At 40.9% G+C, this 141521-nt stretch overlaps 10 protein-coding genes and 1 long non-coding RNA gene across 25 annotated transcripts; 6 read left to right on the top strand and 5 right to left on the bottom strand.

The window, feature by feature from the left end:
* Positions 1–1637: 1637 nt before the first annotated feature.
* actr5 (actin related protein 5) lies at positions 1638–6734 on the bottom strand. Its single transcript, XM_072713029.1, has 9 exons — positions 6310–6734; positions 5733–5971; positions 5049–5218; positions 4644–4861; positions 3805–3948; positions 3002–3109; positions 2667–2806; positions 2431–2563; positions 1638–2039 (listed from the first exon to the last, which is right to left on the bottom strand). Exons 1-9 carry the CDS (start codon positions 6691–6693, stop codon positions 1770–1772), a joined length of 1806 nt encoding a protein of 601 aa, XP_072569130.1. The 5' UTR covers positions 6694–6734; the 3' UTR covers positions 1638–1769.
* A 2410-nt stretch (positions 6735–9144) lies between these two features.
* On the top strand, positions 9145–15618 carry bpifcl (BPI fold containing family C, like). Of its 2 annotated transcripts, XM_023813413.2 has the most exons (17): positions 9154–9284; positions 9928–9981; positions 10068–10182; positions 10444–10555; positions 11162–11290; positions 11392–11547; positions 12282–12345; positions 12436–12496; positions 12590–12681; positions 13086–13262; positions 13458–13517; positions 13754–13921; positions 14427–14494; positions 14573–14615; positions 14946–15009; positions 15126–15202; positions 15347–15618. In XM_023813413.2, exons 3-17 carry the CDS (start codon positions 10083–10085, stop codon positions 15401–15403), a joined length of 1428 nt encoding a protein of 475 aa, XP_023669181.2. In that variant the 5' UTR covers positions 9154–9284; positions 9928–9981; positions 10068–10082; the 3' UTR covers positions 15404–15618. The 2 variants fall into 2 exon arrangements, with proteins under 2 accessions (XP_023669182.2, XP_023669181.2); XM_023813414.2 differs by lacking the exon at positions 9928–9981 and having other exon boundaries at positions 9145–9284.
* LOC111844710 (aurora kinase C-like) lies at positions 15540–19152 on the bottom strand. The gene is made up of 9 exons (XM_023813420.2): positions 19052–19152; positions 18659–18710; positions 18221–18476; positions 18059–18092; positions 17358–17549; positions 16576–16714; positions 16348–16496; positions 16067–16241; positions 15540–15930 (listed from the first exon to the last, which is right to left on the bottom strand). Exons 2-9 carry the CDS (start codon positions 18704–18706, stop codon positions 15739–15741), a joined length of 1185 nt encoding a protein of 394 aa, XP_023669188.1. The 5' UTR covers positions 18707–18710; positions 19052–19152; the 3' UTR covers positions 15540–15738.
* Positions 19153–19267: 115 nt separating this feature from the next.
* Positions 19268–47154, bottom strand: LOC111844705 (piezo-type mechanosensitive ion channel component 2). The gene is made up of 51 exons (XM_023813412.2): positions 47009–47154; positions 46218–46446; positions 45324–45537; positions 45051–45210; positions 44834–44908; positions 44416–44445; positions 44076–44199; positions 43590–43741; positions 43229–43492; positions 42834–42942; positions 41760–41941; positions 39341–39489; positions 38967–39128; positions 38808–38849; positions 38676–38708; positions 38469–38560; positions 38012–38178; positions 36604–36780; positions 36036–36182; positions 35070–35270; positions 34735–34939; positions 33943–34044; positions 33698–33863; positions 33266–33509; positions 32291–32387; positions 31864–32023; positions 31500–31589; positions 31257–31336; positions 30941–31003; positions 30017–30129; positions 29769–29886; positions 29612–29683; positions 29348–29514; positions 28948–29144; positions 28178–28336; positions 27405–27890; positions 27026–27284; positions 26665–26853; positions 26272–26452; positions 26056–26188; positions 25822–25969; positions 25508–25722; positions 25220–25378; positions 24680–24827; positions 22435–22623; positions 22250–22342; positions 21909–22078; positions 21398–21514; positions 21160–21239; positions 20621–20834; positions 19268–20405 (listed from the first exon to the last, which is right to left on the bottom strand). Exons 1-51 carry the CDS (start codon positions 47024–47026, stop codon positions 20150–20152), a joined length of 7797 nt encoding a protein of 2598 aa, XP_023669180.2. The 5' UTR covers positions 47027–47154; the 3' UTR covers positions 19268–20149.
* A 6087-nt stretch (positions 47155–53241) lies between these two features.
* Positions 53242–63999, bottom strand: LOC111844711 (uncharacterized). The gene is made up of 4 exons (XR_002838457.2): positions 63749–63999; positions 57303–57436; positions 56585–56654; positions 53242–53328 (listed from the first exon to the last, which is right to left on the bottom strand). It is a non-coding gene; the product is annotated as an uncharacterized lncRNA (long non-coding RNA).
* Positions 61674–79482, top strand: LOC111844707 (guanine nucleotide-binding protein G(s) subunit alpha-like). The gene is made up of 12 exons (XM_023813415.2): positions 61674–63124; positions 65930–66002; positions 66877–66931; positions 67068–67187; positions 71561–71658; positions 73914–73968; positions 74243–74316; positions 74407–74465; positions 74984–75104; positions 75290–75420; positions 75819–75886; positions 76000–79482. The coding sequence occupies exons 1-12, from the start codon at positions 62989–62991 to the stop codon at positions 76144–76146; spliced, it is 1137 nt and encodes a 378-aa protein (XP_023669183.1). The 5' UTR covers positions 61674–62988; the 3' UTR covers positions 76147–79482.
* Positions 79483–82266: 2784 nt separating this feature from the next.
* Positions 82267–88645, bottom strand: LOC111844708 (vesicle-associated membrane protein-associated protein B-like). The gene is made up of 6 exons (XM_023813416.2): positions 88247–88645; positions 86548–86700; positions 84659–84762; positions 84488–84568; positions 84065–84235; positions 82267–83986 (listed from the first exon to the last, which is right to left on the bottom strand). Exons 1-6 carry the CDS (start codon positions 88302–88304, stop codon positions 83813–83815), a joined length of 741 nt encoding a protein of 246 aa, XP_023669184.1. The 5' UTR covers positions 88305–88645; the 3' UTR covers positions 82267–83812.
* Positions 88646–89192: 547 nt separating this feature from the next.
* LOC111844709 (charged multivesicular body protein 4b-like) lies at positions 89193–93349 on the top strand. Of its 2 annotated transcripts, none has more exons than XM_023813418.2 (6): positions 89193–89295; positions 89396–89586; positions 90312–90489; positions 90574–90688; positions 90866–90992; positions 91639–93349. In XM_023813418.2, exons 2-6 carry the CDS (start codon positions 89403–89405, stop codon positions 91704–91706), a joined length of 672 nt encoding a protein of 223 aa, XP_023669186.2. In that variant the 5' UTR covers positions 89193–89295; positions 89396–89402; the 3' UTR covers positions 91707–93349. The 2 variants fall into 2 exon arrangements, with proteins under 2 accessions (XP_023669186.2, XP_023669185.2); XM_023813417.2 differs by having other exon boundaries at positions 89212–89311.
* A 735-nt stretch (positions 93350–94084) lies between these two features.
* Positions 94085–100800, top strand: LOC111844753 (eukaryotic translation initiation factor 2 subunit 2-like). Its single transcript, XM_023813520.2, has 9 exons — positions 94085–94282; positions 94813–94993; positions 98650–98750; positions 98925–99051; positions 99250–99350; positions 99568–99716; positions 99821–99877; positions 100199–100284; positions 100373–100800. The coding sequence occupies exons 1-9, from the start codon at positions 94268–94270 to the stop codon at positions 100546–100548; spliced, it is 993 nt and encodes a 330-aa protein (XP_023669288.1). The 5' UTR covers positions 94085–94267; the 3' UTR covers positions 100549–100800.
* Positions 100801–103751: 2951 nt separating this feature from the next.
* Positions 103752–111298, top strand: LOC111844741 (14-3-3 protein beta/alpha-1-like). Of its 6 annotated transcripts, none has more exons than XM_023813486.2 (6): positions 103752–103835; positions 107783–108083; positions 108243–108366; positions 108487–108650; positions 109063–109158; positions 109576–111298. In XM_023813486.2, exons 2-6 carry the CDS (start codon positions 107790–107792, stop codon positions 109633–109635), a joined length of 738 nt encoding a protein of 245 aa, XP_023669254.1. In that variant the 5' UTR covers positions 103752–103835; positions 107783–107789; the 3' UTR covers positions 109636–111298. The 6 variants fall into 6 exon arrangements, with proteins under 6 accessions (XP_023669254.1, XP_023669253.1, XP_023669257.1 ...); XM_023813485.2 differs by having other exon boundaries at positions 103769–103877; XM_023813489.2 differs by having other exon boundaries at positions 103807–103877; positions 107788–108083.
* Positions 111299–116932: 5634 nt separating this feature from the next.
* Positions 116933–132329, top strand: LOC111844682 (embryonic polyadenylate-binding protein-like). Of its 8 annotated transcripts, none has more exons than XM_023813363.2 (17): positions 116933–117102; positions 118838–119041; positions 119195–119388; positions 119604–119719; positions 119994–120080; positions 120593–120732; positions 120906–121000; positions 122130–122267; positions 122893–122988; positions 123148–123411; positions 123691–123778; positions 123869–123988; positions 124212–124408; positions 124558–124651; positions 126733–126863; positions 126932–127006; positions 132061–132329. In XM_023813363.2, the coding sequence occupies exons 2-16, from the start codon at positions 118849–118851 to the stop codon at positions 126992–126994; spliced, it is 2016 nt and encodes a 671-aa protein (XP_023669131.1). In that variant the 5' UTR covers positions 116933–117102; positions 118838–118848; the 3' UTR covers positions 126995–127006; positions 132061–132329. The 8 variants fall into 8 exon arrangements, with proteins under 8 accessions (XP_023669131.1, XP_023669139.1, XP_023669135.1 ...); XM_023813368.2 differs by having other exon boundaries at positions 116934–117102; positions 124317–124408; XM_023813366.2 differs by having other exon boundaries at positions 116935–117102; positions 124266–124408.
* Positions 132330–141521: the final 9192 nt, after the last annotated feature.

Consider the following 141521-nt stretch of genomic DNA (forward strand, 5'->3'; position numbering starts at 1 on the left):
GCTGTGTGCAAAAAGCATGAAGATGGATATACGCTATAATTCTAAGTAGTATATGCACTGTAACCTTTTAGGCTGGTAGTATCTGAAATAAGCCGTCTTTGTTTTATATAGAGTACTTCTGACATGATGCAGTAGATCGCATTCATCTTACAACAAATCATGGGATTACTCCTCTGGAAGAAAATGTGAGGACCAAATGTACATCTCAGCATTGTATCACTGAACATCGCCGACCTGAGCAGTAGCCAGCAGAAGACCTGAAGTAAACTCAGGGTGCAGCCATGACTGCAATTTTCAGCAGTGGAGCTTAATATTATGAAGGAGTTGAGCACAGTACTGCATGTACTACAGCCGCCATTAAGGCCAGCTTTGAAAGAACAAGCGATTAACCTTCATCTATTTATTTATAACTTGTAAAGTAGTCTGCACAAGCCCCCCCCCCCCCTACCTAGGTGGTCTTTAGATGTCCCACAGTTAGTACTTCATCCAAGTACTATAAAACTTAACTGTGGGTGGGGGGACTGTGATACTGTACATTATTAGCTGCATTCCGGCCACGACGCACATATTAAAAAATGTTAATACAGAGAAAGCTTTACTTATGTTAATCTGGCTTACCGGACTTAAGTAAAAAAAATATCAAACTTCATTTATGGAAAACACAAAGCATGAAAGTACATTAAGCACAATTTGGGGCAGCTGGACAAGGAAGGCAGCTGCATCTTCACAGTTCTTATATCTTGTGCCAATACCTCATCTACTCTAACTAGCACAGCGCTTTACATAAGTCTAAAGAATGAATTTCATTGACTAGGCCTTTGTCTCATTATAGGACCCACGGTGGCTGACGTTTCCTAGAAAATCATATTACTTGTGTCATCTTTTAATACCTGTGTTTACCAGGCTATGTTAGGTTAGGCTACACTGAATGGGGAGGGGTGGGGGATTGCGATGTAAATTTTGATTTATGCGTGGGATAGAAGAACGGTCTATTTGCGTAAATGGAGAAGAGTCTGTAAACAAATTCTAATTCAATGGAAACCACTGGGTCGATTGCCAACATGTATTCAATTGGCAAGTAAAAGGGTACATACTGTTTTCCATTATTTAAAAAAGAATAGAGAATAAAATTGAAGCCTATTCATTTGGGGGAAAAGAGAACACCTGGATTTGCTGTGTAGCCATGACTGGTCTTGTAGTCTCAGGACACCCTCAGTGCTTGGGCACAACACAACCAGGCAGCTTGATGTGCCAACAACATTAATGGAATATTAATTAAAAAACATTAACAGAAGACTCTAAAATGAAGCTTAACAACACACAGGCTTTTCAGTGTCTGGAGACTGGAGTTTGGATCAAACAGTAATAAACAATAAAAAAAAAAAAATCAAGTTGGAAAAACACGCTGAATATACCAGTTAGCTAGTTTGGTAAATAACTAGCAAGCTCGTTACAGTGATATGTTGCATGTGTTAAAAGTAAATTCACATCAAGGGCATTTACAAACCCAGTTAAATAAAGTTTAATAGGAACGTTGATATGTTTGGTATGTCAGATGTAAAATATGGACCACGGATCAATATATTACACTTGTATAGTACTTCATCCATTTAAAAAAACAACACAGAAGAAGTTACGGCTTTTTGATGACTCCGTTTTATATTTACAAGGCTCATTATAAAAAGTCCAGAGAGTTCATTAATGGCAAACAAAGCAAGGACACCGAGGCAGCAGAGGGCAGCACCTCTGAGAGCGAGACCAGGCGTAAATCAGGACTGAGCAGGGGGAGGCTCTGTGGGGGTCTCACTGACAGCCGCGGCAGCTGCGGGGGCAGCGACAGGCTCGGCTACTCGCGGTAGAGCTTTGGCTATTCTTATGGGCAGGAAGACATTGGAAGCACAGTGCTCACTGAGGTACTCTCCCCCCTTTTCCTCATAATCCTGCCGAGTGATCCAGCCTGAGCCCCCCAAGGGATTCTGCAGGGCCCATTCACGCGCTCCACACCAGGCGTCCAGGCTGGGGTTGGACGCCATATTCACCTGCGTGACAAACAAAAGTCATAAGGAAACGGAATTCTTGAAATCCAGGGGCCGGTTGCACAAAACACAAAAGTTTTAAGGTACTGTTAGAGGTTAGAGGTACCTTCATTTTTTTCCCTTAGTTTGGTTGCTAAGGTCTTTTGTGCAACCGTTAAGGGATTCCTTAAGTATAAGACCAAGATAAGGAGAAAAACTTAAATACTTAAGAGAAAAATTTAAGGAAACCTTAAGGAGGAGACTTAAGGGTGTATTGTGCAACCAACTTTATTTTAAGGAGACCTTAACTCGGACTTTAAGGAAAATCTTAACTTAAGCTGTTTTGCGCAACCGGCCCCAGGCTCTCAAAGCCCCAGTGTCAGGCTGCTGTATCTGCGAAAGCGGCTTCACACACCTGAAAGTGGGACTGGAAGGGCCTCATCGCTAGCAGCTCCCTCTCCACCCGCTCCTTCATGCCAGGATACAGCATGTTCCCTCCGGTGAGAAAAACATTGCGCACTAGCGCCTCCTGCTGTTCTAAACTGTACCTACAATAACAGTCACATAACACATGAACAGCTGACCATCAGCTTGTGATAAAGTTCCACAAATGAGGATTGAAAATATCCCAGCCAGGGAAGACATGCTTACCTGTCCAAGACAAACTGCAGAGTCTCCATGAGGCCCATCTGCTCGTCCCCGATCAGCGACGGCTGAAAGACGACCTCGGGGACACGCAGCCTCTCCGTGCCGACGAACATCTGGTGGTATTCTGCCATGTTGAAGGCGGGCTAGGGAGCGGACAGAGTCACACGGCGATCGGCAACGGCACAGGGGCACCACAGCAAACGGAAGATTACCAAAATTTTTAAGGCTCGTTTCACATAAACGGCATGAAAAGCTTCATTGCAAAGCAAACGTTTTCATGGGGCTCCAGAAGACCTGTCAACCAGGAAGTCCTGCATATGTGGTGAGAGGTGTGTCACCTGCACCATGCTAGATGGCTTCTCTCCCTCTGTGTTGTCTTCGCTGAAATCTGGGTCCATTTCGGCACTGTTTTCAGCCTCGTCGAGAGGCTGCTCCAGCTCAGGGTTCTGGCAAAAGAGGGGATGGTCCTTCACACAGATCTGTGTTTGCTTCCAAACATCCCACATCCAGGAATCAACACTTTCCATAGCAGCCAAAAGTTCAGGCTAGGTAATCCATCTGAAGCTAAGCAGGTTTGGGCCTGGCCAGTATGTGGATGAGAGACCAATTATGAAAGCTGGGTATCTGCTGGAAGAGGTGTTAGTGTGGCCAGCAGGGAAGCCCATCCTGTGGTCTGTGTGGATCCCAGTGCTGCAGTGCAGTGATGGGGACACTGTGCTGTACAAATGGTGTCATCCTTCAGATGAGACAGAAAACTGAGGTCCTGACCCTCTGAAGCTGTTCTAAACAAACCCTCAGAATCTTTTGAAAGAGTAGGGGTGGCACCCCAATGCCCTGGCTAAAATGCCCACTGTGGCCCTTTCAAATCAGGCCTCCCAATCATCCCCTATATCTAACGGGTGAATTCTATCCTGCCCCTTCACCACCTTAGCTACTGTGTGGTGAGCGTACTGGTGAAGAATGGCTGGTGTCGCATCACCCAGGTGGGGGTTGAAGTGACCCCCCCCCCCCACCCCACTGTAAAGCACTTTGGGTGTCTTGAAAAGCATTATATAAATGTAACATTCATTCATTTACTGACCCAGACGTGAGCCCAGGTCACCGGCAGAGGCTCACACTGCCACCCCTACACCAAGCCCACCTCGCTCTGCAGAATCCGCTGCTTGCCGTGCTCCACAGCCAGGCTCAGCTTGCAGATGTAGGACTGCAGCTCCTCTGCAGAGTCCATGTTCAGCTCCATGAGGCTCCGGTGGAACTGCTCAAGGAGGCCATCTTCCAGGAGCTCCTAGGGATATAGAACAGAGCCCCCGATTTAGCTGCTCTTCATTACTGAATTTTAGCCATGAGCTGCATGCAGAAAACAAGACTAGACAGACACTTTACTGATCCCAGAGAAAATGGCAGGCGTCATAGCAGCACAGAAGTATATCTAGGCCATAAGAAGCACAGTATAAACAGATAGAAGCTGCAGTAAGCCCCCACCCCCCATTAGGGTTACAGTCTGTGGCGCAGAGCTGGAGGGGGATCGGTGTCATTGATTTTGGGTGAACTTGGCTATCACTCTGACTTCACATGCCCCACGTGTTGTTGGACTGCTGGTGCTCATGCAAAAAAAGTACAGTAACAGTTTATGGTCTGGAAGCTGAAGTCAGGAATTAAATTCACCCTCAGGTACTGCTCGAGGAAACAGCCCTAGACATTTAACTTACCTGAAAAAAATAGCAGCTCCTTCAAATTGTTTTCTCAAAAACATTTAAAATAAGCGACCTTCCTAAACAAGATTCGAATTCTTTGGAAATTATTAGCAGTCTTGCTCAGTCCATACAAGAGTATGTAAATAAATGTTCTGAGTAGAGTGCAGTAGTCACAGCGAAGCAGAGAATGTGTCATGAGACGCAGTGCACTGCGTGGCGTCACATTAAATTAAATGTGTCTTGTGTGTGTCCCATGAATGCCCCTGCACTGGACGCTTTGCCTTGCCTGCACTGCCAGCAGTTTGTCCAGCCTCTCCTGGTCCTGCTGCAGCTTCTCCTCCCGCCGGCGGGCGTTGATCTCCTGCAGCCGACGCAGTTGCTGCACCCGCCTCTCCTGACGCTCCTCCGCACTCAGGGTGCCGCCAAGCAGCTTGCCGGAGAAGGGCAGCTGCATGCGATGGACCTCATGCTCGTAGAACTCCACACTGCGCCACTTCTCCAGCTCTGCAGGCCACAGGAGAGGCTCAGCGTGTGCCAATACAGCCACACTGAACAGACAGGATGCCCGTGTGCGCACCCTGGTGGACACATTAATACTCATAGTGCAGCAGGTATCAGGAAAATTACTGTTTTACTTAGGCTTCCATTCCCCAGTTTATTTTTGAGACTCTTTGTTCAGTGACATACTAACCATGCTGGTAGTCAAGGGCAACATAGCTGTGCTCATGCAGAAGTTCCTCCATTCGGCCAACGGTCACAGCCGCTGCATGTGCGGGATATTTCAGCTGCAGGAGGCGCTGCAGGTACGAGGCCACGTGGCTGCCGCCAATGTTCACACGCTTGCAGTTTCCTGCATCAAGTCTGAATATACAGCAGAAGAAAAAGCACTGTTAAAAATGATTTTCTGAAAAAGCAGAATGCATCCTAGTACAAAAAAAGTCTATTAAAAAGCTATAATTCACCACAATGCATAAATTTTTCTTTCTCTCAATATTTTATTAACACCCTGGGGGGCTCAGTGGACAGCACTGTTTTTTCACACCTCCAGGGCTGGGGGGTTGAATCCTTCCTTCATGTTTGCATGTTCTCCCTGACTCACGCTGGATTCTTCCCGATGTCCAAAGACATCTTAGGCTAACAGGCATCTTTAAATTACCCATATAGCATATGCATGTGCCCCGTGATTACACCCTGTGTCACCCAGGATAGATCCCAGGGCCCCATGTGAGCCTGACCAGGATAAAGTTGATTTTAAAGACTTCCTTCTTGAATATTAAAAAAAATTCTGCATAAGTCTTACATTTCACAAGAGGATTAAAACTTTGTGCAAAGAATGTAACAGTGAGAGTATAATTAAAGTTACTAGGTGATATACCTGCCATTGATTACAGGCAAGATGTGAGAACAGTGGTAACCAGAGGAGATGACCACGCCTGTATTTGACGAAACCAGGCCACGCAGATTATTATTGTGGTAGAAGCTGTACAGACTGTCGACACCATAAGAAACCTCTGGCACCCCGTAACATTCAAAGAGTAACTCTGACATCATTTGCCGGCAGTAGAGCGGGTTGCAGGGAGCCTCTGTAAGTACGACGGGATGTTCCACTCTCCCCTGCATATGCGGAGAAAATCTATTAGCACCTGTATGCACAAACTAACGATCGCGTGCGAAATAAACATCACAAAATATAAATAATTTTCCTTTCATTCATTCATGGCTGATGCAGTTAAACCGACAGCCTAAAGAATCTTTAAAAAGGAGTAAGTTAACTTAGAAGCAATAAAAACAGACATCATGATTTGTACAGGAATGCTCATACTCGGCTACGAGCTTTATAGAACTTACAAATAGTTCCAATAATAGGTCCAGTAATAAAGCGTAGCATACCTAAAGGTTTTTACACGTACTTAATAGTACTGCTGATTTACAGTGGCTGGAGCCGAACTTACCGAGGTACCAATTCCCAGGTGCATAAAAACATAATCAAACATAAGCTCCTGGATTTCGAAGTTAACAACAACATTTCGATCGAACTGACTCTTCAAAAGCCAACGCAGCGGCTCGAGGTTGGAGATGTCGTTACCGATCTGAGTTTCACTCCGGGCTGCCCCACGGCTTCTCGCAGCGACGGACTTAAACTGCAGCCGCGGCGCGGAGAGGGAGTCCCCCGGGCAAGCCCAGCCGGCTCTTGTTTGGAAGGAGCCGTTGTCGATAACTATAGGAACTGGACATGGGTGTACGCATTCTGAAGTTATTTCGTAAATTTGGTCGGCTACTGATCTATAATCTTTAAAAGTAAACACTTTACTCATAGCAGGAGGCTTCGCCATCATTTTGAATGCGTGTAACTTCAAAATAAGTCCGTAGAAATAAAGACCTAGGAACAATTTGTTCCGACATACACGACCCAAATACACTTTCAGTTCCTCCAGTTCCAATAGAGCCGCTACCTTCGTTACATCCTGCCACTAGTATTTTTTTTTTCAGCTTATCATTCAATTTGACCATAATATTGTTGGTCGTTGGAACATTTTCTCCATTTAGTCTGCATTTTTACATTACTGTAACTGTGACTACTTCAGCGATCTCAGCCATAAAGATGGGTTAGTCCTCCTCTGAGTCTTCCAGTTCTACTTCCTATAAGGATGGGGTGTCAGTGGAATTCAGGAGGTCTTAAAAATGCTGTATAATAAAATCTGAATAGGAATATAATTATTTAGCATTTCATAATGCATAGAGAATGTAATCATTAGGACTCTTTTAAGAAGCTGATGTAAACTGTGTAGAGACTGACCTTGTAATCTTTAGAGAATGCAGACCAATTACTGCTGTGCACAATGTGACGAAAAACAAGTATGAATGAGTACCTTGTGTTGGCTTAGAAGTTTCTGTATCTGTTAGCCATTTTGTTAGCCTTTACTGTATGAATATGTACTTTATTAGTGCTGCAGCTTATCACTTTGTAGTAGGACAAATATCTTATTATCCACCTAGCCAGACAATCTGCAACAAGCAGAAGCTGCCAAGGTTTGCTACTGAAGGAAGGGATTCACCAAAAGTTCAAGGCTGGGCATTTAAAAAAACTGAGTAGAGATGGTCACGTCACACTTATGTTCAGCTGAGGCATCAAACAGTAAAAGAAATGATTGACAAACTTATCATATAGGGGTGTGGATTAAGGGAGAAAACAACGATGGTGAATGGTTGAGGGAATGATGATGCTTAAGTAGCGAGGTATTGTTACACAATGAGAAAATGTATAAAAATTGGTGTAAAACAGTATCGGACACACTTTAAGTGTCCAGCCTTGGTTGTAACTTCATTATTGCAATAAAGACTGAATTTGGATCTACACCAGCGGCTTGACTTCTGATTTGGTGGGGAAGGAAAAACCACAACAATAGTTTTGTTGTTTTTCAATATTGACAGAAGAAACTGTGCATGAATTCTGGTGTAGGCCTGCATGTATTTCTGTACCCATGTAATTAGCTAAGAAACCTTCCTTGTACAGTGCAGCTGGATTTTCCACCCAATGTATAGTCTGTTGGTGGGAGAGGCTCCCCATACTTGTAGTTTCATTGCTTTTCTGTTTTTATTGGATGATGGCTGGTTTCATGCAGTACCTGGTAATACTGGTAATACTGGTAATGTACCTCCAGCTCTTTTATCAGTGACTACCAAAACATATAGATGCACGATGCACTATCCTTGCACATCTCAGAAATATTTCCTCTTCCTCTTTTTAAGGTTACTTTCACCTGCTGTTTAATTTTGTTAAAACTCCACCAAGTTCTCTCATCTCTCCATGTGGCTAATTTGTGTATGACCATCGAGATAAGAAGTGCATGCAAAAGGGGATGTTCGTGTGGGGTAATGTGTAGCTCTGCAGATTAGCAGTCTGTGCATTAACAAGAGCAAATGACAGGGCTTAACCAGTCCCCACACACAATCTTTTTATTCATTTTCAATAGTAATTTAAAATGCTTCAATTTAAATTATATTTCCACAGCTAGTTCTGGCAATAGTTGTAGTTTTCATGAAAAATAATAACCCTGTACCATGCATTGATCATTAACTGCTATTCTGCTACTGCTAACAGCATTGTAATGAACTGAAGTTTTGATACAAATTTCACATAAGTAATGATAATGACATTATGATCTAGCTATCTCCTGAGACAACACTAAGAAATATAAGTAAGGGGACGGAACTGAAAGTGGAAACGCTTCTGCCTTGAAAGAGTCTGCTGCCTTGAAAAAGTTAAATTAATTGCGGGACGTTAAATGAAAATGGTAAAATAATTGCTGTACGTGACAGAAAGGTGCCGAACATGCGCAAACTCAAAGAAGAAATAGTTTTTATAGTTAAATGCTCAAAAAACGGAACCCATATAATACGTAAAATCAAGTGAACTGTAGTCGGTTCTCCCTTTTACACAGGCTATAAAACGCCTATCTGTAGCTGATAGAAATTAATTTAACCGGAGTAAAGTTAAATATTCAACATTGGTTTGACATGCAAAATACAAACTCATTATGCGATTCAACCATTTCAGTGGATGGTGTCAAATCAACTGTGCAGCAAAGAAGAATGTGCTTCATGTGCTTCAGCTAGGCTTGTAAAGTTTGTCTTACAATGAAAAATGACATATTCATATACATAAATTCCGCATATATATATATAACCGAGTTAAATAGAGATTCCTGCACGTCTTAACAGGCCATTAAATAAACTTATAGAATGTAGTTGTACGACGTCCCTCCTCAAAAGGTATCTGTGATGTATTAACTATAAAAAGTGTGGGGGGGGGAGAAGAGGACAGGAAACCGAGTTTAGTAGCAATAGCAGAAGCAAGATTTAATCACAAAAATCATTTCAGTTCTGTTTGCGGAGACGGTACATCTTGAATTGAGTTTGAACAGAGGTAATCTTTACTTATCATATGCATTGTGGATTATTTACAAAAATAAACCATTACATTAAATAGTTTATGGGATATAGTATATCTTATAATTTAAAGTTGACAGTGAGCTATAAAAACGGTAGGTAACTTGATATGTATTGTCCAATTCATTCAAATTAACTTTTGTGGTTTATTTGTGCAAATGAATTTTGCATTTAATCATCGAAATGGTATAGAATACGTATATTTCCTATGCATATTCACACTTGTTTCTGGTTAACCGTTTCTTTAGTCTTGTAGTTACTATAGTTACTAAATAATGTTTGTTATATATTATCTGCCACACTTAATTGTATTTGGTTTTGACAAAGGCGTCTGCTAAATAAATGCATATAAATATAAACTATAATTGACGTTTTGACAAAAGTATGCAGACAGTATTACATTTACAGTATCTATAGTTTCTCTCGGAATTTCCCTATATTGTCACAAGACAAAGAATGAAACACGATTAATTGCAAAATTCCTTATGGTCAATTCTTCTGCTTCCCCATGAAAAGAAGGCAGTGCAATTTTTTGTTGGTCTTCAGATTTCGTCAATGTTGGTACTGCTGACACGTACTGCCCACTACAAAGTTTTAAATTAAAAATTTAAAAATTTCAGGAAGTGAAAGCAAATCTACATCAGACTGTAGGTTTCGTCTTTCTGGTCTTAAACGTAAGTTGTCGGTGAATTTCCCGTAAATACCCTTTCTTGTACTGCATTGTCTGACAATGCTGTTTTAAAAATATGCTGTTTTACAGGTGAATTTGCTGACCATGTTACCCTCTCTGCTTGTGCTTCTAACGCTGATGCCTCACGCTTTTGCTATCAATCCCGGCATTAAAGCGAGTCTCTCGGACAAGGGACTTAAATATGGTGAGTAAAGCAAAACCATGCGCATTCCCACTTGGTCTGAAGACATATTTTTTGTAAGAATAACGCGACATTTGCATAAATTGTCCGCAATGGAGCGCTCCTAGTCTTGTCTTATGTAAAGAGAAACAGTTGTATGCCCCATTAAGCGTAACATGGTTGTTGATTTGATTGTATTGTAGGCCGTCAGCTGAATAGTTTTAAGTACCTGTGGAAAAGGGAACATGTACAGTCATCTCTGATTTGTGTGATTTTATTTTTTAGGGTCCCATGTGGGCGCTAGCTGGCTGCTGGAGAAGACTGGCCAAATGGTCATCCCAGATGTTGCAGGGGAGATTGATATTGGAATTGGCACTGTACACTATTGGCTAACCAGGTTCATACGCGAATACACTTTTTAGATATCTTGTAAAAGTGAATGAATTTATATAGCACTTTTCAACATACCCAAATCACTTTACTGAACCAATGGGGAGCCACTTCAACCACCACCACTGTGTAGCACCCACCTTGATGATTTAGCAGCAGCCATTCTGCGCCAGTACGCTCACCACACAGTAACTAAGGTGGTGAAGGGGCAGGAGAAAATTGGGGTACCACTCCTATTTTTTTTTTAAAGATGCCCAGGGATCTTTTATGACCTCAGAGAGTCAGGACCTCGGTTTTACATGGTGGTGTAAACAAATGAAGCTCTCCTCCAAAGCCCCACGTTCCCACTCTTTTAGTAAACACGGACTGTCTGGTTTGTTACTGCTGTTGACCAAACTAAAGTGCTGAATAGACCTCAAATATTCACTGGAAAACTGATTATCCTGGTTTAGGCACAAAATATCTGTCAGTCCTTCATTTTTTGTCAATATCCACAGTCATCACAACTAGACATCATCCATCAACCATCTTTCTGTGGTCCTGACTTCCTGAGTGGAGAAGAAATTAAATTTTCCTGTTTGTGTTGATTTTTCAATATTTTCTACTTTTGCAGTATGAAGATAAGTCAGATCAACCTCCCAGAGCCTACAGTGACGTTTATGGAGAAAGTAGGCATCAAAGTTAGCATGGAGAACCTCAACGTCGCTGTCCATGGGAACTGGAATACAAAGTTCTCCTTTATGTGAGTAATTGTACCCATCAGACTTTTTGTGACACACAAGGTCACAGTCTTAGGTGGCAGTAAATGATAAATGCAACCTGGTTCCCTGTATTTCCCTGCAGAAAAGATGGTGGCACATTTGACTTGGCTGTAATTAATGTGGGCTTGTCCACTGTAATTCAGCTCGGCAGTGATGAGAAAGGCCATCTGAGTGTAGCCAACGTCCAGTGCAGCTCCAGTATTGGGGGAATAGATGCTTCCTTCCATGGTGGAGGCAGGTATGAGATCCAAGACATACTGCATTGTTCCTGAATGATCTGACCAGTGAAGGATGCTCAACTGCCAATCCCATCAAAGCAATTTGTAGCACATTTATAGTGGTCATGTGTATAACAGAAATTGTCATTATCTTCATATAAAAATGTGTCATGTTATTTATGTTTAAGCTTTAAAAACATATTTCATTTTTAAATAGACAAGTAAAACAAATTATATAAATGAAGAATATTCCAGTAATATCTCAAAAACGTGAAATGAAATGAAAACCCTGTGTGCCTTGTGAAGTCTTCTTACTGCAGTTTGTAGTTGCATTTTTAAAATTATTTAAATGCTATTGTTACACAGGTATTGAATCCACATAGCTACAATCAGAAATAAGTAATGAGATAGTATTCCACTTAGTAACATCCTCGGATGATCAATCTAATGTTGCCCTGCGATGGGTTGGCACCCTATCCTGGGTTATTCCCTGCCATGTGCCCATAGTTTCTGGTCTAAGATCTGGACCCCCATAACCTTGCGTAGGATCAGAAAATGTAGGGGTGGATCATTCGATCTGATGTTTCCTTTATTGTACACTTACATGTATGCTGCACCTGGGTCTCCAGAGCTTTGTGCTCAATTTTATGACTTGAGCTTTGAAACATGTATAACACTAGGATTTTAACACTGGAATGTGTTGTGCAGTATTATTGTACCTATTAACTCTCATTGGTGTTATATTTTCCCTCAGTTTTATCTTCCAACCATTTGTACATTTTTTCAAATCAAAAATACTGAACCAGATTCAAGAAAAGGTGAATATCTTTCATTTTCATTCTATTCCGTGTGTTAACTGTATTGTATATGTCATTATGTACATTTACGCATATTCTTTACATTTCCAGATTTGCCCAGGGATTGAAAAGTATGTTAATGACCTGGAGAGTCAGCTGGAAAAAATGCAGGGTACTACTGCCAATAAAACACAAAAAAAATCTGCATTCTGTGTGTTTGTCACATCGTGTGTGCGACCTTGTAATGTTTATCATTGTGTACCAGTATCTTTCCAGGTGAATAGAAACCTGAGCATAGAGCTTCCTCTGGTTCTCCCACCCATTATTCAGAGCTCCGACGTGGAGGTGGATCTTAAGGTATCGCTCTTAGACTCACTTTCACTGTTAAACATGAACTGTAATGAAACCCTTTGTTTAAAAAAAAAAAAAATGTCAAAGGTAATACCTTGCTTATGAATTGGTATGTTTAAATAGATGCAATATGTAAAACAGAAATTGCTCATTTTTACATTTTTTTTTTTTACATGGAAAGTATCACCAGTACTGTTCTGTTTTAATTTTTAACTATTAAGTAGTAGTATTAAGTGAGAGTTCAGCTGAGATCAGGAATATGGCTAAGAAAAAAAAATAGCTATAGGAATTCAACTAGCTCTCCATGATATTGTTTGGAAAAACAAATATTTTAAAAATTATATTGAAGGATATTTCATAAATGAATGCCATGGTAACTACACACCCTATTAAACTAACTTTCCTTCCAGGGCGTGTTTTATGGTGCCAGAAATCACACGGACCCCCCTTTTGCTGCTGGACCCTTCCAGCTGGTCCAGCAGTCTGACCTCATGCTAACTGTTGGCCTGTCTGAGTTCACCATCAACTCTGCCTCCTTCGCTTACTACTCCGCAGGACTCCTGCAAATCTTGATCACCGATGACATGGTATGCATGCAGAAACCCAATAGAAAAGATGCTTTTTGTTATTGTGTTTTTTGTTTTACCAACATCGCGCATAACAGTAAAACTGGATTTAATTCTAGATGACATGCACAACGCAAAGCATGATGAAGCGGTCTGTGATGTGTTTGTGCAGTTTAGTGCCAGCACGCCATTGACTGCCATATTTTACCAATTCAGATACCCAAGGCTTCACCATTTCGCCTTAACACTACAAGCTTTGGCACCTTGATACCTCAGGTGGGTAAACAGATACAGCCATATGTTACATGTCACTGGTGGTGCTGCATCCTGCACAAGTCACATTAATACCAGCCAAACTTGATACATAGTGTTTTTGTATATTTGTTAGAGTTGTCCTTAATAGTGTAGGGCACTGAGTAGTGGCTCTGCTGTACTACTGCTATCCAACTGAAATTGGGCAACAATGGGCATCAGCTACACAGGAAAATGGAAATGACCTGTATGTTCTCTAGCTTCCCAAGATGTACCCGAACATGCTGATGCTGCTCCGTGCATATGCCGCCCAGACTCCCACTGTCTCCTTCCATCCAGATACGACGACGTTAAATGTCTTTGTATCTACCAAAGCCTATGGCATCAAACCTAACGCCACCTATATTCCATTCTTCCGGCTGGATATGGTAAGTTTTCTGAACTTCAACCACACCCAGCTGAAAAAAATTAGCCCAGGGAAGAAAATGAATAGTCAAAGTGTCTATTCTGACCATGGAGGCAATCAGCTCCTATTGCCTTTGATAAATTCAAACAGAGGAATTTGCCCCACTGAAGTGTGTAATCTCACATTACAAAACATTTCCAGTATTTAAAAGTGTGAAGTCCATTATTGTTAATTTATTCACAAAACTGAATTACATGTTTAACACTCCACAAATTGCTGATTTTAATCTCATTGTAAGACTAAATACAAGATCATTAAAAAAAATTTTTTATATAATAATAAAACAGGCACAATTACCTCCAACTGATGGAAGGATGTTAAGTTTCATAGCAAAAGGATGTACTGCTTAGCCACTCATATGCACTCTGGGTCCTTTACACAGCAATGGGCGTTGCTCACTGGATCCCATCATCATTTCCTTTCATTGCAGTTTTGTACTGAAACTCTGCACATGCTTTAACCCCCAGAATGCAACCTTAAGCAGCAAGTTCTTCATATCGGATGAGAAGCTATCGGGATCCACAGCATTAGATAAGTGAGTATTAGTTAATATTCCTCAAAATATTTCTTTAATGTCTTGCCATCATGTAGGTGACTGTTTGTCTATCAACAGCCTCACGTTGACTGTGGGAGCCACTGAAATTGGGCCATTTCAGGTAGAAAAAGACATTTGTGTTTGTAATAAAGATTTAGATTTTAAGACGCTTATTAATGCATCATATGGTTACATAAGCAGGACACTTCCACATAGTACAGCAAGCTGGGCCACATACGACTTACTTGGTTTGTGCCATTTTTTGACTATACATAAGCAGAGTTTTATATTTCTATGTACAGTTTCTCTGAATTTCCCCACATCGTCCTTTTACTCAAGATTGAAAATGCTGATTAATTCTAGTTCAAACATTTTGTATCCACACTGCCAGAGTCAATATTGTATTACATTACATTTAGCAGTTTAGCTCTAATTAGGCCTGTCTTAACAGACCGAGTCACTACAGAAGCTACTGCAGATTGGGATCAAGAGCTACCTGCTACCTCTGCTTAACAGTAAGTTTGTCCATGCGTTAGTCGGAAAAGTTGATATCAGATTACAATCCACCCAGAAAATTTTGCATGGTGCCCTGCCACTGCTATATCCAGGCTTTTTCCTTCATCCTTACCAGAGAAACTGAAAGATGGCATTCCCTTACCAACCGTGCACAATGTCCAGTGGGTCAATTCCATGCTAAAAGTCAACAAGGTAAACAAAAATCCTTTGCAGCAAATATGACTGCAATCTGAGAACTGCATCATTACCACACATGGAATATTGAAATTTATAATATTTTAAACTAATTCTAATGCCTCTCCCCCTCCCTTTGTTTCTTCCCCCTCACCCCGACAGGGATTTGTCGAAATTGCCACAGATACAAAAATTTCCCTGCAAGCAGCCAAAAGTTAAGGGCTTGTTTACAAATTTACAACCAGCTAATTCTGTTAACATTTATATGGTTTTGTAAAAGCAACTGCTGATCAACTAACTGCACTTATCGCAAGCACCACAGAAGGCCACTCGTGGGAAAATGAGGAGGCAGCACTAACAAATTTAACAAACTTTAATCACTTTATAAAATTTCTACAAACAAAATAAACATTTAAAATTAATATTAAATACAATGGGTATTGTCCTTGGTGGTTTTGAATTCCTCTCCCAGCATGATCGTGCAAATGCTAGCCAGTCATGACCATGATTAGAATATAGCTTAAATTGTAACCTTACTCCATACATACAAGCCTCTAAGCAGTGTCACCCTCAGTCGCTGTAGCGGTAGGCTTACGTTGTCGTGGGGGCTTCATGGAATGTTCTAGCACCCAAGGGTGGGAAAGCACTTTCAAGATGGGCAGCCTGTGTAGCGGATCATGTTTCAGCAGCTTCCCAATAAGGTCTCTGCTGCCAGTGCTGACAAAATCTGGGTAGCTGAATTCCACCTGTTAAGGAACCCAGACAAGACAGAGGGGTTAGTATCAAACTGGAAATGGGGAACTCATGATGTTCTGCTAAAAATCGATAACTGTGCCAGGAATAGCGTGCTATACTTGGCCAATTTCAGCACTGAAATCTCACTCTAGAAATCTTGCGGTACGTCTCTTCATGGCTCTTTGTCTCAAATGGAGGCTTTCCAACAAGAAACTCATAGATAAGGACTCCTAAACTCCACAAGTCCACCTTCTCATCATGAGTTCGTCCCTCGATCATTTCCGGAGGGAGGTAATCTAAAGTTCCACAAAGGGTTGACCTTCTAATGTGTACAGAAGGGAGAGAGAACTTTTGGTGATGCACACTAATCAAAAGCGTCATGCATGTCCACAGTATTAAATAAAATAAAAAAAACCTTTAAAACCTACCTAGAAGATGGGGTGTGTACAGACCAGCCAAAGTCAGCTATTTTAAGCTCACCATTAGCACCCAACAGGAGGTTTTCTGGCTTAATGTCTCTATGGATAACATTTTTAGAATGACAGTACTGAAGAGCATCAGCAAGCTCTGCAATGTACTGTAGGGAAAGGTTTAGAATTAAAGCTACAGACACGGACAGAAAAATTCGGTAATCTGAAAGGGAAAGACCATCTCACCGTAGCACTCTTCCGTTCATCGAAGCGACCGCAGCGCTGCAGCTCGCCGTAAAGCTCACCCTTGGGAGCAAATTCCAAGATGAGGTACACGCGGGAGGAGTCGTGAAAATAGCCATACAAGCGCAAGATATTGGGGTGCCTGCAAAGGGTTCAGGGCTTTCAGAAAAGCTGCACCTATCAGCCTCCTCATAACATGTCTAGTATACATTAGTGGCCAAAACTGGAAATACAATTTTTAGATTGCAGAACTTTATTCAGCTGTTGCTTCAGTTACCAATTTAATTGTCCAATGTATGACACAGATTCTTTGACTTAGGATGGGGTCACGTTCCAATGAACCCACCGTAAATTGAAGATATCGCAAGTCAAATGTGAATTCATAGGACGCTTAGGCATTTAGTAGATACAATGGGCTTGTGAAAAAATTGTAAAACAGAAAAAAAAAAAAAAATGCTATGGTGAAACACTGCACGAGATGTTCACGCTCACAAGTCACTGCAGAGATCAGAAGTGTGGCTGGGTGTATGTCACACAGCGACAGTATAAATCATCGCACTGCGCATCACTAGCCCGGGAACAGATAAAATTTCAAAGTTTGGTGACTGACTGCATTGCTAATCAACCCATCGTAACAGTTGAAATATTCCAAGTCAAACATTGAAAAGTGAGGAGTATCTGTACCTGTAAAGTCATTAAAATACATTGGATGATTAAGTTGCATAAAGTGCTTGCACAATTTTGGCCACTAGTGTAAGCAAATAAGGCACAATGAACTGGAACACCTGAGGTGAGACTGGATCTCGACTTCTCTCCTGAGCTGGTGCTCCACGCCAGCTTTCTCCAGCTGCTTTTTAAAGAGCACCTTCAAAGCCAGAATAAACTTGGACTCTCGCTCCCTGGCCAGGTAGACGTTTCCAAACTTTCCCTTTCCCAGTGGGCGACCAACATCGAAGTTCTCAAGGGTCCATCGCTTTCTGGTTAAGCAAAAACAGTTTTACATCTACAGTAAACAGAAACTGTAGTATATGAAGGTGGAATCAAAGCCTGGGAAAAGCATCTACTGTAGATCAGGGGTGGTGAACCTGATCCATGGAGGGCCAGTGTAGGTGCAGGTTTTTGGGATGGCCTCTCAATCAGCCAATAACAGTGGGTCCCCGGGACTGGAGTTGAGAACCACTGCTTTATTATTGGCCGACTAGATCAAAATACTTCTACGCTTCATATGCACAACGTAAAGGAGGTCCACTAAAACAAGAAGTACACAGCCCTGGCATTCATATTGGTTTAGAAGTATTAGTTGCTCCCTGACTAAGTGAAAACTGTTAGTCAAACAGTTGAAGGGGAACAAACTGCAACATGCCCTCCTACTGTAGGACAACTGCTACTAAAGCCTAGTAGAGAGAAACTGACAAAAAATAAATAAATAAAAATAAAAATAAAAAAAATGCATACTACTCTGTACAGGTTTGTTACTCCAACTTACTTTATGTCAGTGGACTCCATTGCTCCAGGTTTATCTGTGAAGATGAAGCAAAATTAAGGTAAATCAATTCAAACACCATAAAAATTAAGTTCTGTATATAAGAAAATGGCTTGGTCACTTTCCCATGTTGTTAGACCACAAAATATCAGTGCTACAGCTTACTTTTCTCCTTCAATGGACCTGCTGCTTCAGCAGATTCAGTTTTACTGCTGACATTTGTACTTGCAGGCTGGGTTTGGGGCTGGAAGCACTGGGTGTTCTGGTCCAACTGGGTTTTTGAGTTTGTGTGATGGGACTGACTCACTGGCCTTTGAAGTCTCTGAGGTGCACTGAGCATACCGAGACCCTGCTGGGGATACGTAGGGACAGGCCGTTTGGGGTTTTGGACGACTGGGACTCTTTTAGGTGCGTCATTAAGCTGAGGATGGAGAGACATGTGCCAAGCAATAAGACGGTTACCTTGGAATTTTGCACTATATGTAAAACACGAGTTAATGCCCATGTTCAGGGAACTGCTCAGTACAAAAGCATAAGTACCATACAAAGTCATACATCAGACAATGACATACAAGTTGTATTAAATGTAGATTAAAAAATTACCTTTCCATGTTCAGTTTTTTGCACCATTTTGGCTGGAACAGTAGCCATAACCCTAAAAGAAAGTATTTACTAGCAAACACTTATCCGAATAATGAATGGATAGCAATTATGCTTCTACAGGGCCCATACATTCGCAAATGTAAGAAAACTATAGGATTTAAAGACCCTAAGAAGTCAATTTCTTCCGCTATTTTTAACATTTTAAGTATACTGCAACCAATTCACTGCTAATCAAGTTTAAGCGTTCCACTGCTTTCATGGAATACTAGCTAGATTACGTTATATTACGTTATATTTCTGACATCTCGCCCATTACTACAAAACAGACGCTAATTGTACGAAGCCCATAAAACGTAAATGTGTCGATTTAACTAAACTGCAAACAGTACTAACCTTTCAAGTCGCCGTTCTCCAAGGACCCGGTTGTTTAAACCTTCCCTCTCGAATGCAGCATGGCTCCCTTTAAACACGTCACGGCTTTCTGGTTGGCTAACTAGCTCCTGATCATTTACTATTGGCTAGGATGACTCATCCTGTTGCATGGCTATCCCATAATGCACTGCAAGAGGAAGCTTAAGAACCCGGGTTCAAGAAGCGAACATACTCAGGTTTCTAGTAATTTCTAACGGCAGGATGTATTCCTTTATAAATTAATACGGGAAGAAGACGGGTTACTGGTTGTTTTCTTTGGAATATACTACGTGAAACAGAGTTACAACAGCAAATATAATATTGTACTGTTTCTTATCGGTAAAGTATAAACCCATTTAAATATACTTCTATTAAAGAAAAAAAAATGAATGAATAAATGCATACATCCATATAGGCCATATATATGTATATAGTGGTTGACAATAAAATAACATTTTATTGCTCTTTTATGACATTACTACAGGATTTTTACCTGTGTCTTTGCATGTGCCGTTGTAGTTACTGTAATAATTTCTGTCATGTCGACCTATATCTTACATCGCCTGCAAGTGACTAAGTCAAAGCGTTTACTTGAGTTAATTTTATCGTTATAACGTAGATATATTATCTCAATAATGCATAAAACCACACTGAAATTGGAAAGAATGTATACTTGTAAGAATTCAACATAGGACAATGCATTTCTCATATATTTACTTTTTTATGTCATATTCTAAGTTTAACATACATTACACTTTGGAAAAAATTAAAATTCTGTCTATTGCCGAAATGTATTACCTGTCGTCTTACCCATATTTGAATACATGCAGGTCTATAGGACAGACAGTTCATAGTTACCACAGACTGAAGGTTAAAGTGGTCTGTATTGAACCACGGTGTATCAGGCTGAAGATCCTCACGTGTTTCTGTTATTTTGACAGGAACATATGGTATAATTTTATCATCTGTGGTAAGTCTTTCTGATCGGTGTCCACATATTAGGACAAATCAGAACACAATAGTGTATGATTCTCCTTTGATTAGGTCCTTTCTTAAGTACTTTTGTGTGGTTTCATTACATCACTTGGCCTTTTTTTCACGGGTCATCTTGATCATAGTTTCAGGAGAGCGGTAGAGGAAGATGAGTTTGGAAAAGAGCTGCTCCTCCAGCTCCATCTCCCCAGTCTCACGCACCACAAAAATATCAGTGCACAGTTTCAGAACACGGTCCACACAGGGCAGCTCCTCGAACATTATGGACCGTGAGATTCCATTGAAGAACTCCCGTACAAACTTCCCGATAACCAGCACTACTGACATGTACAGTCCCACAATCCTGAGCAGAAGGGGAAAGAAGATGTCCCAGGGTAAGAAGATATTTCCCAATGGAGACAGAAAACTTATGTATGTGTGTGTGTGTGTGTGTGTGCATAGTACAAATTGTGAGACAACATTATGCTCTTTATTGTCTTAATGGTAAAGTACATAAAAATACGGATTCCTAATTTCGGTTTCACGATAATAAAAGGCAGAGAGCTGACGTGTCCTTACCCATATCCGGCCAGAAACCCCAGACTGGGGGGACTCACTTTGTCATTGAAGATTACTATCTCGATGTTACTGCAACTGGTCTGTGGTTGGTTTGCTTGGCATTCTTGTATAACCCACCACTGGGGTTCTGAGCTGTTGTTTGGTTCCTGAAGCTTGACAGATAGGGGGCGGAAGAGGGCCGTTGTCTGCAGGAGTTCTGGATTATCCAGATTCTCTGTATTCAGTTTTAAAGGCAGGAAAGATGTGATTAAAAGCTACAAAAATGTGGGTGCTCATTTATTTACTAACCTATCACTGGAATACCAGCCTAGATCGTTGTTTTAGAATGATGAATAATGAAAAAAAGAACAAATAGTAGCATAAGAAACATTCAAATAAAATAAATGGATACACTAGCAGTGTTGCAAGATATGCCTTCAATATAGGTACAATGTCAGTGTCATAGCACAACACTTTGCATATAAAAAGCCATGTGCAGTTTGGCCACTTTATCATGAGGAGAAATGAGGGACACATATTAATACTAAAATGCTTTTTACCAATTTCTAGCCGATGGGCAACCTTGGCTTCTGGCCCTGAGGCACCCCTGATGTATTTGGGCAGCAGTGATTGGATGATCCTAAGTGGATGCATCATAGTGAGATACAATCCCCAAAGAGGTCCAAATCACTTTCATGACAAGTACTGAGTAAGGATGCTGGACAACAAAATGGAAATATATGTGTTTTTATACTGGTCATTCTCTCGCACATGCTAAAGAACAAAGGCTGTACTCACACAGACTGAGAGCGAAGCCCTCTAAGAACCTGCACAATTTCATCTATCATTTGCTTGTCTTGATACTTCACAGTTCGCTCCCCTGCTGTTATTGCATTCATTGCAATAGAGGCGTTCCTAGTGGGTTACGCACATGGACATATACGTAAGAGGATTAGGGGCCTGCAATGAAAAAAATCAAAGAACCAAGCCACTTCCCCTGTATAGGTTTTTCATAATGCTTATTTGTTTAAGCATAACATATGTCACATTAGTTTTATGTTGCTACCTAAAAAACCCTATATTTCTCAGGACCTGCACCATTTTCTTTGGTGCTGTTAAGCATGTGAATGAATGTCTCATCTCTTGTTATACAACATAAGCAGACATTATTAAGTTTGTCCCTGGAAGATGAAAACCAACAAATGAGGTTCCTGAGCAATTCTTGCTGTGGATATTTGTCTTCTGGAGTGAGGTGTGTTTGGGTGGGGGGGGGGGGGTTGGGGGTGCGATGCTTGCGGCCTGTGTGCACCTGAGGAGGGTCCAGCGCAGCGTGATGTACATATGGGAGGACTGGCTGAGCTCCCTGATCATGGCCTGGCGACTCGCTGGACTGATGCCCCACACCAGACTGGCATCACTCTTTATTTTTGCCACAACAATGTCCTCAGCAACGTACTTCACGATGAACTGCATGGCAGCCTGAGACCAAGGAGACGTCTGATTAGTGCACAGCCCCGCACTGTAAAAGGAACTAACCAAAATATACAACAAGTTAGAATACAAAATATAAAAATACATTTCAATATATGTCAATGCCATATTGGTACAGTGTACCAATGGATGTTATCCATGATGAGATGTTGTTCTTACGGGATGTGTGGCATATTGGTTGGTTAGCTTATGGTAGGCTGACTGAGAGAAGGGTGCCAGGTTCTGTTCCTGGGCACTCATGGTAAACAGTGGCTAGTTAGGGAAATCAAGAGAGAGAAATCAGTGTCCACAAAAGTAACCGTGGTATGGCTGTCTTTAGCACACACGCCAGAGAGTGTGTGTACCTCATATCCTGCAATGCTGAGCTGAAGTGTGACATCCAGGGGCTGGTTGGTCACTCCGGCTACAGACTTTGCCAAAGACATGAAAAGCAGCGGGAACCAAACAATGCAGATGAGAGCAAAGATGATGAACCCACCCATGCCGTACTTCACAACTTTCTTTTTCTTTTGACCTGGGGGTTGGGGGTATTTCTGGCGAATAAGAGAACAAAGACATGACACAGTGTGAAGCTTCATTAATTCTTATCTGATTTTTACAGTATATCAATACACACATTTGTACACTGTAACAGGCTAAAATAATGCGCCAGACATACTTCTACGGCTTTGTAAGTCACTGCTATGTCAGAAACACTCGCATTTATTAGTGAATACCAGGGTTCCTCAGTTCTGGTCCTGGAGGGCCAGAATCCAACACAGTTTACAGAATCCATCCATCCATTTTATGAAACTGCTTGTCCTATTCAGGGTTGTGGAGGGTCCGGAGCCCATCTCAGATGCTACGGTCACCAATTTACAGATTTCGCTGCTGAAAAACTGCTTAATCAGCTATTTACAAGGTTTAGTCGATGTGCTTGAGCAGGGAAATCCGCAAACTGTGTTGGATTCTGGCCTTCCAAGACCAGAATTGGGCAATCCTGGTGTATACAAGTAAGTTTGTATAGTTAATGAAATTTCTGCACTCTCACTAAATGTGTAAGAATGGAAAGCCTGGATTTTTCACTAAAATATCACATTCAATTCAATTTTATTTATATAGCGCATTATCACAACATTACATTGTCTCAATGCGCTTTACATTTCTGCCTCGTAAGGACCCCCCATTGAGTAAGCCAAAGGCTACATGACAAAACCATTGATATGACGAGATAAATACATTTCCATGTATGGACATTTTCATACATTTTTCATATTTAGGATATACACTCACCTAAAGGATTATTAGGAACACCATACTAATACGGTGTTTGACCCCCTTTCGCCTTCAGAACTGCCTTAATTGTACATGGCATTGATTCAACAAGGTGCTGAAAGCATTCTTTAGAAATGTTGGCCCATATTGATAGGATAGTATCTTGCAGTTGATGGAGATTTGTGGGATGCACATCCAGGGCACGAAGCTCCCGTTCCACCACATCCCAAAGATGCTCTATTGGGTTGAGATCTGGTGACTGTGGGGGCCATTTTAGTACAGTGAACTCATTGTCATGTTCAAGAAACCAATTTGAAATGATTCGAGCTTTGTGACATGGTGCATTATCCTGCTGTAAGTAGCCATCAGAGGATGGGTACATGGTGGTCATAAAGGGATGGACATGGTCAGAAACAATGCTCAGGTAGGCCGTGGCATTTAAACGATGCCCAATTGGCACTAAGGGGCCTAAAGTGTGCCAAGAAAACATCCCCCACACCATTACACCACCACCACCAGCCTGCACAGTGGTAACAAGGCATGATGGATCCATGTTCTCATTCTGTTTACACCAAATTCTGACTCTACCATTTGAATGTCTCAACAGAAATCGAGACTCATCAGACCAGGCAACATTTTTCCAGTCTTCAACTGTCCAATTTTGGTGAGCTCGTGCAAATTCTCATTTCCTATTTGTAGTGGAGATGAGTGGTACCCGGTGGGGTCTTCTGCTGTTGTAGCCCACCCGCCTCAAGGTTGTGCGTGTTGTGGCTTCACAAATGCTTTGCTGCATACCTCGGTTGTAACGAGTGGTTATTTCAGTCAAAGTTGCTCTTCTATCAGCTTGAATCAGTCGGCCCATTGTCCTCTGACCTCTAGCATCAACAAGGCATTTTCGCCCACAGGACTGCCACATACTGGATGTTTTTCCCTTTGCACACAATACTTTGTAAACCCTAGAAATGGTTGTGCGTGAAAATCCCAGTAACTGAGCAGATTGTGAAATACTCAGACCGGCCCGTCTGGCACCAACAACCATGCCACGCTCAAAATTACTTAAATCACCTTTCTTTCCCATTCTGACATTCATTTTGGAGTTCAGGAGATTGTCTTGACCAGGACCACACCCCTAAATGCATTGAAGCAACTGCCATGTGATTGGTTGATTAGATAATTGCATTAATGAGAAATTTAACAGGTGTTCCTAATAATCCTTTAGGTGAGTGTAGATTGCATCTGTAGCCATCTGCATATTATACACTATGAAACCGGAATATTCAGTGCCAGCTGTTGTGTCCTATGGATTGCATTGTCCTAGCTGTAGTAATCCATTACCTTCTCAGACTCCCTCCAGCATCTCAGAATAAATATGTTGGCATATATATCTTCCACACAGATCCAGTTAGACAGGCTGAGGGTTGTGTCTGTCCAAACCCAGTCCATCACGGCTCGCAGCTCTGTCAGGAAGGGGATCAGCCGGAATCTGCAGGAAATGGGATGGTCCTGACATTGTTCCTTTAGGATAGGAGTTCTCAAAACTGAAATATACAGCTCATAATTGAAAATTAATCAACTGCTTTGGAAAATCCCCAGCAATCCGCGGACCAGGAGCCTGGAATCCCTGTTTTAGATCTAAAGGAGTGCTTCTTTTCCAAATTCTGTCTGATCCAACTCCCAAGTGAATCGGGGGTGGGTAAATCTATGAATTTTAAATGTGACTTGTGAGAACAGAGGATGCATTAAATAAGTCCTGTAATGGTGAACGGTGACCATTCTATAAAATCATTAGCATTGCGGAGACTGTAAAGTTTTCTGAGAAATCATAGGCAAGAGGTGAAGACCCATAATTCAAATAGCTGGTGTGCAGTGACCTACCCCTGGAACAGGAAGAGGTTGATGTAGTTGTAGTTCTTGGTCAGGAAATTCCCTAGGACACGGTTGGGATAGCCACATTTGATCTGGTAGGCTGACAGGCCAAAGTAAATGCATTTCACAAAGTACCACAGCTGGGCAACATGATTCCTGTTGAACCTCCTAAGAATAAGGGGGGGGGGGGGGAGGCCAGCATCTTATATATCTGTAGCAGCACAATAACAAACAGTTTGTATTCCCCTGGCTCAGGGAAGAACACAGAGCTGGGTATGTATTTGGCCAGAGTCTAACCTCTCTGTGACACCGGGCAGTATGAAGAACATCCAGAAGTGGATCCCAAACACCAGGACAACCTGAAAGACACATTTCCCCAACAGTGTCTTGCGAAGGTAAAGAGCACGGTCAACGACCATTGTGCCAAACTGGATGAGCAGCATGACCAGGAACGCCTCAGGAACCTGGTCCTCTGAGAGGGACTCGGTAATGTCGGCAGCGGCTGTGTGTTTCTGCAGAGACAGACGTGACACACAGATGTGACACAATACTTTTACACACACCGCTTGCCTTCTTTCTCAGCTCATTGTGTAATGGCTATCAGTACTTACACCAAATGCCCAGTATCCAAAAATGATGACGATGAAGTTCACAACGTCTATCAAGAACATTAGGGCGTAGACATCACATACGGGGCTATATTCAGGGTGGATGATGTCATGGAAGAATTGTCTGATAGGCAGGTATATATGTAGAGCTCTGTGGATACAGATTGATAAAGACTCTTTAAATGTGACATGTTTGGTAAAACATATCCCCCATGGGCACCATATAGAGGGACTCACGTCTCTATGACTACAGCTTTTGCCTCTAGCATCCTCTCCCTGATTCTCTGTTTGATTCTCTTTATCCTGGCTTGTGATACTTTTGAGTGATGTCTACTCTTATTCAGGGGGTTCTTCTTTGATACCGTGTCACCTGAAAAAAAAAAACATGTGGTCAGCACCAAGGTCAATGTGGCCAACAGTGTTACAGCTGTCCTCACTGGGAATCTGGCACACCATTGTCATCCATGCTGCAACCCTTCCGTCGTCGAAAAAGAGCGCCTGTGGATGCCTGGACAGGCAAGAACAGGAGCCTCCGTTTCTCTCCGCTGCAGGCTCGATTCTTTTCTGTTTTCCGTTTCAGTTTCTTGAAGAAATCAGGCATTTCTACTTCTTTGTTGTCCCAGAGGCCATGACACTGGGGAGAGAGAAATGAATGCATATTCATCTCTGGTGGCGGTAGTTCCAGTTAGACCATCAATTAATGCCTCATTTTTAGTCAACATTAGGCGATATGTTGGAATAATTAGTAGCAAAAACCAGCAATATGCTAAATAATGCACTGGACTTGGTGAGGTGAGGAGTTTAATGGGTGTAATTGTGTAGATAAAGCTTTTTGACCATGGATACCTTAAGTATTGATCTGTGAAAAAACAGAACCAAAAGTTGCAGAAGATCAAATAGGACATAGCCATCTTTCTTCTCCAGTCCAATAATGTTGGGCAGACAGAAGGGGCGATCTGCGTTGATGCCACGGTAAGCAGATGTGGTCCAGGGAAAAAAGCCGAACTGAAAGAAATACTTAATGACCACAGTCAGCTGAAAGAAAAATGAGAATGAGTAAGCAACCTCAAAGGAAAAACACTAGAAAATAATGTTACACTTTGTGAGTGTTTATAGTTAAAGTTTAATTTACTCTAGTGTTTCGTTCATTGGATTCAAATGTTTCCCAGTACCTCTCACCCATGGAGCTTCGATTTGAGATGAATACCTCAGTGTAGATGATGGCCGTCATCCAGAAGCGCTTAGTGGGACGGGGCACGGATAGCATTGCCCACAAGAAGATCAAAATGGGCAGTACTAGTGTTAGCAGGGAAGCAGAGACCATGTGATTGAGAATAATTACAAAGTAGCACAACCACTCTGATTTGGACACCATGGTGTTATAGAGGGCGAACATGAGCCGCAGGAGCCTTGGTAATGAGTGGTAGAAATTGTCAGATTCCTTAATCTCTTCAATATCAAATATCCTGCAACAGAATTGTTATCATATTAAGACAGATATTAAGATACTACATATATATACAAACTTTGCTGAAAATATCAAGATCTGATTTGGTGAATGTGTCAGAGGGAGTCACATAACTAACTTGTTAAGAAGCAGCTCACTAGCTGTGAAGTCCCTTGTCTCCTGGCTGAGAACTCTGGGCTCTGGGATTTCTTCTGCCGTAGCCAGTAATGTGCCACTTGCTAATTCATATGAAGATATAGCCTTTGGAAATTCCTCATTTCCAGCATGTTCTTGGTCATAGATCTTGGACACTTCACTCTGGATATGTGGCTCTTTGTTTTGGTCCTTCCGTGCTTCACTATGTACTTCCGATTCTTCATTGTGATCCTCATGACTATGGCTTCTGAACTCTGGAGTATGGAGCTCTTTACTATGAGACTTCAGGTGTTCTCTATGGACCTTCAGCTCTTCTTTTAGAACCTCAGGCTCTTCACTATATTCCTGTAGCTCTTCACTATGGTCTTTCATCATTTCAGTTTGGACTTTTGCTCTTTGGGAGTGGTCCTTTAACATTTCAGTATAGATGTTTAACTCTTTATCTTCCTGATAGGCATCCATTGGAATACTTAATCAAAGATAAGAAGAACACACAATAATGCCAAACACTAATAATAATAATAATAATAATAATAATAATAATAAAGTTTTACAAATAACAGCTCCATAATATTCAACAAGATCTATAATATACGATAAAGTCATAGCAGTGGAGGCAACAGCAGCAGCAGCAGTAATAAACTAGTATAGTGTACTACAGTATACTACAGTGAACAAAAACCAATGTGTTTCTCCACAGTGCACAGTACAGTAACTGATATGTACATTATGTGGTTAATTCAGGTTTAGTTTTACCTCGGAACAGAGTCGTCAGCATCAAATGAGGACTGATCGACATTTGCAGATTTGAGTAGCTTATGCCGAAGCTGCTTAGCCGATGGTGACGCTTCAGGGGTCTCGTCCAAGTCGATGGTGGCCTGGCGAGACCCAAGCAACGTCTCCTCGGTCATGCAGCTGAGGGGAATAAACCGCTGGGTCAGATACCGCCAGGTAGCCCGGCTTTCTCCAAATTTTTGGATCAAGTACTACTTCAGGTCAAACCAAAACAGTCAAGTACCACATCAAAAAAGAGGTGTGAGGTAACAATGCTTCCCACTGTACTGTGCCACAATATTAGCTGAATCACAGTAACAAAATTACCACATTCTTCTCGAGTACCAACTGAGGAACTCCGAGTAACACTGGTGGTACCTGCACCACAGTTAGAGAAGCCTTGTTTTAAACCCTTTAAGTCACTTTGTCATATGTCCGGGAGCAACATGAAAAACTGAAGCTGATGCACATGTCATGATTTATGGAGTGTGATTGCTCCATGGATAATTCATGTACATTTCTTGAAGCTGTCTATAGTGTAGTACAGACTTTGGAATCTTAGGGGTATGAGCGCAGTCTCTCGCTTGGTGAAGAGGGACCATTGTGGGGTACAGCAGTGTAAAGGATTGATGCCGCACCACAAGTCAAAGGTTTCAAAGGGAAACATATTACGCTATCAGTATCAAGAACCTTTTTTGCAGATTACCTGGAGATTAAGTTATAGATGTTTGCATTTCATAAGCAACACTGACCTAGACAAGCTACTGCCCAAGGACATTTTGGAGCTTGAGTTTTTTAACTTTGCGTAGCCATGGAGTGAAGATGGCAGGTCAGGAGGTGAAGAGAGCTGAGGCTGGTGGTCCTCAGTCTCCAAGGACGCCTGCGTGCTCTGCCTGGACATCCAGCTCTGATAAAACTGCTTGACACTTTCATGAGACACTTCCTTCCCCTGGTAATGGAAACAATAAAGATTCTGTTATAAAGTTTCCTGCAGACCAAGGCCTGCAATACTAGCTAAATTGAAGAACAGCCTGTGAAAGTTCATGATGTGATTTCCTTTAGGATATTTTAAAACAACTTAGTTTCGTATGGATATATTTTTCAAGAAGTAGTCAGTATGCATTGTTTGCTTCAATATAAATAAAACATCACCTTTTTCTGCTGCTGTCCCAGAATAGCCCTCTCAAAGTGAAGCACTCTGGAAATGTCTAAATTGTCTTTGCATAGAGAGTTCAGCCCATCTGCCAGATCATCCAGGAGTGACAAAATAAACACCCAGAAAAACCTGACCGAGTCAATGAATCGTTGTAATAGTTTTTCTGGCAGGTGGCAGAGACAAAAAACAACATTCAGTCAGTAAGTTGACAATATTTTATAAAAGTATACGGTATATTGATTCTTTTCAGGGGAAATCACCTTCCTCTTCCTTCATGTCTTCTTCAGCACATGGATCAAGTTCATCCTCACTCGATTCTGTTCTCTCAATACCTTCGATTGACCAACACAAAATATTATATCATGAAGCCAGGACCACCTAAGAGACTAGCATCTAGTCACAGTATGCATCTCCCACCTTGTTGTCTCTGTAGCTCTTGTGATCCTTTCCTCTCCTGCTTCTTCAGTCTAGACACCTCTGTTTTGTGTTCCTTCAAAGCAGCTTTAGAGCTGGTTGCCCACGCTTCATAGGCAAGCTGTGGTAAACAGGCACATTCATTTTCTTCTCCAGTAGAGGGCAGCATCTCATTCAGAATTTGTCAGGCTCCACCAGCTATACAATTTAATATTGAAAAAATGTTACGCCATTCTTGTCATTTGTCATACCTGAAATGCAGTTTTTTTTTTAGGGGGTGATGTCTTTTCTTCTTTCATCTGAGACTCCTCCTCTTCCTCCTCACTATCAGACTCAAACAGGGTGTAGGTAGCAGTGTTTGCCACTGCAGGTAGTGAATTAGAATATTAGTACAAAACTGGATCCTTAGTCATAATAGCGTTTCCTTTCCGCTGAGAAACACTCTCTTCGGTTTGCTCTCCGTTAAGGGGTATTCATGCTTAATTGTGTGACTGATTCATCCATTTTCTCTCTCCTTGAATACCCCCTCTTGTATTCTTGCACACTCACCTACCTAGCCTCGCACATTTGCACGACTATCACAGCGTTACTGTTTTTTGTCATGTGTTTTTTTATATTTTGTATTTTTATATTTAGTATATTTTATTACATTCTGTGCATTTTAGATATATATAGTACATTTATAAATTCCCTATTTTATATAGCACAGGTGGTAAATCTGCCAGAACAAGCATTTCATTACTTGTTCTATGAGTAAATGAAAATAAAAATGACACTTTATTGATCGCAGTGGGGAGATTCTCTTTTTGCCTACCCTATCTTGCTCTCCATGACACACTTGTAGGTGACAGCAAGTTTGGCAGTGAAGGTCAGTCACCCATAGTGGCCCCCATAGAGCTGGGGGGTTTAAGGGCCTGACTCGAGGGCCCACAGACATGACTATTCTGCTGAGGCCAGGTTCAAACCAGTGACCTTCCCATCACTGAGTCATACGCTACCCCTGACTGCATGTGACAAATAAAAAACTTTGAATTAACCCGGGGAAGACAATCTATGGGTAAGTGACAAATAGCTAAAAGTTATACAGTTTATAGCAGGTAGGCAGCCAATGTGGTATCATCTGGGAATGTGGACGCCAGCAGGCCGCAGTGCAGACTAACCAGGGCACTACTCACTGGAGGGATGGGAGGCCCATGGCTGCCACCATTTCTCACCACCGCTTTTCTCCCCCTTTTCGCCTGAAAAATACCGAGCCATTAGACTAGAGGAGCAGAATATTTTTTGCAGAATTAGTCTGAGAAACGAGCATTCAGAATGTTGGTCTTTGTGTAATTGAGTCTTTGCTTATGGGGTCTGGGGAGACACTGAGCCTTGACAAACATACAATATTAAAAGATCATTTGAAATAAGTATAGTTACCCATGGCTCTATGCCCCCCATGTCCCAGAGCTTAAGCAGTTAGAGGATGGATGGATGGATGGATACAGTTACCCTTTTGTTCTGCTCCCGTCTGCTCCGGGGTATCCTGCTCTTTCGGTTGGGTACTTTGCTTAGATTTAATCTTCTCCATCCTGCAGATGAAAGAGGTACTAGTGTGTATTGTTGAGTATGGGAAACAGAAGGAATGCTTTTCATGTATTTTATTATTATATTATAATAAAAATGTTTTATTTAGATTGTGACCTGACATTGTAAACAGCAGTAGCTTTGGTCGAGACGGAACATGGCTCTTACTGTTTCTTTAATGTCTCCACTGACTTTTTTTCAAGCTCAAGTCTGGCTGCTATTCTTTTCTTCACTTTGGCTTCAAACAGCTCAGCCCCCCTTTAGACAGGAGATAATCGCTTGATCTTTCCAGAATGGACCTTCTGCAGTGCTCCATTATTGGCAGGCACTCCGTGATGCATGCAAATTGTCTTCTAATAGAGGTCAATGTTTGGTACAAACCTCATTGAATGTTTAAGTCAATATGACTTAAAATAGTTCAAATCAGGTAGATCTTAACATTGACTGGACATCAGCAGTGTGCTGGTGCAGAGAGATTGGCTACTTTTTATTGAGAATCGATGAGGTGTTTCATGCTAGAAGAAAGGTTCACCTGGAGGCGAGGATTTTGGAGGCCTTAAGATCAGAGACCACATAGAGGAAGTAGTAGCTGAGGAACACGCGACGTTGTGCCAGGAGGAAGGTGAAACAAATGGCATCCCAGATAATTCCAGCCTCACCCTCAGGTAATTCGCATATGCTGTTTGGTTGTGCTGCATTAAGACACTCAAAACATTGAGTTCCAGAATTCTAAATATGTCAAATATGAACAAAAGGTGACATGTCGCTCTTCTGCCTCATAATCAACTTTTTATCTCAAGTCCAAATTACTTAAAAAAGCCACACAAATAAGGTTTACGTCACTGTCCCATTATTTATGAATGGCACAGGCTTTCATTAAGAGACATTATGGTATATGTGACAGAGAAGACAGAGGACATTTCAGATATTATCTGGCACTGGAGGTGCCGAACACTTACGGATATCATAGCCTTGTATGGTGCAGAACATGCTGAACGTCTGAATCAGCCAACAGCCATTCTGCAGCAGGCGGTCCAGGTAAACACAGGACCCCAGCTGTTAACACAGATGCAAAGAGACAGTTATCTAGGCTACAGGATTGTATGTGATTGTTAAAAAATCACTATTGGAATTGCAAAGCTAATACTTGAATTTTCAAAGTATATGTCACGATCATGGACAATGGTGATCACTGAATCCCAAGTGTGGGAGACCAGAAGTATCTCAGAGCTGTAAGCAAACAAATCCAAAGCGTCGGGCAGAGAGCAGGGTCACAGACCCAGAAGGTTCACTCGCCAGAGGGGTGAGTCCTGTCTGGACACGCCGGACAGATGGACAGGTGACATGGGGGACAGAGATGGGGAACGACAGGCAGACCAGGGCCCGGCAGGGCAGGGAGGGCAAGCAGGAAGGGCAGAGCAGACAGGAGAGACAACAGACAAGGAAGGCAAAACGCTCAGTACGGCTCATGAGATGGGTAACAATACTTTGTGAAGTCACGTTCGCCTATTTATTGCGAGGCAGATGGACGTGGATTGATGTAGCTGGTGTGCCCCACCCGGGAGGGCGTGACAGTATATTTTTATAAAAAGCCATATCTTTAGAAGTCTTGTTCAAACAGGAAACAGGAGACCCTCTCTGTAACAATGGACCTTCAGATTCCAGGTAAACTGCTGATCTCCTCCTTTGTTGAAGATACAGCTTGTGTCATCTGACCAAATGCCTGCTTTTAATGATTCAATTTAGCTCTGCGAATATCAGCTTGCTGCTGGTGCCGTGTATTTGTTTTACCAAGGTCCCTTGAATGCCCTGACAATGTCTAAACCACAAAAACACCTTCGATAAAACTGCATCCGCACATACAGTACGACTGAATAAACACTGAAAAAGCAAATCTTTCGACTGCTAAATTTGTCCCATAGCATTCCACTCACAGACAGTAGATTCTTGAAGGTAATGACGATGCACGTATAGCCAATAAGCCAGTCCCAGAGCCTCAGAATGTAGCGCACTGGCTGCATCAGCAAGCTGCCTCCAAACAACATGAAGTAAAAACAGGCCACCAGGTAACCCATGCAAAAGATGCTGATTCGCGTCGTTCCGGTGATGAAAATCAGGCTCAGCACCAGCCAGAAGAAGTAGCTGAACACAAACACCTTCACCATATCAAGGTACGATCTGCAAGAAAAAAAAGGAGTCAGCAGTTACAAGCAGAAGACGCTTCCCAAAAAGGAACAGAATCTGTGGAGCTGGTAATACTTTAGCTTCACAAAATACGTGATAGTTAGTCCTTCACTCTGATTAGTTGTGGATTATTATATCTAAGAATATGAAAAGAATAAATAGATTAGCAGATATTTCCAGACCTGCAATGCAAGAAGTTGTTCACAGGGCTGTACTGGCTGAGAGCCTGTGCGTCTAGGTTTCTGCTAATTTCTACGTTCTCCCCAGCGATGAGCCGTACCGCCGCCCGGTTCTCCTCCTCAAACACCTGCCACTGGAGAGAGGAGCCCAGCAGCAGGATATAGTCATCTGGGATGGAGAAGAAGAAGACGGTTAGCACATTTCCCCTGGGCCAACTGTGGCTTCAGTCGGGTTGACAAAATCTCACAGATGATGAAGACTGGATTTGGCCGCATGGCAAAATCAGGAAGGTAGAGCCACTTGATGAGGTTGGAGGATAAGGCCTGGTTGGAAGTCCTCCATGGATAATCTAACAGGAGAAAGAATGTCACACTCAGAGCGATCAGAAGAGCTCCATGTTCTCTGACAGTGTGACATAAACAATGCGCTGTAAATATCTCGAGTACAGATGCTCCTTGCTTTACAATGTGCGATAGTGATCCATATTCAGCAGTCAACTGAATTTTCATCCCTTCCCAGGCTAGTGATGTACCGCATGATACTTTCTGATACCGGCCGATGGCAGCAGCCATGACACTTCCAGTCTCTGTAGCCATTACAAGTACAGAAACTCATACAGCTTTTTTCCTGTGTTTAACCAAATAAACTTGCATTAATTTATTTACTTTTCAATTACTGCTATTGAGATAGCCGCAGTAATTATTTGTACATTTGCTTATTTAGTGACAGTAGTTGCTGATTGACTTATTAATCATATCATATTCATATTTGACCTGTGATATTTTCTGCTTAGGATGGGTTCGTCGGAACACGACCCCATTGTAAGACGAGGAGCACCTGTGCTGTACATCCATTATGAAAATCTATCCGCCTTAAAATACTACTTTTCAGGTCACTGTCACAGCAAAGTCTGGCCACAGGCGATACGGGAGCCCTGACCCTACTACAGTAAAAGCGGACAAAGAAGCATCAGAATCTCGGTCCCTTGAAAACCGAAAAGGAACAGAGTGCAACGCTTTTCCATGACGATGGACATTACCATAGCAGAGCGCGGGTGGGATCCCAATGCATAGAAGGTACTGGAGGACCATGAGGCTGGCTGTGAAGCAGCAGTACCTTGGCCACATTTCACCGATGGCCTTTCTGCGCCGCCTTGACAGCACAGCAATGAGCGCCAAGCAGTGAAGCAGGGAAAAGAAGTCCATGCGCTGACCGATTAGGTTTAAAGCCAGCACAAAGCACACCTGGTGGAGACCAAACCAACAGCTGCTGTAAACGCTGCTTCAGAAAACGTTCATACTGGAATAACTAAGGCAAGAACAAAACTCGCTTTAAGGAAACTAACTTACAGCTAATGAATGATGGACGGCTTACCTCTAAGCCAAACTTGTAGTAAAAATAATTGATGAAGTACTTAAGGCAGGGGCCAAGGCCATGATCGAGGTGCTGCCGTGTGATGGTGTGGAAGATGGTGCCAGTGAGAGGCACCTTCAGGTCATTTCTTAGCCTGTAGTGCAGTTGGTGCCGATGCACTGTGACGTCAAACACCAGCAGACCCAGCACCATCAGGTGGTTCTGTAAACGCACAAGTTCATAAAAGTTTGACAACTCTCATTCATTCATCCCTTATCTGCCGCTTTTCTGGGGCCAGTTTGAGGCGGCAGCAGTCTAAGCAGGGATGCCCAGACCTCCCTCTCCCCAGCCACCTCCTCCAGCTCCTCCGGGGGAATACCAAGGCCAGCCCAGAGATATAATCTCCCCAGCGTGTGCTGGGTCTGCCGCAGGGCCTCCTACCAGTTGGACATACCTGAAACACCTCCCCAGGGAGCCGTCCAGGAGGTATCCTAGATAGATAGAACCACCTCAACTGGCTCCTTTCAATGCAGAGGAGCAGCAGCCCTACTTTGAGCCCCTCCTGAACGTCTGAGCTCCTCACCCTGTCTCTAAGGCTGAGCCCAGACACCCTATGGAAGAAACTCATTTCTGCCTCTTGTATCCGTGATCTCATTCCTTCAGTCACTACCCAAAGCTCACGACCATAGACAACAGTAGGAATGTAGACCGACCAGTAAATGAATAGCTTTGCCTTTTGGCTCAGCTCTCTCTTCACCATGACAGAATGGTACATCGTCCACATTGTTCTCTTGCTCTTGTTTTCATCTGTTTGCTGAGCAATTCTCTCAGGCTCTCCCACCCTCAACATCTCGCTTCTTCATCACTAGTCTCCCAGGCTTAACCTTATCTGAATCCTACCCATCGTGCAGACACTTATCTAGAACATGGATTAACTGAAATTTGTGCTCAGAGTTGCTTTATTCTATATTTTAAAAATCATTGTACCTGAAGACAAGGCAGGATTTTGTCTTCACACTTCTGCAGAGCTGCTAGCCACTCTGCTGGATCCACTGGCTCCACATACAAAAGAGATGCCTTCAGCAGTTGCTCCTGGTTTGACCTGGACCAGGTCCCATTCGCAGATGTCAGCCACTAACAGAAAAACAGAGAAATCTCTGCCTTCTCTATGCTGCATCAGCTCACAAACCAAACCAAGCCTGAGAATGAAAGACTATCAGGTTCTTCAACATTAATATCAAAGTTATTTTATTAGATTGGTACTTTTTATTCTTTTCTTCCTTCAATCTAGATGCTCACAGAAAAAGGTCACAGATACTGACACCTTATATTTCATTTGTAGATTTTGTACAATGACATAAGAATCCTTTGGTTGTGCAAATCCCATCTAACTTTCCTATGTGAGTACAGCTTAGCGTCAGAGTAATTCCGGGCATTCTTCGAGTATCCCTAGAGCAGATTTTTTTCTGGATTTAGGGCCTCGCTCAAAAACACAACAGTGACATAATTACCCAACCGGCCACAGCATTCAAACAGGGGCCCAGTGCAGACTCACGGCAGTGCAGTTTGAGGAGTACTCGGAGGGTTTTACGAACTTCAGCTGGTACATCATCTTGCAGATAACGACGACACAGGCCCAGACTGAGGAAAGACTGGCGGCGACAGGGCGCATGCGTGGGAATGGCAGGGCAAACACCCAGAGCACCATGAACAAGAAGTTCATCAGGCACACCTGGAAGTAGCAGACAGGTAAACAGCACAGATGCATTTATGCTATAACCCCCCAAACATATCGCAGCACTGTTAATATAATACTTACAAATTTAATTTGATATTCATCACTATTGATTTTATGGAGGTCAGCCATTTCCATAAAAAAGCAAATCTATAATACATTAAACATGTCCTACAAAATATGATTAAACATAACATTTGCCTATTTAATTTGACATTCAGTGTTATTGATTTGACTTCCTTACTGAAATCAATACACCTGAGTGAAAAGCCATGCACATATTTACCCTTTTCCATATCGCATGTTTACCGTACATTATATCAACTTCATAAAAGGATTTGTTTTCACTGACATTAGTTGATCAACTAATGTCATTGACTTTACAAGTTCATGGTGTATCAGTTTAATTACACATTATTCTATCTCTGTCATTTATTGCTCTAATTTGTTTTGGCAAAGTAATAAGTAGAGAATGGGCCAGACAGGACTGCATTTTCAATAGTGCCCTTTCTTAGTCATTATACTAAATTCTATGAACATTAATTAGCAATATTTTTTTTATTTTCTTTTCACCCTACACTGTCATATAGACACTATACATGGACAGCTGCTCTGACTGAAGTCCTAAAAGCGAATAATAATGATCTCCCAGAACCATCTAGCATCCATTCAGTGCTTAGCTGAAGTTGATTAAACCCCAACAATGTAAGCTATGGCAGATTTACTGAAAGTAGCACATTTCTCCATATGACATTTTTTGAATGAAATACATTCACGGCACCTCCCATCTGCACAAACACTTCAAAGGCAGATGTGTGCAGAAATGACACAGTTTGTGCAGAAACTTACCTGCTTGGTCTTTATGAAGACTGAGCTCTTGAACCACAAAACTCAGGAATTTTAAGCTGAAACAAGTTTTGTACCTGAACTGCATGTTGTAGTACTAAATAACAGTTAGGTCACCTGTTCTCAACCAATAAGCATGAACATTTCATTCTGTGTTTGTGTTAAATATAAAAATCAATATACTTCAATTTAGGAATTACAGAATTACAGTTATTTGTAATATTATTTGTGTATTAAATTTCTAGCAGAAAGTAGATCAGATATCAGCCAGTAGAGGGCACTGTTTTTACAAGTCAGTAATAACTCCTGCACTGTGCTTAATCTGGTTTAGTAGAGGAGACTTTGGGAGAGGTGTTCTTAGAGTGGGTAAAGGTGGCCAGACCTCCTTCAGTGCGATCCAGATGATGCCTGCAGAGACAATCTTCATGCTGTGCAGCTCCAGCAGCCTCCAGCAGAGTTCCTGAACCCGACGTAATGCCAGTAAGCCTTGAAGCAGCAGTACGCTGGAACGATCCAATACCAGGTCCCACTGGCTCGTCTGACTCCCCTCTGTGATCAAAGAACATTCACTGTAAAGCAACTGCACCTAGTAGTACACTGGCAGCACTCACTGCTGGGATACACGGTGTTCAAAGTCAAATCACACATTACCAGAAGATGTTTAGTCGTGAATAGTTATGCTAATTTTAGCACATTTTTAAATAATGTTACTCTAAGTTCGGTCTAGAAAAGGTCATGTAGTGTATGTATCTTACAGTATCAGTTAGCATGAACATCTTGGTGGTGAAGATAAACCTATAGGCAGAGATGGGCTGTGGGCATGTTCTGGAAGTCCTCACCATTAGCTTTGGGATTCTTTTCTCCTGAATCTGTCAAGGATTCATCAGCCAAGGTGTAAACACTGTCTGTGCTCATGTGCTCCTTGGCAAGCCTGATAAGGAGTCCGAAGTAAACCAGACATATGTTATGAACTAACAATACCATTCGTCTGAGCTGTTATGCATCTGTATTTGTCTGTAATTACTGTGCAATTTAGGATATTTTACCGTTTCTTAAGTTTCTGAATGTTCTCCTTCAAGCTAAGGGAGAAAAAAATCGCATAAAGACAACATCTGAAAAATTCAAAATCTCCCATGAATTTACGTGCAACCAAGAGCTAATAGGCATGCAGTACATACGCTTGGAAAATAACTTTCACAGTGTTGTTCAGGTCCTCCTCACTGAAAAGAAATAAATAATGACTATAAATAAATAACTGAGAGCAGAAGAAAGGAAAACAACTATGGCCAGACATGCAGCATGACACTGAAATAAAGACAGCAGAGCAAGAGGCTCACCTTGATAAAGAGACAGGTACATCGTCCAGGTCTGTGAGGCGCAGGAAGTCGGAGTTGAAGTAATGCAGCTGCAAGATGCAGGCCAGCAGGAAAGCTGCCGGCAGCAAGATGCGAGCAAACAGCTCTACAGTATCAAACTGCTCAAAACCCAGGTCACGAAGGCTGGAGTAAAGGAAGACAAGACTACACCTTATTCCTTTATGGTTACATTTATCCCTTATAGAAGAAGGTTAATGTCATTTAAGGTGTAAAGAATTTACAACTGCTGCACACAACTGTGGTGGTAAATATGCAAAAATTACACACACACGCACACACACAACCTTATCCACGGACACACACACACACACACACACACACGCACATGGACTCACCCTTCTTCAGAGAGGCCCATCACCTGCCGAAGCAGCTCTCTAACACTCTGGAACTGGTATGTGTAGATGGCTATTAGGACTACCATGGAGTAGCCCACCACGACGGCCCAGAAGTACTTCAGCACACGTCTCCACACATCGTAGCTCACCTGAGATGGGGTTCACTGGTGTTATCAGATACAGCCCATGCACGATCCATATTTCTGAGGTGGATGCCACGGTTCACAAAACTATCAGTATTGTTGTTATTTTGGCTGCAGTAAAGCAGATAGCAGCTTTGTGTCATTGAGTCTAATGTATGTGGAATATTTACAGGCAAGGTGAACATCGTAACCTCCTGAGACCCCACCAATTCATTTATGTCCATTGGAGTGGACATGTTGTTTTTGCATCTATCTTTTCACTGATGTAAGGAAACATATGTATTACTGTTGTTCACTAAAGAGGACATGCTGTGAAATTAAAAATAAAAATAAATTTGAAAAAATCTAAATTGTAAGATGTCTTATTTCCTCCAAAGTCAAATAACCTATAATTGAAGGACACTTTTTTCCTTGGGTCTCAGGAGGATAATATATTAATTTCCATCATCACCACCCCCTAGCCCAGGAATTCACATTGGCAAGGTATGTTGAAAACCTAATTTTGGAGAGGGAATTTAAGAGCACATTATCTAGCAAAAGAGGTGCATCAGATGAAAAACCTATATCAGTCTTTCACATAATGAGCTAATTTGGTTCGGCATCAAAGCTTTACTTTGCACTTGCATGCCTGCTGTAATCTTACTAAGCGATGAGGTACAGCCATGTACACACTACGTACACAGTTGCTTAGTAACTTATGTAATGCTCCTAAACTAAATCAATTTTATTCCTGATGTTTAGAAAGATGAGTTTTCCTCTGCTTAACAAAATGATGATCTATTGCAGACACCAAAAGGCAAAAATAGGCATAAATTGAGCAGTTAATAAAACTGAATTTCTGAATGTTTTCTGAATTTATGTCCTTCTGCTGACTAAACCCAAAACTGGACACAACTGGACTCAGCATAGAACTATCATTTGCTAATCCTGAAGAAGGAGCTAGTAAATGGTTTTGTGAATAAACACCGCCTGGCATAGAAGCATATAAATAAATAAAACTGCTGTCTAATCCATTTAACTCCCTACTCCACCACGTAACAACTATTCAGCTGACTCTGTCAATGTATCTGCTGGCTGCGTGAAGTACAATGGAGCACAGTCTGTACCCCTGTGTCTGAGTTTCCTGCCCCAAATCGATTCCCAGCTAATCCTCCTGTGTAAATGTACGGTCAGACTGCTTCCTTAGCAGCACTGAAACGGGAACTAAGTGAGCGTACAGAAACCGATGCTGGAAAGTGCTGATTCTGTCTCTGTGACTGAATGTGTGCGATCCCATCAAACACATTCTGATTTTATAAATGACAATAGACGTGCAATATTAGTTTTCCTGTTTCTCGCTGATGAGGATTGCTATTAGTAATTAAATGTCAATTAATATCAGTTTGTGTGGTTATAAGTCACTGAGGCTGCCTGAAGTAAGATGAAGTGGCAACATAATTAATTAATTACCTCAGAGCACTGATGCACCCCCCCCCCCCCCCGAAAGACAGACAGACAGACAGACAGACAAACAAACACACTCCACCTTCTAACAATAAAGCTATGAGTTTAACTTTTTCTTTTTAATTTAAATATCTAATTTTATAAATTGTATTTGTTAAATATTGTAGGGATTGCAAATGCCAGTATTTAGATGTGATTACAATGGTTACAAAAAAATCATTGCATCCACACCTATTTATAGGTACAACTGCCATGACCCCACAGATTGCCTCAGACACAAGGACTATGATACAAAGATGGTGATGAAATGGTTTCTGTCAACATGCTACACTGTCAGAAAAAAAGTACAAATTTGTACCATTGAGGATACAATTACTTGTCACTGGGGCTGTACCACCAAGGGTCTGCCAATTGTACCCTGACTGTAGGTAAATGTACCTTTTAGTTTAAATTATGGTACAGTAATGGACTCAGCAACAGTGCAGTGCATTGGGGGTACATTGATGTTGTTTGTACCTTCTGGGGCCGTTTTGTACCAGTACCAGGGCTTTACCCTTTTCTGACAGTGTATTATCTAAATCAACCAGACGTTTGTCTGCTCATTTTCATCCCAGCGCCATCCCATGGATTCCATTAGTAATTCATTGTGTGCGGTATTTACATAGCAAAGTAAATGTTTTAAAATTTAAAATGTTTCACTTACAATTTTAAGGACAGGAGTTTGAATGAAAAGCAGCTTACATGTGGGCCGACAGGAAGTGAAAAGGACACACCTGCCTTAGACTCTTGGAAAGACTAGAGATACAATGCGAAGTACATGGAAACCAGCCTACCTGATAGAGGACGACACAAAAGAGAAAAAGCACGATGTAGAGGATTTTGTAGACTACCACCTTTCCAGAGAAGCTGGTCACAAAAAACATGGAGCAGCAGACAACGATCCAGTATTTCACCAGGGTGCCCCTAATAAGTGAGCCCAGCACGGCCATTAATGTCAGAGAGCTGCCGTCATCAGCTGGGAAGTGGAACAACAAAAAATCACAGCAAGCTGTTATTACGACATTGGAGGCAGGTGACGGCAGGGTGAAGGCATGCAAGATGAACATGTGCAAGGTGAACACGACCAAGGTGAACATGTGCAAGGTGAACACGTGCCAAGTGAAGACGTGCAAAGTTAAGATGTGCAAGGTGAAGACGTGCAAAGTGCACAGAAGCAAGGTGAAGATGTGCAAGGTGAAGACGTGCCAGGCAAACACGTGCAAGGTGAACCTGCACAAGATGAACACGTGCAAGGTGAACACACACAAGGTGAAGACATGCAAGGTGACCACGGGCAAGGTGAAGACGTGCAAATTTAAGACGTGCAAGGTGAAGACATGCAAGGTAAAGACGTGCAAAGTGAACACAAGCAAGGTGAAGACGTGCAAGGTGAAGACATCCAAGGTGAAGACGTGCCAGGTGAACCTGCACAAGGTGAACACGAGCAAGATGAACACGTGCCAGGTGAAGACATGCAAAATGAAGATGTGCAAGGTGAACACGTCCAAGGTGAACATGCGCAAGGTGAACACGTGCCAGGTGAACACGCGCAAGGTGAACACGTCCAAGGTGAACATGCGCAAGGTGAACACGTCCAAGGTGAACATGTGCCAGGTGAACACGAGCAAGGTGAACACGAGCAAGGTGAACACGTCCAAGGTGAACATGTGCAAGGTGAACACGTGCCAGGTGAACACGTGCAAGGTGAAGATGTGCAAGGTGAACATGCGCAAGGTGAACACGTGCCAGGTGAACACGTGCCAGGTGAACACGTGCAAGGTGAACACGTGCCAGGTGAACACGTGCAAGGTGAAGATGTGCAAGGTGAACACATGATGATCCATGTACAGCAGAACTACACTGCATACCTGACGGCAGCACTTTGACTTCAGGAGGTTCATCCTGCTCAAAGTGTTTCTCCCGTTTCTCCATCAGATGTTGCCGCTGCAGCAGCCAAAAGGTGAAGGCATACAAGACCTGGGGCCCAGAACGGGATACAGAATAATGGACACACAAAAGTTCAATAAGCCCTCATTTTTCCCCCAATTGGAATAGACAAAAAAGTCCTCAGATGTGCAAACTGCCTCAAAACTAAAGCACGTAAAACAGAATTTCTACAAAAAATTGTGCAGGTGTTATACCACCAGTGTATCGTAATTGTGGGCGTAAACCTTCAGAACCAATGAAAAGGGCAATTTAAAAATATATTAACACACAGAAAGGCTGAGCAAATTTTTCCACAGGACCGATAGGAAGCCCTGACCTTCGCTCCCAAGTGGATGCAGGGCGTCTCATAGCGGCGCAAGTCAAAGTCAAGGAGCACAGAGGCAGGCAGGCCAGGAAAGAGCTCATCCTGACCCAGCCGCAGTCCACTCAGGTAGGCAGCCAGCACCAGTGCCGTGCCGTAAACTGCCAGGAAGGGTGCAGAGAGCATGGCGTAGTGCCGGCGGTCCCGCAGGATCCAAATCAAGCAGGACCACACCAGCAGCACAAAGGTGAGCCAGCTGTTATAGGTAATGCTCCACACCTGGCGAACAGTCACAACGTCAAAGCCCAGTAATGTCTGATAGAACAGTCATTTATACAGTCATAATACGTGTATTACTGGCTGCAGAAACACTTACCATCATGATTATAAGTGAACTGACGTAGCTCTTATTCATAATAAATTGTCCAAGCAAAGCAAACCCACTTGGTCTAGCAGGGCCTGAAACGGTATCTGTGATAGGCTCGTTTTCTGTCACATGATCACTCTCTTCCTCATCCTCGTCCGATACTAATATGAAAACAGAGCAGAATTATGAACAATATAGTTTGAGCTGTTGACCAAAGAAACGGATTGAAGGATAACCCCAGTCCATTAGATGATAATCTCATTAGGCAAGATAATCCAATAATAGCTTTCATTTCATCCTTGACCAATAACCTGGACCTTTCCACTGCACTGTTAAGCCCTGTATCCGTGTATAAATGGGGAGATCTTAATATTTCATGATAAATTGGCTTTAGTGGTTACCTGAGAAATCGCTGCTGACTATTTTAAAGGAGCACTAATGAGTCTGATGCATATACTGGCCTATTTCTGTTGCAACATTAAAATGGATGCTCACCATGACTAGTGTGCACATCTCTGTACGCTGGTGGTTTGTGAGAGTTATGATCCTCCTCCAGTACAGACTCCAGTTCCTGCCTCTTGTTGTCAGACCATGACTTGCTCATTAGGGTGGCAATGGGCTATAGATTAACGTGTACAGACATGTATACATGCAAACGCATAAATACATACACAGTTGCACAGATCTGGTACATTATGTAATATGATGACATGTAGCCATTTAATTCCACAGCACACACATGCTTCCAATGGCAAACACATACACAGTGCCCTTCTGCCAATTTGACACAATGGTAGGTGTGAGAGATATAGCTACATGTATATAAATAACATACCTCATTGTCTTCATCCATGCTGGCCAGCAGCTGTAGAGTACCAATAGAAACAATATTATAAACAATTTATTAACTTACATACTGTAATGACCTATGGTCTGCCATTGGTTTAACGTTACTAGCTGATGCTGATGACATAGCGTGGCTGCTCTGTTCTGATATGGTGTTTCAGTTTTGCTGTTGCTGCAATGCCTTTGATAACTTAATGTGGAGACTGAATGAAATCCTGTGATTAGTAGCTGGCAGTTCTACAGGTGGAATTCTATGGAGGGTATGAGCTCTGGCTATTAACAAGCATTTGGGTTAGATAGTCAAGGTGGTCATAATGCTGGTTTGTGTGACAATGAATTGCCTTGGGACACATAACCTGGGTCTGGCTCATCAGTTGAATAGCAGTGCAACATTACATATAGCTCACCTCTTTCTGGTCACCAGAGAGCCAGACCATTGTAGGCAGGGGTCTCCCGGGCAGATCGCACTCTAGATCATCCTCCTAGCCAACAGCAAGTATGCAAACATCGGAGCATTAGACTTTATCCAAAGCTTAAGAACTCTGGCCATAAATTGCATTATAAGACTCTTTTCTGAGTTGGTTCTATACTTAAGGACCAATCAGATGGTTAGAATAAACGCACCTCCTCAGGAACCCAGTTCTTCAACAGAGTCACAAGGGTGTAGTACAGCAGCAGTAAGACCAGAGGGTTGATGAAGACAGGCCAGGTGATATCCGGCTGCAGGCGCAGGCTGTGTGGGTCTGAGTGGTTTGTCTGAATGATTGCTGTCATACCAAAAAGCCTGAGACAGCCAAAATGAGAGAACAACAAGAGGAAGGATAGGTGCTTACATTTCCCATTGTCAACAGAAATTGATTCTTAAGCCGCAAAGTTGCTCGATGCGGTCTGCTGTACCTAGCATAGATGTCCCGTGGGGGAACAATCTCCTGGAAGAAGGGAAGCTGGTACAGGTAGAGAGCGAGCAAATGGCCAGCACTGAAAATGGCCATCATCACACAGAGACTGCAGAAGATGAGCAGGCTTGGGGGACGACAACAGACCCACAGCCACACGAGGCCCAGGAAGACGCCAAAGTACACTGCTGAAGTTAGGGAGGGCAAGGCAATACCTACAAATAAAGAGGAAGTGGTGGGAGGAGTGACAGACCTGTCCATTTTCTACAACCACTTACCCAGGGTCAGAGTGAACCTAGAACCCACTGTACATGAGGCATGGGATGTGAGTCCATCACAGGACAGACAAAAGCACATACTTTGGATCCACCTAACCTGCATGTCTTTGCACTCTGGGAGGAACCTCAATTGAGCATGGGAGAACATACAAGCTTCACAAACATACAATCAGCGCAGACTAGCCATCTGAAAGTTTGGCAACTGGTGGACCGATCTTGTGAGGGCCGGTCTTTCTTCCCCATCTCCAGCATAATAAAACCTACATATAGCCATATACTGTATAGCCAATCAGTTGATCGTGATTGGCTAAATAAACCATGGGCCCCATCCTAATTGGTGGCAAAATATATCAAAGCCCCCACATCCATTGGTAGCAAAATAGACCAAGGGCCCCAGCCCAGTTGGCAGCAAAGTATACCAAAGGCCCGACACAGGTAGGCAGCAAATGACCCCCCCACCCATTCTCAGCAATTCCCAGGCTGCTTTTTGTTGCCAGTCTGCCCCTGCACACAGTCAAGGCGACATGGGACCACTGTGCTAATTTAAATATTTAATACACATAATCCATGCTTTAGCTTTGTGGATATTATGCAGATATACAAAGGTGAGTACTTACCTGCTAGCCCCAGGAGAGCTGTGATCACCACTTTCCCTGCCATGTTCAGAATGGTGTTCAGCAGAAGCCGGAGCCCAGCAGCAAACAGAATCAGTTTCTGGAGAAAGCGAGGCGGGACACCCGGGGTCCGTCTGCCCCGGTCTGAACTGTCCGAGGATGACCCGTCCGTCATTTCACTGTTTTCATCCTCTGACTCTGTGCCGTACTGCTCCACATGCGATCTGTCAAGCTGCAGCAATCACACATGTTTCATGAGCAGAGGTCAAACTGTCACCCCTGCTTTCCAAAACAACAACCTTAGAAGTGATCAATCAAGTTCCCCTAACTGCATCCATGAACATTGTTTGGAAACCAAATATTTACTGTTAAGCAATGTGACATGCAAAGATACAGATGCTTCTGCAGTTTAACCAAGAATACTGCATGAGCACTCCTTTCAGTAAAGGACTTCTCTGTCATGGCTAATTGCATTAATAATGAATTACAATTTAAAACATGGAGCAACTGGGAGCCATCAAGACAGAATGGCTGCTTGAACTCTCAGTGAAAGGATACTGTGGGGATTTGGATTTGAACACAGTGCTGGCTAAAGAATTACTGCATGGGTTGTATTAAGTATTGAAAAAAGAGCTTTGATCTGAAGCTTGAGAATTAGTTAAAGGATAACTATATGCCTCATACAGTGGGTTGCTTGAAGGGTGGAACATTAATGAAGGGTACATTGCACTCAAATAGGTTAATCTATTTACATGTATCTGAAGAGGGCAACTGCCATGAACTCTGTGTGGTACCTCACTGCTGGAGGACATGATGCAGTTCTCATGGCCGGTCACACGGCCCTGGGACTCAAGCAACTTCCTGCACAGCCGATAGATAAACAGTGCAGATAGGAAGAGCCCCGCGTCAGGAGCCAAGAGACGAACAATGTTTCCTAAACTCACATTGCTGAATCTGGAAGGAATTAGCAAACAGCAGAAATACAAGTTATACAAACTTCATAAAAAAGGTGAACGAAACACAAATCCATTTTCCTGACTTGCAGAATAATATACATTTGACAAGTTCGTTCATATCCTTTGGATAGACACGTAATATAAGACATTTGCCAATATAAATCTTTTAAAGTTACTATGTGTAAAAAAACGCAAAAGAAGACTCATACCTGACAATTCCAAGGTGGTAGAAAACAAGCTCCCAAAAACCACTGACTGCAACAGAGAAGAAAGTGCTTTCATCTCCACAGTAGGTTAACTAGTTCAGAAACTTCATACATAATTAGATTACTTCAATAAATTAAATAAAACCCATATTATCAACCTGCTGCTTCTGACGTGAGATCAACCTGACAGTGGTTCTCCAGCCAGACTACAGGGAAAGCTCAGCATTCACAACTTGCTAAAAGAGCATGTTCTGTCTCACCGTGCTCAGGAATATAAGCGAATGTGATTTGCAGTCCACACTGCAGGGCCAAGAAGGTGACACTTGTGCAGCAAACAGCCACCAGGAAGGAGCCTGTTTTACCTGTAAACATTATTGTAAGTCATTAAAAGAAAATACATACTGGACAACAAATGTTTTGCAGTTTTTAAATGTTTTCCTTCTGAAATGCAGTCAAGTACACTAGAAAGCTGGATTTGTGTGTCCTGAACTGTTTACCAGATTTTCACAAGTGTAATAGTAATAAGTAAGTAAAGTAGTAGTAAGATCAATAAAATATCTCTACCCAAAAGAGCTGATGGAAGTATGTGCACAGTATATCGGCGCATAGTCATAAAGACCTCCCCGGAAATATGTAAGCAATGCTGCATTAGGAATCAAGCTAATGTGCTCAAAACACTAAACATGCCTATCTGCGTTAAATGTGCTTTTTTAATGAAGTGGATGGACCCAGGCCATGCCAGGTGAATGCACCCCATATTAATACGAATCTGCCGGAACCTTCTACTGCTGGAACACAAGACTCATTGGAGACCTTTAAGCTCCCTCTACTAGTGATATCCGAAATAACTTTTTTTAAGGACACAGTTCCTTTGATTCAGTTCACTTAAAAGATTTCTTCTGATTGATTCAGTGGCACTTCCCACTTGCATAAAATAGACCTGAAACCCTTGTGCTCCGATATGTCAAAAAAAACAGCCCATTATTTAGGCTAAATAGTGCTAAGGAGTAACCTAAATACCACTAGTAAGTCTTGCCAACATTGTACCTTAGCTACTCATGTTTATTAAAAACACACACCTAACAGCTCATCCAGATGCGCAGCAACAGGACAGACAGCACAGGTAATGGCCTGGGGCCCCGAGCTGGTAGGGGCCCCCCAAGAGCCCACGATTACAAACTAAATTCCAACAATAAATCTGACTTTATTTGTGCATTCTGTTCTGAAAATAAAGGTTTTGTGTTTATTAAATTCTCTTTGTTGATATTATTAGTTTACATTTCACAGTACAATAAAGGTAACAAATTTAACCATGTCAGGTGGGATGCATTGAAGGGTCCCACTGAGTTCTTTGCCTGGGGCCACCAATGTTCCTAGAATCGCCTCTGAACTCATCATAAAGTTAGATAACCAGTCCAAATGCTAGTTTAAAATCATTTTAAATCGTGACATTTTTGCACCTCTAACATCCAATTGCAGCATATGGGAAGTAACTGCACATGCAGGCTATAAACTATACCAGTAGGTGGTGTATTTCAGTCAAGGCCGAGGTACAGCTCTGGGGTGAGTTTCCCAAAGCGTTCTTAACGCTACGTCGTTCTTAAGTTCTGTGTTAAAAGATAGAACTAACGAACGACGTAGTGTTAAGAAGGCTTCGGGAAACTCACCGCTGGTCTGTCTGTGTCTCTCTTTCACTGACTCACTCACCAACTCGTTCACTCCTTCGGGTCTCTCGTTCTCGTTCTGGGTGCGTTTCCCAAAAGTCACTGCTAGCAACTTACACAGTTGGCCCAATCGGTTGCAATTCATTATAAATGTATAGATACATTGAATTTTAAATGATATACGTAATATACGTACACACATACCAGTCACAGGTCAAAACATTGTTAAATATGACTGAATTATAAGCACCAGAACTGGTATTAAATAGAGAGCCTTTTGAGATCCGAGTGGAGCCAAACAATGGCTAAAAATATCCGGAATTGCCATCTATTTTTCCTTCCAAAATCACTTTTACCGATAAACATAAATGAGATACAAGGAACACAGTCCATATATTACATACAAAACTTAAAACCTTGCCAGGAATACGTATACAGATGCATCAAAAGAAAAGACAAAAAAGAAAAAAAACGTATAGTATTTTAAAGTCTTTTATTTTTGTACATTTGGAACTTCATTAAAACCTAGGCTCAAGATACATACATTTTGTGCCTCCACCTGGGGGGTATTCCCTGAAAGTAGCTAAAGAAAGTCAGACTTTCCTGAAAAAGTCTGACTCAAACTAGCACCATCTATACAATTAGCCTCATGTCGTTCCACTAACGCAGTTCAGCTTTAACTAATCAAGGCTCATACAAGACAGACTTGTATAGTCTCACTTTGTGCGCACGACCGAGATATTTAAGAAGCCCAATTGAATAGATGAACGATAGATCGATCAAATGGGTCAGAACGCATGTTAAACGAGAGCATACAGCTGATGGAGCTGTATGAAAAATACAAAGATATAATCACTAAAAAGGCAATACTGTGGCCATAAATACAGTCAGGGAGTTGGCTTGGCAAAGAATTGCAGACAGACTAAATGCATAAGTTATGTAAATGTTACAAGTGCCATAGTACAGTGGCACGGTGGTACAGTGGTTTATGCTGTCGCCTTATACTGCTAAAGTTCCTGGTTCGACCCCCATAGCCAACAGGGAACCTTCTGGGTTGAGTTCACGTGTCGTTCTTACTGTATAATGCTATTCTGTATTATTTGATCTCCGTAAAATACTTTTCAATCACACCCGTGTGAAATGTTCTGTACAAATAACCATATCTTGTCTTTGCTTTTCACTAATAAACATTCAAAGTAGACCTTGACTAAACAAAATATAAAAATATATTCCTGTTCATATTATTTTAACGGATTTTTTTTTCCAATTTCAGTCATTGCATTTCATGTTTGACCTTTGTAATATGGGTACGCTTTTATTTGAATTATTTTGGAAGTAATTGGAATGCTAAGACGTGATTTTTTAATAGACTTTATTTTATTTATTACATGACATGAGTAGTGAGAGCGTGGAATTTCGTCCGACGTGTGGGAACAGATTCCCAAAAATTCCGCGTTCTTTGAGACAACGCTTAACTAAGCAAGACAGTTAACCTGTGGCCTGTACTACGAAGTGGGGTTACTGGCTTATCGGGGTAACTTGTCGGATTTAAGGTAGTCTGGGCAAAATGTAAGTGAACGAATATGAAGTCCATTTAAACTGTGGTACCTTAAATCCGACAAGTTACCCTGATCAGTTACCCACCCCAGTCATTTGTTCTGTAAATGCCACTGGTAATCTCCGCAAAAATCATCCATATTTCAATCGTTCTCCATTTCGCCCCTTTACAAGGACGGAAAGAAAATCTGGATAACTTTATAACTCATCAGATTTGATGACAATAAAACCAGCTTCTGCAAGCCTTGACCCTTTGTGGTAAAACATATGTGGGATATTAGTAATACCATGGAATTGACGATATAAACCTTTAGACTTACGCACAAATAAAGGTTCACATAAAAATATTTAGATGTTTAAAAAAAAATTAAAACATAGTATTCTAGTGTGGTTAATTCCAAAGAGGCTGCACATCTGTGGTCTGCCCAGGGTAGCTGGGGTATAGTTATAAGCAAAATACAGGTTGTCTGCATTTGTTTAGCTGAGAACGATGCTATTACTATGGCATTAACTGAGGCAGCAAATGTATTTCAGATGACTGGATTTTTACTGAAAGCTCAGTTTCTTCCCTCCCTCCCTCCCTCATGAAGAGGTCTTTTTGATTATCATACTGTTTAATTTCACTTCCATCAGCTGCCCACTATAGTGATGAGGTCATAAAACAAGGCCCTCAATGCATCTCTAAGACGCCCAGACAGAGCCGGGCTGCAGATGCATCGCTGACACCACAGCTCTTCATTGCATGATATAATTACTCCCTTCTGCATAATTGATAAGACAATATGGGCCACGTTTCTTCAGAGGAACCAGTTATTTCAAGGAACTCTGAGTCTGGTCCTAAAATGATCAGCCGATATTAACCTCTTGACAAGCCGTAATGAAGCAAGGAAAACATTTCATACGGCTCAATATATTTAAACAATCTGGTCTTCAATTATTCCAAACGCTAACGCATGTAAACATAGGTGTATCATTTCTTGTTTTGAAAAATTCAGCTCAATATTTTTTACATTTACATCGTCAATTGAATTTGATCTAACCGCACTTCCTGATTTTTCCATCTAAACACATCTAAAACCCTCTTTCTATAATAATATTACATCTCTCAGTCCCAACAAAGCACATTACAGATCCTATATGGCTGGATGAGATTTTAAAATCATTTTAATATTTCCCATGAAAAATGAATTTAATAGATATTGTTTATAACAATCCATACATTCATCCATCTTCCCACCACTTATCGTGGCCACGGTCGTTGTGTGGGGCCGCCTGTGATAGGTACCGAAAGTACGAGTATACACTGAACGGCACGTGATGACATTAGTGCTTTCCTACTATGCTTCTCCACTAACATGACCCCTGCTGTTCCCTGTTAGAAAATAAATGTAACCCACCCATAATACAATCCTGACCAAATGCAAAAGCATTTGTCTACCAGGTTCACTTTACATGCCAGTGCTCTGGTTGGCTGTACAGTATATTGACCTGTGTGGGTTTCAGCCGGCCTGACCTGCCACTACCCAGCCTTCCCTCCATCTGAATATCATGTGAGTGGACATGATGACTGTTCCTCTCAAGGATAGAAAACGGCAGACGAATTAGACTACATATTACCATGGCAATTTATTGAATGTGACCTCTTAATTGTTTAAGGAAGTTACATTAGCAATTTGTAATTGGAAACATTCCAAGGAAAGCCACACTAGCAATAATTAAAAACAAAAATAAACAGAATAATCTTAATAACAGGTTAATCATATAAATACATCAATGTGATATTTCCCCCCACAACCATCAATATGAGGCCACCTAGCTGTAATTATTGTTATTATTTTAAGAAGAATAGCCGAATTTACTATGAATGTATTATTCCCTAACTATATTTACCTTTAAATATGCTTATATATAAAGACTCTTAATAACATCTTAATTATTATATGTAATTGCTCATGTATGAAACAGCAATGCATGACATTTACACTGAAATGTATGTAGTTTAATTACTGTACTTGTATGCATATTACCTGAGTTGCAAGTCATCTAGTACAAAAACATCTGCCAAACATAAATGTAAATGCAATACTTTTGGTGCAGTAATCCCAATAGAAATGCCAATCACTAATATATGCTTAAAATTGCCATATCATCCTATACAGATAATGCAGTTAAATTATAGATACAGCATAATTAACAGCAGTTTAACTTCATATCCCCAAGTCTTCTTTGCCTACCAGTTAGCAGCGTTCTTGCAAACGCTAGAGCATTTTGTCTATAATGATGAAATTAAGCAGTTATGTTATAAAATAAATAATAAGGATGATTATAAAACAAAGATAGTTTCACACTTATCTGAATTGTAAAGTCCCAAATTGTTTCTCTTACATGCTAAGAACACTTTTTGTATATTTAATGCTACAGTATTGTCCATAGCGAAGTATAATTATCCCAGAATAACCATGAAAACCAGTGATAGATGACAGAACTGCAGGACAAATATGAGAGACTGCTGTTCTTATGTTATGTATAAGTGTTAAACTGTAGCTCTCTTGTTATTACCAAGAGCACATGTACATCACACCACACAAATCGCAAAAAGGACAAGTTTCTCCTCTGCCTCTACGATAGAACTCACCATTCAACGATATCACTGTCGGGTCTGGTAGCAAGGGGAGGAAGAGGAGGAAGAGGAGGTACACCACAGAGAGACCATTATATCGGAAGCAGATGGCTATGGAGAAATAAGTTATGAAAAAAAGTGAAAATTCATTTTAGGTCAGAAATACCATCATAAGTAATACACAGGTCTCATCATGCATTGTTTTTGTAGCACACCCACTGAAAGGAAAGCACTTATCAGGAATCCCATCAAATCTACTACTTACCAGCTAGCAAAAGCAAAGGCAGTAATAACTTATAAATCACTCCCACCACAGTGTTGCGTGCCATGTCTGCATAGAGCCTCACAGGGCTCCCTGCACAAACTGGACGCACTGCTCTTCTGAAGGAGCTGAAGCTCCTCCCTCCTAGTCAGCTGGCAGGTAACACCATCCAATCACACGAGTCCCTGCTGGCGTTTCAAACATGCTACATGTGTAGCATAGAGGAATTCCATTTTGATGCTTTCTCTGATCCTTTAAATGTGATAGCCACACACACTGCTGATGCAGAAAGCATTAAAATAAGTAAATATCTTTAAAATGCTACTCATCAGATTTTTATCGCAGTAAGCCCTGATCCAGCATACTGGTCCAGATAAGGACCAGTGCTCTTGGAGGGGGTCATGCCTCTTTCCTGGATATGGGCAAGCATCTTTGCTTGGGACGCCTATTCCTGAACAGCAGGAGACGATTATCCAGTGATAATCATGGTGGGATGCAGTTGCCAGTGCAGATCATTGTTTGTCTCATAGTTTCTATGGTCAGTTTGCTTCCTTTTCAAAAGTTCATGGAATGTTCATAAATCATTTTTCTGCATGGGGCAAGTGTATTTAATATTAATGATAATTGTCCCATTAGCTGTTAGCAACTGCACTGGCACAATGTGGGAGAAAATTAGAATTACAGGAAGGGCTACATGTCAGGAGAAGAAAAATACAAAGGCTGCTTTCTGGTGAATAATTTAATTTAATTCTGGATGATATTTCAAAGAAATTAATTAGATTCAGAGGTGATACAGTGGTTAGCATTGTTGAGTGTTGGTGAGTGTTGTGTGAATATGCGCGTTAATGGTAAGTGTTGTGTGAATATGCACGTTAATGGTGAATGTTGTGTGAATATGCACATTAATGGTAAGTGTTGTGTGAATATGCGCGTTAATGGTGAGTGTTGTGTGAATATGCGCGTTAATGGTGAGTGTTGTGTGAATATGCGCGTTAATGGTAAGTGTTGTGTGAATATGCGCGTTAATGGTGAGTGTTGTGTGAATATGCGCGTTAATGGTGAGTGTTGTGTGAATATGCGCGTTAATGGTGAATGTTGTGTGAATATGCACATTAATGGTGAGTGTTGTGTGAATATGCACATTAATGGTGAGTGTTGTGTGAATATGCGCGTTAATGGTGAGTGTTGTGTGAATATGCGCGTTAATGGTAAGTGTTGTGTGAATATGCACGTTAATGGTGAGTGTTGTGTGAATATGCGCGTTAATGGTGAGTGTTGTGTGAATATGCGCGTTAATGGTGAATGTTGTGTGAATATGCGCGGTAATGGTAAGTGCTCCCTGCGAGGGGTTGCTGCCCCAACCTTGGGTTCTTCCCTCCCTTGCACCCATAGCTTCCGGGAGGGGCTCTGCACCCCCCACAGCTCTGCATAAGACATGCAGACATGGATCATGTGATGTAATATACAATAAGAACACTGCACATGAACAAATATAGACAAAGTATGGAAAAATATGTCAAATTAACACTGAAGCTTAAAGATTAATACAGACGCTCCTCTACTTATGAACGAGATACATTCCGAATGGCCATTCGCAACTTGAAAAGTTCATAAGTCGTTATTCAACATCATTTTAAGGGTATACGCAAGTACAAAGAACTAGGATACTGGGAGTACGCACGCTACGCTGCTGCTAGGTGGGAGTAGCGGCCAGAAGTCGTACTAGGCCGAATTGGTGCGCTGAAAAAAAAATTGATGTTGTGGACAGGAAACAGAAGCCCAATGAACACAATTTGGACTTACAGTCCTCTTCGTTCGTATGTCTGAAAGTTTGTAAGTTGAAAGTTTGTAAGTAGAACAGCGTCTGTATATCAATAATATAAATGAATAAATCAGAAATGGTCAACCAAAAAGATTCAGTGTAATGTGTAAAATAATGGACCAATACTGATAAAAACAAATTTTCCGTCTTACACATTCCTTAAATTTTATATTTTGTGTTATATAGTTTATATATTTATATTTAACACTATTAGTGAAGTACAAGGCTGTCCACTAGCAGAAAGAAAATAACTGCATTAACTGAATACTACAACATGTATTCAGTTACATTCGGTTTTATTCAGGAATGAAGTTAATCTTAGCAGCAGCTTCATCATCTTAGCAGTTTACATTCTGGGTCAGCTGTAGGTGCCTTGACTGATGGCTAACATGCAGAGACCAACCTGTATAAAATGAACATATGCTATTTAACGTACTGTCCTTCATGCTCTCCTTATTTTCTTTGAATTATTTTGGTCACTTTATACAGCTAATATTATACATGCAATTTAAATGATGTACAGACATTATTATAATTCAATATTAATTATTAAACAGCACAGTATATACTGCTATCCACTGCCTCTCTTCACCTAGAAATTATTCCCTTGTATTCATTTAAGAGCTAAATATTTATTGAAATGATTATTTTCTACATTTAAGCAACTGGTGTATCACTGCTTGCCCTGCTCCAGTTCAGAGGTTAATAATACTGCAGTAAAACCACAGTTTGAGTTTTAGCCATCGGCTCCCTTGGCGACCACAGGAACATCCTTCCAATAACGGAGGTCATTCCCCACCGTCTTCACTGCCTTCCCCTTGTACTAGATAATACTTTCCAGTGGGCAGCTTGGGCCTTGTAGTGTGTAAAGACAGCATTTGGCGCCTGAGGCATTTGGACTGCATAATTTACACCGTGTACAATTATATGAGCAAGTTACATGATGAAGAGAAAACTCATAATCAGTACTGTACAGATTATGTTAAATTAGATCTAATCAGATCCATTTCCAAATGGTTGTCCAAAGCATGGCTTAGTGGGCTAAGACACAGCGCCTGTGATTGCAAAGTCACTGGGTCAAACTGCCGGGTCGTCAGAGTATCACCCTTTGGCCCCTGCGTAAGGCCCTTAACTCCCATTGCTCTGTGGACTGTCTGATCCTGCTTTTGCAGTTGTATATTGCTTTGGATAAAAGCATATGCTAAACAAGTTCAAATGTACTGTGGACTTCTAGAATAGGAAAATGAATTTTATGAAAGCTACACCAAAAAAATGTTTCTTACTTTTCTGCGTGTGCTGGTGACCTCTGCTGGCGATTCTGTGCAATTACACCACCTTGCTGCAATATTCATGCTGTAAGAACAGAAAAATCACGAAAAAGACTGTGACGGCAATGACTTCTCTAAGAAAAGGGTTCCAGGGGAACTGCATTTACTTCGCTGGCCACACCATATTTTAATTTGTTTTTAAATAAAATATTGTTTTAATGAAAGGTTATTTCACTTTCAACAATCTGAAACCCAAGTATGCCAGTTAGCTATTTTTCCAGCGTTTGTAACTACAATTTTGCTGCAATTTTACCATTGGACTCAGGGCTCATTGTACTAAATTAGTTAAGTAAGCGCTAAGCGCCGTTGTCAGTACAGCGTTTAAGATACTTAATCCTTAAAGATAAGAATATTCTTTCAGAATCTCAAATCATTAACTACACAGAGCTATACCATGAAATATAGTCGCAGACAGAAAACGCTAGAATGGACCAGTAAGGTGAAGCTTTCAGCTTAGACATTCAGTAAGTTGCTCTCTGGACTAGATTTACATTGATTACCAGAAAGACTGCTGAGCAGGCAGCTAATATTTCAACGACAGTGCAGCTAAAAGTGCTGCTAGGACACGAATATTATGGAGAAAGTGCTATTAGTGGTTTTTCCGTGCAAAAATGGGTGATAAGTCTGAAGCAGATGCTTCAATACATGTTTGGAGTTTACGCTCAGATGGCACCTGGAAGCTTCAGGAAGGCCAGCCCAAGCGATCAGCAGCTCAGCACTGAAGACACTTGCTCATTTCAGTTACTGTTCCACAGGAAGCAGCCATCAGAAGCAGCGGCGGCATCAGAACTCGTCTGCAAGTTGTCCCTTTAAATGTAAGAAGTCAAAGACACATAGACAAACTGGTCAGTGTCATCAACAATGGTACAGTGTAAACCAGCAAATTCTGGGATATGGACCCATTATCCACACATTAAAGCTATTATGTCCACAGTATTACTGCATTTACAGGGAATAGAAATACAGTGTAATAGCTTGTAAAATGTTACTACTATGAAATCAGTAATAAACCAACTCATTAATCAATACTTCACTAAGACAATAGCTTGTCCTGTATGCAGAACACTGTACTAATTACTTTTTTTTCCCAAGTAAAAAGTGTGAGAAACTTCAGTTCAGTGAGGTTGTAGCTTATGATACAGTACAATTTTTATGTATATTCTCATTTTTCTATAGCATGATTTTTTTAAAACATTTATGGTGTTTCTCTGTATTCCATACTCTGTTTTGTCTCATAATAAAGAGAGTCTGCTTAAAAAATTACTTTTTCCTTATAGAATTTAGAAATCAGTGGTCATTGTTGACACACCACAACACAATGTGTCCTCTGCATTTAACTCATATGTGACATAGCGGGGGGCAGCTAATTCAGTGCCCAGGGAGCGGTGCTTGGGGGGGGGGGAGGGGGTGGCACCTTGCTGGTCGGGGATTTGAACCTGCAATCTTTCAATTATAAGTGCACTTCCCAAACCATTAAGCCACCACTGCCTTAACTGGACACGTATCCCACATTGCAAATCTCTATTAGGTGAAAATATGAATCTAAACATCCTTAGCAACTTGTTAACAGTTATAACTTCATCAACCACAGGTTGGGGTTTGGCTTTGTGGGTAAGTGCTCTTGGTTCAAATCCCGTGGCTTTTTGAATGCTCACCCTCAAGCAAGACCTTCAACTCCTGTTGCTCTAAGGACTGGTTGACCCAACTTTCTTGATTTTTGTTCTGTTTTGTATTGTCTGCTTGCCTTAGGCTATTTTCCAAGTGATTCAGTTTTTATTGTGTTTAAGATTAAGTTATGGTACATTTTCAGTTTAGGTTCAGTTTTAGTTAACTTTCAGCTCACAAGCAGATGCACTGTAATTACTGCTGTATGATTTTCTGCTGTAATACAAAATTGATTGCGAGCCATCCACTGCTTAAGGCTGCAGTGTAACACCAAACCTTGATACGCCAACAATCCTATGCTTCACAACTGGGATGCATTTCTTTTGTTGGAAAGCAGTGTTTTGTTTTCACCAGAGAAAAATGTTTCTCATTTTTAACATTTATAAGCGCTTTAGATCAGCCACTCGGACTTTGGTAAACACCAGGCAGAGTCATTTCTTACCTTCATTAGCGTCATCGACATGGTGGACCATCATAAATTAAATTAAATATCAGTGAGTATTACCCTGAGGTCCTTTTGGAGTATGATTAGCTATGAGCTTAATTTTAGTTGAATGACCTCTCCTAAAAATTTTAAAAGGTTAAATATACTCTGGCTTGGGGTGGTGTGGTGGTGCCATGTTCAGTCCTGTTGCCTCACACCTCTGGGACCAGTGTTTGAGTTCTGTGTGTGTGTGGAGTCTGCATGATCTCCCTTTGTCATTGTGGGGTTTCCTCTGGGTATTCTGGTCTAGCCCCACAGTCCAAAAACATGCTGAGTTGAATTGGAGTCACCAAATTGCCCATAGGTGTGAATGGTGTTTAAGTGTGCTGTGTGATGGAGTGACACCCCACCCTGGGTAATTCCTTGCCTTGCACCCGTAGCTTTTGGAAGAGGCACCAGACCCCCCCGTGACCCTGAATAGGACATGCGGGTACAGAAGATAGATGAATTTCCTCTATTTCTAAACCAGCTACCTGACTATGAATGGGAGAAGGCCAAAGTCTTCACACATGGATTTGCACTCCTTTCCAGCTCCAAGAATATCAGCAACACTTTTCTGAAGTCTTTAGAAACCTCCTTTTAATGGGCTTAATTTACATCCTTATTTTATGAACATTGGCCTCTGAAGGTGGCACTCAACTTTGATTTTTTAGTAGGGGGGACTCTTCAGACCCAATTGTCAGCTTGATAATACTGACAATTGACTGAAATGGCTAAATGAGCTAAACATTTTTTCAAGACAATGCAATTGGGTCACTATATATAATGGATCAATGTTTTCAATAAAGATGTGATAAAGTGGATTTTTTGTGTATTTTTAGTCAGAATCTCCTTAGTATTGGCACTTAGAGACACATTAAACAGCAGTTTTACATTAACTGTTTTGAAATTGCATTTGTGATGATAGTATAAAAACAACGCTTCTGTATTTCCTTCATTTTTGCATTTCCTTCTTTAACTCAGAGGCACTGTTGTGGACTGTTAAGAGATACTTCTTTAATATCCATGTGAAAAGGCCTTAATGCTTTATAATGTTTACATTTTATTAATGCAGTATGCATCCATCCACTTTATGTTTTCCTTTATTTACTTTACATTTTATTTAGCAAATAGCACATTATAACATATGGCTGTCAAGGAGTGAGCTACGCATAAGCACAGCTATGCTGAGCTTCCAGTGTAAGCAGTATTGGATTAGCAAAAGCCCTGATCTGAGTCCTACTAAGAATTTGTGGAAGGATTTAAAAACTGTCAAAGATCTGACACAGCTTGAGAAGGTATTCACCTCCTCTAAAGCCTGGTGTAAGATCTGCTGCCAACACTCTGCCAATACTGATTTCAGAGTTGTGAATGTTATATATTTTTTAGTTACAGAATTGTCACGGAAAAAAAAATTATCTAACAATCTAGTTGTTCAAAAACTTCAATTACAAAATTTAGGTCTAATTAAATACTATTTTTTAGACCTGCTGTTTTGTAAAATCACTAAATGAACATTTACGTTCCTAATATAAACTTTGCTGCCAAACCAAGTACACAAATATTCTATAAGAACATAAGAACATAAGAAATTTACAAACGAGACTTTTACGCATTTATTAATAAAAATATTTAACCAACTGAAAGACAATATTTTAAAAAACAGAATACATTTTCCGCAAAATCTAAAGTGTACATGCAACACCACGACATGCTAACACTTCCCATCAGGAGTGATTCTAGCTATTGAAAAGATCAGGGGCTAAATCAAGTTTACCTGGGGCTTAACTTTTTTTTTCTTCTTCTGAATGAAGATTGGCATCGAGACTAAAATACTCGGGCTATAGCCCCAAGTGATCGGACCTAACGACGCCCTTGCTACCCATCCTGTTTGACAAGATTTGCATTACATCGGCTCAAATGGCATCCATTAATGCTTGCCTTAACAAATATTTACCAAATTATCCACCTGTCTAGTTTTATAAACAGGGATGGACATAACTAGTACGCAAGTACGCATTCACCCTTAAAAAACAATACTTGCGAAAATGCGTACTTATTTTATGTTAATTTGCGCTGATATGAAAACAAAATATAATGAGTTTTAATCTTTACATGCTAACTATACTTCATTTGCGGTATACAGGTTTAAGTGCAAGGTATTTTCTTGTCATAGCAGCGCAAATGCACGTAAAATAAATACGCGTTTGCGCAAGTATTGTTTTTTAAAGGTGAATGCGTACTTGCGTACTAGTTATGTCCATCCCTGTTTATGAAGTAATTTATTGGTATTAAAGCATTTAAGATAGATAGTTAAAATATCGATAAATACACAAAATAAAGACTTTAGGCTCAAAAATATTATCTTTTTATTCTTTTTAGGAAAATGCTGAATCCATAGTCGTGTAGAAATCTGATCTAAAAGCTGGGTCTAAAATTAATTGCAGTTTTGAGTTACCCTCCTCGCCCACCTTTTTGTTTCCATGCTTTTGGTTCACAAAACTTTAAGCCCCATTTCATAAAGGATCTCGGCAGAGAGCTCATCAAACTACCAGGACCCCTGGCAGCAGAAGGCTCCCCATAAACACAAAACGGGTGATTTAGAAACCCCGATTAAACTATTCGGGGGGGGGGGGGGGAATCCCGATCTGAGAGGAGGAACATTGCGGAGGCTGCGGGAGGAATTCGACCATGAACCCAGAGGCGTGCGGTGTAAAATGCATGACAATGTCAGCATGCACACTGATTCTCTTAAAACAACAAATGTGTTTATACTATAATTATATTTAACAGGAAAAAGTTGAACTGAAGTGAGATGTCAGTGTTTCGAGAAAAGCGCCCTTCTCCGCAGAATTGCAAAATGGTGACGTTTCCAGCGGTCACGTGACCTGACGCGGCTCGTTCCCAGGGTTCCGCGAGCGCTAGTCGCCCCACCCCGCCTCTCCAACGCTGCCTTTTCAATGTGCAATTCCCGAAGAAAAGGGCCGAGAGACGCGAAATGGCCAAAAGAGACGCCTTTCTTGTTCTGTATCCCTACGCCGTTTGCAATTGAAAGGATCGCAATCAGCCTGGAGTTCGTTCCGTGATCCGCCACATATTCATAAATCTATATGCACTTGAATATCTGCCATTCGAATTCAAAATGAATATAGAGCTGAGACTGACAGCGGGCTCTACCTGCAAGAAGCAGGAAAACACCGAGGGCTTCTGGTAAATACCTTTTCCCCCCCCCCCAGCAGATCGAGGAAATCAAAACCGCGGGCAACGCGAGGGAACTTGGCGTCCGCCTGCCTGGAGCTTTACGGATGCGAGGAGCAGCACAAGATACGGCGACGGACGGGAAAGACAGTGAGGGGCCTCGGATTGTGACAAGATCCAGCGAGCAGCAACCATCGCAGAAGAGGAGGACCATAAGAGGGGGCGAATCTACCTTAAATGTTTTCCTGGAGTAAAAAAATAACATCAGAGACGTAGATACGACATCATATTTGTGAATGTAGAAAAATATAGGCAGATTTAGCAACTGTCAAAATAATTCCCTGGAGGTAATTTTACTGTTGGTAATTATTTTCGTCCCCCCCTCTCTCGGTCTTTCTCTCCCGTCTCTGTGGAGGAAGACGCTTTGGAAGGAAATGATCAGAAACATACGCCGATCCAACTGGAGCTGTTTATTTTAGTCGGACAGCCGCCTACAAATAACCCCAGTCCGCCTGACGGGCGATCTAAAGCTTCTCCACGGCGATCGTCGGGTTTCTGTCGCGGTTCCGCGATATCTGAGCGGGATCCTTCGCGATCCTTTTTAATGGATCCATGTTAGCCGGACTGTAAAACAGATATCACCGCCGATCCGAGTACACACCGTCTGCTTTACCGCTGGAAGGATATGTAATAAAAAATATACGAGTAACCGAGCCCGAAAAGGCATCCCGGGTGTCGTCATCAGCACCGTCCTAGCGCCCTTTCTTACCGACCGATTTGTTGGAAATAATGTGCACATCACAGTAAAGAAACAGTGTATAAACAAAAATCGCCATCAAGTATTTCGTAGGCCACCTTATTCAACAGTCGGTATGTGTGAAAAATCGCTTTCGGGGTGTTAATTCCGCGGACCAGGCGAAGACGAGGAGCTATTTATTTATTTATTTATTCGCCATTTATTTATTTTATTATCATTTTCCCAAAAAAAATTTCCCCCCTCCCCTGAACCGATTTTTCTTTTGGGGAGGGGAAGATGGGCTGTTTGGGAAATAAGACCGAAGACCAGAGGAATGAGGAGAAGGCGCAGAGAGAAGCCAACAAAAAGATAGAGAAGCAGCTTCAGAAAGACAAGCAGATATACCGAGCGACGCACAGGTTATTACTGCTCGGTAAGTTTCTGACAGGCTGCTGTCTTGCCGTATAAATGTTACTATCTTGGTTTTATATACCTGTCTGGCAATGTTCAGGCGCGCGCTGATGCGGTATTTATATTTCTGTGGAGATATTTAGCCATATTTTTTATGGCTGCTTCTAGTTATAGTTGCAAGATGGTGCGTGATCTCCACTATCTTATAGTCAATTATTTCTAACATGTATGATTTTGGGCGAAAAAACAAAACGCAATTAGCATTCCAGGATGTTTCTTCGCTTAGCTGTGATCCTAATATAATCCTTATGCATATAGGTTGGTTATTGAATTAATCACTCAATATCAACGGTTAATTTGGAAGGCAGAGTGGCTTCCTAAGTTTTTTGTTTGTTTTGTTTTTGTTTATACTGCTTAGAAATCATTCCATAACATTGGTGACCCACATTTATTTAGGATTATGTTCTTAAATTACGTCCAATCGAGAAGCATGGTCTCTCTTTTTTTTAGAATAAACCTGTCTTTATGTATTTTTATATATAGATCTAAATATCTATGTGGTCGTTCAACTACTACGTATGCTATCCACAATTCTTAACAGGCGTAGTAGAATGATCAGGAAGAGCTTCTTGTTAGTAGAGCTTACCTTGGTGCATCAGTGCTGCTGCAGGCCTCTCAGTTCTGATCTTTATACATTTCTGATGACATGCCGGCGGTGGAGTTTGCTCTGAGTTTATGTAGTGAAGGCCTGAAGACAACACCACTATCCTGCATCTGGATGTGAAGAATACTCATACGTTCTGGTTCAATAAATGATTAAGAGGGGGAGGTATGGAAATAGCAGCATAAGCTTATAAAACGAACCGAGGCTACAGAGAAGGGTGTCCTGGACAAACTCGGCACCATTCCCCCCCCCCCCATTTCCTCTTTTGATAAATCTTATTGTTGAGGCCGGTGCACAGAGCTTTTGTTGATACAGGTGGATTTGCTGGGGCAGCAGGTTGTTGTGTGCAGAAAGGGCTTCCAGTGGGGTCTGTGCAGTCATAAAGTGATCCGCTACAGTAAAGCGTAGAGTATAAATTTCATACTTTATTAATCGCTTTGGATAAAAGCGTTTGATGGGACACCACCTTGCCACTGTTCTACAAAGTGAAAGTACAACGATTATTGTTGGATATGATACAAATCCCAACATTTGTAATGCAGGTGAAGTATTAATGAATGGTTATATTCTGAGGTTGAAGCTTACTTTAATATTTACACTCTTGCTCCACTCCCATATATATTAATAAACATATGTATTAATTATACACTCACACCCAGTACCAACAGAAATTCCGTTAAGCAGTCTGTTCATCTGTTTGTTCTGATTGTAAGTTTGGGTATTTTATCACCGCAGCATTGCTGTTCAGCTAGTTTGGCTCTTTGCTATAGACTAATACTTAGTTCAACTGGCTCGCACTGTTTAAGTGGTCAATGGTTCAGGTACACCTTATCAAATCCATTGTATCCAAGAAACAATGTAAGGCCTAAAGCTTTCTGAGACCTTTTTTATGCAAAAATTGATAAAGCTGAGACAGTAGTATATAGGTGTAAAAGAAAAGCACTGCAAATACTGCATAAACACTGTGCATTAGTTTCAACAGCCAGTTCTTGGTTTCCACAGCTCAAGAGACTAAGTAAATAAATCCAATTGACCTTTTTTATTTTTTAGAGAAACAGTAACACATTGTGTCAATGGGCCAAATATAAACTTTTTCCATTAAGGCAATTTTCTGTTTATTGATTGAAAGTAGTATTTTTAAAGATATCGTAGTGGGTTATAGTTTTTGGGTGACCTCCTAATTTATTTTTATGTCAAATAATAAAAATGTAGTTGTCTTTGTAGTGTTGTTACATTTTATAGCATTTAAACATTTATTATTATTCAAATGGGAACAAAAATTCAACTATGCCTGTTACCTTCCCAGAAGCGGATCTATGTTCCATCATTTCCTTTTGGTGTTAGTGGTTGTCATTGCTTAGAAGTTTATTCTATAGGTCTGTACAGAAAGACAGGTGGTGACACCCATTTCCTGAATTTTGTTTGATTGTTGTTTGCTCAGCAATTAGTTGGATTTTTTGGCATATTTGGTGTCTATTAAAACCCAGTTACCGGTAAACGTGATGCCTATTAAAAACGATAATGCCCCATTTTCCACACTTTTACGATGGTGGCAGTCTATAGGAAATATAATTTTGTTTTAAATAATAAGTTCTGTTTTCATGTGTTGCTTTGCATTTGACTCGGCAATCGGAAGTTTTGTGCAGTTATCAGTTGAAAGTTCGTTGCTTCCCTGTTTTGTACCAGTGATTTACGAGGAAAGAGGATTTAGAGATCAGAAAGAATTAGTGGGCATAATATTTTTATTAAAGCTGATACCATGTTATCTACCCTGGCTGAGTAAAAAACCTGGTAGTCATGCTAGTCAGAATTACATATTAGGTGTAACTGTGTATGTAATGTAACTGCTTTTCTAGAGTGCTGTTGAATGGGCTATCTAGATATGGCAGAATACTTCTATGCATTTTGTATTTTTTATTCACTTAATTTTTTCTTTATAATTTTTTTTATTATTTAATTAGTAGTTCACATTTAATACCTCCTGTAAAGCCACTGAAAGAATGTTCCACAATGAGGGATTTTTCCCATTTTCCTCAAAAGGGGGTAATATTTCTGTCCAAGTTCAAGTGTTGCTTTAGAAATGGAGATTCTATTTATTGTCACTGGAATCAATGTAATTGTAGATGATGTCGTCCCCGTCCCCCCCTTTTCTTGTGCCTTTAGGAGCTGGAGAGTCTGGGAAGAGCACCATAGTTAAGCAGATGCGGATACTGCATGTGAACGGCTTCAATGCAGAGTAAGCTTTATTTCTACTGATATGGCCGAAGTCATATGGTCAGACTAATCTCTACTGCACTTCAGGTGACTGACAGAAACCCGTGCGGCTGACAGGATTGTGTAAAAGCCATATTTACATACAGAAGTGAATAGTGGCATCATGTTTAAAGTGTTATGCATTATTTTATTTTATGTAAAATGTATTTTTCACCAAAATGTTCTGTAAGATTTATTTTATTGGCAAAGATATTCTTTTGGCATGAAGCATTCTGTAGATTTTTTTTTTTCCTTCAGCTGATGTCTGATTGAGGGGGGGGGTTCTTAGGGCCCTGTAGCTGTGTTGGGGGCAGATGTGCCCTCTGTGACTGCCCTCTGTGACTGCCCTCTGTGACTGCCCTCTGTGACTGCCCTCTGTGACTGCCCTCTGTGACTGCCCTCTGTGACTGCCCTCTGTGACTGCCCTCTGTGATGTTCCATTACTAGCCTCAATTCAGTGCTTGTCTGACCCTCCTCAAAATGATTCTGTTATCAGTTTAACACCTCCAGCAGAAATGCATATTTTGGGAATATTACTGGTTTTTAATTCATTTTTGCTTAAATTTCCAACTAGTATGTTTATAAACCAGCTGACAAATCTTGCATCATTAATCTTTTCATTAGAGAGCTCCTAAAACAGTCTGGCCTAAATCTGAATAATCTGTCAGTAGGTATCAGTCCTGTGAAAAATTCAGCAGGTACCCTAACCCTGTGGAAATCTATCACAAGACACAAATCTACATTTTCTATATAGCAGTTCATGTTTAATTTGCTTATCCTGTGTTACCAGTTATTTGTGGTCAGTGTGATTATGATAAAGTTTTGTTTATGTCAGTTATGTCTGTTTTTCTTTATAGAGAGAAGAAGCAGAAAATTCAGGATATAAAAAACAACATAAAAGAAGCTATAGAGGTAAGCTGGTATATGCTGTTAGACTTATGTGTGGAAAGATAACACGTATCATAGGTTGACAATGACACCTCAGTTTAACAATGGCAGCCGGCCTTTGGAATCGTATAAACCGTGACATTGTGCTCTCTCCCCCCAGACTATTGTGGCAGCCATGGGCACACTGGTACCACCAGTTCAACTCGCCTGTCCGGAGAACCAGTTCCGAATCCAATACATTCTCAACATAGCCTGTCAAAAGGACTTTGAGTTTCCACCGGTAAGTGTGAGGCGTGCACGTTGGCAGTGACAGGTGCTGGCTCCTGAATTTCCTGGAACCAAATTTTGAGATCATGCCTGAACCGCTCATTACTTGAAAATCTCGCCGGGTTCTCTCGAGGAGGATGGGCTCTGACTTGTTTCTGCTGTGATCTTATCGCCCAGAATGTTTGATAGAGATGTTTGGTTGGTCAAGGGAGTGATGCTTAATTGAGGGCTGCTGGGATCAGAAGTACTACTGTGTAAAGCATTTACTTCATACAGTTGCTCAGCCAGATGAGTGGAAGGGGGAGTGATAGAGGCATCTGGAGCAGCGGGTGCTGTAATGGTCGGCTTGTTAGGTGGGAGGTCCAGACTTTGGAGGGAGGTTGGTGGTTGCTAAAGTTCAGGCTTCTGCGAGCTGAAGCCGGGCCTAAACTTGAGGTTTTGCCATGATTGTCCTCTTTGATGAACTTTGGTGTTCCCGTTTCTATGTCCTAATGACATTTATCGGCCTTTAAGTGAATAATGGAATATATTTGTATTATTCGATATGAATAAGGAATTCATATTTTATGTTAATGAAATATGCAGCTTTGTATTGTTCAGGTGTATTAGGGTAATATGCATGAGCACAGTTTTCCACTGTTTCCTGAGGCTTTATAGCTGCAGTGTGTGATGTGTCTTTCCGCAAACTGCCTCGATATGATTCTCTCTGTGTGACTCTCTCACGGACCTCTCTGTAGTAAGCTGAAATCGACAAAGCTTGCTTACTTGAATGCATTCTTGTTGTAAGTTCATATAAAGTCATGAACTGTGATATTTAGAGTAAGTCTTGTACATTTACTTAGCAAGAGCTTGAAGACCAAACCCCCCCCCCCCCCCATCAATGAAATGCTTACAGAATCGGCCTCCGTGTTATGAAAGAAATTGGCATGATGTGGATCCTAAGAGGACTGGAAATTGCGGGCATTCAGATACGTAAGCCTCCCCCCTCTCTTCTGTACACTGCTGGTTGTAGCCCCCCAGCAGTACAAATTGTATGTTGGTCACGTGCTTTTATTTGCATTGTAGTGTCCTGTTCAAAAAGTCGAAATTTATAACCCTGTTGCAGCTCCCCAATACCGTGTAACACACAAGTTTTCTGCAGGATTATATGATTAAAGGAGTGAAATATAAGCATAGGCAAAGAATGCATTTGTCTTTGGTAGTTTGTGCCTCCCTGGTGCAGACAATAGCTGGAAGATTGCCGTTTGAGACCAGAACTTGTGTGGGCTGTGGGACAGCAATTAGCAGGTATACTACCCTGGGGACGTCTAACTGAATGAACCCGAGAGGTGTGTGTGTGTCTGTGTGTGTGTCTGTATATCTGTGTGTGCGTGTGTCTCATTTCAGCTCATTACTTGTTAGCGGTGATTTTGGTTAATAAGCCAAAAAGGTCCCAGTGGGCTGAGCTTGTCTCACTGTAGCACGGTGATTCCCTCTGCCCCAGAGTCTCATCTTCCGCTTTGCAACATGAGTGCTGCTCCCAGACTAAGGCAGGAGAAGAGTGCTTGCTGGATTGAGGGGGAGATGAATCCATGCGGTGTGCTTAGGCTTGTGGCACGTCATTGGTAAAGGATTTTGGATTTTTGGCAGTGAGACTTTGCTTTTAGTCCTGTTTCCTGATGGTTTCCTGATTGTGCAGAGTCCTGTTTTGGGTTTTTAGTGGATATCAGAGTAATGTTGTGTAGGACTACTGCATGACTTCTCGCTCTTCTAACACAATTCTGATTATGTCATGAGTTCTTTAAGTAAATGGGGATATATATACACACACACACACACACACACACAGTCCATCCACTTATTTTATGACAATGTTTGAAACACCTGGAATCTTTTTATTTCAGAAATTTATTTTGTTGTTGTGTTGTGCTTGTAACCCTTTTTTTTTATTAATACATGACTACTCAACCTTTCTTCTTTACGGATTTAGTCATTTATACCACACTGTGCTTTTTTGTAATTATTTCAGTATTCATGCTTTGTTTCTGGGCTTGTGCATCATAGTACAGCTTAGTATAATTATCACGTGGGCTACTCTACCTTTTCTCTGAATCACTGACTCATGGGAGATGGGATTAGAAACAGGGAATAGATACTGGCAATCCCATCTTTTACGAAAAATTACATAGACCTGTATAGGAATTTTATATACAGAAGTCAGTCAGATCAGTAGGTAATAAGATGTAAAGCAGAAGTTGGCATTAAAATGGGAAGAATCCAGAATGTTAATACAGTGATCCCCGCCTATTGCGGACGTTACATGCCAGACCCATCAGCGATAGGTGAAAATCCGCGATATAGAAAGACCATATATATATATATATATATATATATATATAGCTTAAGCCTTAAAATATCCCTCCCGCACGTTTAAAAAGCAATATGTGGAAATCCGCAATATAGAATGACCATATTAATAAACATTTTTTTATAGTTTAAGCCTTAAAATACCCCTCCCACATGCTTTAAACACATGTAAACTTATTTAAAAACACTTTGTAAACAAATGACATGTGGATGTCGGGCTAAGGATATGAGTAACATAATAATAGTATATATATATATGTGTGTGTGTGTGTGTGTGTGTGTGTGTGTATATATACACATCGCAGAGAACTGTGATGCGTCGGGGAAAAATCCGCGATATAGCGGGGGCGCGATACCTGAACCGCGATATAGCGGGGAATCACTGTATTACTCTTTATCAGCCTTGTACAGAAATGTACTCTGGTAGCCAAGGGATAACCTTTTCAATGAATGTGTAAGATTCTTATGGTATATAAAAAAAATTACAGCATATGGAAATTTGTGTAGATGCTTTGTGTTGTATAGTAGAAAAACATAAATACAACTGATTAATATGTAATGGTGGAGGTATGCCGGTTCACTGTTCATTGCACATGTAAAACTGCCAATATGTGATAGATGGCCCAGTAGCTACACCTAGTGGCAAGGCATCAGCAGTGCAACTAGACATATTGTTTTATTCAACTTGGTTATTGCATACACTGGCAGGTATAGCAGATACAAGTTGCATTGTATAATTCATCACTATCAAGCTTTTATAAACATGTAAAGTGTGTGTATGTGTGTGTGTGTGTGTATGTATGTGTATATAAAACAAAGAATTAATCATCACTAGTTCATTTGGTAAGTGTTGATGACTTGCTGCTTCATTGTGTGTCTGCTCAGAACAGGCAAAAATAAACCAATACAGAGCAGAATGCCACATTTCATTCTCCTAGTTTTTCTGAATGGTCTTTATGAAGTACAGGACCATCCCATCCATGTCTGTGTGAACATGCTGTCCTTTTTCCTTCTTGTCTCTCTGCTGCTCCACAAATTTTATAAATGATTATTTTATATTTAATTGTATTCTGTTTTTATTGTTTCATATCTTTAACAATGATATCAATGATTTTAAAAGCTACATTGGCTGCATCGGATTTTAGGTCACTGTCAAAAGGACTGATCAGAACGTTACTAAAAGTTACTAAAATTAACTTGGGGTGCGAATTTTCCGGGGAAGGCAGGAAGATTAAAGGGCTCAGTAAAATATTTTGTCGTTACTTAACACAAGTTAAAATAAATACTCATCACTAAAGTCATAACTGTGATTTATTCTCATCCTTGACATTCTGAAGTTCAACACTTGAGTTGGGTCCCTTAGACTATACTATACTGTACAGTACCATTCAAGTGTTTACTGAATTTTCTGGGCACCAGCCTAACCATAATTTATTATTATTTTTATTATTTTTTTGTTCTCTTCATTCCATTTTGTTTTGAGCTGAAGGCGTACGCACAGTTGAATGATCTGTGAGCAGTGCTTTACAGCCTTGTGCAGCATTCCTCTCATGATTTCCTCAGGGGAAACACACACCTGTTCCACTAAGAAGCTAAACTTGTGCTGTATTGAGGAGTCAATGGCTGAGTCAGTGATTGGGAAGTTAATGACTGCGTTGCAGTGCGGCACTCGTACTTCATAAGGGTTCCGTTATGTGACGCTCGCCTGTCAGACTTTGTACACCTTTTCTACAGAACATAATGTTTTAAACTCGAATTACATTCTCTTGTTAGTGCTTTGCATTGCTTCCTTTTGGACTGGTGTGGTTTTTAAATTTGTGAATTAGTGGTCCATCGATGATTATGTAATGTGTATTTGTATTGTTCAGTCACTTCATCCCCACATTTGGCTGTACGGGTGTCTGATCTGCCACAGTGTGACCAGATACCATCCTGGACTGATAGTATGATGTTTCCTGCTGAAAAACCACAGAAGTGCCTTCAGGTCTGAAGGGAATTCTAACAGAGTCTGCAGGTTGTTATCTTTGTCTCTCCCTTAAGGAGTTCTATGAACACGCCAAATCGCTGTGGCAGGATGAGGGGATCAGGGCGTGCTTCGAGAGGTCCAACGAATACCAGCTCATTGACTGCGCGCAGTAGTAAGTACATGTGGATATAGTGGCTGCTTGTGTGCATGGTGTGATCAAGGCACTCAGATGTTCATGTAGACGCCACAGAAAGCCGACGTGGGGCCATTTATATTCCCCCCCCCCACCCCGGTCGGGAGTTCGGAAATACTGTGTAATGTCTTTTCTTGTATTCTTGAACTCATCAGTGTATCGGTGAAGAGGAGTAAGGAATGTTCCTCTTGCTGTACTGTGTTTATTCCATTTTGGTTTGTGTTTACAATTTGTTTGCTCATTGTCAAGGTCCTCTGTCCTCCCCCCCCCCCCCCTGTCTTCCCTCCCCCTACCTTGCCCCTACACCAATCACACAAGATTTGTGGCCAGTGGTCTATTTATAGGGCCTCTGGCTCTGTCACTATGGCAACCAAGCTGGAGGCCAGGGAGCTATTTTTGAAGTTGTTCTGTAATGTCAGACGGTGCTCTCCCTCTCTAAAAGCAGTCTCTCTTCCCATCTCTCTATATTTGTGTATGTTAAAAAAAGTTTATATTAATAGGTACAGGTTAGACTATATAAATATCCATGGATTCATAGAAAATATTTAAATTGGCTGTTGTGTAAATGGCTATATATACATTGTTGGTGTTTAAAATTTATTTTTATGTGTCTCAGATTTACATATCAAGATCTGTGTGTCTCATAGAAAAAGAAATGGGGACGTCAACAAAAACGTCCAAATATACTATCTCCTGCTCCTTTCTCACATGGGGGACTTTATCAGTCAGTAAAAACTACAAATCCCTTGTAACAGATTGTTTGTGTAGTCCTGCAGGGATGACTACTTGGATTGTTATCAGTTTATCAGTTTACTGTGGCAAATATTGTTACTTTTGGTTCTGGCACCTGTTTGAGCTTCGGCGGGTAAAGAATCAAGTACTGTACTCATCTAAGGACACTTGGGAAAGATTTTCAGCCCGACTGGATTTCGGTATCTTGAGATTAAGCAGGATCTGCAAGGAGTTTCTCAACTTTACTGTCTTTACAATGCCAGAGTTATTCTGAGAGATTTATTTGTAGAATAGGAAACACTGATATTCTGCTATTCCGGGCTGTTTTGACTTGTTCTGGCCCAGCCAAAGAGTGAGTAGTTTGTTATAAAGAGAGGGGTATGATTATTATTATCAAGCTGAAAGTATGCTGCACTCAGTGTTGCTTTTGTTTTAGTCTAGAAAATTAGAAACTGCCTCATTTAATTCCTTTCATGACTAGAAAAGTTTTAAAAACTTTATGTAGCGGCAGAGATGTGTAAAAGGGTGCTGCCTTACACTTTGTCGTGTTTGTTAAAGCTGTGAGCTGGCACTGAATAAAAGACTTCATTGATGTTTTGCATTTGTAATGTCCAGTTCAGTGGTGATGGCCCTTTGGAATGTGGGCTTCTACCAGTTAATTACTCTGATGGGACTTTGGAAAGCGCTAATCAGTCTGTAGAAAACACTGTAGCCTTCTGCTATTAGCCACTCTACCGCAATTCTTGTAGGTCGGACAGGGTAGATGGGTCTTCCATAAGATGCCTCCTTCATGCCGGTATGACAGCTTAGGTTGTTGTCCGAGCTAAATGATAACTGGCTATTTCCATAAGCACCATTCCTTAGTTGGGGAAAAGATAGCTGCACCTCCTACTGGTTGTCAGGAGCAGTACAAATTAGTTGGGATATCCTTGCCCCTATTTTTTATAGTATCACTAGTAAGTAAGTAGTAAGAATTTTTTTTGGTTACTTCAGTATTGTTAGCCTGAAAGGCAACAAAGAACTATTTCTTGACGATTTGTTGCTGTTGAACTATCCACCCATTTGTCAAGCCATCTTCCAATCTCTTATTCAATTCATGGTGGCGGAGAGTGGCTGTAGAAGCTTGTCCCAGGGAACATAGGACCCAAGGCTGAGATGCACCCTGGGTGGGTGCCATTGCACCCACAATATGCGTAATTTAGAGATGTCTGTTCAACTACATGCATGTATTTCGGCTGTATTCAGTGGAAACCAATGCAACAGGGAGAACATGCACATGCGCGCACACAGCGGTTTGGGGGTTCACACCCCTGGCCATGGAGGATTGAGGAAGTAGGGTGGTTTCATTGTTTTTGGATACTATGGATAAAAGGCATTTAATAGAAGAAAATGCATAATCGACTCAATTTAGTTGAACTGGCTAAAGTAAAATCAGGCTAACTTCCCTGGTCCTACATTAGCTGCCAGGCTAACATTGCATTTTGTTCCTTTCTTTGTTCCAGCTTTTTAGAGAAGATTGACATTGTAAAGCAGAGCGACTATACTCCCACAGATCAGGTGAAGTTCTGTTTTTCATCTTTGACTTCGACTGTGGAAGCTGGGCAATGGGTCAGGGCTGTAACGATAAATGCTTTAAAAAAAAATTATAGATAATGCAGTACAAATTTTAATTGCATAAGTTTTTGTGAAAAAGATGTATGTCTGTTTTAAATTGTCTTGTGTTAAACATTATTGGATCCAGCCAGTATGGCAGAAGTTCAAAGATCCTACTTTAACCGCCATTATCCCCCAGATGGAGAAGTTTCAGGATAACGTGACTGGTTTGTTTCAGGACCTGCTGCGATGTCGAGTGCTCACCTCTGGGATTTTCGAGACGAGGTTCCAGGTGGATAAGGTTAATTTCCAGTAAGTTGAACAGGGAACCGGTTCGGTGCCTGGTGTTCTTTTATAATGGTGCTGGCTGATTCTGTTCCTCTCTACCTATTTTCCCTACAGTATGTTTGATGTGGGGGGACAGAGAGATGAACGACGCAAGTGGATCCAGTGTTTCAATGGTAGAATCTATTGTCTAATACCATTTGTAAGCAAGGTTATAAGCAACAGAAACATTGGCGGCCATATTTGGTAATTGGTAATGGGTGGATGGGCAGTGGTGGCTTGATGGTTAGGGTAGCGCACTTGTAATTGAAAGATTGCAGGTTCGAATCCCCCACCAGCAAGTCACCACTGAGGTACCCTGAGCAAGGTACCGTCCCCAAGCACTGCTCCCCGGGCGCTGAATTAGCCGCCCCCTGCTATGTCACGAAAGTCACATATGGGTCAGATGCAGAGGTCACATTTCGTTGTTGCGCACTGTGTGCTGTGGTGTGTTGACAATGACCACTGATCACTAAATTCTAATTCTAATGTCTTGGTGCTGAGGGCACAGTAAGCTGTAGGAGATGCCTTCAGTTTGTTATAGGCCACCTGTGTCGTCTTATAGTTGTTCTGGTCCTGACTTCATCAGTGATTCAAGGACTTTCACCCTTCCTGGAGTCACTTCTTATGTCTTTGAATGGCTCTCTCCTTTCAGATGTGACGGCCATTATTTTTGTTGTGGCCAGCAGTAGCTACAACATGGTTATCCGGGAGGACAATCAGACCAACCGCTTACAGGAGGCTCTCAACCTGTTCAAGAATATCTGGAACAACAGGTAGCCCAGAAACGTTGGGGCACACCCAGAAATGCACGCCCACAAATGCTCACTCGCACAGAGATGCAGAATTACCTGCAGAAGCATGCAGGGCTGTGCAGACACACAAAACGCAGGCACAAAAGCGCACACATCAACCCTTTATTCCCGGCATTAAAGCTTTGCCTTTATTCATTTTTTTCTAGGTGGCTACGGACCATTTCTGTCATACTGTTCCTCAACAAACAGGACCTGCTGGCTGAGAAAGTTTTGGCTGGGAAATCCAAAATCGACGAATACTTCCCAGAATTTGCGCGCTACACCATACCTGATGATGGTGACAGTCCCATCTCATTTATTCAAAACAAACAAGCATCTGACATGGCAGCGTATCTTCATCTGCTTTATGATGGCTACACATCTTATAAACCACAATGAAGCTTTTAGATGTTGGTCAGGCCTCAAAAGGCAGAAGGCTTTTATTTATCTCCCGGATAAGAAACGTTTTATTATCCTGTTCTGTTTTGGGAGCTTCCCCTAGTCAAATTATGGCAACCCAGTGCTTCAACACTGATTTTATGGAAATGTACAAATCTGAATTGCTACATGTTGGGTTTGACTGCGTTTAAGATCTTGAGAAGTGATCATATTGGAGGGTAGAATGACTGGTTTAGAGGTGTCTTGTTTATGTGCCTGGCACCGTGTAACATGTGTTTGTCCCCGTTTCCCACAAAGCAACGCCGGAACCCGGAGAAGACCCACAGGTCACCAGAGCAAAGTATTTCATTCGAGATGAGTTCCTGGTAAGTTCCTCGGAGGCTCTGTGATGTGCACAGAGTGGCGCCGAATCACTAGCTAGATGTCCACTTGAGACGAATACGACGGTAACTGACCCACTGGTGCCGATGTCTCTCAGAGGGTCAGCACAGCCAGCGGAGACGGGAGACATTACTGCTACCCGCACTTCACCTGCGCCGTGGACACGGAGAACATCCGCCGCGTCTTCAACGACTGCCGGGACATCATCCAGCGGATGCACCTGCGGCAGTACGAGCTCTTGTGATGGACAGAGGTGGACAGACGCCAGAGCCCAGCCCCTAAACTGATTCCGCCCTTCCGCCAACCCCCCCCCCCCCCCCCCCCAATCCCTTGCTGTCCACTCTGGTTTGGTGTTTCTGTGAGGACATCTTCTCTCTGCGTTTAAGGAAGAAACATGCCACGCAGGACTGAAAGACCCTCCAGAGGTAGCGTTGACCACAAGAAGAGGAGAGGCTGCTGAAACTCCTTGCACTTTAGTTCTGCGCTCAGAATGGTCCTCCATCTGACAGGGACGAGCAGTGTGCCCGCGTTCTCCACCCCAGCCATCACGCGCTCACCGCCTTTGCCGCCTCCATCTTCCTTTTTGCCTTCATTCCGCACAGACGACGCCAACTCCCAGTTTTGACCCCCTTGTCACTCAGTGACTGGCATCCCCTACGTTAGCTCCTAGCGTGCGGTGGGCACGCTCGATCTGTTAGGCCGCGGCCCCAGGGGAGCCCGGTGACTGCAGCTCCCGCAGACCTTCCAGAAGAGCCAGGCCAACGTGCTGCTTCGGTTAAGGGCGCCCAAGGCTGGCCTGCTGCCCCACGCAAGGAAGGAGGACATTAAACCAATAAAAGAAGCAGTAGATTGTAAAGCACAGTTTGCCTCAGGATGGCCGTTTGGTGTGGAAGTGCATGTCGTATGAACACATGACCTCTCATTGACCTTTCCAAGAGTCGCCGTATAATGCAGAGTGGGCCGAAAGCGGGCACAGAATATCACACGTGGAGAACACGTGTGTGTGCGCGCGTGCATGTATGTTCACAGGCGTGCGTACAGACGCGCACACGTGGAAGCAGTGACACCGATGGACTCTCTTCATCCCCCCAGTTGTGTGCTCGTGTTGAATGTCTGTGTGATGCTGTTGTGCTCTTGATCCATCATTCCTGGCCCTTTGCCCTTGTATTTTTATGTGTTTTGAGGGAAGCTTCATTAACAAATAATGGTAATAATGAAATACAGAAGAGGAGAGCCAGAAAAGAACTTTAAAACTTTATATATAGAAACCCATTGCCAACCCCCACCCTTCTCCTGTTGACCTAGGCAGGCATTATTATTATTATTATTATTATTATTATTATATATATATATTTTTTTTTTACTGCTGGACTACTGCTCTTGTACAGACTGTAAAATGTATTATTTTGTACAACTTTATTGAAACAAAAAAATACTTGTAGAAGATCCCTGTGCCTTGATCACAATTGTATGTATATAATGAGCTAAGATGTAAGGAATGTTTCACTGCGCTGTACAGCCTGCCCCCCCCCCTCGCCGCTGTGTTCTCCCCCTATTCAGGGGGAGGTGGTGATGTGTATTTTGTGGGGCAGGATGGATGGGGGGGGGTGCTGTTCATAGTTTAAAAAAAAAAAAAAAAAAAATCCCCATTTTTTTGCTTTTCTGATTTATATATAGCTGTGTGCTTGTTTGTGTGTGTGAGGGTGTGTGTTTGTCTGCAGGGTTCATGCAGGTCCTCAAAGTCTTTGAAATATGGGACAGCAGTGGCGGTGATACAGTTAACAGCCCGTGGCAAGGGGCCGCCCACCTGGGGCCCCGAGGAGGGCCACACTCCGTGACCGGAAGGCCCTGTTACACCTTACTGTCCGTCTTCAGTTTATCAGCGTTTATAGTGTTGGTCACGTATGTTGATGCTGGCCGAAAGGCCGCCATGTGTCTGGATGGGCAGCAGGTTTCCTTACCCAAAATGTTTCATTTTTATGAAGCAGATGAGATATTAAGATCTGGTGAGTTGATAGAAGAACACAGACAGTCTAACACATTCTTTATTGTAATTAGTGTGGTATAGCAAGTGCATTTTAAGGTTTTATTTTCCATTTTTTTTATTACAGAAACCATATGCAATATTTCTGTCTGCTGAGTGAGCTGCCCTGAAATTGGAAGCTATAATGTTGTTTCATTTTTTTGTTTAAATCTCCCTACTGATGTGTAACAGGACAGTTTTATCTCCCGTTCCACATGTAGGTGCTGGGGGATTTTCGGGCCCCCTGGCGTAACATGAACAGCGCACTCATCATGTTTTTCAGCTTCTCTGTTGTTAGATACCCAAAGTCAGTGTTAATGAATTAAAATCTCCCTGACCAGAACACCAGACCATTAGACCACAGAAGCAGGATGAGGCTGTGAAGTCTGTCACACACAGGTAGCGTAACCAACACAGCGTGAATTTCAGTTGGTATAGGCCCATGTGGGTCCTCAGATGACACTGTGAGAAGCTTGCAGCACTTAATGTTTTCTTCTGTTCCATTCTGGCTTAATGGAGGTACCTGCTGTTATGGACACCTTAGTGATGATGCAAGAGTGAAACCTTATGGAACCTTATTACTGTGCTGCTCAAACCACCCTTTGATAAAATACACCCTGTGGTTTGGAATGGTGTCATTTTTGGGAACCATCCTCCCATCAAGAAATGAAAATGCATAGTGGGATGTAGTTGCTATGATTGCATGCAGCCTTAACACAACTGTTGGTTCAGTATCATTCAGTCACAGTACCAAACTCTGTAGGACTTCTTTCAGTCCCTTTTGTGTTGATACAGGATGTCCCTTGCCCATGCTGTATACTCTACACAGTTTATCCACTGTTGTTTGCTTTGCTGTGAGACTTTTTCACGGTTTTGGAGTTTCCACTTTCTAATAATTGTAAATGTTTTTGTTGGTCTGCTCTGCTGTCACTTGGAGACCGTTTCTTGTGACACCTTGCACCAACAGCTGCAGTTCTTTTAACTCAAAGCCAATAATGTCATCTTTTTTAGCCATTATTCTTTGCTCCAGTGGCACTAAGCATTCTGCATGCATGTACAAGCCAACTGGATTACTGAGAAGAAATGTGCCCATCTCACTTCTGATTAGTGTGGCTTCATACCATACCATGAATATCTTACATTACATGGGCTGTTTCTTGTCTGTTACCCAAATAGTACTTTTCCCATGGATTTTTTATTTTCTTTTTTTAAAAAAAAAAAAAAAAAAAGCTTGGTTTTTAAATGACAGTCATGTTACCATATAAGAACATTTGCCATACAACATATTTGTCATAATTCAAATGATGCTATGGTGAAGCCATTTGGACAGAGGTTGGGAGGATTAAGTATTAATGACACAAGCTCTTGAAAATGTCCTGGAAAGTGCTTGAATTTCATGTACCAAAGTCTGTATGAACCCTGTATGTTTGTATATATGTTTACTTGCGATGTTTGTTTTAATCCATTTACATTGTATATATATAATGTACATGGTTTAAAAGGTGTGTCTATATGTATAGATATAGAGTGATAACTTAAATCCTTTCAGTAAGCACAGCTTGTTGATTTTTTTTTCCCACCTGCTAACAGATCATGGCGGCTGGGGATTGATCCTCAGTATTTGATTCATTTTTAACCTTAATTCCAAAACATTGCTTGTTTCTACATAAACCATTTTTGCTGATGAAAAAGAAAAAAGGAAAGTACTGTTTGGGTTGTTCTTAGCCTTGCATGACAGGGGTAGCTTGTGACTGCTGTGTCCCTCTGAAGCGCCACATGTTGAGGGAGCTGTTGATCCCACACTTCAGATCCATAACCCGTTTCTGCCACCTGCTGCAAGCCAGGAGAAATCCAAGGAAAGATTAAGATCATTGAAGAATGGTAGTTCGCAGACTCTCCCCAAGTTCTCTCACTTTGGCCATTGTATGTGGCTGCCATCCCATCATTAGACAGAGATCCAGGCTCCTGGTTTTGTTTGGCTCAGGGATCTTCAGATACTCTTGTATATCAAAAAGATCAAACTTCTTCAGATGGACCCTTAGCTATGATGGACCCAGCATACACAGAAACACCTTAACTGCTTCAGTTCACTACAGACCCGCTAAGGAAGCGAATGACAACCAGCAGTTGGCTAATTCCATGCAAACTAGCATCACCAGGGACCCTTTTAAAGCGCTTAAAGGCTTGACTGAATGCCCAAGGCTACAAATGCACAGCGGTGCCTTCTTTGGATGGGCAATGCCAAAGAAAAGGTCAAAACTTGGATGTTAAGTTATTAGAGAACACACCTGATTCGAACCACTTAGTCCTTGCACATTGCACATATCTGTTTTGGTATAGAACTTAAGTATTCCATGGAAAATGACATAACATGAACAACTGAAACACTTGTTGATAAAGCATCATTTCCAAAACAGCATGTACCAAAAACATAACTTGCATCTGTCCTTGGGCCTAGTCTAAGGACACATTGAGTGTGGCCATGTGGGAGTATTATTTGATCAATAGTAGCTAACTTGAGGAAATCAGCCTCCAGTTTTGTAGTTATTCTGGGTAAGGAGGACCACAGACTAAATGAAAGTGTAAGCCACTGGTTTGTACTTACCGGCAAGCTTTGACTAGTAACTGCGGGATTAAACGGCCGTGTGGTCTCAGACACAGACATCATCAGTCTGAATTCCCTATTTCACTGGAAAACCCATCTTTCCTGTGACTCAGAGACTGCTAAGTAACTGCCTCATCAATCTGTGAGTATAGAACATATGCTCTGGCACACACCACTGTTTTGTTTTGGTAGCACTTTAACACATTTTACAGTAATTTCTCCCAAGTACCACGTCAATACTTTGTGCAAGTGTCGTGTGACAGACCAAAGTCTGGCTCAGAGTCCAACCCTGAAGCAGGATCCTGGCAACACTGAACCAAAGCTGACCAAGAGGCCATTGAGCATGGATGCCTGAGCACAGCTTCCACAAAACTGTCAGAGTCCTGTACAACTAAGACTTGTCTCTGTTGTGGTAAATCCCAAAAATGGCCACACTGTTAAAGTCCCGGGCCAGGGTGTCAAACTCCAGTCCAGGAGCCCTGCATGTCGTTGGGTCTCATTTAACACACCTGATACAACTCCTTGCAACTCCTTGTGCTAATTACCACACAGCTCTTGAGCGGAATGATTTGTGGTGGACCTGGGAAAGAACTAAGCTAATTCCAGGACAGGAGTTTGACATCCCTGGTGTACGGGATGTTTGTTATCTGTATCATTACACAATAAGTGACAAAAAGTTATAAATGGTATAACAAGGTATATTTGCACACACTATGTAATAACATTCTCACAGCTCTGCAGTGTTTTACTTATTTTACTCATGCTAATTACTCATTACTCAAGCAGTTGAATCTGGGGGAAAAAATCCACCCGAAATAAGGCTGGATTTGATTGATACCGCTCCCTTTATTTACAAAGTAATTGCATGTAAGATGTTAAGATTGTTATAGACCCTCAAATTCCTGGGAGCGACCTGTTTGGAAATGCAAAGGAAACCTGATAGAAATGCTATTTATAGCCACGTATCATAATCTCTGGGCTTAACTGGATGACCTTGTAATTAAGTCAAAAATGGTAATTAAATATCACTCGAAACACCCTCACTGATATCACTTATGATTTTTTTTAAAATAGGTTATTTGTAGAAAAGCAGTTGACATTTGTTTAGCAGCATCAACGTCATAGTCATAAAACTTGTGTTGCCATGTAAAATCAAAAGAAATTACCCAAGTAATTAGTGCAATAAAACAAAAAACAATGTGAAATCCAGCATGCTTTGCATTGCAACACGCCATTCGTACGACTATCGGAAACTACATAAACGTGATTAGCAAACACAAAAAAACAAACAGCTCAGGGAGTAGCTAATATCTGGTTATGGGTTTAAATCCCACCTTTGCTCTGTATATGTGTTTGTTTGCATGTTCTACCTGGGTCACGTCAATTTTCTCCAATGAAATTAGGCTAATAAGCGTTTCCATTCACCTTTAAGTGTAAATGTGTGCATGTAGTTGCCCCATGATGGACTGGCAGCATCCAGGACGCCCTCTGCCCTGTGCTGCCTGGGAGACATTGCAGGACCCCTGGACTTAAACTAGGACAATCAACTCAGAGATGGATGTAAATTTTTGTGTAAAAATACCATTTTCCGTGTGTATCAATATCAGCCTTGGATTTCCTCCAATGATTCTCTTTTCCAACAATCTTTTGTACCTCCGAGGCTCAAAATGAACTTCTTTTATTTATGCTGACGTTGGGTGGCTTTTAAGTATTAAAAGTCTAAACACTCCAATAAGTATGCTTTTTAGTCAACAGACTAATTTATTATAATTATTACATTATTAGGCTTATTGGTTGATTTATGTACATACAAAATTGTTACCTGACTGCTTTTCTGACAATCTGAGTAGACAAGCCAGTGAGCAGACCTACCCCAAAAAAATCCCACCTTCTGAAAATTTCCTCTTTGAACTGATCCACCAAAGCATAGCTTCCATCTACAATATGCAACAATGTAAAAAGGGGGGAAAAAAACCCTAGATCACAAAATGGTCCCATTGAAACATTTTTTTTTGCAGATGAACACAAAAATAAGATACCAAGAATATATTACTTAACATAGATATTGTTTAAAATAAATGTGATTTATACACAGTGTATTCCATTGTTCATTATTACATTACAGCACTGCCCACTATGTTTAACTGGTAGGAATCAAGATCATTGTTGCTATTCCTACCCTTTGCACATAGCGACACGTCTTTATGAGATATGAATATCTGGTCCTTTGAAGCATCATTTATTGATATTCTTAAGAGGCAAACTTATTTTTAATAACTTCCAAAAAAAAGTCAAACTATTTTTTTCAACTCAGTTTCTGTACTTACTGCATATAACACTTCCAAGAACAAACAAACCCAGCTGGAGGTTAGCGGTTAGCTTCCCCTACATGGTTATGGAGTTTTCTTCAGATTGTAGGATCTAATCTGCCATGGTAATCCATGGCATGTTCTACTCTCCGAAGGCAAGAGCACTTCAAAGAAGTAATAAGTTGCTAGAATTTGGTGACAATGAAATGTGTGCAAACCAGAAATAAGAGTCAAGAAAATGCATCAAACCACTTAGTGTTCTGAGAAGGGGTAAAGGAGAGAGAGACTGATACACTTCATTGCAGTTTGTGGACTGAAATATGTATTCGGATGAATGTCTATGAGCACACCAGTCCCAGAAGGGGCAAGCATGCTGCAAAGCACGAAATGGTGCTCCAGTGTCATACTGATCCAATCAGACAGAACAACTGGTTTGCATGATCCTTTCATCAGCTCTGCCAAAGGCCTCTGAAAGATGTGTTTGAGTGGGTGGGGGTGGGGGGAGGGGGGTAACTTAAGGTGACTAACAGTCAGGAATGAGTTGCGGCCCCGACCAGTGAATCCACACAGACAGCATGCTGTTTAAAAACCGAAGATACAGCATTTACACTGTCCCATTTCAATGCTGCAGTCTGTCACATTACTAACTGGTTTTTAGAGAAGCCTGTTTGCTGTATAACAAACTTATAATAATGTTTATAATCTTTTCATTTGATTACTTTTTTTTTTTTTTACTATCCTCCCCATGAGATTTTTTTTCTGTGCAAATAGGGATGGATCTCAAAAAGGGTATAATTATTAAAAAGCAAGACCTGCCACTGTTTTTCTTATTTTATTATTATATATTAGTTTGCCTTCTTCTGTAACTTTAGATTATTTGACTATTCAACTCTATGCACATTATATGGCATTCTGATGAGAACCACGAGGACCGTTTTCTCGATTCCACCCACGATACCGTCGTTGTCGGCATCTACAGGAGCAGCTTGCCAATGATGACGCCGATGACGAAGAAGACCACGCACAAGGCAAGGGCTCTGGTGTTGGGCCCCTCCTCCTTCAGGGCAGAGCCCGGGGCAGATGGAGAGAAGGGGCTGGGGGCAGCGGACATCGACGTAGCCTTCCTCATACGAAGACCATCATCTTCCTGCGTGGATAGGAAGCCCATTCTCATAAACGGCCAGCATGGTCCTCATTACTCAAAGCCTGGCTAAGTTCAGCTCACCTTGATCTGTTTGTTTTCCTCGCGTAGTCGCTGCACTTCCGTCTGCAGCCTTTTGCACTCCTCCATTATTTTCTTGTCCTCTCCATCATCCAGGGATGCAGACTTGGACAATGTGGAAGATTCGGATTTTAGCAGACTGGAGGACAGCACTTTGTTGGTGTCCATATCATGCTGTACGGAACAGTAAGATGGGAAAAAAAATCAAATCTCACACATGCACACAACCCACGAGTGTATATTTTGAGTTTTCTTGAAGAAAGTGACATGGCTTCTGTTTTTACGGGGACTATGGGAAGTGACATGGCTTCTGTTTTTACAGGGACTATGGGAAGTGACATGGAAATGCCCCACTGTCACGTCAATACAAAGAGCTTATTCATGCTGTGTTTAATAATATTGGATTAATAGAAATCACAGTTATACCGTTTTCTCATTCTCTGCAGGAAGCTCAAAGACACATTTAAGCTTGGAGTCCATCAGCTCTTCAGGCTTTGCGTCTTTCCACTGAAGAGAGAAGAGGAGGGTAAACGAGAGGGAGACAGGCCCACTCTGCGGAGAAGGTAAAGGGGCGTCAGGTAGCCTGACATGACTCACCACTCCCTCTATGTCTGTCATGTCAGCGGGAGCTACCATGGACTGCACCATGAACTTGTGTTTGCTTTTCTCGTTGGGGTCATAATCAAACGGCTGCAGCATAACTGAAACACAGAAAGGCAAAAGACGAACAGATGTCTTACATCTTACAGTCTTGAGGTCCTCCATCTCATGGAAGTAGCATATCACGCTCCAGTTTCTCTTTATGACTTGTTTTCATCATTTACGCATCAGATTGCTGCCCACGAGGGCCCTCGTGGCTGTAAATTAGGGTAATTTGTTACCAAACCACAGGTGTCATTTTTGTATCCCTTCAGTTGTTTTATTAATATTATGCTGAAGATGCTAACAAGAGGCCTAGCAATTGTTCATTGCACAGAAAAATGGAAATTGCACACTAATCACAGTGAACAAGACACCTGAAGTCACTGAGCACAAAAACAATACAACGGCAAATTCATGCTAAAGACAACAGCTGAACTCAACCCCATGAACTGGGACGCATAAGACATCAAGTTACCATTCTACATCCCTGCTGAAATTTAACTTGAAATAACACTAATGACAATGATGTAAAACCAAAGAAAAGTGATATCCAAATTAATTTATTCATAGTTTCCATCATTCTCCAGCTGAAAGGTTAAGGATGAATAGATGTATGTGAAAGATGATTACAACCCCAGCCTTTTTAATTAAATACAATAGCGCTACGGGACACAAATACTCAAACAGTGAGGTAATGTCTATAAATCGCTACTATAGCTCACAATGTGACACAGCTCCACTGAGGAAGACCAACATGGCTCCTTGCAACCAACTGTAAATTCACTGTAGCCTTGACAGCCTGATACTTGATCCAGGGCTGTAAGTGTATACCTACATAGAAAGTAACAGTCAGAGCTGGGACAAGAAATTCAATCCATGGCCTCACCAGCAGATCAAGCACTAGCTCAGAGCAGGTCTGTAGATCCCATCACATGCAAAGCTATTTGTTGTGCACAGACTAATGCCCATACCAAAATGTACAAACACATACGCAGTAAAAGGTGACCAGGAAAGATTCATGTATGCCTTGTATGGGGTGAATTCATGATTTAGAATTCAAACCAGAACTAAAGGAAAGCTTACTTTTTTTACAGTATAGCTAATTTTATTATTCCAATGATACAACACACGCCCTCATTGGAAATCTGTATTTAAATCGATGAAGAATACACTGCTACAAAATAATCTTCATATGTTGGAAGCCTGAAATTTGATCATGTACTAAATGCCAGCACAATCCCTGTTCCAGAAACAGCTCGCTCACTCCAGTCTGGCCTGGACTGCAGCATGTATGTGAGGACAAACAACGATCATTAAAGATACAATAAAAAAAAAAAAATGTGCAATGAGAATCTTTGACTTTCACAGCTACCAATATCAGGCATATGGTATACATTCATATGGTATGCTGCCTATTCTTCTATCAAAGAAACACTGCACAGACTCCCCAGTGCAAGCAGAGCCTGTTCAGGAGAGGCAGGAACACAGAAGAATATCATATCTTTATGAGATATGAATATCTGGTCCTTTCACAGAATTGTTGGATTGATCCACGATGAAATGCTGGATACATAATATGGTTAACAATGGAATTAGAAGCTACAAAAAAAAAAATTATGGGTTCCTCAACCCATGCTAAACTCCTTCATAGATACATATATCGATAATATACAAAAAAAAAAAACCCTTCAATAAAAACACTACAAATCTTTTATGATTAGGATTAGTTTAATAATATATGAACTAGTATAGAATGTGAATTACAGAATTGCATATTAGAACATGATTAAGACCTTCTCTCCTCCAGAGACTGCCCATATCAACCTCAGTCAGCAAATACGTACCAGATACATTGATGGAAGTTCCGGCATCGATGACACCGCTGTTGGGCCGGACGCAATACCGGCGTGGAGCTGTCGTCTTCACTTTGAAGCACACATTTTTGTCTGTTGGGTTAGCAAGCTTCAGGGTGGTAATAACAACATCTGTGAATGGACCTAAGAGGAAGTGGTGAAGATCAGACCTTGAAATCCATGTAGAAATCTGTCTTTTTAAAGAGGAAATTCTAGTTTGTGTAAATTCACTATTACCTGCACATTATTTTCTGGGTGTAATGTAGTATTTTACTGACACATTGCATTAAACTTAATTTTGATTCTTTAATACAACGAAAAGGAACTGAAATTACTTGTTAAACCGCTAGTTGATGTCTTACCTGAAGCTATCATTCCTTGATTTCGGTCTATAGAACTCTCTAAAGTTTATCCTTTTTTAATGTGATGAACGACAATTAACCAAACAAATTATTTAATAACACATGCGCAGGTGTGATGGCGCCGCTTCATGTGTACAAGTTAACACGTTTTCCAAACACATTTAAACCCCCTTAAAGACAGTGGTCACCACAGACACATACTTGTAGGCGATCACCGCAAAGATGCCAACACCATGATCACAAACGTGTAAAGCTGAAAACAGCCATAACTACACAAAGAAAGTAGACGTCGCAAAAACTTTTTCGTTACTGCCAGAAATTTATTAAAGCATTTCTCAAGGCTTATAGGCCAATCAACTGAACATGTAACAGAGAATGAGACACAACTAGTAAATTTACTCATCAGGTTGTACGTGGCATGTCTCTTTGGCTGCATAAATCCAGGCAGGGATAAAATTTATGGTCGACACTTTTTTTTGTTTCAGCTTGTGTGTTAATAAGGTTTAACTCCATGAAACGTCCACATAGATACATACTATTTTTTAACTACATATGTGGATTGATTGAAATCTTTTCCTGTGCAGAAATGAGCATTAAGCCTCCTTCCCGTTTTTACTAGAGCTTGTTTAGTGTGCGACGCCGCGCACGCACAGGATGGAGGATCGTCTGAAGATAGTGACCCAAGAGAAAACAGGACAAGAAACAACTCCAACACAAGGCTGGTTTGGCACAAATGGGTGCGCCTTCAGCTGCCATTTCTACCTGCCTGTCAAAGTGCTAGCACGATCATGCGGAACATATTAAACTTCCCTTAAGTTGTTAGTAATAATAATAATAATAATAATAATAATAATAATAATAATACACATATAAATGTCGCATTTGTCTAAATGGTGTCGGTAAAGGTAGAATGCGGGCCGTTCAGGAACTGGTGCATCATCAAGGTTACGCCACGTTAGGCAGCCGGTTAATAAGCGAGCAAAAATGCAGGCGAATTGAGACACACTGTGTCACAGAACAGAAAAGGGAGCCGGATTTAAGGTGCGGCGATCGGTCCAATGTACTATCCTCCCCGAGTGATCCGGCCGGCAAGCGACCCAGCAGAGGCCTCGGGCGGCAGTGTAAATACGGACGGGTCTCGGCACCGCACCGATGACCGTGGCTCGTCCCCTTCTTCACCCATAAAACTAGAAAAGCCGAGCCGTCGCTTGGGATCGCCGACACGGCGTTCACAAACCCACTGCCTCATCATTTTGGTTACATATTTGATCGTCGTACTAAATAAAAACACTGGCAAACTAATGTCAGGCCCTGCCCCTTTGCCTTACCTCGGAATTTCAGTTCATGTTGTGGTTCCAGCAGCAGGACCTGCTCTTGTCTGGCCATGTCCCAGCCGATCGGAGGTATCCTTCTCTTTCAAGGGCTCCCCGCGTCGCGATTTTATCAATCACCTGCAGTGGTTCCAAGTTTTTTTTATTATTATTAATATTACTCTTTTTATAAGTTACACGGTGCTTCGGACGCAAGGGGGGAAAGGAGAGCGGTGCGAGGCTGCGAGCCGCTGAGTGATGATGCGGGAAGGATGTGACCGAGCAGCTCCCGCTGACGTCATGCTGTCATGTCGCGCACTTCTCTCCTAAATTAAGCTCCGTAAGGAATAACAAAAGCTGGAAAACAGGGAATGATCAAAGTCGATCCTGCCCGCAAAGTCCCCTCTCGGTCTGCATTGGCCATCGGTAGCAATGCCCGTGCGTAACACAATGTATCTGCGTGATCCAGCTGGCAGACTTCGTATTCTGGTTTTTGCTCTTGTTGGACTGTGAAACTTTAACAAAATAATGTAAAACATTGGAATATATATATATATATATATTAAAATACTTTCTCAAATTAAAGACTTACTATATTATTAGTTGATTAATAGTTATTAAAAGCAAGAAAAATTATTATGCCCGCAAGAAAAAATAAAGTAGTGTTTGGCATAAGATTGTATTTGACATAATAATAATACCTCGCTGCATTAATAAATTATTTGGAGTGTCTTAAAAAACGTATTAAGAAAACATAAGCTTGTTTTTAAAAGAACGTCCTTTATCTGTACTTATCACTATATCCTTTCAGACACATTATATCTCACAAATAATTCAGAGATGTCTATAAGTACGGCTTAGTCATGCCGCCTAAATCCGGACAAGAGTTTGGATGTACGGAGATACCAGCGTACATCGCTCAGCTCCAATGCAGTAGGGGGCGCTATGATAATACGCGGTCATAGTTAAACTGTCAGCTATTTGTCAAAACATCCGCGAAGAAGCGAAGTAAGCGGAAGCAAATAACACCAAGAAACAAATGAGCATCGCAGAGGGTGGAGAGGAGGGTGAGTCATTGGAAAAGTAAATAGCCTGTTGATATTCATTTTGCTTTTGTATCGAACAGTTGCGTTATCGTTGCGGCGTTTTAACATATTGTTTGTACAGTTTCAGAATGGCTCTATTTGGAAAGTTGTTTGGCAGCGGGGGGAAAGGTGGCAAAGCTCCGAGTCCACAAGAGGCGATTCAGCGACTTCGTGAAACCGAGGAGATGCTGACGAAGAAGCAGGAATTTTTAGAGAAGAAAATTCATCAAGAGCTTTTGACCGCAAAGAAAAACGGCACTAGAAATAAGAGAGGTAAGGGTAAGAGAGACTGTAAGAGCGTTAGGTACCTACTTTTGCAAGGACTAATAGAGTTATGATCAATAATTTTAAGTATAGGTTCTCCAAATGATTATTAGGTGTAGCCATATGTATATTAGGTCAATAAAGAGTGCCCAGTTCAATGTTTTGAGGCAGGAACTAGCGATATCACCAGTTTTATTAGATGATTACGTAGTGTAGGTTAATTTAGTAACGTAGTGAGTTTTTATTGGTCTCTGAACTCTGCAGCAGCCAAATGCCTTGCCTTTTCGCTAGTTATGCTTTTCTAATTTGAGATTAACATGTAATTAACTATACCCTGCACCGAATAAGTTATAAAACATGGATGGATATTACTTTTATGGTTGAAATATAGCCTTTGAACTGTTTTAAACTGTATAAGAAAGATAGTCATGGTTCTAAAACTGTCTTTTCACACTGTCTAGTCAAACAGGAAAATAAGCTAACAGTCATGGGCTAGACAGTGACAGCGGGCCTAGACAATTTGGAAAATAACTGGAATGGTCTGGACTGGGGGGCCCAATATGATATACCTACATGGGGCCCAAAATCTCTAGCAACGACCCTGATGACAATAGAATTTTTCAGACAAATTTCAGCAAGACACATCCATGTAAGGTAGATATTAGATTAGATATTGTTGCCCCATTTGTTTCATAGGCTTTGCATAAACCCTCTCTGCTCTTCCTCACATACAGCTGCCCTGCAGGCATTAAAACGCAAGAAACGCTATGAGAAGCAGTTGAGCCAGATCGATGGCACACTGTCTACCATGGAGTTCCAGCGGGAGGCCCTAGAGAACGCCAATACCAATGCAGAGGTGCTGAAGAACATGGGCTTTGCAGCAAAGGCCATGAAGGCAGCTCACGAGCACATGTAAGGAATCACTTGTCCTTGGGTAAGGTGTTCTGTGCTTTACCTCTTTGACACAAGTAAATTCCCCATTGTCTTGTGTTGTAGGGACATAGATAAAGTGGATGATCTGATGCAGGATATTACTGAACAGCAGGAGCTGGCCCAGGAAATCTCTGATGCCATTTCAAAACCAGTGGGATTTGGAGAAGAGTTTGATGAGGTATAATTCCCTGTGTTGATGTTATATAACCTATAATTATGTCTCTGGTTAGCCATTTCTCACTTGCCGCACTTAGCTTTCAGTTGGTAAATTCTGATAATATTTCGCAACAAGCATTTATTGCTGATACAATGGATGAAGCTAATGAGCATGTGGTTTTATTGTCCTGCATTCTAGGATGAACTTATGGCAGAACTGGAAGAGCTGGAACAAGAAGAATTAGACCGAAAAATGTTACAAATTGGTTATTCTGATAATGTTCCTTTACCCAGTGTGCCCTCTACATCCTTGCCTTCCAGGAAAGGTAAAACATTTCCAGATTTTACAATTATTATAGATGCAGAAAGACCTTGCTTTACTTCTTAGCTCTGTGCAGATATGCAGGTTGAATGGTTTGAAGGGTCATTTGTAGAAATTCTTTAAATGTAAATGTGTCCTTATGTTTCATTTCCCATGTAAAGCATGGATACTGTAATATTAATTCAATTAAGTATTTATTAAGTGGTAGAAATACTTTGGTGGGGATAATATTATGTTGAAATACAGTTTGAGTGCAATGTCTTGAACTGGTGCAAACTTTACAGCTTTGCTAAAGCTGAGCATAATGGAATCATAACGAAATAATATCCCCTCATGCAAAAGAGAATGGTAGATGATGTACAGTGATAGCTAATGGGCTTTGCCTGCCTGTGTTGCTATGTTGTATTCATTACACTAAGACTTAATATTGCTGCAATTCATGCAAAACCCAGATGACTTTACATCTGTCAGATTATTGTATACGTATCTATGTATACGTCATGCATGAGAATGTGTTTAGTCTTTTAGGACCAGACCAGTTTGGCCTGACTTCCAAGTATCAGCACTATTTATGCCCACCAAAGGAAGTCTTTTCAGTGTTTCTATTCTTAGATTGGAACAAATTTCTTGTATTTTTTTTTTTTGTCCAGAAAAAACAAAGGATGAAGATGAAGATGATATGAAAGATCTGGAACGCTGGGCTATGGAGGCGATGTAAACATTTTGGGGACATTGGAAAGAAGATTTTTGTAATAGTTTTGTGTGTGTGTGTGTGTGTGTGTGTGTGTGTGTGTGTGTGTGTGTGTGTGTGTGTGTGTGAGTGAGAGAGAGAGAGAGCCTTAAATGATCTAGGAAAAGAAGATAACTTGTTCTTGTACTCCTCTAGCAACATATGGAAAGTCAGTATTCTTACTGTTCATGTGTTATTATTTTGTTATTTGTTTTGCAATATTGCTGTATTCTCCTTAACTGGACCATTGTGTTGCCTAGCTTACTAAACATTTTAGCCAAAAGAAGCTTAAATGTAACATATAGATACTATCAAGAACACGCATACAGTACATAACCAAAACACTGTTTGTTTTTCAATGATTTAGCCAATTAACTAGGCATGCTGTGCGCCATTGTGATGCATTTGGTGCTGCTGATGAAACTGTTCACATTTTGCACCCAGGAATCAATACAAATTTCACCTTCTTGCAACAGACATAACAACTCAAATGGTCAACAAATGATACTTCCAAATCACTACAATGTCATACATGATTTGTAACTCAAGTAATCTGAGTGTCCTGTGTTAGTCTTGGGATACTGTTTGTATGTGATGCTGTCGGCAAACACTAAAATGAACAACAGTAAAAAAAAAAAAAATGTGTAAGATCTTTATGTTGGCATGAAAGTATTACACATATAAGCTTATTTATAATTTATTTGGTTCTAAAGCATTCAAAAAACTGAATGGGATGCAAATTTACTCTTGCTTCACAGAACTTGTGTACTTAGATTGGTCATGTGTTTTTTGTTAATTTTGGAAAATTATAGTTGTGACAGTGTTTACAGTTATTTTGACTAATGTTCATGTGACTGTGTTTACAGTGAATGTGCTGCTTTGCAGCTTGTCCACAGTATCTTCAAATGTGCATGTTTCAGATCTTTGGACTGCTGAAATATTTGCAGGTTCATGGAACTTGCTACTGGCACATTTGAGTGATGCCAGGTCTGGCCTCTAGAGGAGATCCCTTTTGGCAGCTAGTACCTTATTTTAAAAATAGTCAAGCTGTGGATAGAGTGGATATACAATGTATATATTTCAATAATTACCTTTTAACCTATGTTTTTCAAAGATGGACAACATATTTAATTGGGCATGCGCTGGAGTTGTTAGATGTATGTATTTGGGACTATAAGTTATGTTTGTGTTATTATTATGTATTTTTTATCCAAGGTAACGTAACTTACATCTGACACATGCTGTTGACAAATTCTGCCGTCGCGAACATTAGCAACCGATTAAGCATGCAGGCTTATTTTTAAGGTAATTTTTAAAATGGCACTGTGTGCCTCTCTAAATTAAACATTGTTATATAACTGATATAGAATGTTATTCTACTTTGTCAGATGTCTAATGTCATATGCAGGGTATGTATTAACTAAAGCCATAAGGCAGTGGTTGAATATAAAATGTTGAAAAAAGCTGAATCTAAGCAGATACTGCTTCCAGTTTACATTAACGTTTTCTGTAGAGTGTGCAAATTACATTGACGCTTGAATGTTTAAACAGTTGTAACTTGTATACATTTTTGTTTTATCTAAATGAAATGTATTTGAGTGATCATTAAACTTTATCGTTTGTTTCTTGTATTCATTTGGTGCGTTATAAAAATGACATACGTACAGCTGCAGGCGTTAGAGATTATTTCAGAAACATAAAAAAATTGACCTATCCATTAGTCACTCCCAATTTTAAATTCACTTATACCAAATTATGTTGAATTTATACCTATTTGTTTATTCGGAGAATTTAGAATATCAACCCGAACATTAAATATCGTCATTTTCACGGAAGTTGGAACATGATGCCGGTGTTCTGACAAAACGTCCTACTTTATCAATACATCCTACCGTAGTGCTAATCGATAGCCCTTATATTAACCACCCCCATCCCCCCCCCCCCCCCCAAAAAAAAACCCTTACCTTAACCCTAACCCCTAAAACCTAACCCTAATCCAAAAACGATGGAACTGCACATGCGCAGAAAGGCTCGATAGCACGTCTCCATAGGTAGGATGTTTTGTCAGAACACCGGAACATAAAGCTTATTTAAATATAAAGCCTTAGAGAAATTTATCTTTCCATTAGCATCTAATATATAAAGGATACTTCCTGTGTAGTCAAAGCTTTTGTTTAAATTATTCGAAATTGAAATCCTTGCTTTTCAACCAATGCAAAGAATATGAAAACAATTTTGATAAAGAAAAAGTACACAAAAAACATTTAAATTAGCGTTAAGTATGTATTCCATATTCTGAAAAACTGCACGACAACTACTTGTCTACGCTGGAGGACTGACCTTGATCCGCGCACGCGCTGTTCACGAACTTCCGGTTCCGGTTTTAACTTTAACGTTTGAGGAAAAACCACGCGCGTGCTAAGCGAGAGTGTGCGGGAAGACCCCCTGCTAAGGCAAGAAGTGGTGCCTCGCTGACGGTGAGCGAGAGAAGTAAAGAAAGTCGTTATCTACATAAAATTAACGAAAAGCTTCTCCTGTAGTCGGCAAGCATGTCGGGGGACGAGGTGAGTTGTCAGTTTTTGCTGTCTTGAAAACTACATTTTGATTTAGCTTTCGTAAGATGGACGTGGCCTAGTTTGTAGAGCGCCTTCGAACGTACGCTGTCCTTATGAGTACAGTGTAGCCTGTCTCTCATGGAGACATTAAAATGGAAATCTGTGGAGTAAGTCCTACGAATGGTCCAGTAAATAAGCTAACTTAAGTTTATCGTCATTCTAGCGAATGTAGCACATTTGTATTTACTTGTAAAAAAAAATACGGTCAGTCACATTTGTATAATTGAATTAACGTTTATAAACGAAACTGCGTAAAAATCAATTGAATATATAACCTGTTTACTAAAAATGTGCTTCTCATTGAGTTTATGTGAGAATTTCGTAAATGACTTGTGGGGAGCAGTTTTAGTAACAATTATGTTTGCACAATAGATTTAAATCTAATCTCGGCTCTTATGTATGTGTGCATAACTTCACCTTTTGACAAGAGATGGCATTTGTTATGTTTTGAAGTTGATTGTCTTTCCTGTTTAATTTAGATGATATTTGATCCCAGTATGACCAAGAAGAAGAAAAAAAAGAAGAAGCCTTTCTTGGTGGATGAGGAAGGGGCTGAGACTCTTAATGAGGATGCCCCACAGCCTGAAGTCAAGGAGGCAGAGTTTGATGGTGGGGATGACCGGGAGGTTGAATTAGAAGAAGACGAAGGGAAGAAGAAAGGTATGTACAACCAAGGAATGGTTCTCTTTACTTTCCACATCCTTAAGGCAAATAAAATTTCTGATATGAAGGATTATTGTGTGTGTATATAGAATGAGAAAAGTACACTAATCTCCCTCATTCCTGGCCCAGTAGTTTGGAGAGCTGATGTTTGTGCCTGAAAAAGTTATATTCATTAATGTTCTCCTTTGCTTACATTCTTGCCCTGTGTTTTAGTAGGGGATGTTGGGCATTTCAGACATGGACCAAAAAGGTTTTTCTTGTGTTTTGGGGATTCTTTTGTGATCTTTTGCAAGAATGACTTGCAGTGAACAGTAAAATAGATATTGCATGTATGTAATGCAGGCCCTTTCTGTTCTAAGATCTTGAACTTTTTAACATTCAGTGTTCTCCCCATAGAACACAAAAATTGTCCCCATACAATCAACTGTTTATACCCCCTCCAAAAAAGAAAGCCATAAGGTGATCCAATCATGAGCAGCACAATTATCTGAATATTAAAGAACGAAATATTTCATTAATCACTAGCCAGTTCCTTCAATAGTAGATGCTGTAAATGGTATTCTGTCAGTCCTCTGACCTTTAAAGTAATCAATCCTCAACTTCATAAAGTTGTTAAAAGACTACTGCTGTATTTTATGAGTTACTAAGGTCACTGTAGAGCCTAGGGGATATAACGAAATCCCGTGCCACCAAATTTTGTGATTCAGTTACATTTCGATATGCATAGCAGTGTGTAAGCTGTGTTGCACTACGTTGCCAACTGTGCTTTTCATTTAGTGTTTGTGCTTTAATTTCCAATGACAGTCGTCATGCCAAATCTCTTCCCATCCAAATTCCTTCTGCCTGTGACCTATTGCTCAGCTGTTAGGCTGATGATGCAGTTTCAAGGTACCCCGCACATTTCAAGTGACCCTGTAAAATTTCTAGTTCACCTTTAGCGCTACAGCATGAGTTCACAGCAAAAAAATCCGATTTCAATTGTCTTAAATGTTTTCATTAATTAAGGGATCGTCTGCATTTACTTTATAGTACTACCACCATGTTTTATTAGATTATGCTATATTCCGCTTGATAGCGATGTTTTATACTTCACCCTTACGACTGCAGCAAGAGTCCACATCAGTGGAATATGTGTACAAATGTTTTAAGTGTTTTTTTATTGATAACTATAAAGAAATCATTTGCATTTAGCTTGATAGTTCAACCTACATGTTTTATTAGATTATTATTGTACATTTTGCTATGAGCAAAATGGACAATTATAATCAATAAAACACATTATCAAGCTAAATATCAAGCTAAACCTTCATAATCTAATAAAACATGTCGGTCGTCCTGTTAAGCTAAATGCGATGTCTTAATTATAAACACATTTAAAAAAAATGTTTGTAAACGTATTTCAATAATTGGTGCACTCCACCAATGAAACATGTTGCCATGGAGCTAAACTTATGGTTATAATTGATGCCATTGCTATCGAGCAAAATATACATTAGTAAACATGTTGGTTGTACTGTAAGGCTAAATGCAAACGATCTCTTAATTAAAACACACTTTTAAAAAACACTGGTAATTGTATTTTATTGCTGTGAACTCTTGTTGCAGCGCTATTGTGAACTGGAAACTTTACAGTAGAGGTCTGCATGGGACTTATTTTTCATCACGCTCCTGCAAGTTTCTGTCCCGCTCCCGCAGAAATGAGTAATATTTCGACCCACACCTGCCTGCATCTGTTATGGTTTGTCCCGCTCCCGCCTGCTGAATCCTGCAAGCAAGGCTGGTGGAGTATAGGGTGGGACAGAAATTTTAAATGCTATAATATCTTGGCTAATAAAAATTGAATAAGGTACCAAATTTATTTGTTGCCTAACTGACATACAGGAATTTATGAAACATAGGCTATATTATGTGGGCACGACTCCGGCTGCGAATTAAAGATGTCTTTTATATAAGGGTAGATTTGGCTAACCAGTTTTCCACAAAAAAATACAACCAACAACGTTTCTAACTAGGCTACAGACCTGAATTAAAAATATCTAAACAGTCTCAATAGAAACATTTCACAGTCAAAATGAGGGAAATATAGGGTAACATTGAAATTTGTGGTGCGGCTCTGCGTTTATTCCAACCTCAGTCAGTGCGCTCATTGCTCTTCCATTCTGCCGGCGTCCCAGATAGAGGTCTGCACGGGACTGATTTTTCATCCCGCCCCCGCAATTTTCTGTCCCACTCCCGCAAGAAACTAAATGTAGACCTGCGCTGAATGCTTTTGCGCCGCGTCCCGCGGGCATCCTGCCCCGTTGCAGACCTCTACTTTACAGAGCTATGGCATGACAGCCACAGGAGGAAGGAATTCAGATGAGGGAAGAGGTTTGGTATAACAGCGCCACTATCAGTCTGTGTTGCACTGCCAAACAAATAGTCCATAGGAGCTTTCCTTGCACAAAAATGTTCTGTGGGCTGAACAAAAAATGATTGGTTCAGAGATAACCAATCAGATTGTAGAGGAGGTAGGTCCAAGACATCTGATAGAAATTTCATGGAGTGCATTCATTTGTGAGCTGAGTACATCGTTATACCCTTAGTAAAGCCGAAGAGCAAACTACTAAATTAGGGTCATTGTTTAATTGTTAGTAATATTAGTAACATTGTTAATTTATTCCTCAGATGAGAAGTACATATGGTTTTGGGACTGGTCCACTTCCACTGCAGACACTTAACTTATTAGTGTGATAATTCAAAAGGTATTTGCATTATACATCGCGACAGCGTTTATCTCCTTCCACCGTGCCCCGTTCTTATCATATGGCACACAGTTCGAAAACATGTCAGGGATGGTTGCTTGCTTATCTTTGGATGTTGTGCTGGTGCTGTGGATATTTTAATTTCACTGGGAGCTGCACTTCTCCCACTCCGCTGCGTGCCTCTGCTTTAGGTGGTGGAATAAATTTGTCGTGCTGCTTGATATGTTACTTGGTTGCAACAGTTTTCAAACAGACATTGCAAAGAGACCTTGTTTGGTCTGTGTCCGATGGCGCAAAACTGAGCCATTACCATGTTGTTTGTGAATCCGCTACAGTGTTTGGGTGCGCCGCGCTAATGTACCCGTGAAGGACGGTGCGTCACATTAGGCGCTCGTGTGTAAAATAAGTAATAAAATCGATTTTCATAAAAACACATCGTCCTGAACTGTAAATTCGAATTAATCGATAAAATCATTAAGCATCCAACTAAACGTGTTTCTATTGGCATGTTTGAGTTTTGGTTTATGTTCTAGCCTACTTTTTAGGCAGGGGAAGGATTTTGGGTGACCAATGGGGACTTTCCTCCAGTGTGGTTCCAGATAATCAGTGGCTCAAAATTGTCCTTGAATGTGAGTTAATGTATGAATCTTAATGAATGTGGTATTTTTTATGTGAGGCATACGTCCCATTATGCTCTGCTTCCAGAGAGACATTCCATGTAACTAGACCTTGGACATGCAAGGTGAAGCTGGACTAGCAGTCAGACATCTTTCATTTGCCTGTTTATTATGATTTCTTTAACATTTTCCTCAGGAGCATGATGGTTTAAGGTTTCTCCAAACCAGGCAGAATTAGCCCAGAAAACACTAAATGTTTGTGTGATATTGTTTTGCATGTATATTTCTTTAGAGCTATCTGATGACCTGGATGACTTGAACTTCTTCAATCAGAAAAAGAAAAAAAAGAAACCGAAGAAGGTATTCGACAATGACCTAGAAGAAGAGTTAAAGGTTGGTTTTTTTTATATACTTGCGTTTCACAATGTTCTTTTTCCTTTCACATATATCCCAGTTCATGGTAGGAAAAGGGAGTGGTATGAAATCAGTGTATGCAGTCCTTGTGCGTGTTAAATTTTAAGCAGTCGAAGCAGCAGTACTATGAATGTTCCTAAATGTTTGCCACAGGAGCTGAAAATTGATGGAGAACAGCCAGAAATGCCAGAGAAGGATGACCTGGACATTGTGCTGCAAACAAAAAAGTCAAAGAAAGTTGAATTTCAAGAGGAGGGTGAGAAACTGGAAAAGGATGAAGGTATGTGTCGCTCTCTGCTGCATTCAGCTGAGTACATAATGTCTTTAGAGAGCTGAGCAATGTTTGAAGAAGCTTGTTTGCAGGATGACCTAGATCTGCTTGGTGTTACCCTGCAAAAGCAATTTTGGGCTTGAAGCCCCAGCCTGCAGGGCTCGTGCATTGCTGTGGGCTGCTTCTGTATACTGTGTTGTGTTGCAGCGATGGAGGATGATGAACGGAAAGGCAGTGATGGTATTACATTTGGCACTCCAGCTGGGCCCACCTGGGGAGGCACTGAGAGGGACTATACATATGATGAGGTACAGTGTGCCTTAGAGATGGTTCTCAGCAAACTGTCTCTTCCCACACCCTCACAGACATGCAGAAATTTGTCTTGGACTCATCACAACTCTCCAAAGTAAATCGTGGTGATGATCAGCGGCACTGACTTTCATTTCCACGTTTGAAATGTATGGCCTCACAGGATACTCCTGTGAAGCACAAAAATTCTACGCGTCTAATGCATGACCTTCACAGCTCTTGAACCGAGTCTTCAACATCATGCGGGAGAAGAATCCAGACATGGTAGCTGGAGAAAAGAGGAAGTTTGTTATGAAGCCACCGCAGGTGGTCAGAGTTGGCACCAAGAAGACATCATTTGTGAACTTCACTGATATTTGTAAACTGTGAGTGTCCTGCATTTTATCGAGTATGATTAAGTCTGATTCTCACTGACTTTCCTACCCTGCCAGTGTGAGACAGCAATTGACACCCTTTTTCTTCTTTCTAGGCTGCATCGACAGCCCAAGCATCTGCTTGCATTCTTGCTGGCAGAGTTGGGGACAAGGTATACTACGTTAAATCCAAAGCATACTCCTGCTCCATGTTACTCAGGGAACTATCACAATAGTAACACATTATGCACATCAAGTACTTTCTTCTAGTATTCTTGCCGGTCTGGGTAAAATGAGACAAGTTACTTGGAGTGTTTGTTCATTTAATTTATTTTTATAAGCAGTATTTTATTTTGGAAAAATGTAAGAGTGGAGCATGGTACAGGAGAACTGGTAGTACTGAGTCTGCCTGTTTCTTCAGTTGAAACAAAACATCTGTGGAAAGGGCATATTGACAGATTCCTCCTAACAAGCTCCATTTTCTTTCTTTCCAGTGGCTCCATCGATGGAAATAACCAACTTGTAATCAAAGGAAGATTCCAGCAAAAACAGATAGAAAATGTCCTTCGTAGATACATCAGTGAGTTGAGAATCTGTTTCTTTTCCCCCTCGCTAAATAACATGACTGCCGTGTCTCCCAGTGTGACGTTTTCCTCTGTAATCCGCAGAAGAGTATGTGACCTGCCACACCTGCCGCTCCCCAGAGACCATTTTGCAGAAAGACACCAGGCTGTATTTCCTGCAGTGTGAAACCTGTCACTCCCGCTGCTCCGTGGCCAGCATCAAGACAGGCTTCCAGGCTGTCACGGGCAAGAGGGCACAGCTGCGTGCCAAGGCCAATTAGCGCCTCCTTTGCTTTATAGCCGGGAGAAGTTCTGGCTGCCCGAACTCTAAACTGAAGGGTGGCGTCTTTGGGGGTGTGGCCCGTCCTTCAAAAAAAAAATCATTCAACTTGGTTGGCTGTGTTTTCCACTGATGCTGAGTGATGTCACTCTCCTCAGCCGTTTCTTCTTCCTGTATTTCTATCTACTCCATCCCATGTTTTTTATTTTTGTGAACCGCTGATTAAAGCAGTATCGCATTTATTTAAAAAGCTCACGTGACTTTGTTTTTCCTGTGCATGACAACTTACGAAATCATTCAGCAAATAGTGGCTATTATTGCAGATAATGAAATTGTACTGTCAATCTGAAGTGGGTGAATGCACAGTTTCCAAGCATGTGAGAAGTATCAATTCACACTATACGCTCAGATAATTTACACTGCCTTTCAGTGGCTTGATTTTGCAGTTTTCAAGATCAACTAATGTATGTAGGGATAACTGTAAACTGATATAATACAAATAATTATAATGGAATTATATTTAATCTATTTAATATCCAGATCAAGTATAGGATCCAAAGGTTGAATTGTTCCTGAGAAACCAACTGATGTTGATAAAAGTGGAAACTATGCAGAGAAAGCCCATTTGCTATGCAGTCTCCTTTAATCTTGGCAAACTGACTCATTGTAATGCTTAGTTGCTGTTTGTAAGATGAATTACGTTTGATTATATTTCTTATTAACAAGGAGTGTTGGGCTATTTTGACAGCAATTTTCCACATCCAGTATGTTGCCTTATGTCTTCTAGTTGAACTGTTTGAGATCCTTTCTCTGGGTCCTGTCACAAACTAAACGTCCAAGTACAAACAATGGATTGGCAAGATGCCAAGAATGTAAGAAGTATTGAGAATAAGCAATTCTGGTCATCTTTGGTTAATTGTTGTAGAGTTATTGATTTATTTATTTTTTAGCCTCAAGTAATTAAATCAGTAAGGTAGGTTCCATCTGTTGCCTTAAGGACATACTGTGGATTTTGTGTATATAAATTGTATTCCTATCCTTCACTTCTAGTTTGGAACTGAAGAGATTCAGTGTACCCTATGATATATTGGCCTTTTAAGACCCAATAAACATTAGTTATAATACAATAATATTCTTACAGGAATGTAGCACCCAATGTTTTTGGAGCATTGTAGGTAAGGGCTTAGTACAGATTCCCTTTAAATTCTGTGACTAAATGTTTCTAAAATATTTTTCACTCATTTGTGGAAAAAAATGTTTCAATGTTTTTTCCTATCCAATGTTATGATCAATCTTTAATGTGCAACTTTGCTGAATACTTTTCAAAAGTCTAAATAAACTCTCAAAGACTTTTGACAGCTGCTTTTGAAGAAATATTGGAATTAAATTCAGGTGATCTGAAAAGTACACTTGACCAGGTAATTAATCTAGATAATTAAAATAATACAGTAAGCTAAGGAAAATGAACACCTTAAAGGGAACATTTAAAAAAGGAAAAAGAATGTGTTGACATTGTGTCCACTGCATCAGAAATTTGTACTGGATAAGAGGTTGGAGTAGCTGGTGGGTGTGTTAGCCATGTACTTCAGTGGCATAGCTGTCAAGTCTCCCGTTTTGGCCGGGAAACTACCGTATTTTACCCCTCTTTCCCGCCGTCCTCCCGTATTAGTATTTTCCCGTAAATCTCCCGTATTATAATATCATTAAAAAAAAATTCCTCTGCCTCTCCAAACTGAACTGTCAGTAGCCTCGCGAGAACTGCCACCTGCAGTAGTCTGCAGGTCATTTACAACATTAACCAGGTCATAAATGCGGAGGTTAAAATGGCAATGCTGTGTGCCAAAAACAACGTTACTTTCACCTTCTGTGACGACTTCAACAAGGATACAAAGTCTACAACAAATCTGTATAATAAGTCATTAGTGAATGCCAGAGAGCCACATGAGTGAACATGAGAAATTAAAAGAAAATGTGTAATGAAAATAAAATGTAAATGACAAGTGGTTATTTTAGATTTCTTGTACATCTGTCTTAAAATGTAAGGGATACTGGAGCTAGGTTGGGGTGGTGGGATGCCTCGTGGTGGGTGCTGGAAAATTTCCCTTATTTTCAAATCCAAAACTTGACAGGTATGTTCAGTGGACCAAGGCAGTGGTAGCCAATTGTGAGCATAAACATTTTAGGAGTAAAGATACTTTAATGGTCAGTTATACAAGCATATCACAACTGTTTAATTTTTACATATCCCTCCTTGCTTTCCCATGTACTATGTACTGCCTGTTCATTTACGTCTCCATGAGACACATACAGGTGAGAGCAAAGCTTAGGATGAGAGAACAATAACCATTTATTACATTTTTGGGCCCAACTGTGATGTGATTACAAGCTGCAAACACAATCATAAACATCTAAACTGCATGACCACACACCATCCAATTTTGGGACATTCATAGATACGTGTATTTCCAGCTATAATGTTGAGGACTTAAACTACCAGACTATGCAATGATTTAGTGGTCAGTTCTGTACCCTCACACCCCCAGGCCGGGGTGTTTTGAGTCCCACCTCTGATTCTGTGTGTATGTCAAGTCTGCATGTTCTCACGGGGTCCTGCATCTCAGCTGCTGCCTTTCACACCTTGTGTGTCCTGCATCTGTGTTTCCAGTGTCATGTCCAGCACTTCATCTGAGCCTGCACTCAATAAAAGATTGAGATCAAATAGCAGCTAGAAACCGCGGTGCTAGATTCCCTTCAGTGGAATCTAGCTGGTTTAACAGAATGTATCAAAATGTAACAGTTTTTGAGAAAATTGTAGATTTAGATTAGTATGTTTCTATAAATACAAACCATTGAAATCAGACAGGGTTTTCCCACTTTGATAAAAGCAAAGCTGTCAACAATGTTTCCAGGATTTGCTATTCTTTTCCCCTTATCTCACAATCGATTGGTATTTGCTGTAATAACTAGAGACATTACATTGTTTTTAATCTACTTATCTTTTCCATAGAGAAATATTGTGACTCATTTTACCTAAGTGAGAGGAACTGTATAATTATTTATGGCATGTACGACATCCATACATGCATCCAGGTAGCGTATACAATATGCTACATGTTTTCACAATACAACAATATTATCAACAACAACAATAATAATAATTTATTATAATAATAATAACAAGAATCCTGGAGAATGAATTAGGAGGCGGGTTTGAGGGGAGGCGGAAGTGTATTACAGGCGGAAGCGGTACAGCCTAGAACATCCCGAGCCCAGACACAGAGGACGGAGGTAACCGCGGTGCATCGCCCATAGATAAACGTTCAGTAAAACGTGAGTCCACCTACCCGGGGCTGAATTTTCCGCAGTATTTTACGTAGATTAACATTTTGGATGCCGCCATTGGATCGTGTGCGGCGTTATTACGTCCTGTTGAAAGCCATATTGAGGCATATAGAGCAAGGACTCCGTTTGCTAAGCTAACGAGCTAGCCGATTTAGGCCGTACGGTGAATCGCCGATAATAGGTAACGATCACTAAACAGCAGCATTGTGGTTTTATTGAGCAGGTAAATTAACATAGAGATGGTGGTGAGTATAATGGTCGAAACCCATCCCCATTTTGTTGCTCGTTTTAATCTGGTAATTAGCTCCACGCTTTATTTCGACACTTTGCAGCGTCCCGGGTGATTTGAGGAAAGGATGCCGGTGTCCTGCACACATGTGCGGCGCGAACCTTTCGGTGAATCGCGGAGCTTTAATCCAGCGCCAACGCGACCCAGTAGTGATGGCCTTCCGATTGAATCGGCGTGCCGTGGTCCAGTTTGCTACGGGTTAAGCCGTGTGAGGTCTTAGGGGAAACTGCAGGCCTCTGCGGCCCAAGTCACGAACAATAGCTATGCGTCTGGTATTCAAGGGTGCCGCAGAGCCGAGCGTGACAGGGGCTGGATGAGGCTCTCTGGGCGCCTCGTAGGTGTGGATCCGTCCGATCGGATGGGGGATCCCATTCTGGTGTCTAGGGGCGGTGTTCACGGGGGCCAAGCGGTAGTGGTTAGCTGTGCGACGTGTGTCGGATTGAGGAAATTGAATTAGAAGTGTTGGAGTGTAAAGAGACTCTTCGGTTCGGTAGGTGGGGTTGCAGCGGCGTGGGGTGGTGATACTGGAATAGGGCTTCGGGAGCGGATGCTGCCTGCTGCAGTGCGGTTTACCCTTGAGAAGCAGCCCGCTTTGTACCGACGGGCCGTGTTAAGGTTCGGCCGAGTCGTCCGATCGCGGCCTTTAAGCTGAGGTAACGCGGCAAGTGCGTGTAGTGATCGTGGCCTTATTTCGGTGTTAGGCTCGGAGATTTCAGTAACGATGCCTGTGTCACTGTGCTGGTTGAACACCTTTGAGAAAACCATCGATTGTACTCATTGATTCGGCTATTAGGATATGACTTGTACAAAAAATACAGATATACTGCTTGGCAGATCTTCATCGTTAAACACGGTCAAAATCCGGATATTTGTCCTTCGGTGGTTCCCTGCAGAAAAAAACACGTTTAAATGATTAAGTGGAGGAAAATGCACCAAATTAAAGACTTGTATAAACATATAATGGGTACGTTGGTGTTTCCGTTTATCTTGTTAAGGATAATATTAAGGTTACCAACGTGATCAAACTGCACAAAGTCAAGAATTAATTTAATCTTTGAAAACCATAGATGAAAACGGGTAGGACACCAACTAGGGCTGGGCGATATGCGATATATATCGGATGACGAAATTAAAACGCCTATTATTTCATATTATGCTCGTAAAATATTGTTTACGGCTACATTTTCTTCATCATTTGGGTGACAGTTTGCAAGGTTACACCCCACCACATGGGATGCGGTGGCGTTTGGAAGTTTTTATTTATTATTTGTAACCCACAGACAATCGACAAATATGCACCAAGATAGAAAACTATCCATAAATATATATTTTTAAATTTTTGACGTGTGACGTCATAGCCGCAAAAACACGGATCGATTCATAACATGTGAAACGTGTTCTGAACATGTGCGGATCGCGTCCTGACTTTCCGGATTTATGTCCAGTTTGTACCACTACGGAGCCCCTAAGATCTTGGTGGGAAAACATTGTTTGAAATAGTTTTGTTCTCTCACAGTAGTTTTGCGATCCCACTACACTTGCCCGCTTCATGTTTGCTTACGCATTAAACTGTGGAGGGCAATGCATACCATGTCCGCTATGTGTTTTTATAAGTATTTATAAATAATTGCACTGTGTCCACCGCCAGTGACTTTAATCAAGAGAGCTGGGTTTAAACTCGGACTGTTTTCTGGAACATTTCAGTATAGATCTGCATATCCCCGCATACATCACCAAGCGAGAATACAGGGAGACAAACCCGAAAGTAGGTTCGGGTTTAAACCTTAACTATGGACACCGCGGTAAAGTTAGCTTTATATTCAATTTCGCTGGTGTAATGTCTTTCCGTTAAAGCAAGCAGCGCCCCTTGGTTTTCCAGATTTTTTTATGGGTGTATTTTACTTAATATTTTACTGTTTTTTGCGTGCACTTCACATTCAGTAGCCCCGCTGTCTTGCTTAAAATCATTGACGACGACTGGACACTGCAAATATTAATCAATAGGTATAAAAACACACATAGGAAAGTTACATGGTGTGCATTGTCTCCCATAATTTAATCCTTAAACTTTAAGCACACTTAACATGTCTGTATTGTTTAGGTTTAATACTTAATAATAATAATAATAATAATAATAATAATAATAATAACATTATTATTAATACTTTGTAGTCCATTTATGCTACGTTTTGTACTTTAACCGGACTCAGTACGGACATTATTAGTAATGCAAAACTATTGCAAGGGAAAGTGAAAGTATTGCGTGGGAACGCAAAACTATTAAAATATTTTACCACCCTGACCTCTTAGGGGTTCTGTACAAATGTGATGTTGCATGAGCTGTTAATTTAAATTGTGCTTTAATCATTCTTTTCAGTATTAACTGGATATGTCTGTATCAATTAGGTTTATACATGTTAGTTCAATAATTCTATCTTTTGTATTTTATATGGACACAGTACAGTTATTATTAGTAAAGGAAAAGTATTGCGAGGTTAGACACAGTACAGTTATTAGTAACGCAAAACTATAGTGAGGGAACTGAAAACTACTTTAAAAAATATTTTACGACCCAGACCTCTTATGCCCCACAGCTCTTTAGTAAAAAAAAAAAACAAAAAACACAAATACATCACTATCTCGTTACATTTATGATTTGCTTCTTTTTATTTGTGGATTTTTGTCCAATTCCATCCGCAGCTGATCTGTAGAAAACATCCAGAAATATGACGTGCAGCCTTTTATACCGTTATCGGGACATGAGATGACATATCGGGATATGAGATTTTGATCAGATCACACAGCCCTAAAGCCAACAGAAAAGGTGGAGTGAGTTTGTGATGGGTTACTATTTTAGTGGCATTGTGTTTTAAATTGTGGAGCGATGTGTCACGTTTCACCAATATATTCAACAACACTGAATGTCCTTAATTTAAACGTATTACAGTTTCATGACCTTACTATCAAACACAATGTAGACATAAATGTGACAACCAAGAGGATCATTTCCACATCTGTAATATGCCTGGTTCTAATATGTAGAGCTCCATTTAAATTAGTGCCCATGTTGACCTAAGTCTTAATCCCCTGTTGAGTTTAAATCATCAGCTCTTTCCGTGTTTACTGATCACCCCCCCTCCCCCCCTTGTTTACAGTGGTTGTTTCTGTAATGTAAAGGTAGGCTAAAATATAAAAGTGTGTAGAGGAATGTATATCCTGCAGTTGATTAGCCACAATAACCAGTGTAGTCTCTGAAGATTCCAGTCAGAGAGACCCTGGTTGCAGTAAGGATTTTTGTGTATGCATGGAGGGATTGCGTTTTGTATAAGACATTTCAGTATCATCCATGTGGAAATAAGTTGGTAATGGACTGAAACTGAGCAATCTGATTGCAGTAAAAGAGAAAGTAAAATCTTGCTCTGGAACAGGATGATACAGTAATTTAGTACAGCTGTATATAAGCTGCAGAAGAATTTAGACATAAACTGAGCAACTTATATCTAACTTAACATGTTTAGGCCACTTTTTAAGTGTAATTTACCATATTGTTCTGGAAACTTTGTTTAATGAAAAATGATCAGATGAGTTTTAAATTCCTTGACAGTGCAGACATGGACAAAAGTGACCTGGTACAGAAAGCCAAGCTGGCGGAGCAGGCGGAGCGCTACGACGACATGGCGTCAGCGATGAAGGCCGTGACGGAGCAGGGCCACGAGCTCTCCAACGAGGAGCGCAACCTGCTCTCCGTGGCCTACAAGAACGTGGTGGGCGCCCGGCGCTCGTCCTGGCGCGTCATCTCCAGTATCGAGCAGAAGACAGAGGGCAATGAGAAGAAGCAGCAGATGGCACGCGAGTATCGTGAGAAGATCGAGGGCGAGCTGCAGGACATCTGCAACGACGTCCTGGTGAGACGTGCATCCCCACCACCATGTGTCCATTTTAACACTTGTTCGTAGTTGAGATCATAAAATAAAGAGTTTCAACATGGTCTTAAAGGTGCTCCATGTTGCAGTGTGTGTAATATGGCTTGTGTGTTGTTAAGATGCTGATGTCATCACTTTTAGGGACTTCTTGACAAATACCTCATTGCCAATGCAAGCCAAGCAGAAAGCAAGGTCTTCTACCTGAAAATGAAGGGCGATTACTACAGATACCTGTCTGAAGTGGCCTCTGGAGACTCCAAGAAGAGTTAGTATACAAGACGCATAAATGCCTTTTAGGGGTAGAAGTGCTGTTGCCGGGCTTAAAGTTAGTTTTAGTACACACTTTCGCAAGTAAAAAAACAAATTCCCTTTTCTCCTGCTAAAGCTACGGTGGAAAACTCACAGCAGGCGTACCAGGAAGCCTTTGAAATCAGCAAGAAGGAGATGCAGCCCACACACCCTATCAGACTGGGCTTGGCTCTCAACTTCTCCGTCTTCTACTACGAAATCCTCAACTCTCCTGAGCAGGCCTGCAGCCTGGCAAAAACGGTGAGCGTCGCCCGAAGGAGCGAGTCTGATACATGGCTTAGGCCACCTGTCACACAGCCTGTGAGGGGGTATTTGATGTGAGTCTGTCAGCCATCTAGCAAACTTGGTTCCAGGCCATCTAGACTGGATGTGGCCTTCACCTATCTATCCCTGTCTCTGGTCAGACTGAGCTGTAGTATTGGCCGTCAGCAGCTGAACCCCTTTTTGGTCTGATTCTTCATATTTGTGTTGAAATCAAAATTGTTGTTTTTTTTTTTTTGTTTTTTTTTGAAGGTTGATTTATTATTGTGAGTTAGGGGTGAACTCAATTATTGTAATATTGTTTCGCACAGCTGTATTTGTGCCAGTATTTGGCAGGAATTGCTTAAAATAAATATTAAACGTGTTAAAATGTCTTCCCCTCTGGTTCCAGGCATTTGATGAAGCAATTGCTGAGCTTGACACCTTGAATGAGGATTCTTACAAAGACAGTACCCTGATCATGCAGCTACTAAGGGACAACCTCACTGTAAGTTGTCACCCCCCCCCCCCCCAATCTGAATGTGCTCTTCATAAGGCCAAAGCAGAGATGACAGGCTGACTTCACTGGTTAAGTTGGGATGTTTCAGTCCAAAAGGTGGAACCTTCTTCTCCTTCCTGATCCTGAAAAGTATGCATTCCACATGCTTTAGATGAGAGCAATGCGATGAAGGAAAGGGGAAATCAGCCCTCAGAACAGTTAGAGAATCAGCAGGTCACTAACGCCTGTGCTGTGCCATAAAAATTTGCCAGCAGTGATGTGCATGGATGCCGTATTTTACGTGGTATCGATGTATGAGTCCCTTAAAAGGTGATTCTGCTCACCAATGTAAAATAGAATGTATATGAAGTCTATTAGGTGATGTTAGAATATTAAGGTTCGTTGTGGGCTTTGTTTTTCTTGCAGCTCTGGACATCAGAAAACCAGGGTGATGAAGCCGAACCGGCCGAGGGAGGGGAGAATTAAGGGCTGCACTGTCAACCGTAGCCACTCTTACACCACTCTGCTCCTGCATCCCAGTCCTCGCCGCTCCCCTCTTCTGTATGACGAGCAGCACGAATTGTACCCACCCTGCTGAGCCCCCCCGGGAGTCCTGTGAGCAGACAGGGCAGTGTGCAAGTCTGCTTAGGAATCAACATCATCTTCAAATTGCAAGACATTTTTTATTTGGAAATTATGTTCTTTTGTGTAGCAGGTTGATTTCTATATATATTTTTTATTTTTTTTTGCCCCCCCCAACTTACCCTCGCCCACACACATAAATATATATATATGGCCAGCCCCACCCTCCTGTTTTTGTCTGTCTTTGGTGTAATTGGTCTGGGTATTTGCTGGTTTTATTATAAGGTTATTAAACTGCCAGTTTAATTTCACCAAACACTGTGAAAATTAGTTTTGTTTATTAAAACCCTTGTTTGCCTCTTGACAAAATACCCCCCCTGCCCCCCACCTGCTCAATTCACACCATGTGTTCTGGTCTTTTATTCTGGTCTGTTAAATTCAGACACTTCCTATGTTAGGGTTACAGTACAATTCTGCTGGTGGCTCATACAGAAAGGTCTAATGATGTATTGTGACACTGGCTTTGAGCTTTTTTGCCATTTTGTTATTTTTTTTTTCCAAGCTATGTATGCAAATATTCTTTTTACAGGTCCAGTTAAGTCCAATTCCAACATTCCATTACATGTAAATTATTCTTTTTCAAAAAGTAGTCATTTCTGGAACAAACTGTAATGAATTATATTGTCCAGGGACAGTAAACTTCAGTTTGATTTCTCATTTGTTCATTCACAAATATGCTCCACTCATTGCATTTGGAGGTATGAAACTTAATACTAAACTTGGTATGTAAATGAAATCTTTTTCAGTGAGAAACTGTATGAAAATTTTATCTTTGCAAAAGCCAGCATGCTTTTTTTAATTAAGCAGGGTAAGTGGCATTTTTAAATTTGCCTCTGGGGTACTTAGGTTGATCCTTTAAAAGTTCAAATGGGATGTATAAACAAAGCAGTGTAGGCATGTCTCTGCTTCTCTTCAGGGGAATTTTTTGATCATTTATGCCTGCAATTAAGACAGTCCTGATACTCATTGCATTTAAATGTAGTTCTGGCCACCCAGCCGCTCGCTGAACCCATCAAGTTTGTGTAAGCGATGGAAGAAGAACGAAGTAGCTCAGTGTCACAATACTCAGCTGTCATCATAACATTCCACATAGGTGTAGAAGTCATCCGTTCGTCTTGCTGAAGACAATGTTTCATGCACTGATGAAAAACCTCCCGTGTTGCTGAACAAATGGCAGTTAATATTCTCTGCTTGATGAAAATGCAGTAGTGAATGTGGAAATAAGCCTGTCTGTATATCTGGCATCTCTCCTTGCTCTGTTTTTACTCACCAGTATTCTGCCTAAACATAGCTTCTGTGACGGTCTATCACCTAGTGTGCACGTGGTTGTGAAATGTAGAGTAGCTATAAATAAAATTGACAAAATTAAGTACCTGGTTACTGACGTTTAAAAAAAAATAAATAAATTTGTGTATGTCTTTTATGACAGTTCAAGTTTCACCTTATCTGTAATAGAAAAGTAAAAGATGATTTAAAATTAAATAAAACTTTTATCAGTTCAGAAAAATTGTTTTTCTTCCGAGTGTTTGAAGTGCAGCCTTAAAAATGTTCAGAGATATAGTTCCATTGATATGCAGAGGACAATGTGTGTCTGGGCCAGTCATTTTAGGAAATTTGACTTTTGAAAGCAGATACTTAAAATAGTTTTGAAAGTACTTTGGGGGAGGGGGTTCAAATCCTGTCCTCAGCCTCTTTGTATGACATTTACATGTTTTTCCCATTTTGTACAGGTTTCACCCTGCAGGACAAATGAATGTTACATTTATATAGCGCTTCTCAAGACAATAGGGAACCATTTCAGCCACCACCACTGTGCAGCCCCCACCTGGATGATGTGATGGCAGCCATTCTGCACCAGTACACTCACCACACAGTAGCTAAGGTGTTGAAGGGGCAGGAGAGAATTCATTTTCTCACACCCTGCCATAATGCGTATCATTGTACGATGTACCATCTTATAATATAGCCCTGCAAAACCCATACAGAAGTAACAAATAACAAAAAGGGGTACTTTTATTTACAAATGGGCAAAAAAAATACTTGTTGATTGTGAAGTGCAAAGTGAGAGAAAATACAAAAGGTATAAGGTCGATAAGGTCGATGAAGTGAACTGAAAACACCAGAGTGCAAAATCCATAACGGAACAAGATGGCCGAAAGGTGAGAATACTTCTAATCATTCCAGCTGGAGACTTTAGAGGTATAATCATGCTAAGTACAGATCTTTGCATTATATTTAATGGCACAAGTTTAATTTCAGTATGGGCAGGGACCAAATCAACCATGAAAATCCAAGTCCCTTAAACACACAATAGGCCTACTGTGTGTAGAATGCATTACTATTATGTTACACTGCAGATCCACACTCTCAACTAAGTAATCCTACATTAATAATTTGGCTAATGAATAGACATAAACTGAGTTATACCGGGTACTCTTGACAATTAAAAATAGCTAAAAATCTCTTTATTGTAATATTTCGTTATATATTTTTATTTCAATGGCTTTGATTATACTTGGGATAAGGAAAGCTGACGGATAAAGAAATAACAGCGATCACCATTACCTTGGTATTAAGAATTTTTCAACATATCTTGAAAAACTAAAAACAAAAAAAAAACCGTATAATTGTTATAACAGACTACCTTACCTGTGCAGTAGTTAGTAAGAAGAGAAATGTATAATTCTTTTCATGGAAGCGATTCTTCTTTGTTCGACTGAAAGATTTGTTCAGTATAGTTAGCCGATTCAACGTTCAATTCTGAAATGCGCCCCTTTGATTTTTTTTCCCCGTTGGGGGTACCTTTCATATCTAATAAAATTACGTCAATGTGCAATCAAACTTTCTGAATTCAGTTTTTGTAACATATTTAGTTTACATATATGTATTTTAACTTATATTTTAATATTTATTTTACATATATGTAAAGCACTGTTTCTTATTCACGTTCTATTTTTCATTATATATTTAACTTTGTAAAATTATTGCCACTATAGTATAATGACTCTTTCAGACATCCGTACATCAACACGCCAGTGGAGGGCGAAAGAGAGTAAATGCAGTGAACGTTAAATCATTTTTTGAAAGAAATGAAGAGTATGAAGGAATCAGAGCAGTAGGGCTTGACGACATGGAAAAATATTTTATCACAATAATGTTTTTTTCATATATTAATTGATATTAATGATGATCACAATAATCATAATTCAGGTCATTGTTTCTTTTGCTTAAAATTGCCCTTAATAGGATTGCCCTTAAACAGATTCAGAACATGAAAAATGGCGACAAACTGAATGCAAATTGAAATCTAATTTTAATATAATCATACAAAAATATTTTTTTGTTGTAGGGCATAACTCAACCTCATAACTCACTCTCCACAATATGGTCCGTTGGTAGGTTTGCCCTGACTGCCTTGCAATTCCTTCCTAGGTACAGGAACAGGTTTTGCTGACATTGCTGATAGAGTTGTCACCCATCCTGTATTTTATGAGACATCCTGTACTGAAAATTAAATATCATTTTCCTATTTTTTAATAAAATGGGACATATTTTTTTGCATATCTCTTCAGATTGAAAGTGGAAATCTTACTCATGATGTTTGTGATTGTAAGCACTAAGGTTGTGTGAAATTCAGAACTTAAGGATTGTGCCTTATTTCATTCATAAATTGGAATTTGAATTAAATTGTCCACACCCCACAGGATGAATTGGAATTTGAGTTGGAATGGCAGAAAGAAGTGAATTAATCTCAATTCAAAGAAATTTATGACAACTGCATAACATAGGAATGTTAATCTAGCAAAGCATAAATAATAATATAACATATTTGCTTTCTAGAAGGTAAATGTATATACTGACCTTGTATATGTATGAGTGACTGAAGTGTACTTAATATGAAAATTTGTGTATAACTTTTATCATGTTCTGACAATTTACATATGTTTTATGTTGGTTCTCTAAGTCCCTTTCCATGGGAAAATATTTGTATTCTGATATGGGGGGCAGTGTGTGGGCTAAGCCTGTGTGCCTGTAATCAGAAGGTCACAGGTTCAAACCCAGCCTCAGCACATCTGTGGGTCTTTGAGCAAGGCCCTTAACCCCCAGCCCCAGGTGGCTGCCCTTTGCAGACAACTTACTCTCCAAGAGCAAGTTGAGGGAGGCATAGAAACAATCCCCACATGCATCAATAAAGTAACTGCTTATGTGTGTTAGCATTTGTGAGGAGTCTACAGTAGCTTTTCTTGTGAGTGTCATGGGTTGCCAGATGAACAGGCTTTGTGATCGTGTTACTTGTATGACTGTATGCCTTCTTCCACCCTGGCACACAAAATGACAGTTAAATGATTTCTTCCATACTGAAGGTCACTTTTCAAATGTTTCATTCTGAATAACATGACATTTTTGTTGTAGCCTATTGTTACAGCTGCACCTACACTACATATGAGTAAGCGTTGGATCATTCCATGCCATGTGCTCCCTGGGACAGGACCCCACACCAGACCCAGCACAAACTGCGGTGGCCAGTAAGGCCCCCCACACGAACTGAGGTAGTGGACACAGTAGCCGGAAACATCCAACTCCCTTAGTATAGGAATTTAATGTGAATTCACTTCCGTTTTAATTCTACTTCCTTAACTTTCTGGATATTTGGCGATGAGAGAACCCTTCTTCACTCAAAATTTCAATTTGAGCCCTCTGTTCAATTGTTAGCTGTGCATTTCTAGCCATTACAAGCATTAAAATAAATATTTATAAAAAAAAATCCTGACTTTGCAGTTGTGATACAGTACAACAGAAGACTAAAACAAGGAGCAGACAGTACATTAAACTTCTCACAAACTAATCTGGGACAAGGCAGACAAGTAGCTATCGTTTAGTTTATTAAAACACAGTCAAGTGAGGCCATGACCAAATCAAGTTCTGACATTAGTAAATAAAATTCCAACAGAAAGTGAATGTCAATGCACTAAAGACAGACCTCATATGTGTTCTATACAAAACCAATAGTTTCGGCCTTTGTGGCTAAATAATTTATTACTACAAGCTATAAAATACTGAAAACCAGTCAGTTACATTTGTTTTATGCATTTCTAATATTTTCTTATTATAAGTTTGACAAAGCAGAGTATCATTTATTTCTTAAAAAAATCTGAGGGTGGGTCCAAACTTCTGGCCTGTAGTGCATAATCGGACATACTGCGAACATTTCATCACTAAACAAATTATCATCCAGTAGAATATTCTTGAATGCCAGTGCTTACCAGGGCTGTGCACCTTTCAGAACTGAACTGATGAGAATGCTTCTGAAATTCTAATTGTATTCATGAATTTGAATTGCAGTTGAAAACAGCATGTAGAATTGAAATTTGAATTTAAATGTTTCTAAGCATGGAGTGACCTACTGTTTGCAGAGAGAAAGGTTGACAGAAGGCATAGTGACTGGAGACAGTCTGGGTCAAGGAAAGTGACAGGAAAGGCTGAAGACCAACACTGAGATGTGATGTGTAAAAGAAATTGGAAGACGACTGCAGAGGGCTGTGATTAATGTGAACAAGGGGAATTATTATCTGTTAATACAGTCCAGCAAATACCAAGAGCAGCTGGACTATATGGTCGAGTAGCTGCCAGTAAACCTTTACTTTGTGGTGTTAGCGAGAAAAGGAGATTAATATAGGCTAAACAGCACAAATACTGGGGTGTTCTGGACTGGAAGCAGGTCTCAAAGACAGACGAAAGTCCATCCACAGGATGAGTTGGTCCAACAAGATCAAAGTAAGAGTCTACAAATGAGACAGAACGGTTTGCATGCTGGAAAAGGTGCTGGAAGGGTTTGGACACAAGTTATTTTCAAAAATTGCTAGAAATGAATATGTGCTACCCTGTTAAAGGTGGTTATTTTGATGGAACAGGTAAAACTATGTTCTTATTAATTCATTCATTGGAACGCACATTCATTAAAATACACTTATAATGCACAGCAAATTGTTACAATACACTTCAAAACCAGTCAGTTACATCTAAGTATTTCTAATATTTTCTTGTAATAAAAGTTTGACAAAGCAGTATCATTTTTTTTGGGCCCGAACTTCTGGCCTGTAGTGTAGTTGGCATAAGTTTTTTATTATACAGCACCTATCGATTCGGCTCGGACTTTAAACTGCAAAAAGTACCACCACACCACCGACATTTTTACGTTGTTTATCTATAATATCTCATTTTAAAAATGTCGTGGTTGCTGAGCCGTTACTCCCATCGGTGACAGCCGAGGCTTCCCTGACGGAGCGCTTATCACTCCGTGATAAAACCCAAACGTGCTTCTTTACTTTATATAGATACGTTTTCAAAACGATATATAGGGTGACATAGTACCGTTTATCAATATTATTGTGTGTTAAAATTAGGTCTCTTTTTAAAGATTTTAATAGAACTCCTTCCTGGTTGTAAAAAACTCAAGAGCTTCGGTCATGACTTCAGTTCCGCCTAAAAATAATAAGATATGTTTTAGTCCATACGGCCCAGAACCTTCGATCCCCTCCACCCTGCGAGCCCCCATGGAAATCCGGGGCCCAGCCGTCTGGTCGGTTCTGCATGGCAGCCCTTGCCATTTATAACATCAGAGCAATTTCATCCCCAGGTTTTCTTACATAAAACCACTTTATACTGAGATTAGATATGTACATATTGTAATGATTAAAATTTTAATCACAATAAATAACATTAAACGTACGGGTTGCCCTTTCATTAACACCATGATCTTGATGGCACAATAAAACCTGAGCGATTTGGTTTTATTCCGAATGGCGAAAATGTTACATATTTAATTAGTTCGCCAGATTGCGGCGTGATATTAAATTTAATGAAACTTTCAGAAACTGAACAACCCAATCCTGCCGTCTAAAGATACAACTGCAGCACCAGTTATTAACGCATACTATCTCCTCCATGCCCATGTCACTAGAAAAACCCAAACACTACCGAAAACCGGTACAGATGTGTCTAGCTATAAAATTTAATTGTATATTATTTCATTATTATTTAATTTAATTGTATATTAATGTCTCTGGAAGCTGAATAACAGTGGAAAGGGACTGTTTGTAGGACTATTTTAGCGCGGAGGAATTCCACCTGCGAGCTGATAAATGATGCGCGTAAAGAGTAGTGCCACGGCCGCCGAGTGCTGAGCCGCTACCGTTAATTGAGTTACTATAAAATTATATAAAAAAGCGCTTTGGCTTTTGCAGCTTTATTTTTGAACGTCAGCAGATTAACGGCTGAGGGTTTCATCAATCCACTGCTTTACTGAGGAAGGTAAGGAGCTGCTTCTGGCGCAGTTGTGTTCCGAGTTTATCTTATATCTTTAGAAGTTGGGTGCTTATTTATTGATACTTGCGTTTGAAGATTTACTTAAAAAACGGACGAATTAATGCTGAACTTGATTGTTCGTAAAGTATGATGCCGGCCCATGAAACTTCGAAGAGCTGCAAGCACTGCCTAGTGATCTGGTGTGTTTTATAGTATTATTTCTGCTATGCTCTTGTATTGAGAACTTAATTTGTTATACATGACCTAAGTTTAATTAAATATTACCTTCATTTCTTTTCACTTGGATGTTTATCCAGAGTGTGGTATCCCGGATGGTGTTTTAATTAATCTAGCTGGCACTGTTAGCGTATCAGCGTTTGAGTTTTATCGTGATTTAGCCTTTTTCACTTTATTTTTAGGTGCATCATCTCCCGTCGTTTTTATGTAGTGGCTACGGTCGATTATTTGAAATCGTCACCCTTCCTTCCATCCATCGCATAAACTAAAAAGCTAAATTACATATGACTGGTTTTCACTGATTACAACGGCTGGTATCCTGGGTGGGTGACTGGTAACGCGTGTGATTCGCATGTGCATATAATCAGCTTTACAGGTAGAACTATAGGTGTGGAACTTGGGTCTGCTTTTACTGCGCTCAGAACAGTTTGTGGCGATTTGCAGGTATGAAACATTTGAATATTTGAGCTTGATGTAGTTAATTTCATACGCTACGTTGAAATCAACGTTTTAAATATAAATACTGGTGTGCAAACGAGGTTGGTATTGTAAAGTTTACGGCCCTGAAATTTTTACGCCTTGTATTCAAGCACAAATTGTAATACAACTGGTGTCAGCAACCAGACTTGTGCTTTGGCACCCCCTTAGGGCTGGGAGTTCGTTTTCACACACATCCCGCTGAACTTTTACACAGGCCTTATGGAATGTATGTCGGTGCACTTTCAGTGTTTGCATTTTGCCTTTGGCATTAACTATATTTGGAATATCTGAGGAAAAAATGTTCTCGAGTACAGTTTAATCTTCAGTCCGAATGGTTTTTAAAGCTCGTCTCTTTTCTAGTACACGTTTAACACAGAAGCAGCCGTAGCAACTTTTTTCACTTCCATGGTGATGGTCAAAATTATAGTGCAAAACGTTTCATATACGCTGATATTAAACGGGAGATTACAGGAACTTGCCTAATACTGTAGTATGTTTAGGAATTGCTCTGTTTATGTGTCTTCAGCGGCTCGTTATTTTAAGCTTCATATTGAATGTTTTTTATACTTTTCACTTCATCATGAAGTCTGGCCTACATATTGAGCTTTTCACCACAGAATAAAAATGTTACAAATTGCTCAGGTTAGCTGGTAATCGATAATTGGTATCAGTCATATTAGAAAAATATATCTATCACTATCAGTATTGGTCAAAACTTCCACATCGGTGCAATACTATAAAGGTATTTGACAATAAATAAGGTATTTGACAGGTATGTGGTGCTACCTTGAGGCAAATGGCACCCTGTAGGTTCACGGCTTAAGAATGAATTGCTATATTTCAATGTTGGTTTGGTTGTGTTGCAGGTTGTAAGAAATTTGCATTAAGGTCATATGGTTGTGAATATTTGCAATAAGTCACTCGCTGCCTACTGCGCATCATTACCTATTTAATTTTAATTTCTGGCAATAAAGCAGTACTGTTCAGGTATATGAACCAATATTGTATCTGTGGTGTCTTGCAGAGTGTTTCAAGATGAACAGCACTGGCTCATCATACCCCCTTGCCTCGCTGTATGTGGGGGACCTTCATCCTGATGTCACAGAGGCCATGCTCTACCAGAAGTTCTCCCCAGCAGGTCCCATAATGTCCATCCGTGTCTGTCGGGACATTATCACCCGACGGTCCCTCGGATACGCCTATATCAACTTTCATCAGCCTGCTGACGGTGACTCTTGTTCTCTGCTCTTGAAATTTATATGTTTACTTTAAGGCTTATATAATGTATATTTTTGGAGGAAAATACTTTGAAATGTTTGCGGTTGATACCCCCCAAACTTCATTTTTGATGCACCACATCTCTTCTCAATGTTTTCCATAGCGGAGTGTGCTTTGGACACAATGAACTACGAGGTCATCAAAGGTCGACCTATTAGGATTATGTGGTCCCAGCGTGATCCTAGACTGCGCAAGTCTGGTGTTGGAAACATCTTTATTAAGAACATGGATGAGTCAATTGATAACAAGGCGTTATTTGATACCTTTTCTGCTTTTGGAAACATCCTTTCTTGCAAGGTACTTTTCAGTAAATGTCTACAGAATTATAATTGCCAGTCTCTGTACATTTTCAGTGAAGTTAGATTCTTGGTTAAATTTGTTTTGAAATGGAAATGCTAAAAAAGCAAGATATTAATTATACTTTTGTAACTAGTTTTGATTTTTTTTGCATAGGTTTGCAAGCAAGGCTTGCTTAATTTTGTTTTTAACTAGGTAATATGGATGTTTTCCAGGTTGTGTGTGATGAGAATGGCTCTAAAGGATATGGCTTTGTTCATTTTGAGACCCAAGAAGCAGCCAATCGTGCCATCGAAACCATGAATGGAATGTTGCTCAATGATCGGAAAGTGTATGTAAAAATGAAAGTGAACTTTAACCAACTGGGTGCTTGCTCAGTGCATCTTAATTCCCAAATCTAGTTCAACAGACTTATCTTTTGAACTGTATTATCCATTTTTGGATAAATGATTGAATGGTGTATTTAGGTCAATTGTTAATGCCAGTGTAACACCTGAGCTGTATAGACTAAGTGAATGGTAGTGTCTCGATTTTTATAAAAAGCAAGTTCTCACTGTCTTTGTGATAGAGCTAATATTTTCAGTTAACATTTTGTTTTTGCACAGCTTAGAGAGAGATAGACAGTTGACATCAGGGAAAACAGAACCAGTTTCATGTTCCCTGGGAAAAAATGTTTTGATGTCCACATTTGGGTTAGTGTGACCTTTATCCACCTACATAACTATGGAAAATTTTGTGTTTAAGTTGGCACCTGTAAAGTAATGTGGGCTTTAAAGTGGCAGCTCATTATTGCCAGTTAGATGGTTATCAATATGTACGCCAGCTGTTCTTGCTGCTTATGAAGGTGACTCCTTTTAAAGCAGCTTCTAGCTCCTGCTGTTACCCTGGTTGCCCGGTGTCACAGCCCTTGATAAATTTTGTCATTGGTACAATGCTTAGATTCTCACTATGTCTCAAAGTATGAAGCTCAACCACCTTATTTTACTAATTTAGGTGACATCCCTCCTTATTGTGATGTTAAAGCAGCTCTTCTGCATAGTGTCTGTGTGAAAATTCTAAAGTAGAGATGTGACCAGCAGGTGGAGCAGTGAGCAAACAGACTGCTGGCCAGTCTGTCTTAATTTATTCAAGTCAGTTGTTAAATATGGCATGTCCTGTCATACACAAAATTGGCAACAACTGTCTAAATGGCTTTTATTTGCAGTTTTGTGGGCCACTTCAAGTCCCGAAAAGATCGGGAGGCGGAGTTTGGGGCTAAGGCCATGGAGTTCACCAACGTCTATGTCAAGAACTTTGGGGAAGATGTGGATGATGAGAAGCTGAAGGAAGTGTTCTCTGAATACGGTAGCTGTAGCAAAAGTCATTATGAATATTAAACTTGGCCACCATGGTTCTTTCCAGCACTTTTAGCTGCTTTATGCAAGTTGAATCTTAAGCCAGTCAGTAGTTTTTATGAAATTGGCGAACAAAACGGCTATCAGCTGAACAGCTCTAAAGATTTCGTCCTATCTGCATAGGTAGGACCCTCAGCGTGCGTGTGATGATGGATGAACGGGGTCGGTCTCGTGGATTTGGCTTTGTGAACTTTGAGAGTCACGAGGATGCTCAAAAGGTATGGAGGTGAGGAGTGTGGTAGCTGTCATGATGCCTGTGATTTATTTGTACCTCTGAGATGAGACACTGTATGGACAAAAGCATTGGGACACCTGGCCTTTCTAAAGGTAACATAGGTATCTGTATGGAGTTGGTCCCCCCCCCCCCCCAGGGCTCTGTGTGAGCCAGTCAAGCCAACCATGTCTTTATTCACCTTGTTCTGTGCACTGGGGCACAGTCATGCTGGAACAGCAAAGGTTCTTCCCCAAACTTTTCCCACAAAGTTGGAAGCATAGAATTGTCCAAAATGTCTTTATATGCTGAAGCATTAAGTTCCCTTCTCTGGAGCTAAGGGGCCTAGCCCAACCCATGGGAAAACAGCCTCGTACCATTATCACCAAACTTTACAGTTGGCACAATGCAGTCAGGCAGGTAACATTCTCTTGGCATTCGCCAAATCCAGACTCATCAGACTGCCAGACAGAGAAATGTGATTCATCACTCCATAAAACACGTTTCCACTGCTCCAGAGTCCAGTGGTGGTGTGCTTTACACCACTCCATCCAACGCTTGGTATTGTGCTTGGTGATGTGAAGCTTGCATGCAGCTGCTCGGCTAAGGAAGTCCATTCCATGAAGCTCCCAGACTTGTGCACTATGCACCTCAGTATTCGGTAACCTCACTCTGTTACTTTTACGTGGTAGGACTGAGTCTGCTTCTAAATGTTTTCACTGAATATTTAGCAGGGGAGAAATTTCACAAACACCTTTATTGCAAAAGGTTACATACTATGACAGTACCTTGCTTGAATTCAGAGTTCTTCAGAATGGGTTATTGTTTCACAAATGTTGGTAAACCTGACTGCATGGCTAGGTACTTGGGTTTTATACACCTGTGGCAATGGGTTTGAATGAAACTGAATTCAATGAATGAGAGGTGTGTCCCAATACTTCTGTTCATATAGTATATTTATTCAAAAAGACTGCGTTTGCATGCTAAACATGTTCTGTGTTGTCATGTAGTTTTTGGTGTAGGCCAGATTGAATCATAGGTTCTTTATAAATTACCGGATTGGTAATTAATCAGTAATTATTGAAAAATTATGTGTTTGTAGATTAGGCAGTTCATGTCTCTTTTCTGTTCTGAAGGCGGTGGAGCAGATGAATGGGAAGGAGCTGAGTGGGAGAGTTATTTATGTGGGACGAGCCCAGAAGAGGCTGGAACGACAGGGAGAGCTAAAGCGGAAGTTTGAACAGATGAAACAAGAACGACTTCATCGTTATCAGGTACCGACACATGGCCTTTAATGCTAGCGGTAGAGGGCATTTAAAGGGGTAGATCATCCTGAAACTGAGGATGTTTGAGGGGCTTTAGTGCTATCTACCCATCTAGGTTGTTCTGCTGGGAGTTGCCTCGTTTTTGAGATATCGGCCGTAGAAATGTTGGGCTTCTCTTGAGTATTCTTTCTGTGGTGATTAAAGCATCAGAAAAATGCATTTGAAAAATTCAACAGCAGTATCTCTTACCCGATATTATGACCCAGTTACTCAAGATAATCCGCAGACTTTTTAGTGAGCAGTTTTTAATGTAGGAATCTTCTGCTACTGAACTCCACACACAATTATATCACTCTGCAGAAGATATGAGGATGAGAACCCTGGTGATATCTCCAGGGCTCACCAAACAGTACCTGGTTTTAATTGCTGCAAAGAATGGCATTCATTCCCATTATATGAGAGAAGCCCAACATTTCTTCAGTCTATCTTCAACACTAGGCAACTCCCAGCTGAACACCCTAGATGGATGGATAGCACTAAAGCCCCTCTAAAACGTCTTTCAGTTTTCAAAATATCATCAAAATAAGTATGATGATATTGCAATTTATACAAATGCTTCATGTTCATTTTCTAGGGTGTCAATCTGTATGTCAAGAATCTGGATGACAGCATAGATGACGAGAGGCTGCGGAAGGAGTTTGCCCCTTATGGCACCATCACAAGTGCTAAAGTAACTGTCCTTTTGTCTCTGAGAAGTTAAAACAAATGGGGAATTTCCCGAAATTAGTTTAGTTTTTAGAGGCCAATATGTATGAGAGTACCTCCAGCTGCTGGCTTATTTGCTTCCCTGGTAGCTGTGCACAAATAAATGTGGGCTTCTATTGTCTAGGTGATGATGGATGGGGGACACAGCAAAGGCTTTGGCTTCGTGTGCTTCTCGTCCCCTGAGGAGGCCACCAAAGCAGTGACTGAGATGAACGGCCGCATTGTCAGCACGAAGCCGCTGTACGTGGCTTTGGCTCAGAGAAAAGAAGAGCGGAAGGCTATCCTCACCAACCAGTACCTGCAGCGGCTTGCGAGTGTGAGGGCCATGCCTGGCCCCGTTGGCTCCTACCAGCAGTCTTCTGGATACTATGTTTCTGCTATGCCACAGGTATGTGGTGCCTTTTTAAAAAAAAAAAAAAAAGCCGTCATGTCCTCATTAGGAGTTTGTTCACCAGTCACTTGTAGTATTAGAAGACCTAAGCCCATTGCTTCTGCTGCCTTCTCCATATGGTCCCCCTCTTAATTGGAGGAATGTTGAAAATAATCCTAAATTATTACTTGAGCTGGAGTTGGGATAAGAGGTGAGGTATTTGCTGTAGGCTTGTGAAATTTTCTTGTGTCTATGGCTTTCTCTGGTCCAATGATGCTGCTTTGTGAACCTTCCCAGCCTCAAAGCCGTTCTTTCTATGCGCCCAACACCATGAGCCCAATCCGTGCAGCTCCCCGCTGGGCTGCCCAGCCTCCAAGGCCCCAAGGTGAGTGCTCCTGAGAATTGGGGTGGGGAAATTGAGGCTCTCATTAAGCTTAGTGTTGTGGTACGTGCTGATCTCTTCCCTCACGGACAGACCCGTATCTGCCGCAGTTTGTCAGGACTGCCCCTCCTCGTCGAGCTTCTACTCCTATTAGCACAGTAAAACAGGCCTCAACTCAGGTACCACGAGGCATAAGCCACTCGCAGAGAGTTGGTGAGACATCTTAATGCTTAATTTTTTACTTTTGTTTTTGCACAGCAAAAAAAGTCACGTGGTTTTGATGTGAATTTTATAGTCTGAGTAATATCCATTACTATATATACTGTGTTATTCATAAGTCATTGATTTGCCCTGCCACCTCCAGAATTGGTAGCGGAATCGTGATTGCTCTGTCTGTTCTGAGAGCGTTTTAATAAATGTATTGGTTTTGTTGCAGTTATTGTAATCCCCTTTAACTATGATTTTGATAATGGGCAATTGGCCTCTGTAGCCAACATTGGCACACAAACTGTTGGGGGCCGTACCTCGATGTCCGCTGCAGCTGTGCGTGGTGTGAGCCAGTACAAGTATTCTTCAGGGGTCCGTAACATGCAGCAGGTCATAGCCATGCCAGGCCAGACAACTATACAACAGGTAGGTAGGAACCTGGTTGACTCTCCTCTGTATGTCGTATTGTTAGGCTTTCCTGTCTTAACTCTTGGTTGTTATTGGCGTTGCTAGAATATTTTTAAAGCTAATGGCAACTAGATGACAGCTGAGCAGTGTGGGCACCTGTTCTGTAGGTGGTGGAGCCAGCAGTCCACGTTCATGGACAGGAGCCCCTCACTGCTTCCATGCTGGCTGCTGCACCCTTGATGGAGCAGAAGCAGCTGTTAGGTATGTGTATGAGGCTTCCATGAAACTACCTCTATAGAGGTAAGCATCATGTCCAATGGAATTAGTAAATGTACCCTAGGACTTTGACTGACTGAAGAGTGGTGTCTTTCTTGCGTTTAAAGGGATGTTCTGCCTGTGTTTATGCTTGCATTTGAAAAATATTGGGCAATCCAGCTGGACAAAGGCAGGATTTTCATAAGGTAACATTGCTAGTAACTGAATTTGCATTTTGAGGTTTAATTCTTGGTATATGGTAAATAACTTTCGTCACTGCTTGTATTAAGTGGAATGAACTTTGATGTGCTGCTTAAACAAGGTTTATTTGCTTACTAGTTATACAAATCGCCCAACAGTCTGTGTCCATTGCATTTGCAATTTCCACTGCAGCTGTGGTGTGGAATGTGTACATAGCCCAGGATACTGGGACCAAAGCAGGTTCTGCACTTTTGCTTAGTCATTTGTAAGTATGAATATTTGGGACCTAAAGTCTGCAATATCTTCCCTGGCCAGATTAATATTAGTGACAGATAATATCGACTTGTGATTTTACTGTTGCGTTGTAGTAAGATGACATTGGATTGGTCATGTATTAAAGAAACATCATATCTGAAAATGCTCTTTTGAAACTTATAATGAAATGCCTAAGGCTTCTTCAGGCTGATTCAGTGCAGCTACAGTATGTAGATCTTAGGCAAATTATTCATTGCTGATGTCTTGTGAAAAATGCAGTTGAGCACCACAGGAGTCCTTGTTTCAAAATAGCACTGAGGCTTTTGTACTTATAACAGCAGAACCCCGTTTCACTGCAGCGTGGCTCTTGTTTCTAAAAATTGTGGTCATGCATTGCACATAATGAACAATGATGCTTGGATTAGCTTTTTTTTTTCTCAAATATGACCGTGTTATTCTTGGGCTGCCACTAATGATTAATCCATAGAACTTTAAAAAAAAAAAAAAAAAAAAAAAAAACTGTAAATCTAAAGAATTTTTTCCTCCAGAAAATCAAGTTCACAGTTGAATATTATTTTAACAACAAATTGTCGTTGCATGGCTTTAGATAATGGATGCCGAATTTCTGGCAGTATACGGACATTATTTTGGCCCGCAGTTCAATAAGCAGATTAATAGTGTGCCTAAGATATTAATGAGATGTGTAATGTGATGCCCAAAAGTATAGTACACAAGTATAGTAATCTGTATAAATTGGCCATATCTTTATGCTTATTAAAGTTGATTAGTGGAGCACCCCATGCTACTGTCTTGGTATGTCAAGGAAGCAGTAAGTACTGAAGTCGTGGTGAAGGAAGGGACAGCTTTTAAAAAGAGGAGATGATGTGGTTACACCAGGTTAAGACCTTGGTGGGTTGGTGGTACTTTTTGCTGATTTAAAGGCTTATTTGGTAAATTAACTGAAATGAAAACCATTTTTTCATTAGTTTGTATTTCAATTTTATTTTACGGTAACACTGGTCCCAACAAGCCCAACGGGCACAAACACACATACTGGTACCATCAATGTAGAATAAGCCCAGATTTTGGCCTAAACATTTTCTCAAACACTCCAGTGGAGATTGTAAGGTAGCACACGGACAACTTCATGGCTTTTAATACTAATTTATTAAACACAGACAACACTTGCAGTGGTCTCACCTATTCTGGCAGTTCATCATCCAGAATAGCACCTGTGCGTTTTCTCTTCAGGTGCTTGCGTGTAGCGCTAGTGCTGCCGTGGTATGCCATCGAAACTCTGCACAGTGTAAAAACATCCTCCTTGCTTAGTAATAATTTGAAATGCTCCCATAATTGCTTGCCGATATTAAGAGAACATTTGTTATGAACTGAAGCGTTTTAGAAATCCTACAGGTAATTTCATTAATATGAGGGGGAGATGCTTCCGCATTTTCAGCATAGACGTCATCAACTACGTCGACTTCACAGCAGATTCAAATAGTCTAATGGTGACTTTTCTTAATACAGGTGCTACAGCCCTTGGATGGAGGCCTGTAGGAAATATAGAACTGTGCTTGTTGGGTGTAAATCGGATGTTTAAATGTGCTGACTTGGATTTGTTTGGGTCACAGGTGAGCGACTGTACCCCCTGATCCAGGCTCTGCACCCCTCGCTGGCTGGCAAGATAACAGGCATGTTGCTGGAGATTGACAACTCTGAGCTGCTGCACATGCTTGAGTCCCCGGAATCCCTTCATTCAAAGGTATCAGATTTTATTTCTGGGACTGGGACTTGGCTGAGAGCTGTGTTAATTCACCTTTCTTTGCTCAGGTGGATGAAGCAGTGGCTGTTCTCCAAGCTCACCAGGCGAAGGAAATCTCCCCAAATAAGTAATGTGCACTTTGGGTAGGTTTCAGTGTTTTAATTGGTGTGATTATGGCTTTGGTTTGTTTGTGTCCAAAGCAAAAAGAGTATTTCACGTTTTTATTTATTTTTTTGGTGTTGAGGCTGACTGGTAGGTTTTAGCCCACAGCATGTTTGTGGCCTAGTTGGCTTAGTTTGTTTTAAAACACACCTGCGGTCCTTTCAGTCTATACCCTGATTAACCACTCCAGCGTTGGCCCAGGACACAGGCAAGCAATATCAAAATTCTGTAACTCTCTTATTTTGTAATGTAATAACATCTTTAATCAGCATAAAATAACACTGACATAGGCATACAAACATCTCTTAAATACCAGTCAACATTTTGTTTTAAAATGCTGTATACCCCAGTGTAACGTCTGGACAATATGAAAAAATTAGATGGCAAAACTGTGAAACAGTTTAAAATGAGTACGGGAGAGAATAGGGGTCGGTATTAGGATTTTATTAGTGCTATTACTTTTATGGATACTGCTTGTAGTTCCGGTGCTTTATCAGTTGTTTTGATTTTTGCTAGAAAACACATTCACTTAATGGGACAAATTACATTGTTTTATTAGCACCTTATCAACATATCCTTACTTCTGTAACAGCTGAGTTAAAATACTAATTTGTGTGTATGTGTATGAACAAACACACAAAATAATGGCTATTAAACTTTATACATGATGCAGTTCTGGATGGAGCTTGATTGCATGGGAAGCAGTCAAACTGCATTTTTTTGCATAGTTGTTTGATGCTTCGTTAATTGTTTTAAATTTCTCGTGTTCCCTCCCTTGCATGAAAGGATTTTATTGCAGTTGTTGCAACAAGCGTCACCATTGTTTAACCTTTTGTAACGTTAGGCCATATTTTGATCCCTTAACATTAGGGGTGTAATGCCATGATTTTGTATGCGTCATGTTAAAGGTTTAGGTATCTAAGATGATGGCACATCACCCTTTAATTAAACAATGAATTTCTTATTTTTCCATAACTCTATATGTAGACAAAATGGCAGCATGACTAACTAGGCCTTGTTTATGTCTCTACTGTATGAAGTCAAGGAAAGAAAAACGTGAAAAGTGACACTCGCCATCGTCACGTAGTTCACCTCCTAGTTCGTATTTGCATACAAAGCGCTGAGAGGCTCCAGAGAAATTCTGGTGTTCTGCCTAGCTGAATTTGATATTGTGCATCACTGTATTCCAAATACAAGGCACCCCCCCCCCCCCCACACACACACCACCATGCCCCCACACTTTTTTTTTTTTGGCAACTTTTTTTTTGAATGCAAATTTTAAAATTTTATTTAACAAGAATATATATGAAGTTCAGCATATCACTGTTAAAAGGCAACCACAGGCATCTGCAGCACCGTAAGTATAGATAGAGGATCAGTATTACAAACTACACGACGCAGGAGAGCGCAGGAAGTGTTTGCAGCAGAAAAAAGGAAAAGGCCAATCGTGGTGAGGGGTGGTCACTTTTATGAAGATGACAGCTCTTTTAAAATTCTCTTGGTTCATTGGTTTAATTTTAGTAGCAGCACAGATAAGGAAACATCAGTTTTACTTGACTTAAAACGCTAATGAATCCCTCGCATTCCACTGCAAACGGTAATGACATTTACAATGAAGATAAGTACACGGATATCATATTTTACACCATTTACAGATGAGTGCAGTGCAGAGCTTGCTGGCTGCTGTCCAACCCTACAGCGTCACTTGTGTCAGCAAATTGTCGGCAGAGAGTGGGATCACCGCTCATACGTTGTATTGCTGAAACAACGTCGATTACATTTGAAGGATGCGGCTACCTTTAGCCAGGAGGCAGATAATTTATGCCATCTGCTGTTATATAATGACATTTAAATTCATTTAAATTATAGCCCCTCAAGGTGACCCCAGTGTTTTAGATGTACACTACCATTCAAAAGTTTGGGCTCACTTAAGTTTCCTTGTTTTCCATGAAACATGCATGAAATGATTTTGAATAAGAAATATAGCTAGCTAAATAGGACAGTCTGTCAAATTCAGAAATCATTTTTGAAATTCAAGTGTTCTTCAAACTTTGCTTTCGTCAGTCCTTCCATTTTCAGCAATTACAGCCTTGTAGACCTTCAGTTTGAGGTAACCTGGTGAGATTTCACTGTGTGCTTTTTGAAGCATCTCTCACAAGTTGAATGGGCACTTCTTACATAACATTGGGTCAAGCTGCTTCCATAACAGTTCAATATAGCTGAGACCCAGTCACTGTGCTGGCCACTCCATCATACACACAACACCAGCTGACTGCTTCCCTAAATAGTTCTTGCATAGTTGGGAGCTGTGTTTGGGTCATTGTCCTGTTAATTGGAGTCGGTTTCATCCTATAAAGTGCTGCCCACAAGATATGGCATGGTGTTGTAAAATGGAGTGATAGCCTTCCTTCTTCAAGATCCCATTTACCTGTGTACAAATCTCCCACTTTACCATCACATTACCTCCACCATGCTTGACAGATGTCAAGCACTCCTCCAGTGTCTTCATTTGATCTGCGTGTCACAAATGTTGTTTTTTGTGATCTGAATGCCTCAAACTTAGATTTGGAGAAAAGTGCTATGGATAGACAATCTTTCTTTTGTCCACTGTTCATTTGCCCATCTTTTTTTATTTTTTATTTTTATTGGCCATTCTGAGATGCAGCTTTTTCTTTGCGATTCTGCCTAGAAGGCCAGCATCCTGAAGTTGCCTCTTCACTGTTGACACTGAGGCTGGTCTTTTGCGGGTACTATTTAATGAAGCTGCCAGTTGAAGACCTATGAGGTGTCTGTCTTTCAAACTACACACTGTAATATATTAATCCTCTCGTTCACTTGTGCACTGGGGCCTCCCTCTCCTCTTTCTGTTGTGGTTAGAGCCTGTTTGCGCTCTTGTGACGCCATAATACCGAGCATTGTACAAAATGCTCGGCTTCTCACATGGAATAGCCTTCATTTCTCAGAACAAGAGTAAACTGATGACTTTCTGAAGAAAGTTCTTTGTTTCTGACCAGTTTGAGCTTGTACTTGAACCCACAATTTATGCTCCAGATACTCAACTAGTCCAAAGAAGGGCAGTTTTAGTGCTGCTTTTAATCAGCACAACAATTTTCATCTGTGCTAACTATTGCAAAAGGGTTTTCTAATGATCAATTAACCTTTGAAATGAAACTTGCATTGGCGAACACAGGACTAATTGTTGCTGATAATGGGCCTCTGTACACCTATGTAGATATGCCATTAAGCAGCCGTTTCCAGCTGTGATAGTCATTTACAGCATTGATCACAAATACTGAGTAGAAAATGTTACTCTGGTGTTATTTTAATGGACAAAACTTGCTTTTTTGAAAACACCAAACTTTTGAATGGTAGTGTTTGTTTTTGGGGAAACTGACTTCTATTTGTGCCAATACATATAGGAAAATGACAGGCATATCGTAATACTGCAGTTCACGCACATATTGAACCGTCAGGCGTACTGAACAGTTTGATAATATACCAACTTAACACTCTCTGCCATTACAACACTGAACGAACGCTGTGAGAGTGGAATTCCCACCCCTCAAGTAGACAGGTGAAGGGGAAACTGGCTCTGATCTGTCACTATTTATGGGACAGTGCTTTTCATTTCGTTAATACCCTGAAACTAATTTATTTGTTCAGTGCCGATTACGGAACTGATAATGCCAGACTTTGCTACTCGGGTTCTAAGTGATTAAAAACCTATTGCCGTTTGGATTCAGCTATCAGAATCCTTCTCTATGCAGGTGTAAATACAGCTTGAAGCATGCAGTGTAAATGATCTGTCCAAGTAGGCTTTGACATCTGCCTTGTTTGCTGTGGTAAACCCAAAATACCAAGGTGTACTGTAATGCTGCCTAAGTCTACATTTAACCATGAGAATTTAAAACTCCTGCAATTTTAGTACAACAGAGAACTGAAAAAGCCATGCAGATTTACATTCGTCAGTAATGATCAGATGATGGTCTGCTTCAGAAAGAACACATTCATGCTCGATACTTGATTCAGCTAAATGTTCGGCTGGCCCCTACTGTTTTACATTTCTCCTGTTAACTGTTTCTAGCTCCTAATGGACAGCATTTTGATTAATTTCAAAGTATTATTTCATTAATTTATAAGGTACTACTTAAATATTTCTGCACAGTGCGTGGGCAGGAAAAGAGTGAAGGGGGGCGAGTATTGCCTGCTGGCTGCCAGTTGCCCAACCCTGGTCTAAACCATTACATCCAAATGTACACATGGTAAATGATTTATGTTCATAGTAAGTTATGCAATACTTTCGGTACTTACTAAAGGCCCTTGTCTATCTCAGGGAGAGCCTGAGGGTGGTGGCTGGCTCTGCAGGCCAGGACCCCTGTGCTCATGGCTGTAACATTGCTCAGCCAGTCCTGTAGCTGGCACACATTGTTCTGCTAAATGAGTGCCTTTGCTTGATCATTCTTTTACATGGTACCCTGTTACAGCACTATTGTTCTTGAGTGTAACACTGTCTGACTGGCTAACAGTTTAGCAGATGATCAACTTGCTATTCATGTAACAATGCTTTTATTTTGGATCAACCACTTTTAGACTAATCCGTGGCATCTGATTTAAAAAATAAATAAATAAATATTGGAATTATTGGAACTTTTATATGAACGGCTGGGCGATATGGCAACAATATCGATAATGTATTGTTGGTAATATCGACCAGTTTCCCCAGTCAGTTCTCATTGCGACAATCTGCATGACAATGTACAGCACACACAAACTGCAGACACATTTAGAGGCTGGTTGAGGGGGAAAAAAATTAGTGCATGGGGGTTCGCCTCAAATCAAGAACCAGCTCAGACACAAGATGAGGAATGGTGTATGTCTGGGTGTCTATTGATTTAAGTTTTTGTGAGTTATGGTATTTCTTTATGGACATTGCCATTGTCAAAAAAAAAATGCGGGAGTGTTAACTTCATGAGTCTTGCCATGTAAAAACATTTCATCTGGGGCCATGGCTAATCTGAATTTCTGTTTTGTCTAGATAAACCACATGAATGACCAACATGGAAAATGATCATTGCAGTGTTTTGATGGAAATTGCAACGTGGAAGCTTTCCTGAAAGTTTAGATTTAGGGGGAATTTGAAGAAATTTGTAAACACATTCATTGCCAGTTCATTGGGCAAATGATGAGAAATGACTTTAGAATGTAGTTGAAAAGCCAGCATACTGTTTGCAGAAAGTGGTTTTGTTTACTTTTGTTTAAATTGGGGAATTGAATTTTCTGTGCATTAAAAAAAAATTAAATGGATCCTAATGTTTGTGTTGTCCCTCTCCCTAACTGTCCTTGGACCTTGCAAAGTATGGTAAAGGTATTGGTCTACCTGCATGATTGTGATCATGCCGCCTTTGGTAGCAAGTCAGGAATTTTATGCATTTTCTGTGTATCCTGCACTATGAATCTCCAGCTGGAAGTCTGATATATTGCGATTTAGCATTTTTCTGTGGTGTTTTAAAAAGCATTGCTTGAACCTGTCATTGCATGTCTAAGGCTACGTTCACACTGCCAGCCACATCGTTCAATTCTTTTTGCTCAGATAGACAAATCCGATCTTGACGGTTCACATTCATAATTACAAGTGACCTGTATCTGACTGTAATGTGAACGCATCGGCCCTCTGAAACGTCACGCATGCGCACATTTGATACATTTTTACACAGGTAAAAGGCTGGTTGTAAAATTGGCACGTTGTGCGACTGACCGCTGCGCTGATTCGAGTCTTTTGCCTCCATAAACTTTGACTTCAGGCTCTATTTTTCTTTGGCGTTGTAGCCACGTTTGTGTCTGCGCTGTGCCATTTCTTTGGCAATTATTTCAAATACTACTCTATTACGATAGGTTCCTTCAAGTTTACCTTGAACAGGTTAATTTCCCCAAATATCAATTAAATCCCCAACTTCTCCATCCTTCTACTGACTTATCGCAGCTCTCCTCCATTTTTACCTTCCCGGGCTGCCTGTGCAGGCTGATGTCAGCACATGCGTATAAACAAAAAGCCACATGAATTCCGATCTGAGCGTTCACATTCAGGTCGCATGGCCGCGAATCGGATACGTATCCCATTTAGTACCACATATGAAAGTGACACAAATCTGATTTGCCAGATTTGCATGTCCACACAGCCCTGAAAAGATCAGATCTGTGTCACATTAAGGCAAAAAATCCGATTTGAGTCACTTCAGCATGGCAGTGTGAACGTAGTCTGACACTACATCCATGAGCAGTGGTCCCTAACAAAGCAGGCACCGGTGGAGGTGTGGCAGAGCTGGAGCTTCTCAGGAAGTACACCTTAAACATTACATGTGTACAGCTAAAACAGGCACATTTTAATTCTAACACTTCTCATTAGAAGTCATTTGCAGCCTTTTGGCTACTGTTGAACATTGTTAGCAAATGTAGGGCTGCACATCTTGGCCTGTGTATCTATTTGCTCTTGTTTAATCTGGAATGACCCACATCGTTTGCTTGCATCTGTTTCTGGGTGTGGTTCTCTGTGGGCTATATTGGAATGTGTATTAACACTCATTCATACATGGAATTTCTTTGTTCTGAATTCAGTATTAATACCTGTTATGGAAAGCCTAGGAAATTTCATTCAAATGTGTGTTCTTGTGTCCTGTGACTTTTCAACAAATGGCCACCCAGAGAACAGATGTTTGTCTAAATCAGGGGTGTCAAACTGCAGCCCTGTGTAGATTAGTTCTTTCCCAGGTCCACCACAACAGCTGTGTGGTAATTAGCACAAGAAGTTGAATCAGGTGTGTTAAATGAGGGGAAACCCAAAAATGTACAGGGCTCTGGCCCCCCAGGACTAGGAGTCTGACACCTGTGGTCTAAATGAACATGGTGAATCACAAGTTGCATGTCGTCATGTAAATGTTCATGTGACAAGTCCACTGCTCTGTGAAGTGACATGTACTGCATGTTCTCAAGCTCAGATTACTGGCTTAGAAGACTGAACTTGTGTGTAGCAGAAACCCTTCAGGTGCTTTTTGAAGTTATGTTGGTCCAAATACAATGGGACATAAGTCTCTGGGTATAATATGCACCAGGGCTTCTCAACCCAGTCCTTGGGAACCACCAGACGGTCCACTTTTTTGCTTTCTCCCAATTGCCAGGGAATTGGGAGAGAGCAAAAACGTGGTCTGCAAGGACTCTGAGAAACCCTAATATACAGAGTAAAATGTTATGAAATTGACGTTCATGATGTTTTGCAGGTAGGGCCAGAACAAGGTGTTTAGACCGGACTTATGAAAGTTTGTATGAGCAGTAGGAGGTGGATGTGTGGAAGAGGACAGTTTCTGGCTTTTTTGGCAGAGGTTCTCTCAAAGAAATTGACCCTTGCAGCTGGAAGGGCTGCTGTTTGTGGAAACAATGACCATCCAAACCACTGACAAGCATGCGGGCGTTGAGTAAGGCCTACTTTTCCATCTGAATTGTGGTTGTCAAACTTTCTCTGATGCACACAATGGAGCTCTGGAAGAATCCATGGTCCTCCACTGCCAGGATGACAGAGGTCAGTGGTATGGCTCTGATTACCCAAGTCAGCCCGAAGGTGAGGAACGATCTGGGAGTGCAATGGGGGAAATGGATGGGTACATAGTGCTGCAGTGCCATCGCCGCCTGGTTTATCGATGTTTGTGGTAGAGGTGGCAGCAAGCAACAGAAAGGAGCTAACTCGGACATAGCTGGTGATCCAACCAAATGCATAAAATCAAGGCAGTGGTAAACTCTACTATATCACTGAAAACTAAATGGGGGGAAAAAATGTATTGGGAGTTCCCGTGATTACAGTGATTTACAAGGTACAACCCAGAGGGAGAAAAGAGAACTTTTCTCAATGGGGAAGGCACAACCAAGGAGAATTTCACAGTTAGCTGGATAACTTAAGCCAGACGTGAAAACTGTCCAGTAGGAGGAGAGGCAAACTACCTTCCTATTGAACAATCCTTACATTTGTCTTAAGTTATCTGGCTAATGAAAAAATATTGCTTTGTGCATTACCCCCACCCCTGTTTTGTGTCCAGCCAAATTTTCAGTTAAATGTGAAGGAAAAACCGTGCTGGAAAATCATGTAAAAGCAGTAAAGCAGCATCAGTTGTGCATTAAAATAAATACAAAAATTTACCCATTGCAGCTTTTGATTAAAGCAGAACTTCAAGCTAGAATAACTTTAAATTACCATGCTTTAAGTTTAAAGCATTCTTTGAGGGGCAGCAGGGACTTCTGCAGGCTGCAAAAAAGAATGATAAATACACATGGAAAAAGAGGTGAGAAATGTCAGTGTTAGGTTGTCTAAATTCAGTAAGCTAAAAAGTCAACACACAGACATAAACACACATGTTCTCACAACACATTTCCACCATTATGGTGGAAGTATAGTATGCAACCTCAACAGTCTACATATGTTCAATACATAATACCTAATGGGTTTGTATTTTTTTTTTGTTGATATGATATTGATGTATCCATACTTCGTGAGGTGCTGTGGTATTGTGGTTAAGGAGCCCAGAGTGCATCTGCTTCAGGACAAATACCAGTAAGAGAGACAATAGGGAGTCCTACAACTATAGCATAAAATGGTTTAATCCCCCCCCCCCAAATAATAAAAACAAATGTCAGTGTTTTCACAAATCAAGAGTGGCAACTCTACTTGCATGTAAATAAGAAATAACATTTGAAGCTTATTTTAGTTATAAATTAACCTACCTTACACTTACATTTTTTTTTTTTTATTAAAGACTTAAACATACTGCAGGTGATGTCAAATCATTGGAAATGAAAGAGAGGACAGAAGAGAGGAAAAAAAAATGAATACAATGATGGAACCATTAGGCAATATCATGCAGTATGTATGTGTAGACTGTTGAGGTTTCATAATGAACTTCCCCCTTAATGGTGGGCAAGAGTTGTACGCGTATATGTCTGTCTGTGTCTACTTGTGTGTGGACGAATAAGAAAGTGAAAGGCATGGAAACCCCGGGATAGCACCCCACCCATGACAACCCTACCCTAGACAGACCATCCCTAACATGACCCGGTACCCCTGGGGGGTATTTTCCATATGTGGATTACTCATTTAGCCGGATGAAATTGACGACGATTTGGCATGATCCTAGATCTGTCAGTTTTTCAAGACTCTTGCTGGATTTATTGTCATAGCAGTACATCCTAATCCTCAAACCTGCTCAAAGCAGGTTTGTTCTATGTAAACAAGGATTAGCTCACACTTAATCGGTGTCCGTGCATGGAAATCCGTTGTCATGGCTTCGCCATTCATGGATGAGCAACCAATTGCAATTGTTGCATAAATAATAAGAAGGGAATTTCAAATTGAGAGGATTTTGCGCGTCAGCAAGATCCTTTATTGTTGCTGGATGGTATTCTTTTCGAAAAATACCGCTTCAGCTGAGATGGAATATTATATCTTAAAGATTTATTAGCTCCGTATAGTAGAAGTCCAACTAGGTGAAGCCGAGCTCTCACAGCCACACAGACAATTTGCATTGCCTTGATTTTTTGCAAGCAACACTTTTTTGTATACTGTAGGCAATGCGGAAAATATATCAGAGTGCAGTTTGCCAGGCAATTCGCAAAGTCTGTTTGGGCCTGAAATATTTCCTTCAGGCTTTCATTGTTTTTCCCGGACACCTGCGTGTGCGGACAATTAAAGAGGCGTTTTATGCCATTGCAAGTAATGTATACGCAAAAAAATGCATTTCTATAAAGAATTTAAAAATCGCACTAAATCTCATTACCCAGAATTTCCAAATGTGATTGGGACACTGGATTGTACCCAGATCTGAATCTAGGCCCCATCAGGTCCAAATGAACCAGATTATGTGAATAGAATAGGCTTCCACAGCATTAACGTACAGATAGTGTGACTTGTAAAAGCTGAAAATAGCCAATGGGCATGTTGAAATACAGTACAATTGTTTGACCTACATGCTATAAATTCTCGTATGATTTGTGATGCAGCGTGTCATTTGAAATGTGGAGGCCAAATGGCCAGGGTCTGTTCATGATTCAAGAATTTTTAGAGCCACACCTGTATCAGACACTTGAACAAGGTAATACCAATACATATTTATCAATCACGATTGTTACATATTCCGCAGGTCATCATGATGAAATTCTGGTTGGGTACAGGGGATATGCCTGTAAGAATTTTTCAATGTCCCCATTTCTCAACCCTAACCCTGGCCCACAAACTTGATATAATGCAACTCTGTCTAGGACAAGGGCATGAATTGAAATGACCTTTAGCCAACTGAAGGAGAGATTTCAATGTCTTAAAAGCCTGAGGGTTGCACTTGACAGGGCATGTGACAAAATTGTTGCATGATCTATCTTGCACAACATAGTTTAGAAGCCCCCTGCTGGTAGCTGTCTTGATGTTTGGATTTTTGTAGAGTAGTTAAATTTATTCTGGGTTTTTTATTTTTCCAATAGAAGTTATTTATAATTGAGCTTAAGGATTTTAGCCAAAGGCTCCGGACTCTCTGTGACCCAGTAGGATAAGCGGTTTGGAAAATGGATGGCTGGATGGATGGATTTTAGCCAAGTGGAAATTGGTTGATGTAAGGTCATTGTAAGTACGCAACTTATTTTTCGAGGAACCAACATTTTGATCAATGCAATATGGCCAATGAATGATACTGGAAGGTACATCCAACATTGAAGGTTGTCTTTAATAGCCCTGAGAAGAGGTGCATAATTCAGTTTAGCAAATACATTCTTCTTGTGGAAAATTAATACCTAGGTATGTGCATACTGGAATTGGTCTGGAATAGGCTGAGGTATCCCAAATTTTGAAAGCCTGTGGGAGGATAGATGATTTGACCACTTAACTGAATAATCAGAATTTCAAATATGCTTCAATGAGGTCAATGGTTGCTTTTAGTGATGTGGTTGGATCCTGCAGGAAAAGTAAAATGTCATCAGTGTAAAGACTGATCTTGTGTTCGATAGTAGACGATGGGCTTCCTTTCAATTCAACACTCTGCCAGATAGCTGCTGCTAGGGGTCCAATAAAAATAGTGAACCAGAGAGGGAGAGAGTGAACATCCTTGCCTAGTGCCCCAGTGGAGTGTGAAGCTTTGTGAGGTTAGTCCGTTTGTTGTGACTGTGGCCTTTGATTAATTGTACATATTTCTAATCCAGTGGATGAATGATTCCCCTAAGCCCAGTTTCTTGAGTGGCAAATAAAAATGTCCAGTTTACTCTATCAAAGGCCTTCTCTGGATCTAGTGAGACAATAATTGAATCTAATTTATGATAAGTTGAGGAGAATCAAACTAAACAGTCTACATGTGTTATTGGAAGAATATCTGTTGTTAATAAAACCAGTCTGGTCTGGATGAATTATAAAAGGGGTGACTTTCTGAGGTCTGGTTGTCAAAGTCTTACTGATTATCTTAATGAGTGAGAGGGGACAATAACTGGATGGTAGGGATGGGTCTCTGTTTATCAAGAGAAGAGAAAATAAGGCTGTATTCACATAAGGTGAAAGTACTGAAGTCTGGTTTAATTCATCCAGGATTGTAGTTAATCGTGGTGCTAAAGTGTTTGTAGAACTCAACAGGGAAGCTGCCTGGTCCAGGAGCTTTATTATTGGGTCTGTTATTCAGATCGAGGAACTAGTCATTCATTGTGATAGGAGAGTCTAGCGAGTTGGCGGCTTCTTCAGTTACTTGTGGAAGATTGATGCTATAGAGAAATTAAACAATATCATCCAGTTTCTGTTCATTTTCTGCTGAATACCGGTTTTCGTAGAAGTTTTAGAAGATATTATTTCTAATGGACAGTATGTGAGCTTCCCTCTTGAGTTTTTGATAGCTGAGAATTGGTTTTTCATTTTTTTTTTTTACTTTGGTAAATTTGTGCCAAATCAAATTGTTTTATTGCTAAATTCTAAGTTTTCGTACCACAGTCTTTGTAGTAGGAAGTGAGTTTTATTTATGAGTTTATTGATTTGAGATCTATATTATCTTAAATCATTCTGACTTTGTTCAGTCAAGGTGTTTGCATCCATGTTTTCTAGTCCTGTGATCTTCAGGTTTGCTTCTTGTTTTTCTACTTTTTCCTTAGAGGATTATTTCATATTCCTATAATAAGTACTGTCTTTGCAGTTTGCCAGATCAGTCGCTAAGGAGAAACATCGAAACACCACCTGGAGATTGGTTTAAAGGAGTTCTTCATTGTTTTAGTGTGTGAGGGGGATATAGGGCTTTTGAAGGAATAAACAGGCATGCTTCGGTTCGTTCAGAAATATTTTATAAAAAGCGATACAAAATTATGAAATATAAGACAAAATTATAGAATATAATAAGGCAAAATAATGAAATATAAGCATTGATAAGTTAGTCCCTTTAATGATTAAAATGCATCAGCAGCTGCAAAGCTATTCACAATCGGATGTGTCATCACCCACCTTCGCGCACGGGGGAGCCCCTTTCAGTCCTGGCAGGAGACCAACACGTGAGCCCCGAGAAAGTGCCGGGCGATGCGCGCTCTCCCACAGCTGAGCTCTGGTCAGTGCCGAGTTCTCCCCCTTCCATTATACTAAATTAAGAAAGCGACTGTATGCGTGTGGGCAGAGGATGGGCTGGCCAGGCTCACCCCTCCCCTCAGGCAACGCGCGCTCAGTTCTCCAGTTCTCACCTACGTGGAGTGAAACTGCCTGCAGCTGCAGAGCATGGTTACCTAAATAACACTTTCTCTTTTAATACCTAGAAAAACAAGGCAAGCGTCCTTGGGCGACGCTCTCTCTTCTTCCCCAAGACCAAGATAAGTGTCCCAGGACAAAATAAGTGTTCTGCAAAACCAATTATTGGTAAAAAAAAAAAAAAAAAAAAGTTATATAAGTGATCAGTGAAAAATATGTTTGTGCAGTTTGACCTTGGCACAATATGGATGACGTATTTGAATCTTGGGAAGATTAATCCATACACAATCAGAATCAATCAATACCAATCAATCAATTACCTCATATATATGTCTGCTAGGTGGAATGGAGGTACGCCACCGAACCATGAATAATGGAGTTGAACAATTACAACTTCCCAAATCATTACAGTAACAGGGGGATAATGAACAAATTTCTTTAATTCCATGCTGCGTGGGCGACATGGCCAATTATGTGGCCATCTGTGAGTTCGTCTTGATACATTCATGATCCAGGGGAGAGAAACCGGGGCATGATCATTTATAATAATGGGGTGAATTTGGGTATTTGAGTCATGTGACAGTAACAAATTACTAAGTGTTACTAAGTGTTTAGTTGAGATTTAAGAAAAAATTTAGCATTTTGTAGCATGTGGATGCTGTAGTTGCCAGCTGTGGTCAAGGCCAAAATTACTCATCAGTTAATTACATGTGTCAGAAGATTGCCAAACGCATTCTTTCCATGAACTGGTGGTTTTGTCCAGTGAAGGATTTAAGACAATGTTGAAATTGCCCCGTATTATAATAGGAGAATGAGAAAAGTTAGAGAGTGTAGTGAAAAAGTTGTGGAAGAACGTTGGGTTGCTGGCGTTTGGGCTGTAAATATTCCCAGTTGTTATGGGTCTGTTATTTGTGATATGTATGATTATGAAGCGTCCTTTGGGATCAGCCGTAGAGGAGTTGAGTGTGTGGATTTCGTCCATGTGCTCTGTCTCCCCCCTACATGCTGCTTAAAGTTTACCAAATTGCCCATAGGTGTGCATGTGTGAGTGAATGGTGTGTACGTGTGCCCTGTGATGGGTTGGGGCTTCGTCCTGGGTTGCTCCCTGCCTCGTGCCCGTAGTGATTAGGATAAGCAGTTACAGAAAATGTACTGATGGTTTTCAACATGGACCCCTGGTCTCCTCCCCACCAAAGTGGATATAAATAAAACTGGAGTATTATTTTTTAACTGAACAGGATTTATCTGTAATCAGTAACTTCCATCAGTTTTCACTACTCCAGTTACAGCAATATTCTTCATGAGTTTAACACGGTCTGATGACTGGCTAACAGTTCAGCCGATGATCAGTTCAGTATATTCATTTAACAGTGCTTTAATTTTAGATTAACCACTTTTCAGAGTAAAAATATTGAAGGTTTTCCTTTAAATTACTTTCAACCATCCATTGGGCTAATTATCATAAACACCTTGGAGAATTCATACATATTACACTGGCACAGAAATCAGCACTGTTTAAGGCTTCCTGCCAATAGTTTGTGAAGTTACCGCAGAACAATGATAAAGGTATTCTCCTGCTAGAAAAATGTGTTTTTAGCATGGATGTTTTACTGAAGCAATTCAGTTTTAAACATTAAAATGCAATCAAAGTATGGCAGACATTTATAAATAACTAAGAATCTAGATGACAAAAAAACACTGTTGTTCTCCTTTGTACAGACTGACTCCTCTACCTCCCTTTCACATCACTCTCGTTCTTCATGGTTGCTGTA

This window comes from Paramormyrops kingsleyae, chromosome 6, assembly GCF_048594095.1.
Source record: "Paramormyrops kingsleyae isolate MSU_618 chromosome 6, PKINGS_0.4, whole genome shotgun sequence".
In the NCBI taxonomy this organism is placed as follows: domain Eukaryota; kingdom Metazoa; phylum Chordata; class Actinopteri; order Osteoglossiformes; family Mormyridae; genus Paramormyrops; species Paramormyrops kingsleyae.

Coding starts and splice junctions, on each gene's coding strand:
- actr5 (XM_072713029.1), bottom strand. CDS start 6,693: ATGATGGCGAAGCCTCCTGCTATGAGTAAAGTGTTTACTTTTAAAGAT. Junction 3,949..4,643: donor ACAAACTGCTGGCAGTGCAG/GCAAGGCAAAGC, acceptor CTATATCCCTAG/GAGCTCCTGGAAGATGGCCT. Junction 2,807..3,001: donor AGCCATCTAGCATGGTGCAG/GTGACACACCTC, acceptor TCCGCTCCCTAG/CCCGCCTTCAACATGGCAGA.
- bpifcl (XM_023813414.2), top strand. CDS start 10,083: ATGTTACCCTCTCTGCTTGTGCTTCTAACGCTGATGCCTCACGCTTTT. Junction 11,548..12,281: donor TCCTTCCATGGTGGAGGCAG/GTATGAGATCCA, acceptor ATTTTCCCTCAG/TTTTATCTTCCAACCATTTG. Junction 12,346..12,435: donor TGAACCAGATTCAAGAAAAG/GTGAATATCTTT, acceptor TTACATTTCCAG/ATTTGCCCAGGGATTGAAAA.
- LOC111844710 (XM_023813420.2), bottom strand. CDS start 18,706: ATGGCTACTGTTCCAGCCAAAATGGTGCAAAAAACTGAACATGGAAAG. Junction 18,477..18,658: donor AAAAAACTGAACATGGAAAG/GTAATTTTTTAA, acceptor CTCCATCCTCAG/CTTAATGACGCACCTAAAAG. Junction 16,715..17,357: donor GAGATCCAGTCTCACCTCAG/GTGTTCCAGTTC, acceptor AACCCTTTGCAG/GCACCCCAATATCTTGCGCT.
- LOC111844705 (XM_023813412.2), bottom strand. Junction 44,446..44,833: donor TCTCTGGTGACCAGAAAGAG/GTGAGCTATATG, acceptor GGTACTCTACAG/CTGCTGGCCAGCATGGATGA. Junction 29,887..30,016: donor AAAAAAAAACTGCATTTCAG/GTATGACAAATG, acceptor TGTTTACCACAG/CTTGCCTATGAAGCGTGGGC.
- LOC111844707 (XM_023813415.2), top strand. CDS start 62,989: ATGGGCTGTTTGGGAAATAAGACCGAAGACCAGAGGAATGAGGAGAAG. Junction 63,125..65,929: donor GCACAGGTTATTACTGCTCG/GTAAGTTTCTGA, acceptor TTGTGCCTTTAG/GAGCTGGAGAGTCTGGGAAG. Junction 67,188..71,560: donor AGGACTTTGAGTTTCCACCG/GTAAGTGTGAGG, acceptor CTCTCCCTTAAG/GAGTTCTATGAACACGCCAA.
- LOC111844708 (XM_023813416.2), bottom strand. CDS start 88,304: ATGGCCAGACAAGAGCAGGTCCTGCTGCTGGAACCACAACATGAACTG. Junction 86,701..88,246: donor ACATGAACTGAAATTCCGAG/GTAAGGCAAAGG, acceptor ACTTCCTCTTAG/GTCCATTCACAGATGTTGTT. Junction 84,569..84,658: donor TGACAGACATAGAGGGAGTG/GTGAGTCATGTC, acceptor TTCTCTCTTCAG/TGGAAAGACGCAAAGCCTGA.
- LOC111844709 (XM_023813417.2), top strand. CDS start 89,268: ATGAGCATCGCAGAGGGTGGAGAGGAGGGTGAGTCATTGGAAAA. Junction 89,587..90,311: donor CGGCACTAGAAATAAGAGAG/GTAAGGGTAAGA, acceptor CCTCACATACAG/CTGCCCTGCAGGCATTAAAA. Junction 90,689..90,865: donor TTGGAGAAGAGTTTGATGAG/GTATAATTCCCT, acceptor CCTGCATTCTAG/GATGAACTTATGGCAGAACT.
- LOC111844753 (XM_023813520.2), top strand. Junction 99,351..99,567: donor GGGACTATACATATGATGAG/GTACAGTGTGCC, acceptor TGACCTTCACAG/CTCTTGAACCGAGTCTTCAA. Junction 99,878..100,198: donor CTGGCAGAGTTGGGGACAAG/GTATACTACGTT, acceptor CTTTCTTTCCAG/TGGCTCCATCGATGGAAATA.
- LOC111844741 (XM_023813486.2), top strand. CDS start 107,790: ATGGACAAAAGTGACCTGGTACAGAAAGCCAAGCTGGCGGAGCAGGCG. Junction 108,084..108,242: donor ACATCTGCAACGACGTCCTG/GTGAGACGTGCA, acceptor CATCACTTTTAG/GGACTTCTTGACAAATACCT. Junction 108,367..108,486: donor CTCTGGAGACTCCAAGAAGA/GTTAGTATACAA, acceptor CTCCTGCTAAAG/CTACGGTGGAAAACTCACAG.
- LOC111844682 (XM_023813363.2), top strand. CDS start 118,849: ATGAACAGCACTGGCTCATCATACCCCCTTGCCTCGCTGTATGTGGGG. Junction 123,412..123,690: donor ATGTTTCTGCTATGCCACAG/GTATGTGGTGCC, acceptor GAACCTTCCCAG/CCTCAAAGCCGTTCTTTCTA. Junction 124,652..126,732: donor GGAGCAGAAGCAGCTGTTAG/GTATGTGTATGA, acceptor TTTGGGTCACAG/GTGAGCGACTGTACCCCCTG.